This window comes from Lygodium microphyllum, chromosome 2, assembly GCF_053477565.2.
Source record: "Lygodium microphyllum isolate KBCC chromosome 2, Lygodium_microphyllum_v1.1.10, whole genome shotgun sequence".
Taxonomy (NCBI): Eukaryota; Viridiplantae; Streptophyta; class Polypodiopsida; order Schizaeales; family Lygodiaceae; genus Lygodium; species Lygodium microphyllum.
Window position 1 is genome coordinate 190,977,142 of NC_141136.1, and position 144,179 is coordinate 191,121,320.

Genomic DNA, 144,179 nt, shown 5'->3' on the forward strand with positions numbered 1-144,179 from the left:
GATGAGTCGTAGAGAGCAGATTAGGCTACATAGGATTACTCTCCATCTTGTACTATGTAAGGCCTTATGGCCTCTATCCTCCATATGTAATAGCAAAGTGTATATGATTCGGACTTCTATGTTGTAGCATGACTCTATATTTGCTTTGTCGTGGTAGCACTTCTCAATTTAAGTTCTGTTATTTTCTTTATCAATGTAGTGCACATTTGTGTTAATTAATGTCATGAAAGTACTTGTTTGCAAAGTCTTGTCATTATTTGGGATCGATTGTCTAACTTCTTTGACAGCAGGAATTGTCTCTTAGCCCTGTGTGGCTCTAACTGTGGCAGGGCTGCATCTACAGCTCTGCCGCAAAAAAAATTTATTCTCTGCAAACCATCGGTATCAGCATCGGAAAATAATTCTGCAATCGTCGATATTAGCGTCAGAAATTCCTCTGTAACCGTCGCTATTTTCATCGCTAATTTCTCGGTATTAGCGTCGCTAAATAGCGAGGCAAATAGCGACGGTTTTGTAGCTACGCTAATACCGACGACGGGGATATTTTTTATATATAAAGAAAACGTCATTATAAACGTCGTTATAGCATGTATATGTTGTAGTGCCTCACACTAGTAGGGACTCCTAGGACAATTGCCTAGAAAGCAAGAAAGACAGGGTTACAAGAACTACCCTCTATCATCACAAGTCTTTAATGCTTGACAATGTCCTAACAAGAGGTAGACGACTACTCAAATCTTCCCCGAATATACCTAACCAAACCCTAAGACTTCATGCCTTGATTGCCAGTCCCCACAAACGAAAAGAAAATAAGCCCCACATACACATATAACACTGTTAGCTTAAGGGGAAAACTTGGAAAGGCGATGATGCCTCCTGGAATATGTCCACAAGAAGCTCCTACACATAGCAAAGACTCCCTCCAAGCACTTCGCCCAACTTGTGTGATGCAATCACTAAAACAAAAACCCATTAAACGTACCTACAACAAATAGACGTATGGTCCTCTTGGCCTACAGAGATATATAACATTTCACAACTAATAGAACGACCCTCTTGGACTTATGAAATAAAACATTTTACTATCATTCAATACATCGTACTGCTGAAATAATCCCTTGGTCCTCACATTACTCAACTAAAGCACAAAACTAACCAAGGATAAGGCCTCTTAGGCACTAAACTAAATGCATCAAGTTATTAGCTAACCCCCCCGCATAAATAGCAAGGGGTGTGTGATGAATATGGTGATACACAATCCTATGCATCCATGATAGAGTAAGAAGGTGCTCACTTGCTACCTGACTCATAACCCAAACTAACCATCGGTGGCCAAAATATGACATGTCAGCAGTAAGAAGATCCTAAAGTAGCCCATGGCTAATATTAGAAGGTAATTGTAAGGAGTCCCCTGGACCAAAATTTAAAAAGACATATTCCACGAAAGCATAGTTAGCCAGGGAATCCGCAAAGCGATTCCATTGTCGAGGAGCTAACTGACAAGTCACCATCTCAAAGATATGCAACACATCCAAGGCTGCACGATGGTACATCCATCAGATAAAATTCCACACACTATAGGTCTCATTCAGCTCATTGATTACTAACTGCAAGTCACCTTTAACCAATAATTGGAGGATACCACTACATCGGGCTACATTCAACCCCATGATCAATGAAGGGGATGCAATGGCAGTGGAGAAGCAGAAGAGGAAGATGCGGGAAAGAAGAGCACACACAATGTAGGTGCTGTCATAATGGGCGGTCACAGTATACACCGATAGACCCATATGCCTTTTACCCCAACAACCTCCCACTAAAAGGCCAATGTGGCTAGGGAGTGAAAACAAAGAAAAAAAAAGAAGACAAGGTGAGGAATCATAACATCTCGCCAATGCCCAATCGGAAAGCGAGCTGTGCAAGAAGTGTTGGGAACCTCTGTAGAAGAAGAGCCAAGCATCCCCGAGTCCATGACATCCAGGAGATAAGCGATCCCATAGCTCCATACAAGGGAGCAATCCAAGAATGCTTCTCATGAAGCAAGCATAACTCATCAGTGCACGGCTATAAAGCATCAGAGTCACACATATCATCAGTGTGGCACATATAAGATAGCGGAGAGTAGTCAAACTCTCCAGAGTCAATCACTGAAAGAGGGCCAACATCTCGGACACTCGTTCAATGGGATCTCAAGACTACAGCCTCAGCGAAGCGGAAGACTGACATATCGCTGGCTGGGGGGGTTTGCTGTCTCACGTGTCACCAATGGGGCCCAAAGGGGGCACAAATGGGGGCCAAAGAAGGCCTACACCAAGCCTTGATAGGCTGGAAGCAAGATCTAGGTGAAGGAAGCTCCAAGAGGTGTGAGCTATGGTTGCCCACAACCTGTGAAAACCCTGTTGAGCTGAAAACAGAGTGAGAATGAAGATCTCATACCTCGTGTGGGAGGCCAGGATTAGCTCTTGAAGACCTGCTCTGATACCAGTTGAAGGGGATGCAATGGCAATGGAGAAGGAGAAGAGGAAGATGCGGGAGAGAAGAGCACACAGAATGTAGGTGCTGTCCAACTGAACTGACAGCCTTATTGCACTATCATATTATATATGAATAAAGAATGGGCAGTCACAGTATACATGGGTAGGCCCAGAGGCCTTTTACTCCAACAATCAAGGCCTTGTATTCTGTCATATTATTGGTAAGAGGGTCCTAAATAGACTCCCACCTTCATGAAAACCCTACGTCGGGGATCTTTAATGACCACACCAAGCCTTGCGTGTTTAGCAGGCCCTCTGGAAGCTCGGTCAAAATACAGAGTATAAACCTAAGCTTCATTGATAGGCCACAACATAATAATCATCTCACTTGTACATATGATAATCAAAATCAAGCCGAGAGAGATGATGTATAACAGACACAATCCCTCCTTCTTTACTGAATTCAATAGAAATGTTGGTCATAAGTTGTTGACAATGATGGTAGTAGACCTTAATTTCCCACGTAAAGGATCTATCTTGCCACTCAATAACTTGATACCCTTTGCTCCACCAGATTACTTGACCTTGGTGGTAACGTTGCTCAAGATATAGATGCTCCGAATAGGGAATGATGTGTCCCATCTAGCTGAATCCTGAAGGACCTGCATAGGCACCAAGCCCAATGTTATCCCTTACACATAGTAAGGCTTCAACTTATTAAAGTTAACTTTAGTCTTAAACTCTACCCCCTGCAAATTTGCTAGAAGGGTTGTCGAGCCATTCTTACCTAAACTTACAATCTTGTATGGTTCATCCCATTTGGGTTCTAATTTTCCTGGAAACAACTCCCGACGAGCATCATAATATAACACTAACTGACCTTTCGCAAATTTGTACTTCTTAGCCTGAAGATCATGAAGGGCTTTCATTCTCCTCTTTCCCACTTCTTGATGTAATAAATCCTGCAACCGAATCTCATCCAAATATGTCAGAGAAGTATACCATTCCTATAATGTTTCTTCCTCTCCCAACGAATGATTGAGGACAAAATGCACAGTGGGAAGCTCTATTTCTAATGGTAAAACACACTTTTTCCCATACACTAGCTTGAACGAGGTGTGGCTTGTGGCTCTCTTGAATATCATATTGCAAGCTCACACTGCCACATATAATTTCTTATCCTAGTCGCACTTGCTTTCTGATACTATCTTGGATAAGATTCCTACTAGTTGTTTATTTATACTCTCAACGTGACCATTCACTACGGGATAGTCTTGTTGTGCTTAATCTTTCAAACTTAAGTTAGGGCCATTATAACCTTGTTCAAGAAGTGTGTCCCTCAATTAGACACAATCTCCTTCGGTGGATCGAAATGGAAAACAATTTCCTCCATAATGAAACTGGCCGTCTCCTTAGCATTATCCTTCATCGTTGCTCAAGCTAATGTACCACTTTCGTGTAGTTGATGAAGGGTATATTGGTTCCACAAAATAAATACTCCATTTTTCAAAGGGTAACATAACCAAAATGGGATTTAGAGGTCACCTATGATTTTCTCTCACATCGTGTCTTTGACAAACATCACAACACTTAACATAACTAAAAGCATCTTGGAAAATCGACACCAATATCCAACACAAAGAGCTTTTTGGGCAGTAAGATGGTCGGCAAAATGTCCCCCACATGCTAAATCATGGCACTCCTCAAGAATAAATGGTACCTCATCGGGTACTACATAATGACGATAGATATCATCTACTCCTCTCCAATACAAGACACCCACTATAATAAAAAAGTGTAATGCTTGTTGCTTGATCTTTCTCTTTTTAGACTTTGATAAAGCAGCCCCAAATCCTCCTTTAGATAAATAATATGTTATAGTTACATTCCAGGAAGGGATGGAAGCTGTATCGATTTTAAATAGACCTTCAATATCACTTTCCTCAGTCAAAATTTCCTTTGGCTCCCCGAAATCCACAAGACATTCCTCAATACCCTGCAACTTTGGTGGCTTGCTCCTAATCTCATAATCAAACTCCTGCAAAGTGATTAACCACTTTGCTAAACGGTCATGTGACTGCAACTTGTTTAGCAACAATCTTAGTCCTTCCACCTTCATACTACCATCTCATAGAGAATATAATGCCTAAATTTCTTCGTTGCAAAGACCATTGCAAGGCACAATTTCTCCATGTACATATAATTAACTTTAGATATCCCCAATTTCCTACTAGCAAAGGCAATTAGATGATACCATTTCTTCTCCCAAATTTGAGCTACACCACACAGTTGGTACTATGTATTGTGGATGTGCTGAAAATATATAGAAAACTTCACCTCTTTTGGGTTCTTTTAGGATCGGCGCTTTCACTAATTGCTACTTCACATCCTCAAAGGATACTTGGCAAGCTTCATTTCACTCAAATAGACAGTTAAAAGATAGAAGATTCGTCAATGGCAATGCTCTTTCGGCCAGTGCATTGATAAATCTTCGATAATATCCCACTAATGATGACATAAAGTTGTGCACCTCTTTTGGAGTACACGGTAGGCTCAGAGACTATAACCTTTATCTTTTCAAGGTCTGTTCACAATATCAGCTCAACTAACCACATGGCCAAGTAACAACCCATAGGGTACTCTAAATACACACTTTCTAGGGTTAAGAGCAATGCAGAACTGCCTACAACGTTTAAAACATTTCCTTAGAATAATTAGTTGTTACTGCTCTCTTATGGTGGCTACCCTAAGATCATCAATAAAGACTTTTAACTCCTCTAGGGAGATGTCACCAAAGGTCTTATCAGTTGTTCGTTACTAATACCCACGCACATTACATAGACCAAAGGCCATCACATGATACACAAAGGTACCGAAGATAGTAATAAATATCATTTTCAATTTGTCTTCCTCTGCAAAAGCCATCTGGTTATATCTAGCAAAGCAATCCATAAACAAATAGACTTCCCTACCCGCTAACTGATCCAAAATCTAATCAATGAATGGCAATGGGTAGTAATCCTTAACCATCTGCTTATTAAGCTCTCTCAAATCTACGCAAAGCTGAATCTGAATGGTCTTCTTCTTCCTGATAACAACTGGTGAACATCATTCTGTGTGTTGAACCAAAAATATTAGGCTATCCTTTTGTAGCTTTGTCAATTCTTTGAATAGCCCATTGTCGTGCCACTATGCAGATACGGTGTGAAAAACTCTGAAATGCATCATCATTCGACTTTCTTATTGATCAAGAGAGTCAATGTGATCCGAGTCATTAATACTAGTGTGAGTGGCATGGATTATCTAAAAATCATAGATTTTGGATAATTTTAACATATTATTTATTGTAAAAAATATAAAAAATATAAAAAAGCTTCTAGATTAGGATGGCATGCAAAAAGCAAGTTACTTTTTCAGCTAGTTATGGGATTTTCATAAAAAAGACTGACAAAATCGTGCGCGTCGCGATCACTGTTGACAGGCTGAAAACTGCAATTTGAATTAGAAGAGGAAGAATCAGTGATCTGGGAGATCCATGAGTAGGTGCCCTACAATTTTACCTCCCTTTCAGAGCCAACGGAGCCATCAGATTTGGGTTTCGAGCAGCAAAGAAGGAGCTGTAATTTTGATGCACATTTTGTTCTACGAAGAAGCTCCAGAAGATCTAATGCCTGGAGATTGCTTTTGAGTAGTGCAAAAATTCCAGGTTCTTTTCATACATATTGATTCAGCTCATTGTACTTTGTTATTATTGTGTTTACCTCCTGTATATTCTTTATCTTCTCTTCCATCTCCTATCTCTACTTCCTTCTACCTCTGATCCCCGGTGGATTCGACCTTTCAACAAAAACCCCTTCGACATTGGTGAAGCCGACGTAAAAGGTCATCAGAAGAAGGAAAGACAAGATGGGAGAACCTTCAAACACAATCTCCAATGATGTTTTGCAACAGTTGGTGCAAAATATGAATATGCTTATGCAGGTACAACAACAACAACAGGTGATGCAAGCTTCTGCTCAAAGAAAAAGTGTTGTGATAAATGCTTTGCAAGCAGTTGAGCATGAGGTGAAGGTATTCAATAGCATGAATGTATCTGCATATGTACATACCTATCCTCAAAAGATGGAATTCTTTGGAGTGGCTCAAATCGCATGGAGCCGGTATTTTGTACATGTTATTGTACATGAACTGAAAGCACGGATACTGAATTATACATACATGATGTTGACTGGGTAGCCTTCAACAAGACACTAAGGGAAGAATTTTATATTGAAGATACCTGTTTGATTACGCACAAGACTTTTTAGGAGTGGGTTTTACAACCCAATAAGGGTCTTATGGCTACAGAATTGTTAAGAGAATTGATGAGAGAAAAGATGATGAAGAGTACTTAACTCAAGAAATTTAGATGCAATAAGAATTCTCAAGTAGACTTATGTTTCCTTTGAGGCACAAGTTGTCGAAAAGACTCATTAATCATAAGCTTGGACAAGAAAGTTTCACATATTTGATCAAGTTTGCAACATCAAGAATACCCTTCTTCTCTCACTTTGCTTTAGTAGCATCTCTTCCATGCAATATTACTACAAAGGAGCTTTGTACTTCTTAGTTGTGTCAACACAACAAAGTTCAAGATGCACCTAAAGTAGTAATGACCTCCATAAGGTGATTGAAGAGTCATATTCTTTATCGGTTGTTGAGGTAATAGCTTCTCAGACTTTAGTAGCAAAGCAAAGATAAAAAATTGTGACAAAGGAAATCCACTCTACATGTGTGTATGAAGAAAAGATGGTATAAGCTTTCAAAGATATTACTCTTGTTGCTCCTATTCACATCTTCTTGGAGGCAAGTATGCCACGGACATCCAAACAGCTACTTCCGGGCAAAAGGTTTAACATAGAAGCCATGATAAGGCATGTTAATGACAGAGAGAAATACAGAAGAAGAGCCGTTACATTATCTTCTTGGTAGTATGCTGGATTACTGATCAGCATTAGTTTTGGGAAGATAACGTTCTTCCATGGCATCAAATTCTTTTCTATAACACACTGAACTCAAGTCTGAAGACCATCCTCCAGAAGTGATATTGTTCATTGTGGGTCCACCTTTCTCATTTACTTGTAGTACCACTTGTGGCTGACATCCCTTCTATCTCAACTCTTCACAAAGTTCTCAAAAAGGTAGACTTCTTCATGATCTCATTCTTGCTATGGGACCCACCTTGCATCCTTTGTCTTCTTGTCCTTCTAGTTCTCCTCCTCAAGCATCATCATCACTTTCCACCTTGTCTTCTTCTTTGCTTCAGCCTTCCGGTCTTCATCACGTTCCTACCATCGTCACCTTTTGGTACATCTCCATCACCACCTTCTGGACTTTCTCTGTCGCAGCAACGTCGTCCTTCGTCGTCATAGCAACGTCTTGATCCTCTGTCGTCGTGTTCACCTGTCTGCCTTCGGCTTCGTCTTTAGAGCTCGACGTTCTTCCCCTTTGTCTCTCCTCCTGCTGCTTGATAGCCACCCCTTTTTAAACTCGATGGCTATGCTGGTATTGTCGACATCTCTTCCTGATTCGGACTACACGGCTCACAAAAGCTTGGTTATTCTCTCTCCAGAAAAGCTTGCAATTACATCAACCATGTGTCGGCTTGCTAGGATAAATAGATAGTGTCGGCTTGCTAGGATAAATTAGAGCCATGTGAACAAGATGTTTTTAAAATTGAGGGCCATGTCAGTTGACCTCTGTAGTTTGAGCAAAATGACGTTGATGCAAGACTAATCACTGCAAAATTTGGTTCTGTTGACCCAACAGCTCGAGCAACCGTACGTAGCAACATACCGCCCCCCATCATTGTATGGGCAACAATGCAATACTAGGGGCTCGGCTTTATAGTATCAACAGAATGGTACTACATGTACCTGTAAATCTTAATCAACTATGCATCGAGTGCCCCTGAAATTCATCCATTCAAGTACTTCGTGGTAGCCAAGGCCTTTTATACAAAATGCCAGAAACAAAGACGAAGTGAGAATCCACTTAGCTACACAGTTGCACCAGAAGAGTTGACAAGAACTTTGTTTGCTTATCCTCTGGCAAATCCTCCGTTCCAAGGAGTAAACCAATTGCCTCAAATGCATAACTTCCATCTTCAAAGCTTGTTTTTGTGAAGCCAGTCAAAATATATTGCAAGCTCTTTGAGCACCAAAGTTATTAGTCAATGTGTTCAGCCTCTCTAAAGCGTTGTTGCATGAGGAAAGTCCAAAACCAAGCTAGTCTTTTCCTTGGATCCTTGAGCCTTCAAAATGGTTACTTGTTTTTCCATGCAATGTGCCCTTTCAAGAATATGTTTTGAAAAAGAACTTTGTGCCCAATCACTCATGTAGTTTGCAAATCAATCGAGTGATGCTTACAAAAAATGATGAATGCATTGAAGAAATTGTGCCTAGCCTAACTAAAGGTGCTCGTGCATCATGCAAATGCAAACACAAAAGATACACACAATGGAAAATAAATTCCTAATGATGCTGACTAATGTGATCAATTTCTTGGCGAAAAACTCTGCCCTCAAATTTGCAGTGGTGGACGTGCAGTGTCACGACAACGCATTCCCATGTATCTCACTTGCATAAATGCATGCATCCATTGTAGATCTTTACATGATGAAATGTCTCCTTTATACGTACCCTACTAGGGTCCCTTCCCCACCCACCTATCCTATTTCACCCTGTTCCCAAGGCTTTTCCTTGCCCATTTGACCCTTTCCTTTCTTTTGCACCTCTTCCATGTGAATATTTCCTATGTTCACCGAAACTCACATTTAACCTTATCCTTTCCCTCTGACATTTTTTCTTTTTACATTCTATCATTCGGACGCATAGTTTGGCCATTATTAATTGTTGTGTGTTCACATATATTTTTGAATGTGATTTTTGTTATTTTTCCATGTGGATCTGCTTTATTCTCAATTCTGATCTAATTGGATAGCCTTCACCAGCTTGCCATATTGCACATTTTTTCTTTTTTCTCCATCTTGTTTCGAAAGATGGATTTGTACTATTAATTTTTGCATGAGTTTTCGTGATCATTTTTACAAATTTTCCTACATGAATGTGTCCTCTCATCACTAGAAGCGCTTTCTGATCTTATAGACCTATCAAATACTTTGCGGAGAGGATGTGTTCTTTGAGTATAGAGAGGCTCGGCTAGTGCTTAGAGCCAGCATCGGCCCCGTTTTATATTCCAACAGGTGGTGCATTTGCCGAGAGTTGCTAATAAGTGACAGTTTTCCAATCTTGATCAATAGGGACCAATTCATTAGTATATGCCAAAAATCTATGAGATAGACTCACAAGACCGTCAAGCTCAGCTTCAAAATGAAGAAAGAGCTGAACATGCTAGACAATAGGCTAAAATAAATAGAAGATATTCTCCACAAAGGAGTGGTCCAATATCCTTACAAGGGCGGGGTCTTAATAATCCTGGCTTGACGCATAGTCCATTAGGGGGAGGAAGCTCTAGTACTTCCCCCCTTCTAATTAGTCCATCCACTTCGAGTGGAGTGATAGTTCAAATGATTCAAATTCCTTTAGTGAATCTAGTTGTTACCATGGCAGTGCAACAACCCATTGCAATCCTAGCAGGGACGCCGGACTTGCCAGCCTTAGGGTTTCCTCTATCCATTTTTATTGGATTAGTAGATGAAGATGGGGAACTTCGTATCAATGAATTCTGAAAGTTAATGTTTAACTATCGAATTTAAGATGAGGGACACTTGATGTTGTTCTTCAGATGACTTTGAAAGGACGAGCTGCAGTGTGGTATCACAGTCTAGAGACTGAAACCATAACTACGATTGACTTATTCTTTGCGGCCTTTCAAAGAGAGTTTTCCCTTGAAAGGGAAGGTCAATATTGGCTACATGTCCTTAATGTTACATGTCAAGAACCTCACAAGAATGTCCGTGATGGGTATGCCAAGAAACTGAAGGAGGTATTCCGTAAGTTGCAAACCTATATTCCTATTCCAGCTTGCTGCTCAGTTGAAATATTTTTTGAATGGGCTAGACTTTAACATTCAAGTATAGTTGAGCAGTGTTGCTCTTATTGACGTTGATATGGCTTGCAGTTGAGTAGTGTCCCTTTGGGGGATATAAACACTGCCATTACACGAGCACAAGAAGTGGAATCCCGACTACAAGCAGCCTATGCCTCTCGAGGCAATCCGAATATGGGTCTAGCATTAGGAAATAATATGGGGACGGCCAATGGCAGTAGTAGCCCAGGGATAGCGATGGCTAATCCTAATGGGAGAGGGAACATGATGCAGAATGTGCCTTTATTACCAGCTCCCCCTAGCATGTCGATGCCTATGGGTAGTCAAATGGCTCCAAATGGTGGAGGCCAGGCAGTTAATCCTAATACCATGCCTGTGGTTCAACAACCAGTGCCTAATCAAATTGTTCGGCCGATGGAACGACAGGGTAATGATCAAGGCTACAAGTCAAGCGCTTCTAATGTTCTTGGCGAGGTTAAGGACATGATGAAGCATTATACCGACATGATTACGGAGCAGTATCGACAAATAGCCATTGATGTCAACTTTCTTAAAAAACAACAAAATTTGATAGGAAGTAGATACCCGGATGAGGGTGCACCTTCGAGGTTTAGCTGCAAATGGTGTGGTGGGCAACATTATCCACGAAATTGCCCAAATATCAAGTGCGACATCTGTGGAAAATCTGGCCATTTAGCAGCCACTTGCTAGAGTAAGATTAGTTCCCTCCAGTGAGGTAGTCGACAACTAGGGCATGTTAATCATCGTGCACAAGGAAATGATTCCCAGCGAGAAGACGGGCCTAAGCAAATACTCCAATGACCAAAGACTACAGTGAAGGAGCTGCCTAGTGGTAGTGGGGTTAGTTTGATTGAGGCTGTGCATGTTAATGACACTGAAACCTCTAATCTGCGAGTTGTCCTTACAAGAGGTCAAAAGGGTAGAGAGGCCGAGAAGGATAAGCCTGTCGACGGAAACCCTAAACAGGGCGACAAATGAATGCAAGTTCTGGATCCTGCCATAGAAGGGGGACCTCTGAAGCCCGTGGAGAGTAAAGCCAATGTTAAGAAGGATAAGGAACCACCAAGGAAGAAGGTGAAAGTTAAAAAAGAGGCAATAAAGCGGGTTCAACGACCTAAAGAGCGGATGGTTTGGCGTGAAAAGCGAACTCTGCCGAACTATTGTGAATTCGATTTGGCGAGCTCTCTTTGCGAAGTCAAGCCAGATGTGAACCTTTTACAGCTTATTAAGATTTTCCCAGGAGTACTCAAGGAATTTAGAAAGATCCTGCGTATCGGGTATATCGTAGAACCTTTGGGTATTACGCGAGTTGGTGATGACTGGTTCGAGCATGCTGAGAAGCATTGCCCAAGGGTTGCAGCCTATGTCGATGGGATATTAGTAGATTATGCCATTGTTGACACGGGATCATCTGTTAACATTATGAATTCTGAACTGATGGAAAGGTTGGGTCTTGCGATCCAGAAAGATACCTCCACAATTCTCAGAATGGTGGATGATAGTTTGAGACAGCCGGAAGGCTGCATTACTAAGGTTCATGTCACTATTGCAAATGTAGAATACCTATTGGACTTTAGGGTGATTCGTTTTGCAGGGCGTCCAAGTTACCAAGTATTACTTGGACGACCTTGGATCTTGCAAGCAGACTGCCAAGTGGATATACCTGCCGGTCGACTGATATTCGACAAAGGTGCTCAGCGCGTGGTGATTGATGCCTATCCTGAGTCCCCGCAAAGTGAGAGAGCCCCTCTATCTTCCACAGAATTGGAGACATTAGAAGATGTATCCGCCAGTGAGACATCATCGAGTGATGAGTCCAAAGAGGGATCCACCACAGAGGACATCTATCAGATCACTCTGAACGAGCTGATAGAGGCCCAAGATCGTATAAGAGATGCAGATGTTATCGAGCTAGACCTTGGTACGCCTGATGAGTCGCGACCAATCAAATTAGGTTCTATGCTCAGTTCAGCAGAAAGGGAGGACTATGTGTCCCTAATTCAAGAATTCCGCGATATCTTTGCCTAGAGTTATGATGAGCTGAGAGGCATTCCTCCTAGCCTGGCTGTTCATACTATTCCTGTCAAAGAGGGCAATCGTCCTGTGTGTCAAAAGGTAAGGCGTGTGCCTTTTGAACTGAGGGACGGGCTGTTTGAAGAGTTATAGAAGCTTCGAAAAGTTGGTGTAATCTTCCTTGTTCAACACACGAAATGGTGTTCGCCAATTGTGATCAGAAAGAAGAAAAATAATCAAATCCGATTATGTGTGGATTTTAGGGAGTTGAATAAGCAGACGGTTAAGGATTACTACCCGTTGCCATTCATTGACCAGATTTTGGATCAATTAGCGGGTAGGGAGATATATTCGTTTATGGATTGCTTTGCAGGATATAACCAGATGGCAATTGCAGAAGAGGACAAGTTGAAAACAACTTTTATTACTGTCTTTGGTACTTTTGCGTACCATGTGATGGCCTTTGGTTTATGCAATGTGCCTGGTTCGTGGCAACGAACAGCAGATAAGACATTTGGTGACATATCCCCCGAAGAGTTGAAGGTGTTTATTGATGACCTGGGGGCAGCCACTATGAGAGAAAGGCAGTTGATCATTTTAAGAAAATGCTTTGAGCGCTGCAGACAATTTTGTATCGCTCTAAACCCACGAAAGTGTGTTTTTGGTGTACCTTATGGACTATTGTTGGGCCATGTGGTCAGTTCGGTAGGAATCGCGACACGTCCCGAGAAGGTCAAAGTCAAAGTTGCCATGGGTCCACCACGTACTCCGAAAGAAGTTCATAGCTTTCTGTCTTCGGTTGGTTATTACCGTAGATTCATAAACGCCTTGGCAGAAAGAACGTTGTCGTTTACAAATCTATTGTCCTTTAGCTGTTTGTTTGAATGGAGCGACCCTTGTAAGGTAGCTTTCGAGGACGTGAAACAGGAGCTAGTAAAAGCTCCCGTTTTAAAAGCACCTAAAAGAGGTGAGGTATTCTATATATTTTCAGCAACCACCATGCATAGTATCAGCTGTTGTTTAGCCCAAATTTGGGAGGAAAAGTGGTATCATCCGATAGCCTTTGCTAGTCGAAAATTGGGCATTTCAGAGATCAATTATACCTACATGGAGAAGTTGTGTCTTGCGATGGTCTTTGGGACCAAGAAATTTAGGCGCTATATCCTCTATGAGAAAGTTGTGCCTTATACGAAGGCGGAGGGGCTTCGATTATTGATGAATAAGCTGCAGTTGCCTGATTGTCTAGCGAAGTGGTTAATCACTTTGCACGAGTTTGATTATGAAATCAGGAGTAAGCCACCAAGGTTGCAAGGCATCGTGGAATGTCTTGTGGACTTTGGGGAGCCGAAAGAATCTGTGGCTGAAGGTAGTGACATGGAGTTGTTATTTAAAATAGATACGGCGTCTATTCCCTCCTGGTATGATGCAATAACGCATTATTTATCGACAAGAGAGGCTAGATCTGAACTATCTAAAGCTGAAAGAAGAAAAATTAAGTAGCAGGCATTAAAGTTTGCTTTGATCGCAAGTACATTATATCGGCAAGGGGTTGATGACATCTATCGCCGATATGCGATGCCTGACGAGGTGCCATTCATTTTGGAAGAGTGCCATGATTCTGCTTGCGGAGGCCATTTTGCTGGATGGCTTACAGCACAAAAGGCTTTAAGAGTAGGTTACTGGTGGCCTGCCATCTTCCAGGATGCGTTCGCATATGTTAAGAGATGCGATATTTGTCAATGACATGATAGTTGAGAGAATAGGAAAAGACCACTGATCCCTATTATGGCAATACTTCCATTTGAGAAGTGGGGAATAGACTTTGTGGGTCCTATTACTCCGTTATCGACTGCGCAAAAGAGGTATATTATTGTAGCAACTGACTACTTCACAAAGTGGTCAGAAGCACGTGCAACAAGGAAAGATGATGCTAAAGAAACTGCTAGTTTCCTTTTAGAACAGATAATATGCCATTTTGGTCCACCGAAAGAATTAGTGTCGGACCGTGGAACCCATTTCCTAAACAAGGTTATCAAAAGCTTGACTGAGGATTGGCAAATCAAGCACAATAAAACGACTTCTTATAATCCGCAGGCAAATGGGCAGGTCGAAAGTACCAACAAACAGCTTGTGGGTATCCTATCGAAAGTCGTATCTGAAAAGAAACGCGACTGGGATAAGAAGCTATATGTGGCAGTATGGGCTTATAATACCACATTCAAGCGAGCCATTGGCCACACGACGTTCAAACTAGTTTATGGTGAGGAGTGCGTTTTACCCTTAGAAATTGAGTTACCGACCATTAGATTCGCAATAAACCATTCTTTCGGTAATGAGGACGCCCTATTAGAGTGATTTACGACTTTAGCACACCTAGATGAAATTAAGTTGCAAAGCCTATTACACCAAGAGGTGGCTAAACGTCGCATGAAACAGCTGCATGACCTAAAAGCGAAGAAGTATACCTTTAAGAAAGGACAATTGGTTTTGTATTATGATGTGCGTAGGGAGTTGTTTCCAGGGAAGCTGGAACCTAAATGGGACGGCCCCTACAAGATTGTCAGGTTAGGGAAGAATAGGTCTATGGCCCTATTAGCTGATCTATAGGGAGTAGAGTTTAAAAATAAGGTTAATCTTAATAAGATTAAAGCTTATTACTTCTAAGTATGCTAATACAAAGAAAATGCATTGCAGGTCCATGCTAGGAATGATCTGAGACCTGCGGAAAAGAGCTTAAAAGATGGTGGATAGGTCGGTTAATCCCTTATTTGGAGCACCCATATCTGCAGCAAAGATACCATCAGGGGAAACTCATCTGGTGGAGCAAAGGGTATAAAGTGATTGAGCAGGAAGATGGAACCTTTGTGTGGGAGATTAAAGTCTTCTGCCATCACTGCTTATGACTATTGACGAGTATCCCTGTTGAGTTCAATGAAGAAGGTGGGATGGAGTCGTCAGTTCATCCTCTCAACGTGCTAAACTTTGATTACCATAATTACGAATAGAGGAGTTCGCAATGGACGGCTGTGTAAACCCAGTATGGACATATACATTATACTTTAACAAAGCATCCAGGGGCCCTAATAGAAAAGGAAGTGTTGGAGTAGTAATCCGCAACCCCCGACGCAGAGTTGCGATGAAGTTAGCTGCTTATCTCGGGGTAGGATTCACTAACAACATGGCAGAGTATAAAGCCTTGATTATGGGACTGTATATTGCCAAACAAGGTGGTATTCGTCGGTTGTTAGTAAAAGGGGATTCCCAGTTGATCCTGAATCAGCTAGATGGGACATACACAGTGAGGAATCCCATTCTTTGTATGTATCATCGGACTGCTATGATCCTAGTTGAGGAGTTTGAGAGAGTGTCTTTTCAGCTGATTCCATGCTACTGGAATCAGTTTGCAGATTCATTGGCAAATCTTGCTTATGAGGAAGACCTCTTCTTTAATTGTGGTCCTAGTTTGGATATTGTGATCAATGATGAAACAGGACCCGGTCGCTTGTGGGGTATGTTATCAGAATATTCAATATATGGCAGACGATGGTTGATATGGGTGATGCAAAGAGTAGCCGAGACCAATTTACCGTTATTATCTGGGACCCATAGGTTGATTAGACAACATATTATGCGTACGCCTCTTGCTATCTATGCAGGAGGGATGGGTCATAACCTTATGCATTTAGTTTAGGGCTACGAGCCTGTTTTTCCTCCTTGAAAGGAGCTTATTATTATATATCTGGATTCTTCCAGGGAAGGATGTGTAGGTGCTATTCTATTTGATCTCGTTAGGCCAAGAGGGTCAGTGTTGCGAGGTTTTGAATGCTTTATTTCGTTAGGCCAAGAGGGCCGATTAAGTTTTGTAGTGAAGTACTTTATTTCATTAGGCCAGGAGGGCCAGTTGTCTGTCCTTTATGAGTATTGTGGTTTTCATGTTATATGTGTTTGTGTACTTGTTAACGGGGGTTTTTCGTTTCTTGTTGGGGACCGACGTCCAAGGCATGAAGTCTCAGGTTTAGGTTCAGTATGTCTGAGGGAGGTCTGAGTAGTCGTTGCCTCATGTAATAACATTGTCAAGCATTGAAAAACCTGTTTTAGACGGAAGTCCTAGTGACCCTGTTCTGCTAGCCTGCTAGGCAGCCGTTCTAGGAGTTCTTGTTAGTTGTGAGGCCGTTAGAGAAGCCTGCAGAAGAACAAGGATAATGATAAGAAAAAGGAAAAACCCTGAATACCCCAAAAGACAAAAATATATATATACAAAGGTGTGTAAAAAGGGGTTCTAACCCCTATCAAAGAAGAAGAAAGAAAGGAAAATTTATGAGCAGTTGATCATTGCCTAGCGAAGGCCTGGTAGGTTCCTGGGGACGAGTCAGACCCGAGGCCGATGCCTTGTCTTCCTAGGGGTGGCTTCTTGCTGAAAAAGAAGAAATTAAGGAAGGTTGGAGCGAAAATAAAAGTGAGCGTCAAAAAAGGATTAAATGTCGCCTTGCGAGGGCTTGGTAGGTCCTTGGGTACCGAGACAGGACCTGAGGCCGATGCCCTGTTCTCCTTGGGTCACTACTCTCAGCTCCCTCCTTTTTACATGCCCGAGTATGTCAATAACATAAAACCCTAACAGAAGAAATGTGTTACAAGAAAATACTTCTTGATCAGGCTATAGGAGTCCTCACCTAGTAGGAGCTCCTAGTCGTATTGTCCTTAGTTAGGAAGGTAGTTCAGACCACCACTTAGGGCAACCTCTTTGATAGTTCTTTTTAGTTTGGCCATGTTAGAGCAGTTGGTTAGTGATTAGCTTCGGACTTTTTATCAGATTATGCTAGGCCCACTCCTTGTGGATGTCATGCCTTGGTTCTGTCAGGGGGTAGGGAGAGCGTTGTGCTATGTTTAGTATGTATCTATTTTGTATCAGCTTGATGCTTCCTTTGGTTGTTTTGTGCACATCTATTGTGGGGTTCGACGGGCTGAGTCGCCCTATCCCGTGGTCGCCAATGAGAGCAGAATTTTGGTGCCGAGAAGTGCTTAAAAATAGCTAAAAATTATGAATATCAAGAGAAAAATATTCAACGTTGAAGGCGGCAGCTCGATCTAGGACGATTTTAAGCGCCAAAGTGCTTTAAAGGCACCCGAGCGACACTTGTTGATTTTTCATAATTTTTCAGACTGTCCTGCGGGTTGACAAGAGTTATCGGCCAATGCGGGATGCCGAGCCGGACGAGTAGGATTTTTCAGAGCTCAATTCGGAGTCCGGACAGGGAAATGGCCAAGAAACCGGTTAAGATTTGAAGAGGTGGACCAAACTTTGGCCAAATTGAGTGGTGACCTTTGGGGGCTCAAATTTTATACCACTTGACATTTTGAAGTTGAAAAAACGTGAGAAAACGTGGAGGAGGAGTGGAGGAAGATGGCGCCCGAAATTTGCGCTTCTTGGATGAGGAGGCATTATGCAGCCTACAAACAACCATGGCAATTGATCATGGGGCTTCAATCCCCCCTGGATGCTGACTCTATCGCCGTGCTTCGCTCCTCCAATGGCGGTCTCTATGAAGAATTCTGATTTCAATCTTTCTCTTTCCTCCCTCTCTCTCCCCTAAAGGCAGATTCATGTGGTGAAGAAGAAGAAGAAGAATGGATAACGGATGCTTGTCCAATGAAGACCGGATGGCTCCGTGGTTCAAGAGGAAGGAAGATTGCTGATTGTGGACTATCATGAGCTTTAATGGTGGCTGGAAATCAGTCCCGAGATATGGCAAATAAAAACCCGCAACCCGCAAAGAACGGTAATCTCATTTTTACAAAGGAATTTGATGTTTTATGCAATTTGCTTCATGAATATTTGTTTCCATGGGATGATTATGCATTATAATGTTGTTTGCAATGTTTTCCAACTGTTTGAAATCAGAAAATCAGAAAATCATAAGTGTTGTGATTGAAATTAATAGTGTAAAACCCATAAAACACGCGAAATATGGAAAAATTGGGTGTTTTTGAGATAAAAATGGAAAATATAATAAGACACACCAACTAAATTTGTGTTTTTGCTGCAAATGAACCTAAGGGCCACATCCCACAACTCATTTTGAATTTTCAGTCATTTAATATTGCAAAAAATACAAGAAAAATAGGGGAAATGGAGAAAAATAGGGAAAAAATGGATTTTGAGTGCCGAAAATTAAGGAAAAATAAGATTCATATTTGTGGATGTATGGGGGGTCTGAAGTATGAGGTTTAGCCTCAGTTGAGCCTTACCTTTATGTTTTAGTGAGTTTTTATTGCTTTTCATACAATAAAAATGTGGAAAATGAACCCTAAACCGATCAATAATGCACAACCTAAACGGGTGAGGGGGTAGAGTGTATAAAAGGTGTTTAAATGCTGAATGAAATGATGAAAATCTTGCTGGTTTTTATGCATACCATTTAGGTTGTGGTTGGTCGATAATTGAAAAATAAGGACCTAGTAGCACGAGGGTTTCTCGGTGCTAGGTTCATGCAACGCCGCATACGAGCAATAGTCAAAATCATTGAAAGAAATGTTTTCCACATGTGCACCAATGCTGATTTTTCTTTGTTTGAGCACGTGGGCATTCACAATTTGCATGAATCATAAAGAAATTTAAAAGGTATCAGACAATGCCTCCTGGATGCATTGCAATTGCTTTCTAGCGAAATATGACCAACGTTGAGTGAGTAAGGTTGTCCCAAGCAGTAGGCTAGGCATTGGGTCTAAGGGAAAGTAAAGTGAGGAAGCATGGTATATCTCCTGGAAATACGCGAATCATAAAAGAGAGAAGTTTGTGTTCGTATGTGCTGTATATATTTAGCGACGCATCGAGGGGCCAATCCCCTAGATATAGGAGAGTCGCAGTGAGGTAGCGGCAATCAGCGGTGGGAGGACCTCCTATGTTTGCTTCGTGCTATTTGGAAATGTGTTGGGACTCCCTCTGAGGAGTGTTAATTGGGTTAGAGTTGGACTACGAGACGTGATACAAATGCAAGATGTTTAGGAAGATGATGTATGTGTCATCCATGCTCCTGGCCGCGAGGCCGTGGGGTTGTTGAGCGCATGATAGAGGTCCAGCTAGTGCTATAGCCAGTGCCGGCCCGTTTTAGGTCCCATCAATATACTATAATTGGCGCTTGGCCTCAACATTAGATCCAAATAAAAACTTGAGCATCGTACATGATAAAATGGACCAGCAAAATATAGCTTTCCCTAGGTTAAGGCTTCAATCAAAAGAGATTGAAATATCTACTCAACTACCAGTTTCTTTAACAAGCATGATTACACGTGGACATGGAAAAGGTAGATATGGACATTTCTCACTCGATCTATGGTCTCATGATCCTAACTTCACAATTGCCTCATTGTCATTGTGCTTTAGGAACTTGGAGCAACTACATAGGCATGCAAATGGTGATCTACAAGTAGATGGAATTTTGAGATCAACCTCTGTGCTACTAAATGCCCTCAACTCAAATAAAACACTAGACCACCATCAAGGTGTTACACAAAATAAATCATGCATGGAAGATAATACACCACAGGATGGCCATCAACATTTCAAATGATTGTCAAAGAACTTACTACTTCAACTTGATAATTGTGGATCAGAAAAAAAAAATCGCTATCTCTTTGCATATATATCATTACTTGTTGCACGAGGTACGTTCAAGATGATCCAGCTTGGGTTTCTCATGGTGGGTCATAGCCATGAAGACATTGATGCAATGTTTAGAAAATTTTCAGAGAAGCTAAGGACGAGCATGACCTTCACTTTTCCTCATCTTATGCAACATTTTCAATCATGCTAGATGACAAGTCCTACACCTTTCTTAATGACACATGTGCCTCACTTTAAGAGATATATTGAGGGATACTTGTGTGATTCCAAAGATACACTTGTTGGTCACTCAAAACCTCTTCAATTTTGGTTTTATATGCAAGGAGATACACCTATTATGCAATACAAGATGCATCCAAAGTCCCCATACTGGTTATTACCAAGAGAATGTGGTATTGAATTATGAAAGAATGACCTTGTAGGAAAGCCTACTCTTCCAAAAGGTGTTCCAATGTTGCTGCCCATGTTTGAGTACATTAAGGATCATTAAGAAGTAGTAAATGGAGTTAAAGATTATTTGAAGTATTGGGAAAGATGATCAAATGTACAAGAACCTGAAGCAAAGTTTACAAAGTTTATAACACCAGTGATTGATTATTGGAAACATATGATCTACACTCTTGAAACTCCAAATGTTCAAGAAGATTTATTTTTCATAGATTTTTGGCCAAGAATACAAAGTGATGTAACCAATATAGATGTAGATAATGCACATGACTTTATTAGATTGGAAGAGTTGAATGATCACTATTGTGGTCCTTTGAGCAAATGAACCAAACATGCATTTGAACCAATGCTTGATGTTAAGAAAGATGACTTTGTGCTTATTAGACGTTCAGACCCAATATATCCAATATGGCTTGGTGTTGCACCAAGTGAGGTTGATACAAACAGAAATTCCAAAAACTTCAACAAGGTACATATACAATATTGGGCACTAGTTTGTAGTTGTCAAAATTCTATAGATGTAGAGGTGTATTTTTATTGTTGGGATAAATATTGGATGTGCAACAAAAAAGATCCTGAACAATGGGAAACAATAGATAGCATTGTCTTCTCTTCGATGAAGAAAGGTTCAAAATCTCCCAAAAATTGTAAAATTCCCCCAAAGGTTGTATTGAAGGCCAAAGAAAGTCTACAATAATCCATCAACTGAAGATTTTCCTTGAATATTTTTAAGGATATTAAAACTAAGATGTTTATTAACACCACCTTTTTGAGTTTTTTTCAATCACTTGGAAACAACCGTAAGCAGTAATATGTTCCATTGCACCAAGTTCCAAATTAATAAAATTCCCAAAATTCACGAAATCCATTTTGATTTGGTTTTTCCATATTGATGGGAAATTCCCAAAATCCCGAATATGGAGTTATAGGTAGTCTTTCAAGTTTTCTCCTCTTGGAGTACTTGTAGTAAGGTTTTGGAAAGCCTTTGTAATCACTGCATAGACTAATTGAGTTGATCCCGAGGGTCCTCTATTCAGATTCAGATTCAGAGCTCCTGTTGAGACTAGGGATTATTGGTTCCATCTAGTAGGGTTCCATTGTTGTTGAGTTTCCATTGGAAAAACTATTTGAGGCCACTATTGTTGTGGTTGAACCGTCATTTGAGGTATTGTTGTCTACGGCACCACTGTGGATTTGGTGCACTGTACTGCAGCAGTGTTTGCATTTGACGGTAGGGGTAGGGAACTATCCCTGGAATTGCATTTGGTAAGTATACCATTCCTGGCATGGGAGGAGGTAACACTCCTCTTTCTGAGGTCATCTATAGCCTTGCTTCAACTTCATCATACAATATTGCACCTTTCACTGTGACTTGCATGTTGACTAGTCTTCTTAATTCCACAAACTTACCAACTTTTGGTCATCGTAGGCCTCTAATAAAAACCCCCTTTGAATGCCTTTATCCAAGTGATAGTTGGTCCATCTCTTCGCTATGGATTCCATTCTAGATACATATGCTTCCACCCATTCACTAAAGGACCGACTTAAGTTCATGAGCTCCTCTCGCATCCGCTCTTCAAAACCCTCACACCTGAATTTAGTGAAGGAAGGACAACTTCAAGTTATCCCATGTGCCAAAAGCTCCTACTGCTTGTCTCTAATACCACTAAAGCACTACGCCTTTGAAAGTGTGGGCCGGGAATGTCTCCAACCAATGCTTGCAGGTTCTGGCATTGTTGGCTACACACACTACCATGAAGATCAAGGTCTTCATTGTACTTTCCCTTAAAGATGGGCAATGAGACTACATTTGCTAGCCTATCATACATATTTCTAGGGTGGATCTGACAAGGGGACCTTGAGTCTCCATGGGGACTTTTGTAAAGAGTGCCAATAGGATATCAAAGGCAGCTTCTACTCTGCTAGCAAATTCTCAACTTTGATTTTTGCCTTATCTCTTCTTACCTACCTCTAGACTCATTCTAGTGCTTGCCTCTTGATCGCGTCATTCATTAGGGTGCTAGCTCCACCCAATTTGTCTATACTCCACAGAACAGAATCATAAGGGCTTCAGTATTTAGAGGACCATCTTGCAACATTTCATCTACTTTCTTCTTTTCAACATCTCTGAATTAAACTTTCATTTCACTATAGAGGGAAAGATATTCAATTTTGAAGGTATCGAAACTCATTCTTCTAAGCATCCATGTGGTGCCATAATCATAGTAATGCCAACATCTGATGCTTTCAATGGTGTATGTTGGGAAGAAAACTGTTTACTAGCTTCTAGTGGGTTTCTAATTGAAAAATAGAAGGTTCTTAGGGTACCAAGCATCCCATGTATCTTGCTGTTGAGCATCCACAAACAAACTCCAACTCTTTTTCTTCTTGTTTTTGTGAACTTCAATTGACCATGACTCCTGAAGCTTCTTCACAATCTCCCATTTGATTATATCTCAAAAATTTTCAGTGAAAGCTAGGTCTCCCATGGATGGTCATTCTCTCTGTTTCTGCTCTTCATTTTGCTCCCAAACAATTTGCCACCAAGATGCATGTCTCGTTTGCTTCAGCAGGGAGAGAAAATTGTCCACCACATAGAGCTTGTATTATGATGGTAATATATTTCCGCCATTGCAGGATAAATTTCTTGTAAAAAGTGGCTTTGGAAATGAGAATTTTCAATTCTTTAGTGGTAGAAGGAACTTTACAAGTATCCATTGAGTTCTTCTCCACTCAAAAATGTCATTTTCTTCATTTTTAGCCCCTTTTCTGATGCCAGTTGTGATGGCAGTGTTCCCAGGCACTCTGCACCAAAAACATGGAGCCCTAGGAGACATAGTAAGAAAATGATAAATATACTACAAGAAAATATATCTTGTATCATCAACAAGCATGTTTTTCATATTTTATGTGACCACAACAAGGAAAGAACATCAATCTTCCCAAATCTTCATGTAGCATTATACAACAATTCTCCCACAGATTTATCACAATAAAACTTCAACACATTCTTCATATTATTTATCAAAAGAAACAAAAAAATAAAGAAATGCTCCACTTTGAATGGAGATCATCACATAGTATTCATATTCAATAGTTTCATAGTCTTGATTGTCTCCCTCACAATCTCTTACTCATAGATAGTGTAATATTTCCACTTAATAAAAGTTAGTTGGTTAGTTCGAAAGTTAGTTAGTCAATTAATAAGTTAGTAAGATTACTAACTAAAGACTAACTAAGGTAAAAACTGACTAGCATTAATAGCTAATAATTTTCATTCAATTAAAAATATATTTAAAAAAATTGAAGTCGTAAATCTGATATTTTTCTCAGATTGATAAGGACCATAGCCACCTTTCATGAAAAGTACAATGTGAACGAAACTTATGAGCCATATTAATCACTAGTATTCATGTGTATAGTTTGAATGGTCCAAAAATATTAGATTCTTGGGGGAAAATAAAACTATTATATTTTAGATATTATCCTAAAAAGATAGAACTAAAAGTAATTTAAAAGAAAAGACAAGTGATATTTTATTTAGTTTTGGATATTTTATAAAAAGAGAAATAAAGAAAAGTGACTGGAAAAATCGCGCGTGCTGCGATCGCAGTCTACAAGCAGTAGACAGCACTTCGAACAGAGAAAAGAAGAAGGAGTGAACTAAGAGCTTTCTAACCAAGTGTCTTTTGGAGCCAATGCAACCATCATATTTATTATCTAAGCATCAGATCAATGAGTCTTCTAAGAGCCCCTCCACTCTTGTTCTCAGACTTATCCCTTCCTCTCTAATTCATTATAAATATTAGGCATGGGGAGGCACAAGGGAGCATAAGGAGACCCCGAAAGGCTGCAAGAGAGAGGGAGAGAGAGAGTATGCCCCTCCAACAAATTGTGAGAGAGATCTTGAGAGAGAGAGAGAGAGAGAGAGAGAGAGAGAAGAGTTACCCCGAGAGGCTACACAATTTCCCTCTATCTTGATCCTCGATTTAACCGTCTTCTCTTATGCTCTCCCATCTCGAATCTATTCCACCTTCTTAATCTCTTGAGTCTACTTGCGGGACGATGGCCTCCAAGCGAAGAATGTTGTGTGCAGATGACAATCCTACAACCAGCAAAACAGAGCTTCGGGTGAATGCATCACTATCAATCCAATTGCGGTACCGATCGTAAGTAATGTATTTCCAAATTGATAGATGCTTGTTTTAATGCTCAAAAGAGATACATTAGGCTCCGTACCTTGTGGTGCTAGAATATGTCATTGAAAAGGATAAATCACATCTCAAATATTCAAAGATGAAGTTTGTGAAGTGCTTGTATCAAAGGGAGTTAAATTGCACCTAGTTGCTATGTGATGAATCCATGCAAAGCATAAGCAACATATGGGACACTAAAGTATTGAGAATCGATGAGCCTTTGGTTAATCTTTACCGAGGATAATATTGTTTAAAGTTTGCAAATGCATATACACGGTACATACATGGGAGAGATTATGTAAACTTTACATCGATGACATGCGACTCCTTGCCTTAGGAGAAAGGAAGATAAAGCCAAGGAAAAAATGTTGCAAAGTAGGAAAATGCTAAAAGATAATTGTCACTTAGAGAAGTGGCATAAATGCTCTTACTAGATTGATTAATTTGCATTGGAATGATAGGACTTACATCATGTATAGTATTGGAACCTTTAGCATATGCCTTAGGCTAAAGAAGGGAATATTAAGTAAATTCTACTCTTTGGCCCCAAGGGGGAGAGTGAATATGCGATGGAATTATTGTTGCGTCTATTATTGTATTGTTTGGAAAAAATACAATTAGTTTTGTTGGTTGATTGAACAACACCCTAAATGTTTTTCTTTCAATCAACAGATTGTTGCATTGTGATTTGGATAAATATTCCAAGGCTTGTGTTGATGGAAAATGTATGGCAGGGGTCTGTAATGACATGTTGCCATGGGAATAAAGGAATGTTTTTCCAGAATATGATATTAGGGCTGATTGCTTTGATTGTGCTTGAATTTTAATTGGATTAATTAAGGAATGATATTTTACATGCGTGGATCATCTCCAAGATCACATCGCGGATTATCCCGAGAGGGCACTGCTCGATTCACAGGCCGATGGTCGAGTGGTGAAAAGGCCAACCACGGAAATGGCATCTCACTCCTAGACTGCTTGTGGGTTAGGTGGAGCTCTGGACACCCCTTGCCTATCCAAAATGGAGTTGGAGATCCCCGTGAGCCAAACATCTAGGACGTTGGAAGATCCTATTCTAGAGAAAGGATGGAAATTTCGGTGCCATGAGATTTGGACCGCGTACTTTTGTTGGACAGAAGGGATACATAATTCTCCTGTATGGGCATGAGACAAAGATTAACTTAAAGATAAGTTAAGGAACTTGTTTGATAAAAGGACTGCTTGTTTTGTTTTTGTGTATGTGTTGTAAATTACCTGAATGAACTCTGTGCCCTAAAAGGCTTAATTAATGAAGCTGATTTTAAATGCCGCACATAAAGGTGGTAGGACCTAATTAGACAACTAAAGCTATCGAGGAAAATGCAGTGGGCGTTCTGTCCTAGGGAAGGGTGGTCCTGGTTAGCTGGGAACTTTTCTCAAAAGATGTAATAATGAAACTGTGAAGATCTAGAGTCAGTAGAGTTAGAATCCTGATTTATGTTGTTTTAGGGGAGCGGAATGGGACTATGCCTTATGGGCAGAGAGGTTGAGCTTCGCATCCCTCTTTTTTCCCATTCTCCACGAACCAAGCGCAGCATAAATCCGCTTCGACTCTGTTGTTCCTACCCAAAGTGGTTCATCTGGAGCTCGATGCTAGCTACTTCCTAGAGACTTGGCTGATAGGAAAGAAACCCTGACTTCAGGTCGATCCTAAGTGGGAACGGCTGGATACTTCCGCTTCGGGGCAAACTCAGGAAGACCTAGATATCAAACCCTGTGACATTCCTTGTGAGTGCTAGGTGGCGCTTTCTAGACTCCCCTCCCGATGGGCTTCTTAGACGTGTCCCACAAGTGGACAAGCGGACATGTTACAGTTGGTATCAGAGCGAAACTTCATGATGATACATGATTGATTAATGTTCGGTTCATAGACATATCCTAAACAGAAATAACCTGAGTGGTATGGCTTGATTGTCAGGCACCTTCTGCACCCACAAATGCTGACATCCAAGAGAAGAATTTTTTTCTCAAGCAAATTAAGGCACCTGAGTTTGATAGAGAAGGGTTAGACGTCACAGCAGGTAGAAGCAGAGATATGGATTGAGACGATGGATGACTATTTCTCTACTTCAGGAACCGCCTCCATGAATTAAGCAATGATTGGAAAACTGAAGTTAGTTGGCCAGGCTCGGTTATGGTGGCAGCAATGGTGCAAAGATCAGGGTATTTCTGAAGCCCTTGTTACATGGACTTAGTTTAAAGATGTTGTATGCGGACGATACCTTCCACCAACCTACCAGACCTTAAAGATGAATGAATTCTTCAAGCTCAAGCAGCTGGAATTAACCTTGGAAGCTTATTACTCAAAGTTTGTAATCCTACTAAAATATGCGCTACCTATGGATATTACACAGCAAGTATTCAAGTTTTGCCATGGCCTGAATACTCCTCTAAACCACTGTCTTGAAGCAATGCATCCAACGGACTTGCAAGATGCATTATTCCGAGCGAATCCAATCGTCGAAGAACTTAAATCGGGAAATTGTAGCAAAGATGACTATGGAGATTAGGATAAGAGATGCCATACGCGCAGAGAGATAGAATACATCCGTAGGAGATGTCCATACCGTCAATGCTTCCATTGTAATAAGTTAGGACACATCCAAGAAAACTGCCCTGATCTAAGTCCAGAAGACATTGACCCTCCAAGAAAACGAAGCTGCACATGTGCAATCTATGGATATATAGACGAATCAGATGAAGACGAAGATCTAGAGCCCACTAAACCTTATTAGGAGGACTAAAATTCCTAGAAGCTTAATCGACATGTAACACAATTGAGAATAAATCCTACTCTTGTACCTATGGCTAATTCAAATAATATGAGTGCACTACTTGAAACATTAAGAGTAGCGCAACCCACAGGTCATAAGCCCCATTAATGCTTGTCTTCCCTAGTTTCTCTCAAGATGAGGACATCTCGATTTCTCTAAGGGAGGGAGGATGTAATATTTCCATGCAATAAAAGTTAGTTGGCTAGTTCGAAAGTTAGTTAATCAATTAATAAGTTAGTAAGATTACTAATTAAAGACTAACTAAGGTAAAAAGTGACTAGCATTAATAGCTAATAATTGTTATTTAATTGAAAATATATTTAAAAAAATCAAGAGTCATAAATCTGACATTTTTCTCGGATTGATAAGGACCATAGCCACCCTTCACAAAAAGTACAATGTGAACGGGACTTATGAGCCATATTAATCACTAGTATTCATGTGTATAGTTTGAATGGTATAAAAATATTAGATTCTTGAGGGAAAATAAAACTATTATATTTTAGATATTATCCTAAAAAGATAGAACTAAAAGTCATTTAAAAGAAAAGACAAGTGATGTTTTATTTAGTTTTGGAGATTTTATAAAAAGAGAAATAAAGAAAAGTGACTAGAAAAATCGTGCGTGCTGCGATCGCAGTCTACAGGCAGTAGACAACACTTCGAACAGAGAAAAGAAGAAGGAGTGAACTAAGAGCTTTCTAAACAAGTGTCTTTTGGAGCCAATGCAACCATCATATTTATTATCTAAGCATCAGATCAATGAGTCTTCTAAGAGCCCCTCCACTCTTGTTCTCAGACTTATCCCTTCCTCTCTAATTCATTATAAATATGAGGCATGGGGAGGCACAAGGGAGCATAAGGAGACCCCGAAAGGCTGCAAGAGAGAGGGAGAGAGAAGTATGCCCCTCCAAAAAATTGTGAGAGAGATCGAGAGAGAGAGAGAGAGAGAGAGAGAGAGAGAGAGAAGAGTTACCCCGAGAGGCTGCACAATTTCCCTCTATCTTGATCCTCGATTTAATCGTCTTCTCTTACGATCTCCCATCTCGAATCTATTCCACCTTCTTAATCTCTTGAGTCTACTTTCGGGACGATGGCGTCCAAGCGAAGAATGTTGTATGCAGATGACAATCCTACAACCAGCAAAACAGAGCTTCGGGTGAATGCATCACTATCAATCCAATTGCGGTACCGGTCGTAAGTAATGTATTTCCAAATTGATAGATGCTTGTGTTAATGCTCAAAAGAGATACATTAGGCTCCGTACCTTGTGGTGCTAGAATAGGTCATTGAAAAGGATAAATCACATCTCAAATATTCAAAGATGAAGTTTGTGAAGTGCTTGTATCAAAGGGAGTTAAATTGCACCTAGTTGCTATGTGATGAATCCATGCAAAGCATAAGCAACATATGGGACACTAAAGTATTGAGCATCGATGAGCCTTTGGTTAATCTTTACCGAGGATAATATTGTTTAAAGTTTGCAAATGCATATACACGGTACATACATGGGAGAGATTATGTAAACTTTACATCGATGACATGCGACTCCTTGCCTTAGGAGAAAGGAAGATAAAGCCAGGAAAAAATGTTGCATAGTAGGAAAATGCTAAAAGATAATTGTCACTTAGAGAAGTGGCATAAATGCTCTTGCTAGATTGATTAATTTGCATTGGAATGATAGGACTTACGTCATGTATAGTATTGTAACCTTTAGCATATGCCTTAGGCTAAAGGAGGGAATATTAAGTAAATTCTACTCTTTGGCCCAAGGGGGAGAGTGAATATGCGATGGAATTATTGTCGCGTCTATTATTGTATTGTTTGGGAAAAACACAATTAGTTTTGTTCATTGATTGAACAACACCCTAAATGTTTTTCTTTCAATCGACGGATTGTTGCATTGTGATTTGGATAAATATTCCAAGGCTTGTGTTGATGGAAAATGCATGGCAGGGGTCTCTAATGACAAGTTGCCATGGGAATAGAGGAATGTTTTTCTAGAATATGATATTAGGGCTGATTGCTTTGATTGTGCTTGAATTTTAATTGGATTAATTAAGGAAGGATATTTTGCACGCGTGGATTATCTCCAAGATCACATCGCGGATTATCCCGAGAGGGCACTACTTGATTCACAGGCCGATGGTCGAGTGGTGAAAAGGCCAACCACGGAAATGGCATCTCACTCCTAGACTGCTTGTGGGTCAGGTGGAGCTTTGGACACCCCTTGCCCGTCCAGAATGGAGTTGGAGATCCCCGTGAGCCCAACGTCTAGGACGTTGGAAGATCCTATTCTAGATAAAGGATGGAAATTTCGGTGCCATGAGATTTGGACGAGGTACTTTTGTTGGACAGAAGGGATACATAATTCTCCTGTATGGGCATGAGACAAAGATTAACTTAAAGATAAGTTAAGGAACTTGTTTGATAAAAGTACTGCTTGTTTTGTTTTTGTGTATGTGTTGTAAATTACATGAATGAATTCTGTGTCCTAAAAGGCTTAAATAATGAAGCTAATTTTAAATGTCGCACATAAATGTGGTAGGACCTAATTACACAACTAAAGCTATCGAGAAAAGTGTGGTGGACATGACTTGGATCTGTCCTACGGAAGGGTGGTTTCGGTTAGCTGGGAACTTTTCTCAAAAGACGTAATAACGAAACTATGAAGACCTAGAGTCAATAGAGTTAGAATCCCGATTTATGTTGTTTTAGGGGAGCAGAATGGGACTATGCCTTATGGGCAAAGAGGTTGAGCTTTGCATCCCTCTTGTTTCCCGTTCTCCATGAACCAAATGCAGCATAGATCTGCTTTGACTCTGTTGTTCCTACGCAAAGTGGTTCATCTGGAGCTCGACACTAGCTACGTCCTAGAGACTTGGCTGATAGGAAAGAAACCCTGACTTCAGGTCGGTCCTAAGTGGGAACGGCCTGATACTTCTGCTTTTTGGGGCAGACTCAGAAGACCTAGATCGCAAACCCTGTGGCATTCCTTGCAAGTGCCAGGTGGCGCTTTCTAGACTCCCCTCCCGATGGGCTACTTAGACGTGTCCCACAAGTGGACAAGTGGACACATTATAGATAGTACATTGTTTTGCATAAATTTGGCTATCTTTCACTCTCTATCTCTCTCACACATGTTGTCTCTCAATGGTACATTGGAAATAATCAAGAAGAATCATACATAACCCCTCTTTGGTTGTGGAAACTCTTCCCAAGAGGTATGTCTACTATGAAAGGTCACCAGAACTAGTAAATGTCCTTTTACAGCTCAATAGTGTCATTGTCACTTAAGTCTTCACTTGAGTCTTTAGCAGCTACTTCTTCCACTTCTTTGAATTATTTTAAAATTGCATTCATCTCTTCCCAAGTTTAAAAATCTTTCCCAAGCTACACATTCATCCCACATAGCACTTAGAGAGGCATACAGAACATAAACAAAACAAAAACATAGGCCCTACAGACGGTCAATAGAGGGTCTACAATACTGTACAGAAAGTCATCAAAAAGCCTTTAGCTCAACTAAAATCATTCAAAACTATCAAGAATCATTAAATAAGCTTCCAAAAACTCTCAAAATTCATCAATAATCATTCCATCCTCTCATATAGAAAGAAAACAGAGCATAACAGAAGCTCAGTAGAAAACCAATCAGGCACTATCAAGACATCAAAGAACATATCATAACATCATAACTCCTCTAAAAACTATCATGAGCTTCTCAAACCCAATCAATATTATTGAAAATAATCATAAATACTTACAAATAAACTAATCAATATACAAAATCAATCAAAAATCAACCATTTAGTCCACAAAATAACAAAAATCAGCCAAAAATCAAGTCATTTCAACCCTCAACATATGCTCCTGTAGCAAAACAGTCCCTATGCCTCGGCCACTGGCATCACTTTGTATTGTTAACTCCTTTGAAAGATCGAGGCATACTAGAATAGGAGCAGAAGTAAGGAGTTCCTTTAACCAGTTGAAGCTACTATCTACAAGTGCATCCCAAAATAAAGTTTCCTTCAACCTGATAGTCAAAGGAGCTGCAATAGCTACATAATACTTAATGAATCAAAGATGAAATAAGGATAGAACAAACAACCCTCTAGGTGAAGTAGTGGTAGTAGGTGTTGGCCAATCTTTAACACGCTGCACCTTCTTGGGGTCAGTGTGGATCCCTTTTTCACTGACAATATGTCCTAGGTACTCCATCTTACTCTGCATGAAAGAGCATTTTTTCTCCTTACCAAAGAGTCTATGATGCCTCAATACATCAAAAACCTTCCTCATATGTGATAAATGGTACTAAAGAGTCTTTCTATAAATCAAAATGTCATCAAAGAATACCAAGATAAATTGGAAGAGGAAAGGCTGTGTAATATGAATAATCCCAAATGGCATCACTAGAAAATGGTATAGCCTTCGATCAGTCCTAAAGGCACTCTTGATTTCATCACCCTCTTGTATATTTATCTGATGATACCCTAACCTCAAATCAATATTTGTAAATAATCTAGCCCCCTCCTTGAGCTCATCAAGTAAATCATCAATTCCGGGTATTGGGTACCTATTTTTTAGGATGATCTTATTTAGATCCCTGTAGTCAATACACATCCTAAAAGATCCATCTTTATTATTCACTATAAAAAGACTGGAGATGCATAAGGTAAAGAACTAGGTTCAATGAGTCCCATTTCAAGAATATCCTTAATTTGCTTGGCTGCTTCTTTGTGCTCACACTTAGACAATCTATGGGGTGGCTTATTAGTTGGCTTTGAGTTGGGCTCCAAATCATTAGGGTGATCTATTGTTCTCTTAGGAGGTAATGAAGTAGGTATTTCAAACAAATCCTTGTACTCCTTAATAAGAGCTTTCAAAGCTAGATGATTTGTTGAATTCTTGGACTGATCTTCAACCTCTTTATTCAAGCGCAAAACAAAAATTTGTGAGTGCCTCTTGTACTCCTTGAGTTGTTGAGTAGTGATAAACTAAAAATTTGTTTTACTAGAGATTTCCTATAAATGGATGAGCTATCCATCAAAGATAAACTCCATATAGAACTATGAGAAATCCATAGTAATTTTGCCCAATGTCATGATGCCAAGAGGCATATTCTATGGTGGATTCCGTGATTTTTTATTCCACAGTGGATTTCGTGAGGTTTTGCGGTGGATTCCATAAAACTATATTTTATGGGGCTCATACACAAGGTGGATTCCTTGTGCAAGAAGTTGACAGGGATGCCTATCCTTTTCAGGTGTCATGTTAATTTAATGTGCACGTGGGTGATTCCGCAAAATACATATTTAAATTAATGGATGTTTATGAGTTTAGAGTGCACTCATATTAAATTAAGGTTAGGACAAAGTTCTAACCTATTTATTTATTTTCTAGCTGAAGATTGCTAGGTATTCACTTTTGTCGATTTAATTTTATTATTTTCTAACAATTGTAAATGCTTCAGTTGATGTGTAGAGCAGGTGGCGGTGGCGTTGGGAAGCACTGGGGCGATAGCGTTTATTCAAATTACCTAGAAGAAATTATCATTTTTTATGGGTATGCATCTTATCATTAAAGGCATGGCACTAATATTTATTTAGGCGTGCTTTTTTTTTGAAGTGCTTAATAAATATTTATTATTTTATATGCGCATGGATGCACAATTTAAATATTTCATCATGAGACATTGTATCTGGGCACAGCCCAACCTTTGGGCCGCCCAACCACTTTATTATTTATTTGGACAAAAGAAAACACAAAAGCTAAAGCATGCTTATTGTAAAATTGGGCTTTTTTAAAGCTTTGAGATAAATAAATTTATAAGTACATGCCTTGTGAAGCGCTCACACAAGGCATGGGGGGAGATTGTACCCAATTTGTCTCTTTTCTTCATGTTGTGCAAGTGTGTCTTCTTGCTTTTTTAGCTTTTTTAGCATCCGATTTACGCACTATTGGTATCAAAGCGAAGCTAAGATCAAGGGCTTCCAATCGCTTATGATCTCGTGTGAAGGCAAAGCTCCTAAAATGAACGAGCTCTACAGTTAATCTTGCAATGAACTGTCAATACCAGTGTGTTCCTGCCAGTGAAGAACCCCCTGCTGTGATATTGGATCGCGAAGGACCACTCTCTGGCAAAGGAGGACCACTCGGAAAGTCTCATCATCAAAACATTTTTATTATAGAGAAAGTGATTCATCATTAGTGCAAAGTTAAGCTTAATACTTCAGCTTTAAACTTTTCAATTTGGTAACTCGGCATGAACTGGTCGCCGCCAATTCTGTCTACAACGTGCCGCCATCCTGTGCTAGAAAAAAACGATTAAGTCAAGCTTTTAAATCTAAAGCTTAAAGGTGTAAAGCTAAAAGATTTAATCCTTAAATCTCTTGCATAGAGGAAGTTCACACTAAGCTCTTCTCCAAATCAATCCCGAATCGACTTTACAACTCCAGCAAGCCCTTGTTCATACCTGCACTCTAATAGAGCCAATTTCCAACAAACAAATTGCTATACGCAATCTACACAGATGAATTATTCATTGGAAGGATTTCATCAAATTTTTTACTCGTAAAAAGAAGAAAGATCGCAAAAAGCCATATTAAAAAAAGAAGCAAGCCTTGTAAACCCAACTTTTAGCTACACTCATCCTGCTAATAAGATTTCGAGTGTGTGAGGCTATTTGAGATTTTGCAGGATGTCCAATAAAAATATGGAAGATTTTATGGCCGAATGTGATTTACCAAAACCAACGGTGGAGCAAAAATTGAACCTAATTATGATGCAGCTTCAAAAGGAACGAAGAGCGTCAAACTTTGCAAGCTCAACTTGCTACTCTTCAATGATCTACTGTTGATCAAGATGGACCGCAACTCGAAGATGTTATACAACGTACGATCGATGCGTTACTCGAAGCACAATCTATCAGGAAAGAAGCCAAGATAAGTAAAAGAAATGTCAAATTCTATACTTTTAATGGGCTACATGACAAAAAGACTGTTCTCACTTTTATCAGTCAGTTTGATAATTATTTCCATGAAGAACAATATGCCAAAAAAGACAAACTCAAGTGTGTCACTAACCATTTAGTGGACAGAGCATCGTCATGGTGGACTGTTGTTCACAAAAGTATTGATTGTCCTACTACTTGGGAGGCTTTTCAAAAGAATTTTTTGCAAAATTTTCTTCCACCTCAATTCCACAAAAAACCAATCAAACAGTGGGATCTTCTACAACAAAGAGATTGTGAGTCTATTTCATACTATACTGAGTGTTTCTGGAATGCCTTATTGCAACTACGAACACTTGAAGATATACCTGAGATGATCCACAAGTGCAAGTGTATGTCTAGTTTTCTTGGTCACTTCTATGCAGAGGTGTGCATGTTCAAGCCAACGACTCTCGAGGATGGGATTTCTTTGGCCCACGATGCTGAAGACAAAATTTGAGGACAAGAGAAGCAACCACAACAATTTGCAACTAACAGTAACTTTGGTACAAAAGCAATTCAATTCTAACTTTTGAAGATTCAATCAAAATTGCTTTGTTCCATCTTCTTTTTGTAAAGCTTAGACATGACCCCATACTTTACCATCAAACACAAATCTAAATCCTAAGCCATCTTTCCAACCAAATCCCAACATACCTAAACTCTCGACCATTACCAATAATGTTTCCAAAGCCAAACCCATAGTCTCCTACAAATGCCATCAACCTAGACATCTAGCGGTGAATTGTCAATCCAAAAAGCCAGTTGTTCACATCAACTACTTGGGAGCAGTTGAAGATGAAGACCATGAAGAAATGCCAGATTTCATAGAAGACGATGACGATATCGGTACTACTTTAGATACTTTACCATGTATGCCAAATCCTCTTTCATTATTAACGATGAAATGTTTTGTGCATGGTAAAGAAAAGATTGTTTTGCATGATGATGGGAACACACATGATTTTATTTCTACAAAATTGATCAAAGAATTGAATCTACATACTATTGCAACTCATTATCACATCAAGGCTACATTCTTAGGTACTAGATACAATGGTACACAAGAAGTTTATGACTTAGAAATTAAAATTGGCTATTATATTGAGCGCAAAAATTTCTTGGTTGTGCCTTTGTAATCTAGTGATATTATTTTAGGAATGCCTTGGTGTCATAAATATAATCCCAATATAGATTATTCCATGCATTCAATGAAGATTCATTCTAATGGGAAACAAATCACATTACATGGTACGCACACTTTTGATAATTTTTCATTGCTTAGTCACACACAGGCTAAACGTGCATTAAGAAAAGGTAGCAAATCATACTTGGTATGGGTGAATGAAATTGAAGCTAAGGAAAATCAGATGCATTCTAGGCACGCACAATTTCTTTCACAATTTAAAGATTGTTTTGATGCTGACTTACCATCTAGCTTATCACCACCTACACGTCCTGAAGATCATAAAATAGACTTAATTCTTGGATCACAACCACCATGTAAAGCACCTTATAGACATAATGAAATTGAACAGAAAGAAATTCAAACCCAAGATGAAGAAACCCGAGGACTCATTAGGTCCAGTAGTTCTCCTTTTAGTGCACCTATCCTGTTAGTCAAGAATAAAAATAACACCTACAGGATGTGCATTGATTATTGTGCCCTAAAAAAATTTATTGTCAAGAATAGATATCCAATCCCTAGGGTAGATGACCTCATGCATAAATTACAAGGGGCCATAATATTTAGCAAGATAGATCTCAAATCTGGATATCATCAAGTACGACTAGATGCATCTGACATCTTCAAAACTACATTTAGAACTCAATTTGGTCATTATGAATTCCTTGTTATGCCTTTTCGTTTAACTAATGCACCAGCCACATTCAATCGTATGATGAATCACATATTTTTGAAGCATCAGCATTGTGTAATTGTTTTCTTTGATGACATATTGGTTTTTAGTAAGAATGAGAAGGAGCATTATGGACATTTATCTTTGGTTTTCAAATGGTTAAAAGAGAACCAATTATATGCTAATTGTAACGTGTCCACTAGAACCATTCAGGACACGTCTTAGCAGTCCATCGGAAAGGATGTCTAGAAAACTCCGCCCGGCACTCCCATGGAATGTTACGGGTTTTGCAATCTAGGTCTTCCCGAGTCTGCCACGTAGCGGAAGTATCCTGGCCGTTCCCACTTAGGATCGACCTGAATTTGGGTTTCCCTGTTTGGTCATTAGCTAGCAACAACTAGCGTCAGACCCGAGCAAACTACTTTACGCAGAAACGCCTGGTCTGAAGCGGATTCATGCTGCACTTGGTTCAAGGAGAATGGGAAACGAGAGGGATGCAAGGCTCGACCTCTCTGCCAAAAGGCATAGTCCCATTCCGTTCCCCTAAAACAGCGTGAATCGGGTAATCGGTAATTCCAAGTCATCGTTCTCATTACTTGTTTCGGTGATGTTGATCATCCTCTGTTCGTCGAAGACTTTGAGAAAAGTTCCCGGCTAACCGGGACCACCAATCCGTAGGACGGACCCATGGTCCATCCTCCGCACTTTCCTCGGTTTGTTTTAGTTATGTAATTACCTACCACATTGGTTTGACATATACAAACAGCTTCTTTGATTAACCCTGTTATGCACTGGTTCCTTCACGTAATCTTATCACAGGACATAAAGAAAACAATGTCAAACAACTCCTTTATTATCATTTTATCCTTTTATCTTTGAAATACAAGGAGTTCCCGCCCGTAGGCGTATTCATAATCCGCCGAAGGCTATCTAGTAATCCACCAGGGATCACTAATCCAAGCTTCCGCCCGTAGACTAGTATGCGGGCCTCGAGATCCAATCCCGAGTCACGTTAGCCTCTTGTGCAGGGCCCGGAAGGCGAGGGATTTACGGCCAGAGCCCCCTCTGGCACCCAAGCGTCCTCCTGCTCCAAGTAGAACTCAACGGAGAGACCTCTCACGGCGGGTTCGGTCCACGTTCCCAGCGCGGTTAACAACCCCCTTGGTTAGGGTCAGGCAGGCAGTCGGGGGTAACTGAAGCTGCCTCTCCCTTCAGGCACCAACCTGAAGCTTTAGATATATTTTCATCCTTTAGTTCATTGAGCAAACAATGCAAACAATCCTTTCTAAACTGTTACAAGCACAATCAATTTCAATGGTCATTTAGCTGGCGAACTGTTAAGGAGTGACTCCTTTTCTCCGAATGCAACCCGCATTCGCTCCGGAATCAATTGCAACTTGGCAAGATTCCTATCATTCTTGGGTTAGGGTCATACCCTACCAATACTTTAGGTTTTGTTGTGGTAGGTTCCAGCGACCATGTCGCTTTAGTTTATTGTCTGGTCATTTGCTTCAAGGCAAATACCTAACTTTCCTTTTCCTTGGCAATAATTCCCCAAGAAAAGTGAGTAACAGGATGATTACTCATCCTCTTGTAAGTTAAATTCTTTCAATAACTTGCCAACCTCATTTCGAGAGATGACAAAACTCTCTTGTGGACAAATCTCAAGTCTATACGATGTTGCAACCTTTTTGCACATGTGTTGCATCATTCCACGGGATCATTCCACCCATTGAATGGTGTCCTCCGGCCACGGAATTACCTCTAGCCGAGTAGCAGGGTTTAGGGTATCCTCCAACCCATTCCTAATTATGTTGTCCCATGGTCCTAGAAATCTGCAACTCTGTCGAAGTTTCATCATTAGAACGAATGATCCTTAGGATAAAACCTTAGATCATTTTATGCATGAACATCCAATTGGTTCGACATTTCGTGAACGTGTGTAAGATCTTTGGGTTTGCGGGTTTAGACTTGGCAACAAGTGTAAAACTAGGTCGAATTCTTATTGCACTTGGCACTTGGGATACCTATCATATCGACTGAGCCATGCCCATATGAATCCCTTGTGTTTTAGGTTACTTAGACAACCCAATATTCTTGTATTGCGACAAGGATGAACCTTTCCCAAAGGTAATAAACTAAATCTAAAGGAGAACAATAGATACAACTTCACCAATACGTGTAAACATGCGATTCACTGCTTCTACGCATCACATGGTTCACAATAACCCTATCTTTCCTTGGCAAGGTAAAAAAAATGCCTGATAATCTGAACACTAACTTTCCTAGGTCCTACTAGGACTTACATCAAATAATCATGCCACTTGCGAGTCCATAGAACATTTTCGTGCCCTTCTATTCCTTTTCGAATAACATCTTATGGGTGTTAACTTTTCCTCATGAATCATTACAAGGAAGATTTATCTAAAAATGGGACATGCCATTAATCTTTCCATGCCTAGTAAAAAGGTGTACCTCAATAATTTCAACCTTGTAATGAGGCAACAATTGTCCTAGGCTCGTCGCTTTTGAATATACAAAAAGGAAACTTGCTGATAAGGTCCTACAATTTCATAGACACCTTATGCTCTTTTCATTCATTCCTTTGAACGTACCAATGATCAATTTTCCAAATCTTAAGCTATTTCTAATAATGTTCAAATAGCCAATTCATTTTCCAACTGCATTTAACTTGACTAGTTGAATTCGAACATGCACGAGTGCTTCCTAATCCGTGAAGTTATCGTGAATAATTCAATACTTTTGTGTGGAATCCAAATAGATAAAAACCTGGACTTGTGGACTCCGTGAAATATCCACGTAAATACTAGGAGAAGATCCTTCCGCAGTCGCACCTTGTGATCTTTTTTTTTTGGGGCCATCGTAGGCGTGGTCTCGGCTTCTGGTTAGCTTTTGCGGCCTACGAATAGACTTGCCTTGGCATGCAACCTCCCGACCTTTGCCTTCTTCCCTTGTACGTAGGAGATCCCTTTACGGGATTTGGATAAATGGTGCTTGCAGAAGAGGGCTTTATGAGTTCTTTTGGCACGGAATTTATTCTCGGACGACTTGCGGCTTTAAAAATCTTTTTGCGAAAGCCTTTTCGATGGGTCTTGTGTGGGTCTTTACGGCTTCACCTTCCCCTCTTCAAAGTCCCGGGGAGGGGTATAAATGCCCTTTTGGGAAATGTGGTGGGAAGGGGGCTTAAGGAGGCCCCCCCCCTTAGAAGCTTCTAAGAAGCTTCTAAGAAGCTTCAGCTTCTTCAGGACCACGTGGGGGGGTCGTGAACAGCGTGGCGGTGGCTGAGATGGCCTGCGACAGGCGGACGGCCCGGCAGCGTGACTGGTGGACAGGGCGGACTGGGCGGCAGCTACGGCAGCTGGCGGCAGCACGGCGGCTCCTGCACGATGGCGGCGACTCCCATGGCGACCAGCACGGCCCTCCCTCTCCAGCACGGCCCTCTCTCTCTCCCTTAATTCCTCCTCCACAGCTCCTTTCTCTCTCTCTCTCCCTCCTTAGCACACCCCCTTGATGGGGGGTGTTTATATAGGCATGGGGGTGGGGAAGAGGGCCTCCACACACGTGGAGGACTCCCCTCATGCAGTCCCCACTTCACTCCTTCTTGGCCATCCCCCTCCCACTCCCTCTCCTCGAGCCATGCATCGGCTGGGGGAAGGGATAATAGTAAAAAAAATTTGCCTTGATTTATCCAAATTGCCCCTTCAAAAAGGGTGTTCCCTTGCGGCTTCTACGGTCTCCAATCTCGGCCTCGTATTTACAATGTGGCGGCCTCATTTTTGAGCATGCACTGCATGGATAATGCTACCAATAATACGATGTAGGGGATCACCTTGCACAGGATTTACACGGCGTGCGGAAAATCAATATTTACGGCACGCAGTGTGCAGAAATATTACATTCTCTCCCCCTTAGAAGAATCGAGATGTCCTCATCTCGAGATAAACTGGGGATATTTGAAGATTGAGAGAGCTTTGTTCCATCCAGGTAGCACCCTCCTTAGGATAAAACCTTAGATCATTTTATGCATGAACATCCAATTGGTTCGACATTTCGTGAACGTGTGTAAGATCTTTGGGTTTGCGGGTTTAGACTTGGCAACAAGTGTAAAACTAGGTCGAATTCTTATTGCACTTGGCACTTGGGATACCTATCATATCGACTGAGCCATGCCCATATGAATCCCTTGTGTTTTAGGTTACTTAGACAACCCAATATTCTTGTATTGCGACAAGGATGAACCTTTCCCAAAGGTAATAAACTAAATCTAAAGGAGAACAATAGATACAACTTCACCAATACGTGTAAACATGCGATTCACTGCTTCTACGCATCACATGGTTCACAATAACCCTATCTTTCCTTGGCAAGGTAAAAAAAATGCCTGATAATCTGAACACTAACTTTCCTAGGTCCTACTAGGACTTACATCAAATAATCATGCCACTTGCGAGTCCATAGAACATTTTCGTGCCCTTCTATTCCTTTTCGAATAACATCTTATGGGTGTTAACTTTTCCTCATGAATCATTACAAGGAAGATTTATCTAAAAATGGGACATGCCATTAATCTTTCCATGCCTAGTAAAAAGGTGTACCTCAATAATTTCAACCTTGTAATGAGGCAACAGTTGTCCTAGGCTCGTCGCTTTTGAATATACAAAAAGGAAACTTGCTGATAAGGTCCTACAATTTCATAGACACCTTATGCTCTTTTCATTCATTCCTTTGAACGTACCAATGATCAATTTTCCAAATCTTAAGCTATTTCTAATAATGTTCAAATAGCCAATTCATTTTCCAACTGCATTTAACTTGACTAGTTGAATTCGAACATGCACGAGTGCTTCCTAATCCATGAAGTTATCGTGAATAATTCAATACTTTTGTGTGGAATCCAAATAGATAAAAACCTGGACTTGTGGACTCCGTGAAATATCCACGTAAATACTAGGAGAAGATCCTTCCGCAGTCGAACCTTGTGATCTTTTTTTTTTGGGGCCATCGTAGGCGTGGTCTCGGCTTCTGGTTAGCTTTTGCGGCCTACGAATAGACTTGCCTTGGCATGCAACCTCCCGACCTTTGCCTTCTTCCCTTGTACGTAGGAGATCCCTTTACGGGATTTGGATAAATGGTGCTTGCGGAAGAGGGCTTTATGAGTTCTTTTGGCACGGAATTTATTCTCGGACGACTTGCGGCTTTAAAAATCTTTTTGCGAAAGCCTTTTCGATGGGTCTTGTGTGGGTCTTTACGGCTTCACCTTCCCCTCTTCAAAGTCCCGGGGAGGGGTATAAATGCCCTTTTGGGAAATGTGGTGGGAAGGGGGCTTAAGGAGGCCCCCCCCTTAGAAGCTTCTAAGAAGCTTCTAAGAAGCTTCAGCTTCTTCAAGACCACGTGGGGGGGTCGTGAACAGTGTGGCGGCGGCTGAGATGGCCTGCGACAGGCGGACGGCCCGGCAGCGTGACTGGTGGACAGGGCGGACTGGGCGGCAGCTACGGCAGCTGGCGGCAGCACGGCGGCTCCTGCACGATGGCGGCGACTCCCATGGCGACCAGCACGGCCCTCCCTCTCCAGCACGGCCCTCTCTCTCTCCCTTAATTCCTCCTCCACAGCTCCTTTCTCTCTCTCTCCCTCCTTAGCACACCCCCTTGATGGGGGGTGTTTATATAGGCATGGGGGTGGGGAAGAGGGCCTCCACACACGTGGAGGACTCCCCTCATGCAGTCCCCACTTCACTCCTTCTTGGCCATCCCCCTCCCACTCCCTCTCCTCCAGCCATGCATCGGCTGGGGGAAGGGATAATAGTAAAAAAAATTTGCCTTGATTTATCCAAATTGCCCCTTCAAAAAGGGTGTTCCCTTGCGGCTTCTACGGTCTCCAATCTCGGCCTCGTATTTACAATGTGGCGGCCTCATTTTTGAGCATGCACTGTATGGATAATGCTACCAATAATACGATGTAGGGGATCACCTTGCACAGGATTTACACGGCGTGCGGAAAATCAATATTTACGGCACGCAGTGTGAGGAAATATTACACTAATCTTAAAAAGAGTAAAATTTTTCAAACCAAAATTGAATACTTATGACATATTGTTTCTTTTAATGGTATTAAAGTTAATCCTAAAAAGATAGAAGCAATTTTGAATTGGCCGATCCCTAAAAATGTCCATGAATTACGTTCTTTCTTAGGTCTTGCTAATTTCTACATGAAATTTGTGAGAAATTTTTCATTGCTTACATTGCCTTTGATAAAATTGTTAAAGAAAGATATTGTATATCATTGGTTTGATAATCAGTAAAGGTCTTTTAATTTATTGAAACATCTTTTAACTCATACCCCTATTTTCCAATTACCTGACTTTAATAGACCATTCTTCCTAGTAGTCACTAATGCTATTGGATCTGGAATAGGAGCTATCCTTATGCAAGATTCACATCCCATAGCCTACTCTAGCTGCAAACTTATACCATCTGAACTCAAGTATTCTACCTATGATAAGGAATTGCTAGCTGTAGTACAAGCTTTACGTCAATAAAAACACTATCTAATGGGATCTGAATTCATGATAGAAACTAACCAACAAAGTATCAAACATCTCCTTAGTCAGCCACAAATCTATGGCCGTCATATTAAATGGGCTACTTTTATTCAAAATTTTCATCCACTTAACCAATATCAACCTAGAAAAGAGAATGTTGTTGCCAATGCCTTAAGTAGAAGACCAAGTATCCATAATATCTCCACTATATCTTTTGATTCCCTTATCCCTATAAAAGATACCTATGACCAAGACCCCAGTTTTCAAGTTGATTGGAATAAATTAGTTGCAAATAACTGGATTCAAACTAATTCATTATCTTATTCTGATGGATTTATCTTTTATGAGAAAAGATTGTGTGTAACTGTTCCATTTAGATCATTTGTGTTGCACGAAACTCATTGTCCTCCATATCAAGGCCATAGAGGTATTATTTCTACTTTGCGTACATTGATTGAATATTTTTACTAGCCACAAATGGAATTTGATGTTTCTAACTTTGTATCTGAGTGTTTAATTTGTCAAAGATTTAAGCGACACTATGGTAAGCAATATGGTTTATTAATGCCTTTACCAATTCTTGAAGGACCATGGGAACATATTTCAATGGATTTTATAACTGGTTTGTGCCTAACACCCAAGCTAATCATAATATGATTTGGACTATTGTAGATCAATTTAGCAAACAAGCATAGTTCCTTCCACTCAAGAAAACATTAATAGCATCTCAAGCTGTTGCACAATTGTTTTTTAAGACTGTTTTAACTAACCATGGTTTGCCAAAAGTTATTATTTCTAATCATGATTCCAGATTTTACAATAATTTTTGGACTACTTTGTTTGTTAATTTAGGTACAAAGATTGATTTCTCATCTGTATTTCATCCTGAAACAAATGGGCAAACAAAAGCTACTAACTGTACAATTTTAGATCTTTTGCGTGCATACACAATTTCAAAACCACAAACATGGAATACACACTTGCATTTACTTTAGTTTGCATACAATAATACACCACATATAGCTACATAGAAAGCATATTTTAAATCATTTATGGACATAGATTTCCTACACCCGTTGCATCATTTTCAAACAAAGTTAAAGCTGCTGATGATATTGCCAATATGCATGCTACTATTTTGCTGAAGTTAAAGACATGATTGCAAAAGCCCAACAATCATATACAAAAAACAAGCTAACAAGAAAAGAAAAGCTATGAGTTTTAAAGTTGATGATTATGTTTGGTTACGCATTGAAAAGAAAAAATTGCAAAGTGTTGAGAGACACCCTTTTGTTAAGTTAGCCCCTAGATTTTATGGACCTTTCAAGATCATTCACAAAATCAATGACAATGCATTTAAATTAGAACTACCCCAACACTAGAAAATGCACAATACTTTTCACATCAATTTGTTACGACCTTTTAGAGGCCAATTACATGTTCACCCTGTCTATGAAAACCCTCCTTTGTTAGAAGAATAAATTGAAATCCTTGCACCTGAAACTATTCTAGGCATTGACTTTCTGACAACTGGAATTGGCCGTAGATACTCTAGATATTTGGTTAAGTTTCAAAATCATCATGTTGAAGAGGCCTAATGGATGCATGCCCATGACCTAAGTGCTTACCCCTCACTGCTCACTCCACATTGAGCTAATAGCAATTGCGGTCAATTGCTATCCCACCCTGGGGGTATGATGCCAGGAGGCGTATTCCATAGTGGATTCCGTGAGACCACAGTGGATTCCGTGAGTTTTTATTCCATGGTGGATTCTGTGAGGTTTTGCGTTGGATCCTGTAAAAATATATTTGCCGGGGCTCATACACAAGGTGGATTCCTAATGCGAGAAGTTGATGAGGACGCCTATCCTTTTTCGGTGTCATGTTAATTTAATGTGCACAAGGGTAATTCCATGGCGGGTGATTCTACAAAATACATATTTAAATTAATGGACGTTTAGAGTGCACTCCTATTATATTAAGGTTAGGACATAGTTCCAACCTATTTATTTATTTTGTAACTGATGATTGCTGGGTATTCACTTTTTTCAATGTAATTTTATTATTTTTTAACAATTGTGAATGCTTTAGTTTATGTGTAGAGCAAGCGGAGGTGGCATTGGGAAGCACTAGGACAATAGCATGTATTGAAATTATCTAGAAGAAATTATCATTTTTGATGGGTGCGTGTCTTATCATTAAAGGTGTGGCGGTAATATTTATTTAGGCGTCCTTATTTATTGAAGCACTTGACAAATATTTATTATTTTATATACACATGGGCGAACTGTTTAAATATTTCATTATGGGACATTGTATTTGGGCACAGCTCGACTTTTGGGCCTCCCAACTGCTTTATTCTTTATTTGGACAAAAGCTAAAGCATGCTTATTGTAAAATTGGGCTATTTTTTAGCTTTGAGAATAAATGTATAAATACATACCTTGTGAAGCGCTCACACAAGGCATGGGGGGAGATTGTACCCAATTTGTCTCTTTTCTTCATGTCGTGCAAGTCTATCTTCTTGCTTTTTGAGCTTAAGTAGAGTTCTTTTATTCTTGGGGACCTTCCAACGCCCTCTACATACACATCTAGTATCCGATTTGCGCACCATGTCACCAATCAATCACACCTGAGTACAACATCTATAGGTCCTATTTCCAAAGTTATCAGGTTTATTTTCGCTTCATAATTTTCAGCCAGCTGTAAAGAAATCTATGGGCATATTTGGGTGATGATTTCTTCTTTATCATTGGCTATTTGAACTCTCATGGACTACTATAAATCAATGGTGGGAAGACAATTCAATTTATCCAAAATAGACTTATTCACAAAACTGTGTGCACTGCCATTATCTGTCAAGATAAACACATCATTCCCCATGAATATTACCCTTCATATGAAGTGTTTTAGTACTCTTAGAACTTCTCTAAGCATCCATGGAAATGGAAAATTTAGTGGAATCAAAGTGACTCATCATGAGCTCCTCTTAGATCAAAAGGAACAATACCACCCAGACCAAAAGGAAAAGTGTCGGCAGGATCATAAAAGTGTTCTTGCCCAACTTCCTACTCAACATCCTCATTTTCAGCGGTAGTTACAAATGCATTGACCTCATTAGTGTCATCCTCTGAATCTTCAAAGACTAATAAATTATGAACCTTGGCTTTTTCAAATTTGTATACACACTTTATTGCATGATCAACTATATACTTTTCTCCACATTTGAAGCATGAGCCTTTTTCTTTCCTTTCTTTATAAAGGTCCATAGGAATAAACTTTGGATTTGCATTGGCTAAAGTAGGTCTAAACTTGTTGTCCCCTTGTTTAAGATCTAGTCTTGGACTGTTTGCTCTATCTTGAAATTTCTTTGAGGTCTTGAAGCATTAGACAAAAGATAACTTGGTACTCTTAAGGTCCCACTTGGTGCATGATTGTTGCCATAAACATTGCCAACCTATCCCTGTTTTGAAATAGTCACTGGCTATCCATAAATAGGATGAAATGAAGACTTCCTTCTATACTTTCTTCTATAATGTTCTGCAAGCTCAATAGCTTTGAAAAGATTGATAGGGCTTGGCACCATAATGTCAACCGATAAAGAAGGTTCTAAACCATACATACTTGTGGAGTTTAGCTTCATCACTAAAGCTCTCTACATACATGGTAAGGTTGAGGAATTGGTTTGTATAATCCTGTACACTTAGGCCTCTTTGCTCTAATCCATATGATCTCCATGCCAATTTCTCTTTTTCAAGAGGAGAGACAAAGACTTCAGTCATAAGGTTCTTGAATACACCCCAATTCTCTACAAGTGTGTTCTCTTTCTTAATGTATCTCTACCAAGTATGCATAAATTCTTCCAAATGTAAAGATGCAAAATGAATCTTCATATCATTAGTTCTAGCGAGTATATCAAAATAGGATTCTATTTTTGAAATCCATTTCTCTAGATCAGATGGTGAATATGACCGCCCATTATATTTTTCCAAAATGGTCTTATCCTTCAACTCCCTTTCATGAAAGGGTTGTTGTCCCAAAATAGACTGCTCATGATTAGTAGGAACCCAACCTCTAAAATAAGATGGTACTCTTCTAATAGGTGACCGATAACTACTGTAAAACCTTCCCGATAGTAGAGGACCTCTAGGAGGTTGGGAATTCAGCCCATAAGCTTGGGAATTAGCACCATTAAACCTATCCAAAAAGTCATCATGCTTTTGTAAAGTCTCACCTACTTCATATTGACTATTGGGAATGCCCCTTCATCCAATGATAGCATGACCTTCACCATTTTTATTAGGTGGCTAAAGTGGGACTGAATATTCACTATTTGAATAAGCTTTCTTATTAGCTTCTTTAGTTCCTCATTTACATTTGCATCCATTGGGAGATTCGAGTTATTATTTAAGCATTGGATTCTACTAATTTGTCAATTGAAACATTTATTTGGGTAGTGGAATCCACCAATTTCTCAATGGAAGTCTTAATTTGATTCATAGATAATACCATCTATTTCACTCTAGATAATAGCTCCATATGCCTTTGAACATGCCCACTTTCATGTTTACACATGAAATTATTATGTGCACTATTTTCTCCTTGCATTTAATGCTCTTCAAGGCTCTCTTGAGGTGTATTTTCCAACATAGGATCCCTAATTTTCTTAGCATGCTCATCCTAGGCCTTACTCTTTTCTTTATGACCTGTAATAGTAGTGCAGTCCTACAATACCCCTTGTGATAAAAAAATTAGATATAACTTAAACTAAGAAAATCAATTTCCAAAACTTTTTTATTCAAATCAAAGCCAACAATTCTCTCTTCAAAGTGAGCTGTAGCATTTCATAATAGATTTAGAACAAAAAAATTTGCAAGTGAGCTATAGCATTTCATAATAGATTTAGAACAAAAAAAAATTCAATTCAATCTCTAAGACTAAACTTTCTAGGTCTGCACCCTGTTTCAACCTGTAAGTACCATGTTTCCACCTATAAGAGCATAATGTTAGTGCTGCCTAGTGACTACCAAACCCTATAGGAAGCTCGATATGACTTGTGGATAACTTGTAGGACCTACACCTATACTTGAATGATGAAGGTGGTCCTTGTAATAACCTGTATATATCGTGTAGTGTTCTGTAAAACCCCTATTTCACCTTATTTTGATCTTCAAGGTACTTGAGTCTTTGAAAGTACTTCAATATTCAATTATTCACTTGTTGTACTCGTGTGAGGGATAAAAGGGTAGGATAGGCTCCCTACACAGGTTCCAAATCATCAGAAGGTGGGACAAGTTTCCCCTAGGTTGGTTTGTTGCACCTCTTCAGGATCTTTTATTGTGGGGTAAGGTCACCTCTATATTGTCCCACTATCTCCCCTGTCATTGGCCTTTTTCCAAAGTGGGAATATCAACATTGTAGTGGCATACTACTCTAATCAATCAATATGATATGCATTACTGAAATTTTCATTCAGCTCTTTACATGAAATGCAAGAGAATTTAAATTGGGCAACATGAATGGGAAGAGGGTCTTACCATATAGTGGCTCACTACTAACTTGCCCTTTTACAATGGATTATGATATATTTTTTCCATGAATGAACAATTATCAACAAATAAATGGATTAGAGTAATAAATCTTATCAATCAATTGGGCTTTAATCAATTGGATTGAATGCAATGTTGAAACTTCAGTCAAGAGTTACTAATTCACTAACTAAATCTAATATGAATCAAGTAAAAAATTCATTCCATGAGTGTACTGATTCAAGCAATGATAGGCTAGAATTTGATGGAAATTTTACAATTCTTTAATCTCTCAATCAATTGGATGAAGTTTAGCAATTGGAAGAATGAGAGAGATTAAGAATTGAAGAGGAATACATTTTGTTTGTTTGATAAAGGCTTGAGTGATCTCCAAATGCTTGATGGAGCCTCTAGTTTCCCAATGTTGCTGAAGTAATCTTCAATCCTTGTGCACTTAATGCTTAGAAGCAATCCTAAAGCTTCAGAAGCTTGAGATTGAAGCATTAAACCTGTTTCCCCTAAATTTTGACTCCATAGAAGCTCTTGAATTTCAAACCTTGACCATTCTAGCTTCATTCATAGAATTTCTTCACGAATATTTACTATAATAAGTCCCAAGACTAGAATGATAAAGAATGTTCAAGAAATTGATGAGAAGTTGAAGCTTGAGCTGAAGCTTTCATGGTTGTCCATGGCTAGGGTTTCTTAGAAATGGGAGAAGAAGAGAATGCCAACTTTACCAACAATTTGTTGAAGCTTTTACATGCTAAAGACCAAAAATCAAGCCCCAAGCTGAGTGGTGACCAACAATAGGAGAGATAAGCCGTAGATCAACTTGAAAATCATGCAGCAATTTTCAAGGTTATTTACTGCAAACCACAATCTAGCTCTTGTGCAATGTGGCACTCCTCCTATTGAGAATGAAGAGTGGAAGAAGATTGAAGCATGAAATGGTTGGAAAACTTTATATATTGAGAGGTAGAATGAGAGCTTGACTAAAAACTCCATGGAACTGCATGAAATCTCCAAGAAAGGGAAAAGAGAACTCTCTCTTTCAAAAGTAACCATAGTTTGTTTCCCTTCCAAGTCCAGTTAACTTCTATTTTACCATATTATCTTCAAAATTGCATGAAATTTTGATGACAACCTGTTTTTTTGTCCTTCCACCACCATGTCTATCTCAAAGATCTTCGAATTTAGTCTTCTTCTAACTATAGGTGTCTTGCAAGCCACTGCTAGTCACTATCCATGTCTTGTACCTATAGTACTTGTTTGAAATTGGTTTTTATGATGAAAATTTGGATTGAATATGAAGAAAAAGAGGAGAAAAATGGATCAAAATACCAATGCTCTGATACCATTCACCAATGAGAGGACTAGAGAGAGAAAAAGAGAGAGAAGAATGTAGAAGAGAGAGAAGATGAGGTGCAAAAGAGAGAGAAAGAGAGTGACAAGGAGAGAGAAATACTAGAAAATGAGAGATAAAGACAGAAAGAGAAGAGAAGTCATAGAAGCTATGAGCAATGTGATGAGGAAAGAGACAGTAATGTATTAATGTTTCAAAAAGATGTGAAATATTACATGTCTCTCCCTTTTATACCTATGTCAGTATGACATGGTAATATTATTATTTCTATACTAAACATCTCTTCTTCCCAACTGCTTATAAGAAAATCAATTATATTGCAGAGATGGTTGGTGCATTGATTAGAAAGAAACTTGCCTCATTAATATTGGGCTAAAAGATTTGACAATGCTATATACATTATAAACATGATATCCATTGGTATTGTACATGGTATGATATCCAAAGATAAGTTTACACGTAGAAAGTCAAATCTATCCCATCTGAAAGTATTTGGATGTATTGCTCACATGTGCATATTCTTGATGAGTTGTGTCGTAAATTGAATCCCAAAGCAGAAAAATCTATATTTGTGGGATATTCTCTTGAATAGAAGGGATAGAGATGATATAACCATGTTACACATGAGCTAACAGTTAGCATGGATGTTGTTTTTTATCAAATGCATAGTTGGTACAATAACGTTACTCCACCAAGTACATCATAAATCTCAAGAAAGGGTAAAGAGAAAGTTGGGGACTCACCTATTATGACAAATGTATCATCAAGTTTCTCTTATGTTGATATTGATTCAGATGGCTTTGAGCAGAGCTTAAATGAGGACTTTGAGATTCCACCTATTAAAACACCTAATGTGCAGAAGACACAAGAGGATGCTAAGTCACCTCTTTGTGATCCAAGTCCACACAAGTCAAGTAGAGTAAGAAAGCCAATATAGTGATTGACATATGATAGTGATGTAGCTCATCACTATGCATACATGGTTAAGGTTGTGCAAGATATGAAATCCACTTGTTTTGAGGATGTAGTGGATAATGAGCATTGGGATCATGAGATTGGATATAAATACACGGCATTATGACAATAAGCAATCTAGGGAAAGAGACAAGAGTGCAAGAACTCTTCAAGAGTGAAGTAGACTCTTCTCTCTATGGGGACCTATGTCTAGTCTATACCAAGCTATGCTAAGAGCTTGCCATAGAGCAGTAGGATCAATCATATTTGCATCCGCTTACTGTCAAAAATTCTGACTGTTCACTTATGTTGGTATCTTATTATATGTTTTTTAGCTTATGTTATCATGATTCACTTTCATCGTCATTTTGTGGCTATGCACATCATTTAAGATGATCCTGAGAGTAGAATGAGTTGAGGGTACATAGATGAGGAGCTACATGAGATCTATATGTGTATGTCTCCAGATCACATAGCATGCTTGAGGGAAATGGTAGACCAAGAGTTGTCTCAGGGATCGTGGTCTAGGCATTCTATGTGCTTTTCCTCAGCACACTCTCATGCATTGGTCTCTAGTATGCAGAGGTGTTGCTCTAGGTTGGTTATAGAGAGAGACTCAAGGACACCTCGCTTAACTAGGAGAGGTGGTGGTTGTGGTGAATATCATTGGGAGATGCATACTTTCGCTCCTCCTCATTCTAGGGGTGGTTCTAGGGGATGTTGAGGAAATATGGATATTCTAAACCCATGGCCAATTTTGTTACTCATCGTTTTTGTTTTAGTTCTAGAGAGGGTGGCTTAGGTGCATGCCTATATGGAGACAATGATGCATTGTTTCCATCCTATCAAAGAGTGAAAAATTATCATCTCCAAGATTTGCTACACCTATAGGCACATCCACTACCCTAACTCCAAGTTTTTCTCAATCATCTCTAGATGGCACTCTTATGGGTGCTACTCTAAGAGGTACCACCCCTGTAGTTACACCAAACATACAAGGGTCTCTTGGTTATATGAAAAATGATGAGAGTCGCGATCTTGGAGATTGAGAGATATATCTTAATCAGCATCTTAGGCTCCAAGATTTGAGGAAGGTCTAGAAGATCCTAGTTTCTCCTATTATTGATGGTGCACTAGACGAAGTGCTCTCCAGTGGATTTATTGGCTTAGGTGTTCCTTCCATTGTATGCCAAAAAACTCTTCTTATTGATTGCAATATATGCATTACTTGGGATGGACTCACACCTCTCTGTAGATATTTTTCATTCATATTTAATATTATTGAAATTTATTTCAATGAGAGTTTGATTGCAAAGCATGATTGAAATATACTTTTCTCACTATTAACTCAAAGTCCAAGATTACTTGATCAATTATTTCCAACTAGAACTCACTGAACTCTCACACATGATCTATAGAGACAAGCAATGTTTTTGTCGAATTACAAGCTTGCAGTGAATGCAAGGATATGGGACAGGCAATGGCCAATGCATTACCACCTTTGGATGCTAAGTCATTTGTTCCATTGAGAGAGGAGGCATCCATACTATTATATGATGGATATTGGGTATCTTGCTTGAAAATACTCTTTGCTCTCCTAAGTATATAGGAAAAGTATAGATGGAGTGATGTAAGTGTGACCAAGTTGTTCACTTTTACTCTTTTTTTTTTACTACATAAATAAGAAAGGTTTTTTATTTCTTCAAGGTCACATATTTCCATCTAAAACACGATTAATGAGTCTCATGATTCACGAGTATTGCAGAAGCTATACATGGATTATAACAACATTCATGCATGTGTCCATGACTGTATGCTATTTTGAGGAAATACAAGTCCATGAAACCATGTCTAAAGTGCGGTGCTAACATGTATCGACAAGACTTGCAGGGACAAAATGTCCTCAGAAGGGTCTTAAACACTTTTTGATCATACCACATATTGTCACATGTTTTGCATATCATGCATGGCCTTAGGAGCTGGCAAGATTAACAATGTGGCATGTGCAAAAATAGGTCCATAGATAGAATCTAGTGAATAATGTAGACTTGTGGACATGGGTCACATTGACTCCACCTTTCCAAGATTTGCATGAGAGGCAATGAATATTTGGATCAATCTTACTATGGATGACATGAATACATTGGAACTCCCCCTGACTTTTTATTGTGTGTGGCCAATAGTCCTTGTTAACTACAATATCCCTCCATAGCTTTCTACAAAGAAAGGACATCTTATCCTTAGCTTTCCTATATTCAAGCACTATAAAATCAAGAATATGGATGTCCATTTGCCCCTTAGTTGACAACATTAAGATGTTGTAGGAGAAGGGAATTACTATGGAAGACACGAGCAAGCATATTGGGAGATGGTCTGTTAATATATGAGCCATTATTATCTAGACCATATATGACTTTCCAGATTTTGAGGAGTGTTGAGGCAAATAAGCTTTCATTCCCATTACTTGTATCTAACATCACATGTTTATGTTTGTGTTGACTAGATATATATATTATGGTAGGCCTCCTCACCTCAGGCTATCATGCATGTCCATTGTGTGGGACTCCCGAAGGTTGTATCAAAGATGAAGAAGATGCTTTAACATGGGAATGCCACATTCTTGTTGGAGGACCATGATTTGAGAGAAGATTTACTTGGATGATCCCTTGCATGAAGCAATATCAAAAGTTGGTATGAGTGGAAAATGGTCCATGAGGAGTCGCTTCCAACTCGAATGTGATAGTTCTTAGTTTTCTATGAGTTGCTGACCCATTTATAGAACAACCATTGGTTGGATCCCATGTATATTTTCAAGAATATTGGCAACTTGTTTTGGGACCATATCATGAGAAAGAGAGACACTCTCGGGGCACTAATAGACTTGAAGGAGATAAATAAGATGGAGACATATTGGCCACAAAGGAGCTTCGATATTCATATGCATCTATCTTGTGCTCCTTAGGTTGTATCCACTAAAGAGTTGTGTATGGTTAAGCAAATTCTCAAGTCTATCCAAACATCAATGTATATAATGCATTCTTTCATGTGTGCATTTTTTAAAGATGACTAACTAACATGGATAAAATCCCATGATTGGAAAGCACAAGATATGCCACGCCTTGATAGTACTTGACTTGAGTAGTATTTTCTTTTTACTAATGCATTAAATTTATGGCACTTCATATACTACCAATCGTGATCATGGGTTATCTCACTCCAAAGATACGTTCATCAATTTATAAGTTGTCAAAATTAGTAGAGTGGATCTTGTAGAAGGAGATAAGGATATTCGCAAGGAGTAGTGGAGATATTCTCTCTCTTTGAGAAGTACTTATCCACAAGTATGTTTAGGATATAAACTCCCCTCCTAGTACATCTTATGGATGAAGTGGAGATTGCAAGACCGGTTCATGATGGATAATTCTTCTTAGAGAGCCTCATGAAAACCCTGGAAGGCTTTGTGTGACAATTGTCTAGTCTAGAGGGAAACATGGTTGAGGCCTAACTAGCGTTGGAGGCATGGAGCTAAATTCTAGAGCCAAATTTAAAAGCACACCAATGGCCTGAGAATCATAAAAGTGGCGGTTTTGGTGGAAAATATGTCGATCATCACAAATTGAGGAGCTAGATTTTTTCTAAGTGTATTTTGATGCCAAAAATCCAACGCAAGTGTCTGCTTGTCGATTGGAATCCGTTCGAACCCCCATTTAATGGCTGCAAGGTTGGGCATTATAAAGCAACTACTTGATCCAAAAAGCTGGAAAGCAAATGGCAAAGGCTAAGGTAATAGTTTTCGATGCTAGGAATCCACCTAGTCGGATTGTGAATCTGAGGTCATTTGCCCTTCCATTTGGCTTGAAACCACTTATGGGAGAGTGTGAATGCAAGAACATGAATAGGTTATTTTAAATTTAAAGTGTTAACGATGTTTAGAAGAGGCAAGAACTTAAAAAAACATGTCATACGGAGGGATGGGGCTCTTTTTTTTTGCACCCCATTTTATAATCCATTTTTAGAGAATTGCAACTAGTGGAATCATGCTTCCTCCTTTTGGGGCTAAGGTGCTACAATTATTTGCTTTGCATCACTCCAAACAACAGGAGAATTGAGGTATTCTACGAAAAGTTCAAATTTCAATATTTCTCTCTCCTCTTTCTCTCTCGCCATAATTGTTGTTCGTATGGGCTGAGTGGATGAGGGGGAATGGGTATTGGCTCCTAAATGAGATACGAGGAATGGAATAAAAAAGTACAAAGGTGAGCATCAATGGCTATATGATGGGATCAATGACTCCATTTTTCAAAATACAATGTGCCACATGTGCTCAAGTGCTGATTTATTGCATATTATGGCATATCTCTCATGTCTATCATGGAATATGATTTAAAATGCTTGAGTTATATTTGAGGATGCCTCAAAACATAAAAAATTTAGTTACTTTCAATCATTTTTATGAAAAATATCAAAATCACAAAACTCAAGATGTAGGATTTAATACAAAAATGGGATTTTTTAAAGATTTTAAGGGTTCAATGTTGTTCACATGGAATAACGATTGATATGTTGATGGAACACAATCCACACTAGTCACATAAATCAGAAAATTAAGAAAAATTAGTAATTTATGTTCAAATAAATGAAAAAATAATTAAAAATAGTCTTTTTGAAGTGATTAAATAGAAAAAATTTAGTTTTAATACACAGAAGATTATCAAAAATTAAGAAAGTGTATATGGATGTATAATCAAGATAGGGCATGAGAATTTTCCTAAGACTATCTCCATTTATGTGTGAAAAGTGTATATTTATTACTTATTTATTTTTAAAAATAATGACTAAATCCTTTTACACTTATGCACGGAAGCAAAACCTAAACAATAGGAAAGAAGCGCTGAAAAGAGATAATATATGAATGAGTGCTGATTTCATTGCATATTATGGTATAAAGGCTTTGATTTATTTGAGTGTGAAGAGGAATAGCAGCAGGGGTTAGCCCAATACTATCCCTTTGTAGTAACGCAACATAATGTTAGAGAAATGAAATCATGAAAATGTAATTTTTGCATGACACATGGATAATTTATAGTTAAAATTGTTTGAACATAATGATTCATACACATTGCATTTACATTTGAGCATGGTATCAAAAGAGAAATTCTTGGATGTATAACACTTGTATGCCCACTTGTGACCTACGCTAAGTGTGTGAGGTTTCTTTGTTGTTCTTTGGAAAACATTATGTGAGGTTGAAATATTCCTCGATCATTGTATGTATCATGAGAGGATCTTATCATGTTTTTTTTAATGTTTACTTGGGAAAGTTACAATATGTATATCCTCTACATCATATGCATTGAAGGCCTATTTATAAATATCCTTATCTGTGAATTTTCAAATGAATAAAACATAATCCTTTTCTATTCAATCTGTAAATAAATCATTTATATTACACCCTTATATATGTAAAAAATATATTAAAATTATATTTAAAAATACCTTATTTTGAACCCACGTGATGCACACATATATTCATGAGTTACTTACCCGAGAATGTTTAAGATGTCACATCCTTGGCCCAAGAATAAATGGTACCTCATCAGGTACTACACATCAGTGGATAAATCTCATCCACACATTTTTGATACAAGACGCCTGCTATAATTGAAAAGCGTAGTGCCTTCTGTTGCTTAATTTTTCTCTTTTTAGACTTTGATAGAGTATCCCCAGCCTCTCTTGTAGATTAATAATGTGTTATAGCTACATACCAAGAAGGGATCAATTTTAAATAAACCTTCGATGTCACTTCCTTTAGCTTAGAATTCCCTTTGGCTCCCCGAAATTCACAAGACATTCCACAATACCCTAATAGATTTGGTGGCTTACTCATAATCTCATAATTGAACTATTGTAAAGTGATTAACCACTTTGCTAAATAGTCATAGCAACAACTTGCTCATCAACTGTCTAAGTCCCTCCGCCTTCGTAAAAAATACCACCTTCTCATAGAGAATATAGTGCCTAAATTTCTTTGTCACGAAAACCATTCCAAGGCACAATTTCTCCATATAAGTATAATTAATTTCAGATTTTTCTAATTTATGACTAGCAAAGAAAATTGGGTGATATCATTTCCCTTCCCAAATTTGGGCTAAATAGTAGCTAATACTATGCATTGTTGTTGCTAAAAATATATAGAAGACCTCACTTCTTTTGGGTGTTTTTAGGATTAGCGCTAACAAGTTCATCAATGGCAATGTTCTTTCTACCAATGCATTGATAAATCTCCACTAATATCCCACTAATGAGACAATCATATTTGGAGTCTCTTTAGGGATTCTTCTAGGCCACATTGTCTCTATACAAGAAGGGATAGCAATAAACCTTGCCAAGATTGAGAAGATTGCAACTCTAACAGTACCAACCAACCTCAAACAGTTGAGGGGATTTCTTGGCCATGTGGGCTATTATAGGCCATTCATCTCACATTTTGCAACAAAGGCAGTCCCCCTTGCATAAGCTCCTAAGGAAAGATGCAAATTAGTTTATATGGACTATTGATTGTGACGAGGCCTTCAATGATTTGAAGTAGTGTCTATTTGAAGGACCCATCCTACAACCTCCTGATTGGATGAAGGAATTTCATGTGCACACGGGTGCATCTATCAAAGGATTAGGTGCAATCTTGATTGTGACGAAGCCTTCAATACTCTGGAGTAGTGTCTATTTGAAGAACCCATCCTACAACCTCCCGATTGGATGAAGGAATTTCATGTGCACATGGGTGCATCTATCAAAAGGATTAGGTGCAGTCTTATGTCAAAAAATCTCCTTGAAGAGCTAGATTAGCCCATCTACTATGCAAGACATAAGGTCACCGATTGAGAAAAGGACTATATAGTGACAGAGTTAGAATGCCTAGCCATGGTATTTGCCTTGGAAAAATTTTGACACTGCCTGCTATCGATGAACTTGAAGTTTTATGTGGACCATGAGCTTGGGTAATTCACTATATATACCCTCTATTGCACGTGCATTCAAGGCCTATTTATAAATATCCTTATCTGTGAATTTTTCCTTAATAAAACATAAACCTTTTTTATTCAATATGTAAGTAACCCTTTATATGGGATCCTTTTGTAAGTAAAAAATGTGTAAAAATAGTATTTTAAAAATCCATTACGTTGAACCCACGTGATACACACATATATTTATGACTCGTCTCCTTGGAACCATGAGAGACTATCCTTCTTGATGAATAAGGTAGATGTGAAAGGACGAATGATGAGATGGCTTCTTCTATTCTAGGATTTTGACTTTGAGGTAATTACCAAGCTTGGTCACTCTCATGTTTTGGCTGATCATCTATTATGAATCCCTTGGACTAAAGAAAAGAAGCAAGATAATCTGGACCTTCTTAATGCTTCCTTATTTCTGATTGAAACAGTAACCCCATGGTATGCAAACACATTGCCAATCTCTTGGCCACACAATAGTATCCCCTCTAGTATCTCTAGCAAAGAGAAGAAGCTTTTGTTGGAATCAGTCCCCCTATACTCTACTAGGCGGCCCTTTGTACAAGAGAGGCAAAGATGAAGTGCTGTAGATATGTGTTTTGAGAGGTGAGATCTAGATTGTGTTGAAAGATTGCCATGATGAGCCCTTTGGTAGACATTTTGTGGAAAAGAGATAGCAAAAAAAGCTCTACTTGCAGGATATTGGTGGCCTACACTGCATAAAGATGCCTATGATTACTACAAACGTTATGATGTTTGTCAATGCCTACCAAGTCCAACACTATGCCACTACAGCCCATCCTTCCCCTAAAGATGTTTGAGAAGTAGGGTATTGATTTTGTGGGCCCAATCAATCCGCCAACTGGAAGGAAGAAGAACTAGTTCATCTTGGTTGTACAGACTATGTGACAAAGTCCTGTGAAGCTAGAGCTCTCAAATCAGATCACGGTAACAGCATGGCCTATTTCTATATGAGAATATCATCACTTGCTTTGGCAGTCCACTACAAGATATAGGTCTTATATCGACGTTTAAAGCGACGAAAATGCAAACAACAAAATTTTCCCCCGTCGTCGCAAAAAGCGTCGTTATTGGCGACGCCATAGAACAATCAGTATTGGGGTCACTATTAGCGTCGTTATGCGCGTTGCAAAGCGTCGGTATTAGCGTCGCTAAAATGCGCCTTTAGCGATGGTATTAGCGTCGCTAAAATGCGTCTTTAGCGATGCTAATACCGACACTTATAGCGACGGTTTGCGACACGCATAACGACGCTAATAGCGATGCGAGTAGTAAAATTTGCGACGCTAATAGCAACGGTAACAAGGAAAAAAAAAATTTATGGCAGGGCAACAAGCTGCCCTGCCACATATAGCACTGTGTGCTTTATGAGAGCCATACAAAATAGTTTCTGCACTACTGTGTACAATGCGCTTGCAAACAAAAGTCCTGTGGCTGCCACTCCCAAGATGATGGACCACTCCGACCTCGAGTCGTGCCCTCGCCACCTCGCACTGTTGACTTCAACGTCCTGGAGAATCTGTAGCCTCCTCCCTCAGTCGGCACCACTCGTCTGCATCTAACCACTCGGGCTTTGCAACCCCACTCTTGATTGCTTTGCGTGCGTCGAATCGTCTAGGTGACATGTATGCACGCATGCAATCCATCATCCAACCCGTAAAGAATCTATCTACTGCGGCCACCTGAAACTCCTCGTGCAAGGATGCTACTATGTAGCCCTTCCTTCCCTCCGGTATATTCTTCCAATGATCCAAGATGTTGTGCCGAAAAACTTATTGGCACAACTCTCTCATGCGAGCCTTCACCCTCCTCCACTCATCATTCATGATGATGGCTCCTGACCTACTATCTGCTAGATATCCAAAACCCCTAGGAGTCTGCCTAAGATAGGTCCTCTCCCATCTGTGTCCACGCTCCTAGGCATATCTAGGAGACCCCTTTGCATCCGGTGTACCGACGGGGGTAATCTCTCTCAAAGTGGCACGTGCCACCTAACAGCTGCGCAAAAGCCGGAGTAACTGGAGTAGACATTTCCACAGGTGTGACAAATCCTAGAGGTGACGTAGCTCCAGCTGAACGACGAGACAGAAACACCGCGTTCGTGTCTCCACAGCATCCACCTGAGCCACGAGAGCGAGGAGTCGCACCTGTATCCCGTGTTAGACTGCGGGCTCACTGCCTCTGTATCTCTGTAGCATCCCCCTAATCCTGATGCACTCCCTCCCTCTGGCCCAAGTCATGAGCGTCGAGATCGTCTGCTCGAAGCCGAAGCATCCGATCGTGCTGAAGCAGATCTAGCAGAGCGCCCTGGCGAAGACCGAGACAGCTCCTAGTCTGTCATCTCGCTGAATTTGGTGATCTGGTCTGGAGACATGCGTGCGAAGATATCCTGTAACTCCTCATCACTCATCCCTCGACTCATCCTGAAAATGTCACCTACACAAACAAAAAATGATGTTAGAATAATTAATTTAAATCATACAAAGCACAGTAATATAAATCATTTTAAAAAAATCTCACTTAAAATGCATATCTTATGTATCCTTATAAGCGATTGGTCAACGAATTGAGTAAGTGGATACTCCAAGTATGAAGTATCCTATGGTCCCATGTTAATCTCCTGACACAACTCCGCATACACTGGAAGGTCGATAGACATGTCACCACAAAAGAATGAGTCTGCCTCATTCTCAAAGATTTATTGGACTCCTGTATTTCCATCATTGTTAGCCGATGTTGGCTCCAAGCTTTCGACGGCCTCCACCCCTTGCAATATCGACCCCTCTATTTGCATATTATCTTCATCTATGCTCGAAACATCGCTTTGATCATATACTCTCGCACTTCGAGGAGTTGAAGGTATAACATACCACCATCGAGGTTATCGGGGGTTTGGATAGAAGATTACCTGTTCACAAACACATACAAGAGAGTTCAAACCATTGTGACATAAACCATGTCGTAATACAATTAGCAAGAAAATGAGTCCATGCACCTGTTCATAATGGGCCGGCAACACAAAGATGTCACTCAAATCTGTCCATTTTTTTTGGAATCTATTTCGAGAAATCCAGATGGACCTCGTCCAACTGTTGCTCCAACTCCTTCAAGTACCACTTTGAACCACTGCACATCGAACAATATCATGGAGAAGCTACGGTAATCCACCGTAACAATACTTTGCAAGTTTCCAAAATACTCCATCTCATCCACAACCGTGCTCGTCACCGGCTCTCTTGCTCGAACCTTGCCATGACACCACAGTCCATTGTGGAGCGCATTTTGTCAATACTCTCCACGCGAAAATGCCGTCCGTGCGACCACGCTGCACTATATATTTTGTACTGTACATTGAAACACTCAAATTAGATGTCTTATATAAAATTTAGATATGACAGATTCTAAACCCCTCATCACCTTTGGACTACATCCCCTCGAGAATTCCCACTCCTCCATTGAGACCTCTGTCCCTTTGTGAGATGCTGCGGTCAAGGCTCCATGCAACCATCGCGTTGACATAAACTGCGGCATCTTCTCCATGCCTTCGGGATATCGAATCGGTCGATGACGTGTACTATGTCGGAATTCAGCTCACGCTTCCTCTCGATCTTGCCTAGCGATCTGGTACTTGGCGAGCCACGTCTCCATAGAGGCATGGTGCAACATACAAAAGCGATTCAACTTCTCTTCCATTGAGGCATCCATTCTTTTTTCTACCCCATTTCCAACCACCACATCTCCAGTCAGTCTATCATCGTCCTTCAGTGACCATAGCATTTCATTGTCTGGTTCCACCGTTGGTAGCCATTGTGAAATATGCATTAGCGCCTCAGACACCAACCAACCTTCAGCCATGCTACCTTCTGGCCGAGCTCGTTGTCGCACAAAGCCGTTCAGGGTTTTCATGAAGTGCTCGAAGAAGAACATCCATCGCGTATGGATAGGTCCAGCAATCTCCACTTCATCCACAAGATGCATAAGAAGGTGGACCTGTATCGTGAGCATGCTGGTGGGCAAGTATTTCTCAAAGAGACAGACCGTCTCCATTGCTCCCCGCCTCGCGGATTCAATAGAGGACGTCTTAATCTCCTTCTGTGAGATCCATCGCACCAAAGTCGACAACTTGTAAATGGCCCCGCGTATTTCTGGAGTAAGACATCCTGCGATCGCGATCGGTAGTACAAACTGCCACAAATGAGAAAGCATTATGAATAATGGCTACATTCCAAATAGCAAAATGCCCACGCTAATTACAATCCATTCGTAGTACAAACCTGACATATCTTATGCTAGTCATGGGATTTTAGCCCTGATAATTGGTCGTCTTTAGAAAATGCGGACCTAAGAGAACGCATCATACCCGTCGGAGTGCGGATAGACTTGATTACTTGCTTCACAATGCACTCCTCTTTAGTGGACAAAACCCAAGGAGCGCAAGGAAGCTGCACGCGACCATTAGCACTCGACTGCGGCCAAAGTGCCTCCATCTTACCTACCTCCTTCAAATCCATTCGTGCCCCTATAGTGTCTCTTTCCTGTGATATGGTCCCATAACAAGCTACCCACATTCTTGAAAATATGCATGGGATCTAACAAATGGTTGACCTGTAAGTGGGTCCAATATGGCAACTCATAGAAAACTGAGAACCGCCGCATTCCATTTGGATGTGATTCCGCATGGACCATTTTCAGCTTGTACCAGCTTGCGGCGTTCATACGTGTTGGAGGTCATCCAAGGAAACCTTCCCTGAGTTCATGATCCTCTAGCAAGAAAGTAGCGTGTCCTTGATATACCATCTTCTTCATGGTTTGTGACCTTCGGGAGTCTAACTGTGGTCCGTACAATGGACATGCATGATAACTTGAGGTAACCAGACCTGTTCCAACACCATGACCTAGTGAATACTTGATTGAATGAGATAAAATATAGATATTACCAGCGAGAATGGAGGCCTACTCACCTGAGCACTCTCCCAATCCCAGAAATTCATGCATCGTCCACATGAGAATGGCTCGAATATTGGCTGACCGCCGACCATCGCGCCTACTCATATCTTACACAGTGACCCCCTCCTCCCACAAAATCTTAAGCTCATCGACTAATGGACGAAGATACACGTCCATATTTTTTACTTTGTAGCGGCCTGGGACAAGCAAGCTAAGGATGAGATGTCCTTTCTTCGTAGAAAGCCACGGAGGGATTTTGTAGTTGACAAGGACTATAGGCTACACACTGTAAGAAGTTGAGCACCGAATGGGTTCACGCCATCCATTGCGAGACCGAGCCGAAGATTCCTTGGCTCTCGGGCAAAGCTTGGGAAGGTAAGAGTCAATGTGGCTCCATGCACGCAAATCCGCTGATATTCGTTGAACTCCATCCGTGGACCTATTCTGTGCATGCCACATTGTCAAGCTTGCCATGTCGGACGTACGAAACATGTGGTTTATGCGGGGGATGAGCGGAAAGTGTCTCAGAACTTTTTGAGGGATGGTTTGCCCTTGCAAGTCCTGTCGATACCTGTGAGCACCACACTTTGGACATGTCTCCATAGTCTCGTATTCTCCTCGAAACACACAGGAATCGTTGATACATGCATGGATGTTATTATAGTCCATGCCAAGCTTCTGTAAAACATGTCGTGCATCATCATGAGACTCAGGCATGGTATTTGCAGGTGGTAATATATGATATTTCAATAACCTGAAAAAAATCATAAAACACCTTGAAAAAGCACAAATGTTTGTAATAATAGTGCCGAAAAAAAATTCAATGAAGCGTATGTACTGTTGAGATATCGAGCTCCACTCGTGATATGCCAGGGTGACCGTTGTGCATTTATATCACCGACTTGTTAGCTGTAGATGCGGTTGGTACACCGCCCATGAATAATAGCTACATGACAGCTATCCTTATCTACTCTAGTTCATGGCTCAGTTAGTATGCCACCTTAGTTAAGTTTGGTTTGAGACCCATATATAGGGTTCTTCTATTTCTTTGTACGAGAGTTCTTTTGGCTTACACAACTAAGAAGAGGAAAACTGTTTTCAGCCTCCATCTTTGTGTGTATTCCCCCATTGTGCAAGCAAGAAAGCTACAAGTGAGACTCCTTCCTTCTCTCCCACAATCTTGACATGGTATCAGAGCCTTGTTCGTGGTAAGCAGCTCAAGAAAGCAAACCAAGTTTGCGGTGTTCTGGTAAGAGGACCAGTGTTGCTTTCATTTTTCTATTTTGGGAGCAAGTCTTTGCAGGTAGCATATCCGGAAAGTGCAAGAGTGTATTGTCTCAGATTGAGACGCCCTTCGCAGTGTATGCTCTGTTTTTTTGATTTGAGGCCATTTCGGGGCCTGTTTTGGAGGCCGAAGTTTTCTGCACGCACTCAGGGAAAGGCCCATTTTTATGCTGTGCGACCACTGTTCTACCGATCGGTGAAAAGTTACTGTAGAAATTGCATCGTATGCCTGTGCACAGAGACATTGGGAGTTACAAAATCATCCTTGTTGCCTGTTGATGAAAATCGTCACTAGGAAGTGACTGTGTGGTCAAATTCCACTTTTGCAGATTTACCCTTGTGAGGCTGAAGCTGTGTTCTTTGCAGTGACAGAATTTTTTCCAGTGTTCTGTAATGGCATCTGATTCTCTTTCACAGATTGTCACTGAAAAGCTTGACAAGAACAACTTCCAAGCATGAAAGTTTAGAATGACGAATTTCCTTATGGGAAAAGGATATTGGGAGTTCGTTGCAGGAAATGAAGAAGAACCAGTTCTTCCTGATGTTCCCAATCAACAGCAAATGCAGGCATTTAAAGCATGGCATGAGAGAGCCAGGAAAGTTATGTACTGGCTGTCTATCAGCATTTCAGACTCTATGATTATGCATATTCAAGATGCAAGTACGCCAAAGGAGGCATGGGATACTTTATAAAAAATGTATAGCACAAATACGCAAGCCAGGAAAATGCAACTCAAGCAAGAGTTGCACAATGTGCAAAGAGAAAATATGAGCATCAATGACTACCACATGAAGGTGAAGAAGATTGCAGATGCACTTGCTTCCATTGGGTCACCAGTGGAAGATGATGATTTAGTTTCTGTGACCTTGAATGGTCTAGGAAAGGATTATGCACAGTTTCGAACATCCATTTCCGTCCGTGAAAGATTTCCTAATTTTGAGGAGTTGATTGCTCTTCTAATTTCTGAGGAGCAGAGAAATGGTGGTGCATCTTCTTCAGGAGGAACTTCAAAAGAAACTGTCTTCTACTCAAATGCTGGAAGAGGTAGAGGCAGAGGTAGAGGAGGCCGATCTAGAGGCCGTGGTAGAAATCAGAATATGCAGCAAACTCAAGAAAACCAGTCCTATGGAAGAGGATGTGGTAACTCTAGAGGCAGGGGGAGCCAAAGAGGTTGTGGTGGATGGCAAAGAGGCCAAAATGCAAACAGTAATGTTGAATGCTACTACTGTGGTAAAATGGGTCATATGGCTAAAGACTGCTATAAAAAGCAGAATGACATCATGAATGGAAAATTGCAACAAGGGATTGATATTAACTTCAAATTACCGTTTTATGAAAATCCACAATCGCCTGATCAATGATCTCAGATTGAAACTCACCAAATCGTTGTACGTGTTCTATAGACAATTGGCGTTTTCTTCTAATTGCCAACTTGCATTGAGAGCAAGGACATGGGACACGCTGATTAAGATACGCCTCGTGATCTTGAACAACAGGACCTTCTTCATTTTCCATCTTGTCTACGTTACAACAAACAATTTAATGACTTGTAATACAATTTGGGAAAACCCTTCACTCATTGTTTATTGGAGGTCACTTATGCTTCTCGAGATGTCTATTTGATGTGAGATCACTTGGGATGCTATGTCAATGTCTTGGCATGCTATTAGACTAATTTGAGCACTCATTTACTCAATTTTATAGAGTTTTTCACTTCTATAATAAGTAGGGTTGGATGTTATTTTGTCAGAGAAACTTCATTCTTATTGTTTGTTGATGCTTATTGATTACTTTGCATGTTACACTAATGTCTATGGTTGATGCCATATACTTGGCCATGCTTCTAGAATACACTTGGATTGAGATTGAAGCTTAGTCTCATTGAGTTTGAGTGTCACTTCTCACATCAAGCATTAATTTAAGACACTTCATGCCTCTTATCATTGGATGATACATGAGCCATTTTTTAGATATATTATAGTGAGACAATAGGACTAATTGTGACATGTACATGCTCTCTTGATACTCATTGGATGCAGTACCCCTATCGTAGGATGGTTTGATGTTTTGTCTTGGATCTAGTACTTATATCTGTAATAGTGTTGTCAGTGGTATTTATATGCTTCTAGGTTATGTATGGAGCCTTAGTGCCCTCTCTCATTTCCTTTTCTCTCTCCTCTCTCTCATTTTTCTCTCTCCTCTCCCTCTCTCATTTCGTTTTCTCTCTTCCTCTCCCTCTCTCATTTCATTTTCTTCCTTAAATGTTTTATTTGAAAAACATCTCCTCTCTTCCTGCTAGCTTTCACTCAAGAGGTCCTTTCATTTAAATGCTCCTAACACTCTCCAATGAGTTACATTTAGATGAGTTACATTGTGAGTTCAATTTGAATGCATTTAGATGAGTTACATTGTGAGTTGCATTTAGATGTCATAAGCAAAAAAAATTCACTAATTTCTTTCCTAATACAATTGATAAACATTAGACATAACTAATCCTCCATAGCAATCATTAGACATAACAATAGACATAACTATTTTCTTTCCTAATGCAATTGATAAACGTTGGACATAACTAATCCTCCATAGCAATCATCAATCAATACAATTTGAATCTCTACTACAAATGATTAGAGAGTTTTTTTATAAAAAAATGAGTTTTTGATTTCTATCTACTCTAATATACTCAACCAATCAAATCATCATCTCAAATCAATTCAGCCTCACAATCCAAGCATGGCTCCCTCAATTGGTTACGCCACTCCATTTTGCAATCCATCCATTCCTTAAGTACTCCAACAAAAGAGAGGAAGCATAGAAAAGAAAGAGGGATATCCCAGCCTCATCTCAACTCCACCTCTCACCCTCCAAATTGTAGAAGAAGAAGGGGAAGAAGAGAAGAATGCAAGATAGGAGAGAAGCTTCACTCTTCTAGTTCCTCACTTAATTTCTCTCTCACTCTCCCTCACCCTCACCATCACCCTCACCCTCACCCTCGCCGTCAATGTGAAGCATAAGAAGATAGGATACAAGGAGAGAGAAGAGAGCTCTCAAGTTTTCACACACAAGAATGATCTATACATGCATCCTATGTTAATTTGAACACTTCAAAAAAGTAAATAGAGAGTTTTGCCCACAACCTCTTCCATTTTCTCCCTCTCCCTCCCTCTCCCTCTCCCTCCCTCCCCCTCCCTCTCCCTCTCCCTCTCTTTCTCTCTCATTTTTATCTCCTTCTCACAATATATCCTAACACTCTCCAAAAGCAAAAGGGAGAGGGAGAGAGAGAATGCACTCTCCCTCCCTCTCCCTCTCCCTCTCCCTCTCTTTCTCTTTCTCTCCCTCTCTCATTTCCTCCCCCTCCCTCTCCCTATCTTTCTCTTTCACTTTCTCTTTCTCTCCCTCTCTCTTTCTCTTTCTCTCCCTCCCTCTCCCTCTCCCTCTCTTTCTCTCTCATTTCCTCTCCTAAACAAGCAAAAGAGAAAGTGATTTAAACCCTAAACAAGCAAAAGAAGGAGAGAATAGACTCACCGATGAGATATGGTGACTGTGGGGCAGCTCCTCTTTGATTTTCTCAAATCACAAAGAACAGCGGGATGATTGTCAAAGGACACGAACAACAAAAGCGTTGACTTAGAGTTATGTCTTAACCCAATTTATGCTGTTTTAGGGGAACGGAATGGGACTATGCCTTATGGCAGAGAGGTTGAGCTTTGCATCCCTCTCATTTCCCATTCTCCTTGAACCAAGTGCAGCGTGAATCCATTTCAGACCTGGCGTTTCTGCGTAAAGTAGTTAGCTTGGGTCCGACGCTAGTTTGCTGTTAGGAAATGTCCAATCAGAAAAACCCTAATCCAGGTCGATCCTAAGTGAGATTGGCCGGGATACTTTCGCCACGTGGCAGACGTGGAAAACCCTAGATCGCGAATCCCGTAACATTCCGTGAGAGTACCGGGCGGAACTTTCTAGACATCCTTTCCGATGGACTGCTAAGACATATGCTGGATGATACTAGTGGACACGTTACAGTTGGTATCAGAGCCGACCAACAACGGAATTGTTTTTATGAAATCTCAATGAAATGAAGTAAAGCAATTGTTGCTGTCCAAACATTTCCTTACCTTCAATGCTTTCTTCCAGAATTACGAAGCGTGGAACAAGTTCTTGGTATTTCGAGTCATTTTAATGACTGCAATGCATTCTCTGCTTTATAGACAAAGAATTGGGATGATGAACATCCTGGGGCAGATCTATAATCTATCGCATTTGTACATGGAACGAAGATGGACGGGTGCTTCAGGAATCTACTATATAGCCGCCCACCGGTTTGCTTATCTACAGACCAACCTAAAAAGGATCAAGTGGTTGGAAGACCTGAAAGTCGTGAAGCTGTTCGTTTTTGTGGAAGCTCACGTAAATTCGACTTTACATATTCGAGGTACGAGGGTTGAGATGAACTCATATGTATATAAGGAAGTAACCTGTGTAATCCCCACCGACAGGATTAAAGTGTTGGGCCGCCATGAAAAGTATGGATTCCAATGGAAAGGATATCCTGAACTTCCAATGACTTACCGATTCCTGAAGATCCATGACCCGAAACCATACTACTATACAGTTCCTGTAGATAAATGTAATACAACGTTGTTTTCCCCAAACTAAATGTAACAGTTGGCTTATCTTCGCAAGAAATGTTGTATTCCGAAGGGGCTATGCCCATATAAATACAAATAAAGACTTCCTTTTACCAATGTCTGGTTGTGCATAAGTGTTGATAAAAAGTTAAGTAGCTACATTGTTTACGAGATAGTTGAATTAAAGATGTAATATAAATCAATAACATTATCGTATAATAACGTTAAGAAACCTTTATCCAGGCATAACCCCAGGTACAGGTTCCTAATTCGCCTCTTACATTAAGTACTGCTGTAATCCAGGAGAAGAAGTTCCTTCTCAAGCAGATTAAGCCACTCGAGTTTGACGGGAGAGGCAGATTCGTCCAAGTTGATGCTGAAATTTGGATTGAGTCCATGGAGGACTACTTCGAATTAGCCGGTACTGCACCCGCCAATCAGGCTATGCTCACCAAGTTAAAGCTCACCGGCGAAGCCAGACTTTGGTGGAAGCAATGGTGCAGGGATCAAGGAATCGCAGAGGGATCCGTTACCTGGGAGAAGCTGAAGAAAGCGGTGCAGGGAAGATAATTGCCACCTGCATATCGGACACAGAAAATCAATGAGTTCTACGAACTAAAACAGCTAGGACTCACTCTTGACGCATACTACTCTAAATTCATCTCACTTTTAAAATATGCACCACAGATGGACATGGCACAACAAGTGTCCAAATTTTGTGCAGGTTTAAATCCACCAGTAAATACCCATCTCGAATCTATGCGTCCATCAGATCTTCAGGATGCACTCATTTGAGCGACGCCTATAATTCAGGAGGTGCAAGCTAGACCAAGGGGTAACAAAACTTAGTCTTATGATGACCCGAATAGAGGAGCATTCAGACCTCAAATGAAGAGAGCTCAAGGTCATAATCAGGGACAAAGAAAGAAAGCAAGGACGAAGAACGTCAACAACTTTGTTCCTACTCAAAGTAATGGTCGAAACCTCCATTGTTTCCACTGCAACGAACCCAGTCACTTCAAGAGGCAATGTCCCAAGCTTGGTGGAGGACATCGCCAAGCGCCTTTCCAAGGAACAGGCCATGGTCAAGGAGCCGCTACCCGAGGAAGAGGAAGAACCGCCTGCATTGCCAACAGGCAAATGTGCGAAGAAGGAGAAGATGAAGATCCGACCATAGAAGCAGAATTCGAAAGAGCGACAGTCCATGCCGCTTTACACAAGAAAGGGCCAAATCGCCAGTTCTCAGTGATTTAGACACCGTCGGACTATCAAGGTAAAAGTTTCAAGACCTTGATTGATTGTGGTAGTACACATTCCTTTATCTCACCAGCATGTGCAAAAAGATTAGGAATAGCCACAGTAGAAGCACCTACCCTGCTTGTGGAATTGGCAAATGGTCGTGAGGTTACTTATACCAGGCAAACTGCTAAGGTGGAATTCTTTTTGGGAGGAAAGAAGACTTCGGTCAAATTCAGAGTCATGAATTTAGGTATCCATGAGTGTCTACTCGGAATGGATTGGCTTAAGCCTAACGACGCCCACATTCACTGTGGAAAGGGTCAAGTTTCCTTTCGAAACTCTGAAAGGGAATTAGTCACAACTCAAGGTGAGGCAGGAGTGCCAAGAATCCAATTGGCCAAAGTATCTTGGATCATAAAAGGATTCAGAAAAGGATTACCTGTTTACTTGATCAAACTCAGCAAATTAGATCAAAAGCAAGAGGCTCATGAAGGACCTTCTTGGCTAAAGGAATACACAGACATATTCCCTGAAGAGTTGACTGAACTTCCGCCTCAAAGAGAAGTGGATCATGAGATTAGGTTAGTACCTGGAGTTGCGCCAATTGCAAAGAGACCTTATAGAATGTCCATACCAGAAGCAATTGAGCTGAAGGAACAACTCAAGCAACTACTAGATCAGGGCTACATCCGGCCTAGCAATTCACCGTGGGGAGCTCCAGTACTATTCTAGAAAAAGAAGGATGGGACACTTCGGCTATGTATTGATTATCGAGGATTGAATCAATCAACGGTCAAGAACAAGTATCCTATTCCTAGAATAGATGAGCTTCTTGATCATCTTCAGGGTGCAAAGATCTTCTCCAAGATTGATCTCAGGTCAGGTTACTATCAGATAAGGATCAAGGAAGAAGATATCCCAAAGACGGCCTTCAATACAAGATATGGGCACTTTGAGTTCCTAGTTATGTCATTCGGGCTTACGAATGCACCTGCCACCTTCAATAGGTTAATGCAGGACATCTTTAGGCCATATCTTGATGATTTTGTGCTTGTCTTCTTCGATAACACTTTAGTCTATTCTAAACAGGAAGACGATCATGAACCTCAACTCCAGATTTTCCTTGAGACAATGAGGTCGCATAAGCTGTATGTTAAAATAAAGAAGTGTGCATTCTTCAAGCGTCAGATTGAATATCTGGGATTCATAGTATCAGCAGAAGGAATCTCAGTGGACCCAGCCAAGGTCAGAGATGTGCTTGAGTGGCCAATACCAGCATGCGTCAAAGAGATACGTAGCTTTCTTGGATTGACAGGATGGTATAGGGTCTTCATAAAAAACTATGCTTTGATTGCAGCACCTCTGACGGATTTACTGAAGAAGCAAACTTCCATTGCATGGTCAACTCCCGAACAAAATAGCTTCGACAGATTGAAGCAAAGTTTGGTATCAGCACCTATTCTAAAACTTCTAGACCTCAATAAAGAGTTCGAGGTAGTAACTGATGCTAGCATTCTTGCCTTGGGGTGTGTACTTGTGCAAGAAGGTCATCCAGTAGCATACTCTTCAAGGAAATTGAAGAGTCGTGAAAAGAATTATGCTACGCATGATGTGGAATTACTAGCTGTCATCCATGCTCTAAAGCTTTGGAGACACTACCTGTTGGGTAACAAGTTTACTCTAATAACTGACCATAAGAGTCTCAAATGGATCTTTACCTAGAACGAGCTCAACATGAGGCAACGTCGGTGGATTGAAGTATTGGAGGAATATGACTTTGAAATCAAGTACCAACCAGGGAAAGAGAATGTAGTTGCCGATGCTCTTAGTGAAAAGGCATTCCTAAATTCCCTAATCTTGCAAAATCCATCAACAGCTTGATCTCTAGCTACAAAAGTATCTATGCCAAACAACCCTATACTTGAGTTAGCTAGAGAGGAAGCATGCCATGATTTGGCCTACCAAACAATGCTAAAGGAGATCTCTACAAGGAGCAGAACTAAATGTTGCAGGCTAAGTAGCAAGAATTTTCCATTAATAGTGGACTTGTCTACTACAGAACAAGGCTATGTATACCAGCAAGCAAGTCACTTAAGCAGAAGATATTGTGGGAAGCTCATGATTCTCCTTTCGCAGGACATCCTGGCTATGCTAAGACTCTTAATGCAGTTAGGAAAAGCTACCATTGGGAGAGGCTCAAAGGTGATGTTCTCAAATATGTCACTGAGTGTTTGTCTTGCCAACGTATCAAAGCCGAACATGTCATGATGCCAGGGAAACTGCAACCCCTTGACATCCCCCAAATGAAATGGGAATTCATCAGTATGGATTTTATTGTAGGCCTACCCCAAGTCCAGGGAGGATGCAACTCCATCATGGTTGTGGTTGACATGCTTACTAAGTTTGCACACCTTATTCCAGTAAATACAAACTATAAAGCCTCAGACATTGCAAGATTGTTTATCAAGGAGATATTCAAGCTACATGGTTTACCCAGAAGAATCATTAGTGACCGTGATTCTCTCTTCACATCACACTTCTGGAGAGCTATCTTTGAAGCTATTGGGACTCAACTCTATTTTAGCACCGCCTACCATCCCCAAACGGATGGCCAAACAGAGCGAGTAAATCAAGCCATCGAGGATATGCTTAGGGCATACTGCTGTCGAGAGCTAAAGAGGTGGATTCAATACTTGCCTTTGGTTGAATTTGCATACAATGCTTCTTACCAGCAAAGCATTCAGATGACCCCTTTCCAAGCATTGTATGGTCATGACTGTCGAAGTCTCCTAAACTTTTTTAATCCAACCTTAAGGGTTGAAGCTTCAAGACAGATGCTGGAAGAGATGGATGACCAAATAAAGTCAATAAGATAAGACATACAAGTGGCCAAGGATAGACAGAAGGCGTACGCGGATTTGAAGCGTCAAGAAAGGGTCTTCAAAGAAGGAGACATGGTCTTCATTCGTGTACACCCTAAAAAGAGTTCTCTATCCTTCGGAGATTGCAAGAAGCTAAGTCCAAGGTATTGTGGGCCATATAAAATCCTCAAAAGCCTAGGACCTAATGCTTATAAATTGCAACTTCCTGAGAACCTAAAGGTTCATAATGTATTCCATATCAACCTATTGAAGAAATATGTACCTAATCCTAACCATGTACTTGACGATCAACAAATTGTAATGCCTAGTCAAGGCGTCCTTGAACTAAGGCCTAACAGGATCTTAGATGTTAGGGAGAGACAATTAAGATCCAGAACCTTGAGAGAATGCCTCGTCCAGTGGAAAGACTATCTCGAAGAGGATGCCACTTGGATAGATGAAGGCACACTCAACCATCAATATCCCCAGTTTATCTCGAGATGAGGACATCTCGATTCCTCTAAGGGGGAGAGAATGTAATATATCAAATAAAATAAAAGCAAAATCTTTTTCCCCCTCCTTCTCCCCTAGCTGACGTCGCGCTGGAGGGGAAGGAGGACACGAAATGCAGCACGCTGGCGCCCATGTAGGTGCTGGGGCCATGCGTGCTACCGTGTAAGAGAGGGAGGATCCCCCTCCCTCCCCTATTTAAGAGAGGGGTTGCTGCCTCCATGAGGGGTGGGAAGGACGACGCTGCCCAGACTTGCCGTACGAGGAGCTGAAGTGAGAAGGAAGAGACGGACGAGGAGGAATTTCGCTGAGAGCGCTGCCGCCTACAACCATCGACCCCGGTTTGCAGCGCTGCCTGCCGTTGCCAACACGGCGTTGAAACACCCCCCTACCACGTGGAAGCATAGAAGCTTCTTAAAAGAAGCTTCTTGAGGGGCTAATTAAGCCCCCTTTCACCCCCCCTCATGTCCCCTTTTATTCCCTCCTCCCCCAGGTTTTTAAGACCCTTAAGCCCCATTTATTTTCACCCCCGTGTTCACACACCCTCCCCCCCCCCCCGGTTTTCTCTTCTTAAGGGCCTTTCTACCCCTTGTGTTGCCCTTCATCTTTCCCCCCTTTCACCCTTTCCCCCTTTCACCCTTTCACCCCCCAGTTTTTTTTAAATCCTCCTAAGCCCCTTTCACCCCCGTGTCCACACACCCCCCCGTGTCCTAAAATCCCTCCAAGACCCCCCTTCCTATACCTTTCACTCCCGTGTCCAGAGATCTCCCAAGGCCCTTCTTATGCCTTTAGAACCACACACACACCCCCGTGTATAAACCCCTATACGGCCTTTTCCTTGGGCTTTGTAAGCCTTTCCCTCCCAAAAGAACTAAGACCCTAAAAGTCTTATTACCCCCTCCTCGTGGTTAAGACCCTTAACTGTTCCTTGCCTTTCCAAAATACCCTTGGGACTTGGTTTTTCCCCTACTCGAAAAAGAGAAGAAGAGTATTGACGTGCAAGGGAGCGACGCTAGAATTCCGAAAAAGAGTGTAAAGCTACTTCCACATTCGAAGGACTACAATTGCAATGGCTCCTAAGAAAGTCCAAGGAGTAGCTGTGGGAGGGTCATCTCCCAGTATCCATGTGGATATCTCACCCCAAACCCAGGTTTTTTCCTTCTTAATTTTATATCGGTTTTAATTCAATCGTGCAAGATGAATTTTTAGGGATAATATATATTTTGTCCTAGTTATTCACGAAGAAGGAATTTAGTTTAATGGAACATGCAAAATATATAAAGTATAAACATAGTTTTTTTTTCAAACAGCATTATGCATTGAAACGAATTATGAGCAAGATTATTTACCCACTAAAGTAGTATACTTCGGTTAAGCCTACAAGGTATAAAACTGTATCTTGCACTATTAACCCCTATTCTTTTTACAACGAATCATCATGGAAAGTGCGAATCATGAAAGGATTCTTACGATGCTTAAACTCTAGGAAGTTATCATTGCTAACTACATAACTTAGCAAGGTAAAGATTGTTTATTTGGCATGAGTTTTTTTCGCAAGGAAAAAGGAAGATTAATTGAATTTACCTAACCTCAAATTGATAAAGTTTAGGATTGAAAAATCAATTGACACATAGATAACAAATCATGCAGAGGTGATCTCGATATTACCTTCTAAAGTTAACCAAATTAATATAGACTTAGAAATACCTATGCTGTGAAATATTCATTGGGAATGAATTAAAATCCAAGAAACTTTTATACCTTAAATACTTGCCCACATTCCCTGAGTGTAGAGTCAGTAAATGCTAAACATAAAAGAAACTAGGGTTTGTCCCTGAGTTTCTTAAAGGAAAATAATAAAGATAGGAAACCCTAGGTAACAACATCAGCTTAAAGAAACTGAAACGACTTGTTTCGTAACTCCATTATCGCATAGTACGATATAGGACTTGCGTAGCAAAAACGAAGTCATATAGTCTTGTGATTGAATCATAAGAAGAAAGGCTAAATTCTCGCAACAAGGATGGCGGATCCTTACGCAAGTTATCTTGCAAGAGGATGTATACCTTGATATCCTTCTGAGTAAGGAAGGTTAAAAACCAGAAACTGAAGTATCCGATGAATTGTAGGGTTTGACCAAGTTGGGTTAACAGGGTACGCCCTAACCCAAAAATATAAGGGATCTTGCCAAATTGCAAGACACCCCGGATCGAGTACTGGATGCATTCGAAAGGAATGATTCCTTCCTTAGTAGTTTGCCAACAACAAAAATCGATCAATGGAAATGCTTATGCTTGCTAGAGATTTTAGAGCACTGTTTGACTTGTTTGACCAATAAATTACAAAATAAATAAGCACCTATACTTCAGGTTGAAGGCCTGAATGTGAGAGGCAGCTTCAGTTACCCCCGACTGCCTGCCTAACCCTAACCAAGGTGGTTGTTGACCGCGCCGGGAACGTGGACCGAACCCGCCGCGAGAGGTCTCTCCGTTGAGCACTACTTGGAGCAGGAGGACGCTTGGGTGCCAGGGGGGCTCTAGCCGTAAATCCCTCGCCTTCCGGGTCCTGCACAAGAGGCTAACGTGACTCGGGATTGGATCTCAAGGCCCGCATACTAGTCTACAGGCGGAAACTTGGAATAGTAATTCCTGTGGATTGTTGGATAGCCTTCGGGCGGATTGTGGACAAGCCTACGGGCAGAACTCCTTGTATTTCAAAGATAAATATGATGATATGTTAATAAAGAACTTGTTTGATATTGTTTTTTCTATGTCACGTGATAAGATTACGTGAAGGAACTAGTGCTTAATGGATTAATTAAAGAAGCTGGTTGTTACACGTCCAACTAATGTGTTAGATAATTACATAACTAAAACAAACCGAGGAAAGTGCGGAGGATGGGCCATGGGTCCGTCCTATGGTTGGGTGGTCCCGATTGGCCGGGAACTTTTCTCAAATCACAAAGATAAGCGGGATGATCGTCAAAGGACACGAACAACAAAAGCGTTGACTTAGAGTTATGTCTTAACCCGATTTACGTTGTTTTAGGGGATCGGAATGGGACTATGCCTTATGGCAGAGAGGTTGAGCTTTGCATCCCTCTTGTTTCCCATTCTCCTTGAACCAAGTGCAGCGTGAATCCGCTTCGGACTTGGCATTTCTGCGTAAAGTAGTTCGCTTGGGTTCGATGCTAGTTTGCTGTTAGGAAATGACCAATCAAGAAAACCCTAATCCAGGTCGATCCTAAGTGGGAACGGCCGGGATACTTCCGCTACGTGGCAGACGCGGAAAACCCTAGATCGCAAATCCCGTAACATTCCGTGGGAGTGCTAGGCGGAACTTTCTAGACATCCTTTCCGATGGACTGCTAAGACGTGTCCTGGATGATACTAGTGGACATGTTACAATAAGCACGTTAAAATAAATATTGATGCCATGCTTAAAATGCACGCCCATCAAAATTGATAATTTATTCTAAATAACTTGAATACACGCTATCGCGCAGTGCTTCCCAACACCATTGCTGCTTGCTCCACACATCAACTGAAGTATTCACAATTGTTAGAAAAATAATAGAATTAAACTGACAAAAGTGAATACCTAGCAGTCTTCAACTACAAAATAAATAAATTGGTTAGAACTCAGTCCTAAACTTAATTTATTACGAGTGCGCACTCTAAACTCATAAACGTCCATTAATTTAAATATGTATTTTGCAGATGCACCCACTTGCACATCAAATTAACAAGATGCCCGAAAAGGATGGCATCCCCATCGACTTTTCACACAAGAAATCCACCTTGTGTATGAGTCCCATCAATAAATATAATTTTACAAAATACACCGCAAAACCTCACGGATTCCATCGTGGAATATGCTTGTTGGCATCATACCCCTGGGGTGGGATAGCAATTGTCCTCAATTGCTATTAGCTCAATGTGGAGCCAACAGTGAGGGGTAAGCACTTAGATCGTGAGCGTGCATCCATTGGGCCTCTTCAACAAGATGATTTTTAAACCTAACCAAATATCTAGAATATCTACGGCCAGTTCTAGTGGTCATAAAGTCAATATCTAGTATAGTTTTAGGTTCAAGGATTTCAATTTCTTCTTCTAACAAAGGAGGGTTTTCATAGAGAGGGTGTATAGGTAATTGGCCTCTAAAAGGTCGTAAGAAACTGATATGAAAAGTATTGTGGATTTTTCAATGTTGGGGTAATTCTAGTTTAAATGCATTGTCATTGATTTTTTGAATGATCTTGAAAGGTCCATAAAATCTAGGAGCTAACTTTACAATAGGGTGTTTGTCAACACTTTGCAATCTTCTCTTTTCAATGCATAACCAAACATAATCATCAACTTTGAAACTCATAGCTTTTCTTTTCTTATTAGCTTGTTTTATATATGATTGCTGGGCTTTCGCAATCATATCTTTAACTTCATCGAAAATAGTAGCATGCATGTGGGTAATATCATTGGTAGCTTTAACTTTATACGACAATGATGTGAAAGGTGTAAACAATCTATCTTCATAAATGAGTTCAAAAAAGTGCTTTGTAAGTGTTTGTATGGGGTTGTGTAATTTTGTATACATATAAAAGATCTAAGATAGTAGTAATGGTTGCTTCTGTTAGCCTATTGGTTTCATGGTTAAATCAAGCAAACAAAGTAGTAAAAAACTATTATAAAATTGAGAATCACAAGAAGAAATAATAACTTTTGGCAAACTATGATTAGTGAAAATGGTTGTTTCAAAAATAATTGTGCAACAGTCAATTTTTTCTTACATGGCAAAATTAATATGCTTGCTGGTTAAACCTGTCAACTATAGTTCAAATCATACCATGGTTAGTTTGAGTGGTCAGGTAATCTATTAAAAATATGTTTCTATGTATGATCAGAAATGGATAAAGGCATTAACAAATCATATTGTTTTACCAAGGTGTCGCTTAAGTCTATAAACTTTATGACGTGGATATACTGCATGACAATGAATTTTGTGCAACATCAATGATGTAAAGGAAATAATGTCATACAATCTTTTCTCTTAAAATAGGAAGCCATCAGTACAAGACAATAAATCAATCAGAATCCAAGTATTAGTAACTAATATAGTCTAATCAAGTTGAAAACTAAGGTCAATGTCAAATTAATCTAATTAATGTACCTTGAGATTAAACTAATGGTAATTTATGAGGGTATTTTCAATATATTTAACTATTAACTATGGTGCTAAAATAGAACTAATTAAATGTCAAGAATAATAGGACTTTAAGATAAGTATATAAATCTAGTATTTTATTTAAAGATTTAACAAAAGTTAGTTAAACAATTATAGTTTCAAATAGATTCTAAAATAATATTAGTGCTTAATAACAGGTAGGCAATAATGTATCAACTATATATATATATATATATATATATATATATCCGGTGTGTGTATCTACATGCAAATTTATCATTAATAAATCATAGGAAAAATAATTAGTATGGTATTTTATTAAGAAACCGCGTTTGCTTATATATACACATATATATATTTATATTAGAATAAATTATCTTAGATAATATTTCATGTGATCTATTAACTAAGAATTTATTCTAACTAATGTTAGGTACTAATGAATAGATAAATTAAATAAAATTGGAAAGCAAAACCTAGAATTTTGATTGAAGGTCTATTGCTCGTCCTCTACCCACATATAAATAGATAATTAAAGAGATTTGCTTCGAGAATAACTTTGATGAGCTTGCGATATGTTTTCCGCCTTCATCACGTACTTTCTTTTCTCGGTTCCGTCAATTGGATCGGTCTTCTTACAAGTGTAAAAGTGATATTCGTTGGACTACGCGTGACAACCCTCTTGTAGAAACAAGTTCAGCAGCAATTCGAGTGTGAACAGAGATTAAGAAGGTCTTCAAAACTAGTTTGAGATTGCATATAGTTTGAACGGCCTTGCAAGTAAGTTAAGATTTAGGTGACTTAGCTTGTTTAGCTTAAGTAATTTAAGCTTTTAAAAAGCTTATCTCAACGAATCTGATTGAATTGTATCGGAGTATGTCTGATGCCAGGAGGCATATTTCACGGTGGATTCCGTGCCAAGGTGGATTCCGTGAGGTTTTACGGTGGATTCCGTAAACTTTGATGACCGGGGCTCATACACAAAGTGGATTCTTTCTGCGAGAAGTTGATGGGGACGCCTGTCCTTTTCGGGCGTTTCATTAATTTAGTGTGTACATGGGTGATTCCATAGCGGGTGATTCCGCAAAATGCATATTAAATTAATAAACGTTTATGAGTTTAGAGTGCGCACTCGTAATAAATTAAGGTTAGGATTTATTTCTAACCAGTTGATTTATTTATGTAGCTGAAGACTGCTAGGTATTCACTTTTGTCGGTTTAATTGTATTATTTTACTAACGATTGTGAATGCTTCAGTTGATGTGTAGAGATAGCAGCAGTGGCGGAGGAAAGCATTGGAGGATAGCGAGTATTCGATTTATGGATTATATTTTGATAGGCGCCACGCCTATATTTTGACATGCCTATTTATTGAGGCATTGATTATTTATTATTATTTTGTATGCGCATGGGCGCACGATTATGTTATTTCTATTTGGACATTGTATTGGGCGTGCCAGATTCTTTGGGCACCGTCCATTAGCTTTATTCCTAATTTTGTGTAAAAGTAAACTCAAAAGCTAAAAGCTTGCTATTTTGTAATTTGGGCTATTATTTGAGCATGAAGATGAAATATACATAAAATACATGCTTTGTGGAGCGCTCACACAAGGCATGGGGGGAGATTGCACCCAATTGGTCTCTTGCTCTTGTCGTTCATGCTTTTTACCTTGTAACTTGTGCAAAAAGTAGAGTTCATTGTTCTTAGGGACCTTCCGACATTCACTACACGAGCATACAGCGTCCGATCTGTGCACCAGTGGTATCAGAGCGGAGCTGAGATCAAGAGCTTCCAATCGCTACCCATCTCGTGTGAAGGTGGAGCTCCTGGAGCGATCGGGCTCTATGGTCAATTTCATCGCGAACCGTCGATACAGGCAGACTTCTGGCAATCAAGAACCCCTGTTTCTGTCATTGGATCACGAAGGACCGGGCTACAGAGGCGGAGGACCACTCCTACATCTCCTTCATCAAGTCGTGGATAAACAGAGATAAGCTCCATATTCCCAAAAGCTAAAAAGCTTAAACCTTCAAAGTTTTAAAGCTTTAGTTAATTGAACTTAAGCTTCAAGGAAAAAATCAAATCGTGATGAAGGACGGCGGGCTGAACTGAGGGCCGAAAATTGCGCCGAGTACATCCTCTTGTCCTCAAAAATCGACGTCTACTCAGAAGCATTAAGCTTCTTACTTCCATAAGTCCTCTAAGGCTAATCAATCTTGCAAGTTACAGTTAACTCCAGGTCACACCCAAACAGTCAAGTTCAGCAAGTATCTTCAAGTCAAATTCTGCAAGTCAGATAAATCGACTAAGTTCTGCAATCTGTAACTCTGCAAGTTACATAAGTCTGCAACTCTGTAAGTCAGACAAGTCAACTGGAGTCAGAACTGACTTGTGCTCAAAACTCCTAGAAGGGCTGTTCCTGCGCAAAAACTCCGAACTGCAAAGTTGTTCATTGGAAGGTACTCTACCCATACGCAAGTTTGCTGAAGCATTTTCAGCATACGAAGAAGGATAAACCGCAGATTTTCCGAAGATTGACAAAGCTATACCCAAAAATACATAAGCCTTGTATTCCCGAACTTGAGCTACGCTCATCCCGCTAACTTGATTTTGAGTGAGAAAGGTCTCTTGAGTTTTGCAGGATGACGGAACCACATTGTAATATCTCCGCGTACTGCCTACCGTAAATATTAACTTCCCGCTCTCATCGTAAACTCGTGCAAAGATTATCACCAGTGCCAGCAGCCATACGCAGGAAATGGAGACACTCCACCTTGCGAAAATAGGGTCGGGGATTCAAACCGGCATAGCCGCGGGAAAACTCCCTCTTGGGAGGAGGATAAGGGGATAAAGGTGGATTTAGTGCAAATTTTTTTATTCTCCCCAGCCGATGTGTGGCTGGGGGAAAGGGATGGGCTAGGGGAGCATGAGGACGTGGGGGAGAGGCCATGCATAGGGACACGTGGGGAGAACCCTCTCTCCCCCTTGGACTATAAGAACCCCCTCTTGGGGGGGGGGAAGAGGAGAAAAAACAGACGGCCGTGGACAGGGGACATGGCGGCAGAAGGCTGCTGAGGAGGGTGTGCCGGACGTGCTGAGGAGGGTGTGCCGGACGTGAAGGAGGGCGACGTGCCATGTAAGGGGAGGCTGCGACAGGCTGCCGTGATGGGGGGATGGTCGCCAGGCTGCCGTGAGGGGAGGGCGACCGTGATGGGGGGCTCGTGAAGGAGAGGCCGCAAAAGGGCCGTGAGGAGGCTGCCGTGGAGGGTCGTGAGGGCCGCCCCTGACCTGCCACCAGCGCCACGTCAGCCGCCCGCCTGACTGCCCAGTCCGCCGCCGCCTGGAATTCGACTCCCCCCCCTGACGTCCACGTGCTGAGAGAAGCTTCTTAGAAGCTTCTCTAGGAAGCTTCTAAGGGGGCTTCTTAAGCCCCCTTTTCCACGAGATCCCACTAGTCCATCCATACCCCCCCGGGCTTTGAAGAGAAGGAGGTGACGAACCTTCTCACCGATTTTCCACGAGCCTTCTAGGCTCAGATCTTGTAGAGAAGAAGAGGGGTCCTCAACACCTTTCCACAATATCATTAACCCTCGGGATTTTGGAAGAGTAAAAGAGGAAGACTATAAAGGTCCTTCCCCACCAATCCCCCCAAGGCCGGTCCTTGGATTTTTGGAAGAAGAAGAAGAACTCTAAAGGCCCATTCTTGCAAGGCCCATTCGCAAGAGCCCTTTTTCCGCGGACATCATCGTAAGGCCCACACAATCCTTCCTAAAACCGGACTTTCAAGGTGGATTAAAGCTCTCAAATCTCCATTGTCAAGGGAATCTCATAAGAACCCTAAGGCCTTCCCAAGGAAAATCCCGCAAGACGGAACGTCGGTCAAGAAAGCCATATATCAAAGAGAATTGCGCATACAAGGGAGACGGGCCAAGGTCATAAGATTGCAAGCTAAGGCAAAAAGTTGAAATCCACAAAGGCTAACTGGAGATCGAATTCGCGATGGCCTCTAGAAAGATCACAAGGTGCGATGCGGAAGGTTCACCCCGAGCATACGTGGACATTTCCCGGAGTCCACAAGTCCAGGTTTTATCTATTTGGATTCCACACAGAAGCATTGAATTAATCATGATAACTTCATGGATTAGGTGGCACTCATGCATGTCAAATACAACTAGTCAAGTTAAATGCAATTGGAAAATGAATTGGCTATTTGAACAGTTATTAGAAATAGCCTAAGATATGAAAAATTGATCATTGGTACGTTCAAAGGAATGGGTGAAAAGAGCATAAGGGGTCTATGCATTTGTAGGACCTTATCAGCAAGTTCCTTTTTGTGTATTCAAAAGTGACGGGCCTAGGACAACTATTGCCTCATTTCAAGGTTGAAATTATTGAGGTACACCCTTCTTACTAGGCATGGAAAGATTAATGGCATGTCACCTTTTTAGATAAATCCTCCCTGTAATGATTCATGAGGGAAAGTTAACACCCATAAGACGTTATTCGAAAAGGAATAGAAGGCACGAAATTGATCTATGGACTTGCAAGAGGCATGATTACTTGAGGTAAGTCCTAGTAGGACCTAGGAAAGTTAGTGTCCGGATTATCAGGCATTTTTGCTTTGCCAAGGAAGGATAGGGTTATTGTGAACCATGTGATGCGTAGAAGCAATGAATCACATGTTTACACGTATTGGAGTAGTTGTAACTATTGACCTAGTTTATTACCTTTGGGAAAGGTTCATCCTTGTCGCAAGACAAGTATATTGTGTTGTCTAAATCACCTAGACCACAGGGAATTCATTTGGGCATGGTTCAGTCGATATGTTAGGTAGCCCAAGTGCTAACTAGGGTTTTGTGCGTAAGAATTCGACCTAGCTTTACACTTGTTGCCAAGTCAAAACCCGCAAACCCCAAAGATCCTACACACGTTCACAAAATGTCGAAGCAATTGGATGTTCATGTATGAAATGATCTAAGGTTTTATCCTAAGGATCATGATGAAACTCCAACGGAGTTGCATATTTCTAGAACCATGGGTCAACCTAATTAGGAATGTTTTGGAGGATACCCTAAAACCCTGTTACTCGGCTGGGGTAAATTCCGTGAACGGAAAACACTAAGCAAGGGAATGATCCCGTGGAATTAGATGCAATACATGTGCAAAAAGCTGCAACATTGTATAGACTTGAGATTTGTCCACAAGAGAGTTTGTCATCTCTCGAAATGAGGTTGGCAAGTTAATTTACAAGAGGATGAGTAATCATCCTGTTACTCACTTTTCTTGGGGAATAATTGCCAAGGAAAAAGAAAGTTAGGTATTTGCGAATGACCCGACAATAATCTAAAGCGACATGGTCGCTGGATCCTGCCACAACAGAACCTTAAGCATTGGTAGGGTATGACCCTAACCCAAGAATGATAGGAATCTTGCCAAGTTGCAATTGATTCCGGATCGAATGCGGGTTGCATTCGGAGGAAAGGAGTCACTCCTTAACAGTTTGCCAGCTAAACGACCATTGAAATTGATTGTGTTTGTAACAGTTTAGAAAGGACTGTTTGCATTGTTTGCTCAATGAACTAAAGGATGAAAATATATCTAAAGCTTCAGGTTGGTGCCTGAAGGGAGAGGCAGCTTCAGTTACCCCCGACTGCCTGCCTGACCCTAACCAAGGGGGTTGTGAACCGCGCCGGGAACGTGGACCGAACCTGCCGTGAGAGGTCTCTCCGTTGAGTTCTGCTTGGAGCAGGAGGACGCTTGGGTGCCAGGGCGGGCTCTGGCTGTAAATCCCTCGCCTTCCGGGTCCTGCACAAGAGACTAATGTGACTCGGGATTGGATCTCGAGGCCCGCATACTAGTCTACGGGCGGAAACTTGGATTGGAAATCCCTGGTGGATTCCTGGATAGCCTTCGGGCGGATTATGAATACGCCTACGGGCGGGAACTCCTTGTATTTCAAAGATAAAAGGATATAATGATAATAAAGGAGTTGTTTGACATTGTTTTCTTTATGTCCTGTGATAAGATTACGTGAAGGAACCAGTGCATAACAGGGTTAATCAAAGAAGCTGTTTGTATATGTCAAACTAATGTGGTAGGTAATTACATAACTAAAACAAACCGAGGAAAGTGCGGAGGATGGACCATGGGTCCGTCCTATGGACGGGTGGTCCCGGTTAGCCGGGAACTTTTCTCAAAGTCTTCGACGAACAGAAGGATGATCAACATCACCGAAACGAATAACGAGGACAATGACCTAGACTTACATCCTACCCGATTTACGCTGTTTTAGGGGAACGGAATGGGACTATGCCTTATGGCAGAGAGGTCGAGCCTTGCATCCCTCTCGTTTCCCATTCTCCTTGAACCAAGTGCAGCGCGAATCCGCTTCGGTCCAGGCGCTTCTGCGTAAAGTAGTTCGCTCGGGTCCGACGCTAGTTGTTGCTAGCTGATGACCAAACAGGGAAACCCAAATTCAGGTCGATCCTAAGTGGGAACGGCCAGGATACTTCCGCTACGTGGCAGACTCGGAAAGACCTAGATTGCAAAACCCGTAACATTCCATGGGAGTGCCGGGTGGAGTTTTCTAGACATCCTTTCCGATGGACTGCTAAGACGTGTCCTGGATGGTTCTAGTGGACACGTTACACACATATGGATGATCTTATGGCTGAAGGCGACCTACCTGAGCCTACGATGGAGCAAAAGCTGGACTTAATCATGATGCAATTGGAAGAAGAACGAAGGGCTAGGCAAGCATTGCAAGTTCAACTGGCAAATTTACAAAGAGCGTCTACCGACAAAGAAGAACCTTAAGCTAAAGATCTTATTCGACGTACCATCGACGCAACTCTCGAAGCTCAAACCATCCTCATGGAATCAAAGATAAGTAAAAGAAGTTTCAAATTCCGTACTTTCAATGGCATACGAGAAGGAAAAACTGTTCTAGCATTCATTAGTCAGTTTGATGACTATTTCCATGAGGAAACCTATGCAGAAAAAGATAAAATCAAGTGTGTCACTAATCATTTAGTAGACAGAGCATCTCTTTGGTGGACTGTAGTACGCAAGAGCATAGATTGTCCTACTACTTGGGAAGATTTCAAGAAGAAGTTCATGCAGAATTTCCTTCCACCACAATTTCATGAGAAAGCTATTAAGCAATGGGACCTTCTTCAGCAACGGGATCGTGAGCCTATTCCTCAGTATACAGAGCATTTTCGGAATGCATTACTCCAGCTACGCATGCTTGAAGACGTACCTGAAGCGACACACAAGCGTAAGTATATGTCTGGACTCCTTGGGCATTACTATGTTGAAGTTAACATGTTCAAGCCTGCTACTCTTGAAGACGCCATTTCACTAGCTCACGACACTGAAGATAAGCTATGAGGTAGAGACAGACGTCCACAGCAATTCCAAGCCAATGGTAATTATGGATCTAAGCAATTCAATTTCAATTTTAGAAGATTTAATCCAGGTTGTTTCTCTTCATCATCTTTTCGTAAAAATTGGGCAAAACCACTTGCTTTACCATCCAATGTCAATCAAAATTCCAAGCCTATTCCACAGCCAAACCCTAATGTCCCTAGACTTCCCGCCATTGCAAACAACGTAACCAAAGCCAAGCCAATAGTATGCTATAAATGCCACCAGCCTGGACATCTAGCAGCAAATTGTCATTCAAAGAAGCCACCTGCCCATATCAACTACCTTGGAGCAATGGACGAAGACGAACATGAAGATATGCCTCATTTCACAGAACATGAGGATGACACTACTACACCTTCGAATACTTTACCAGGTATGCCTACTCCGCATTCTTTATTGACTATGAAATGTTTGGTGCATGGAAAGGAAAATATTATTTTGCATGATGACATTAGCACTCATGATTTTATTTTAGCAAAATTAGTAAAGGAATTGAAGTTACAGACTGTACCTACGCATTACCGCATCAAAGCTGCATTCTTAGGCACTAGGTATAATGGTACACAGGAAGTGCATGATTTAGAGATTCAAATTGGTCAATACACAGAAAGAAGAAATTTCCTAGTTGTTCCATTACAGTCGAGTGACATTATTTTAGGAAATGCCTTGGCGTCATCAGCATAACCCAAATATAGATTATTCCACACACTCAATGAATATTAATTTTCAAGGAAAATCTATTACATTATATGGTATGCATGCATCTAATGTTTTTCCACTGCTTTCGCATACTCAAGCTAAACGTGCATTACGCAAGAGTAGTAAATCTTATCTCATTTGGGTGAATGAATTGCAAGTAAAAGAAAGTCATATGCACCCTAGGCATAAAGAATTTCTTGCACATTTTAAGGACTGTTTTGTAGAAGACCTACCACCTGGTTTACCTTCTTCACGTCCAGAAGACCATAAGATAGATTTGATCCCTGGCACACAACCACCTTGCAAAGCCCCATATATGCATAACCAGATAGAGAAAAAGGAAATCTAGAGTCAAGTTGAGGAATTACTAAATAGAGGATTGATTCGACCTAGCAGTTCTCCATTCAGTGCACCTGTTCTGTTAGTCAAGAAAAAAGAATAATACCTATCATATGTGCATTGACTATCGAGCTTTAAATAAGATCACTATAAAGAATAGGTATCCCATTCCTAGAGTTGATGACCTTATGGACAAACTGCAAGGATCTGCTATATTTAGCAAAATAGACCTCAAGTCTGGTTATCATCAGGTGAGACTAGATACGTCAGACATATTCAAGACTGCATTTAGGACACAGTTTGGTCATTACGAATTTTTAGTGATGCCATTTGGATTGACTAATGCACCTACTACGTTTAGTAGAATGATGAATCGTATATTTCTGAAATATCAGTGTTGTGTAATTGTCTTCTTTGATGATATTTTGGTGTTTAGTCAAAATGAGAAAGAACATTATGAGCATTTGTCATTGGGTTTTCAGTTATTGAAAGAAAATCAACTGTATGCAAATCCTGAAAAGAGTGAATTCTTTAAAACAGAAATTGAGTATTTAGGTCATATTGTATCATCTGATGGAATTAAAGTTGATCCTAAGAAAATCGATGCAATATTGAATTGGCCTGTACCTAAAAACGTGCATGAGTTACGCTCATTCCTTGGTCTTGCTAGTTTCTATAGGAAGTTTGTACATAATTTTTCATTACTTGCATTACCATTAACCAAACTTCTGAAGAAAGCAATTGTCTATCATTGGTCCGAAAATCAACAAAAATCCTTTGACTTATTAAAACATGCATTAACCCATGCCCCTGTCCTACAATTGCCTGATTTTAATAGACCATTCTTTCTAGTAGTGACCGATGCTAGTGGATCAGGAATAGGAGCTGTACTTATGCAAGACAATCATCCTATAGCCTATTCTAGTTGTAAGCTGAAACCTTCTGAACTGAAATATTCCACATATGACAAAGAACTATTAGCAATTGTACAAGCATTAAGACAGTGGAAACACTACTTAATGGGTTCAAAATTTATGATTAAGACCGATCAGCAAAGTATTAGACACTTAGCCAACCCCAAATCTCTGATCGTCATATCAAATGGGCCTCCTTTATTCAAAGTTTTCATCCTATCATTCAATACCAACCAGGAAAAGAAAATGTAGTGGCTGATGCATTAAGTAGAAGACCTGCTATTCATAATATTTCTGTTATATCTTTTGATTCTTTGATTGCTATGAAAGATACTTATCATCAGGATATTACTTTTCATGCTGTTTGTAATAAATTAGTTCAAAATAATTTGATTCCTATTGATTCATGGTCATATAATGAAGGATTTATGTTTTATGAAAAGAGATTGTGTGTTACAATTCCATTCCGATCTTTTGTTTTGAATGAAATTCATTGTCCCCCATATCAAGGTCATAGAGGTATTAAATCTACCTTACGTACATTAACTGAAGATTTTTATTGGCCGCATATGGATGCTGATGTATCTAACTTTGTTTCTAAATGTTTGATTTGTCAAAGAGTTAAGAGACATCATGGTAAACAGTATGGATTACTTATGCCTTTGTCTATTCCATCTAAACCTTGGGAACAAATTTCTATGGATTTCATTACTGGCTTACCTAATACTAAATCTAACCATGATATGATTTGGACAGTTGTCGATAGATTTAGTAAACAAGCATATTTCATTCCATGTAAGAAAACTTTAACAGCATCACAAGTAGCACAGTTGTTTTTGAAAACTGTTTTTACTAACCATGGATTGCCAAAAGTTATTATTTCAGATCGTGATTCTAGATTTTGTAACAACTTTTGGATTACTCTGTTTGCTAACCTAGGCACAAAGATTGATTTCTCATCTGCATTTCATCCAGAAACTAATGGACAAACAGAAGTGACTAACAACACAATTCTAGATCTTTTACATGCATATTCTATCTCTAAACCTCAGACATGGGACACGCATTTGCATTTATTACAGTTTGCATATAACAATACACCACACACATCTACAAAGAAAGCACCGTTTGAAGTCATTTATGGATATAGATTATCTACACCTATTGCATCTTTGTCCAATAGAATTCAGAGTGCTGATGATATTGCTAGTATGCATAACACTATTTTTGATGAGGTTAAAGATATGATTGCCAAAGCCCAGCAATCATATACCAAACAAGCCAACAAGAAAAGACAAGCAATGAATTTCAAAGTTGATGACTATGTTTGGTTGAGAATAGAAAAACGTAGACTACAAAGTGTAGATAGACATCCAGTTGTCAAATTAGCCCCTAGATTCTATGGACCATTTAGGATCATTCATAAAATTAATGACAATGCATTCAAGTTAGAATTACCACTTCATTGGAAAATTCACAACACATTTCACATTAGTTTATTGAGACCATTTAGAGGCCAATTACCTATACACCCTGTTAATGAAAACCCACCTTTATTAGAGGAAGAGACTGAAATACTTGAACCCGAAGCTATCATAGACACTGACTTTATGACCACTAGAACTGGCCGAAGATATTCTAGATATCTAGTTAAATTTAAGAACCATCCTGTAGAGAAAGCACAATGGATGCACGCTAGAGACTTAAATGCTTTCCCCACTCTGTTAGCTCCACATTGAGCTAATAGCAATTGAGGTCAATTGCTATCCCACCCCGGGGGTATGATGCCAGGAGGCATATTTCACGGTGGATTCCGTGCCACAGTGGATTCCGTGCCACAGTGGATTCCGTGCCACGGTGGATTCCGTGAGGTTTTACGGTGGATTCCGTAAACTTTGATGACCGGGGCTCATACACAAAGTGGATTCTTTGTGCGAGAAGTTGATGGGGACGCCTGTCCTTTTCGGGCGTTTCATTAATTTAGTGTGTACATGGGTGATTCCATAGCGGGTGATTCCGCAAAATGCATATTAAATTAATAAACGTTTATGAGTTTAGAGTGCGCACTCGTAATAAATTAAGGTTAGGATTTATTTCTAACCAGTTGATTTATTTATGTAGCTGAAGACTGCTAGGTATTCACTTTTGTCGGTTTAATTGTATTATTTTACTAACGATTGTGAATGCTTCAGTTGATGTGTAGAGATAGCAGCAGTGGCGGAGGAAAGCATTGGAGGATAGCGAGTATTCGATTTATGGATTATATTTTGGTAGGCGCCACGCCTATATTTTGTCATGCCTATTTATTGAGGCATTGATTATTTATTATTATTTTGTATGCGCATGGGCGCACGGTTATGTTATTTCTATTTGGACATTGTATTGGGCGTGCCAGATTCTTTGGGCACCGTCCATCAGCTTTATTCCTATTTTTGTGTAAAAGCAAACTCAAAAGCTAAAAGCTTGCTATTTTGTAATTTGGGCTATTATTTGAGCATGAAGATGAAATATACATAAAATACATGCTTTGTGGAGCGCTCACACAAGGCATGGGGGGAGATTGTACCCAATTGGTCTCTTGCTCTTGTCGTTCATGCTTTTTACCTTGTAACTTGTGCAAAAAGTAGAGTTCATTGTTCTTGGGGACCTTCCGGCATTCACTACGCGAGTATACAGCATCCGATATGCGCACCATGTCTGTCAGATCGCCCTCATTTTCAAAACCACACTTGGAATTGCTACAAAGTAACCGAGTCTATCATTGAAGATGCCGCCATTTTCAAACAAATACTCTAGTCCCCGAAAACCAAAGTGGATAGAGTTTTTTTTTTTTAAGCAAGTCTAGAAGAAAATGCTTATCTCTTGCTTTATTACTTAACGACTTCATAAGGGAGTGTGTCTGCCGGTCCTCCGTCTTCTCAAAGTGGTCATTCACGGTCTAAGAGTGCAGCAGGGGGTTCTTCACCACTAGGAACGCTCTGGTATTGATGGATTGTCGCGAGACTGACTGTAGAGCTCGATCGTTCCAAGAGCTTTGCCTTCACGTGAGATGTAAGGCAATGGGAAGCTCAAGATCTCAGCCTCGCTTTGATACCACTAGTGCACAGATAAGATGATGTATGCGTACGTAGCGAGCGCCAGAAGGTCCCCAAGAACAAAAGAACTCTACTTTTGCACAAAAAACAAGAGAGAAGACTTGCACGATATGAAGCAAAAAGACTAATTAAGTACAATCTCCCCCCATGTCTTGTGTAAGCGCTCCACAAAGCATGTATTTAACATATTATTCATCTCCAAGCTCAAAAATAGCCAAAATTTACAATTAGCACGCTTTACCTTTTTGTGTTTACTTTTGTCCAAATAAAGAATGAAGTGGTTGGGTGTCCAAAGAGTCGGGTTGTGCCCAAATACAATGTCCAATAACAAATATTTAAATCATGCGTCCATGCGCATACAAAATAATAAATATATGTCAAGAACTTTAATAAATAAGCGCGTCAAAATAAATATTGGTGCCATGCCTAAAATGCGTGCCCATAAAAATTGATAATTTCTTTTAAATAACTTGAATACACGCTATCGCCCAGTGCTTCCCAACGCCACCGCTGCCTACTCTACACATCAACTGAAGCATTCACAATTGTTAGAAAAATAATAAAATTAAACTGACAAAAGTGAATACCTAGCAGTCTTGAGCTACAAATAAATAAATTGGTTATAACTCTTAATTTATTACGAGTGCGCACTCTAAACTCATAAACGTCCATTAATTTAAATATGTATTTTGTGGAATCACCCGCTATGGAATCACCCACTTGCACATCAAATTAACGAGATGCCCGAAAAGGACAAGCGTCCCCATCGACTGTTCGCACAAGGAATCCACCTTGTATATGAGCCACGTCAATAAATATAATTTTACGGAATCCACCGCAAAATCTCACGGAATCTAGCGTGGAATATGCCTCCTGGCATCAGCTTTAGTTTTCTAATTAGGTCCTACCGCATTTATACACGACATTTAAAATGAGCTTCATAAATTAAGCCTTTTAGGGAATACTATTCGTTCGCGTAATTTACAGCACAGATACGAAAACAAAACAAGCAGTCCTTTTGACAAACAAGTTCCTTAACTTATCTTCAAGTTAATCTTTGTCTCCTGCCCATACAAGATAATTATGTATCCCTTCTATCCAACAGAAGTACCTGGTCCAAATCACATGGCACAAAAATTTCCATCCTTTTTCTAGAGTAGGATCTTCAAACGTCCTAGACATTGGGCTCACGATAGTCTACAACTTCGTTTCAGACTCGGCAAGGGGTGTCCAGAGCTCCACTAATACCAAGCGACCTAGGAGTGAGACACACTTTCCGTGGTTGGCCTTTTCACCACTTGACCTTCGGGCTTGTGAATCGAGCAGTGCCCTCTCAGGGTAATCTGTGGTACGATCTTGGAGATGATCCACCCGTGCAAAATATCCTTCCTTAATTAATCCAATTGAGAATCAAGCATAATCAAGGAAATTAGCCCTAATATCATCTTCTAGGAAAACATTTCTTTATTCCCATGGCAACTTGTCATTACAGACCCCTGCCATGCATTTTCCATCAACACAAGCCTTGGAATATTTATCCAAATCACAAAGCAACAATCAATTGATTGAAAGAAAAACATTTAGGGTGTTGTTCAATCAACCAACAAAATTAATTGTATTTTTCTCAAACAATACAAGAATAGATGCAATAATAATTCCATCACATATTTTCTCTCCCCCTTGGGATCAAAGATTGATTCTATACAAAATTTACTTAATACTTGTATGCACAATTCCTAGTGTTATTATTTTTATGATTATGCTATTCATAACCCCTGACTGATTGCTCTATCAAGGAATAAACCATATGCAACTAAGTGCAAATTAACTTCCCTTGATACATGCACTTTGCAAACTCCATCTTTCAAATATGTGACAAGAGGCCTATCCCTTCCATGACCTATTCTCGTCCATCATAGTATGGAGCCTAATGTATCTCATGCAAGAATCAAAACAAACATCTATCAATTTGGAAATACCTTACTTACGACCGGTACCACAATTGGATTGACAATTATGCCTTCACCCAAAGCTTCGTTGCTGGTTGTAGGACTGTCATTCGCACACGACATTCTTCGCTTGGAGGCCATCGTCTGCAAGTAGACAAGAGAGATTAAGAAGACAAAATAGATTCTTGATGGGAGAGCATAAGGGAAGTTGGCCAAGTCAAAGATTGAGATACAGGGAATCGAGCTAACTCTCTCCCTTTTAGCCTCTTGGGGTAATCTCTCTCTCTCTCTCTCTCTCTCTCTCTCTCTCTCTCTCTCTCTCTCTCTCTCTCTCAAGCTCTCTCTCAAGATCTCTTGGAGGGGTATCCTTCTCTCTAAATCTCTCTCGCAGCCTCTTGAGGTCTTCTTATGCTCCCTTATGCCTCCCCATGCCTCATATTTATAATGAATTGGAGAGAAGGGGATGAGGCTGAGAAGAAGAGTACTTGGATGAGGGACTCTTGGAAAACTCAGTGATCTGATGCTCAAATCATAAATCTGATGGTTGCATTAGCTCGAAAAGGGGGGTGAAACCCCAAGACACTTTTTTAGAAAGCTTTCAGATCACTCATTCTTTCTCTCCTTGTTCAAAGTGTTGTCTACTTTCAATGGACTGCAATCGCGGCATGCGCGATTTTGCCAATCACTTTTCTTTATTTTTTTCTTTTTATAAAATCTTCAAAACTAACCAAAACATCACTTGTCTTTTCTTTTAAACAACATATAGTTCTATCTTTTTAGGATAATATCTAAAATATACTAGTTTTTTTTCCCAAAAATCTAATATTTTTGGACCATCCATACTATACATATTAATACTAGTGATTAATATGGCTCATAAGACTCGTTCACATTGTAACTTTCCTAAAGGATGGCTACAATCCTTGTTAATCGGAGGAAAATATCGACTTTATGACTCTTGATTTTTTTATTAAAATATTTTTAATTAAATAAAAATTATTAGCTATTAGTGTTAGTTAGTTTTTACCTTAGTTAGTCTTTAGTTAGTAATCTTACTAACTTATTAAATGACTAACTAACTTTCAAACTAACCAACTAACTTTTATTATGTGGAAATATTACAAAGGCACTACAAGTTATGACACTATAGATGGCTTGCTCCACTAAGCCTTTTCTTTGCCTCTTGAGAAAATTCAAGTGTGAATGCTACTAGACAAGGAGAGAAATGAGCTACAAGAAAAAAGTAGGAGATGTATCTTCTTAGGATATAGCAACGAGAAAAAGAGCTAGAAGCTATATGATCAAGAGGCAAAGAATGTATTAGAATGTCATTATGCGGTGTTTAGGAGAATCCACATGCAGTGGAGGAGGGGACAATCACTTTCATTCTATCATCAAACAAAGAAATAATTCTTTATGAACTAGTACGAAGAGGTGCCCTTTCTCTCAAGGAGGACAAAGAATTCCTTTTGAGTGAAAAGGATGATAGTCACCACCTACTTTTCACTACATTGAAAAAATCCATTGCCATGTTTAATGAAAGTACTTTCTAATCACAACAATACTAGGCTAGAGGGCATTGAGCAGAGTGCTAATCTGCCAAGTTAGTCACATATAGAATGGAAGAGTAGCAAATTGCATCCTATTACATATTCAATATGGCATTAATGGTTGAGATTGTGGACAAGTCCTAAGAACCCACAAGCATGGAGGAGAAATTGATCAATTCTACTTGGAAAGTTGCTCTGCCAGCTAAGTACAATAGCATCATGAAGAATAACACTTGGAAGCTTGTGGATAAACACCTCAGAATTTAGGTTCCTTAATTATCACTTCTTCCAAAAGTTAATATTTAGTTACTAGATTCATGACGATGAATATCGTATGATGTTCCTTTAATATGATTTTGAAAGGAATAGTTATGGTGTGGTATCATGGCTTGAAAGTCGAAACTATAACTATGATAGATCTATTTTATACAACCTTGTGAATAGACTTTGGCCCTGAGAGAGGTGGTCAATATTGGTTGGTGTTTTGAATGTGACACGTCAAGAGCCTCATGAGAATGCTCAAGTTGATGCCAAGAAACTGAAGGAGGTATTTTGCAAATTGCAAGCCTCTATTCCCATTCCACTTGGTATCTAACTACATTAATATTTTCTACATGGATTGGATTTCAATATCCAAGTGCAATTGAATAGTGATCCTCTTGCTAATATACATACAACCATTACATAAGTGGAGGAGATAGAGTCATAATTACAAGAAGTCTATGTATCTAGGACAAATCTCTATTCAAGTCTAAGTTCTAACAATAATTTGGCATTACCTATAGCTAGTGGAAGTCACCTATAAAAAACCTTAATGCAAGAGGAGGTGTTAAACAAAATGTCAAGGTGCAATAAGTTCACCTATAACAAACCTTAATGCAAGAGAAGGTGTTACACAAAATATCAAGGTGTAATAAGTTCACCTATAACAAACCTTAATGCAAGAGGAGGTGTTACACAAAATGTACTTATGTTGCGAGCTCCTCCTAATGCTGCTCTACTAATGGCTAGCAAAATGGGTCCATTGAATAATGGAAGTCAAATGATGAATCCCAATGTAATACCAATTAATCAGCCACCAATACCCAATTAGGTGGTTAAGCCATTGGGATGCCAAGCACATAATTACAATAATGATTCTAGTCTATCAAATGTTATTAGGGAAGTCAAGCATATGATAAAGCATTATTTGACATGATAACTGAATAATATAGACAAATAGCCGTAGACCTAAACTTCTTGAAAAATCAGAAAAATTTAATAGGAAGTCAATGCCTTGAAGAGGGTGGTCAATCAAGATTCAATTATAAGTGGTGTGGTGGTCATCACCTATGGAATTGCTCTTTTATGAAGTGTGATATATATGGGAAGTCAGCACATATGACTAATACATATCGGCGTAGAGTAAGTTCACTCTACCGAGGTAGTCAATAACCCAAGCCAATGAATCATCCTTCAAATGATGCAAATCCACTATAAGGGAATGGGCAAACAGCGACAACCATTTGCGACAAAAAATAGAGCCGTTGCTATTAGCATCACTAAATTGATATTGCAACACAAATAGCATCACAAATAGCGATGCCATTCTAAGAAAAAAAATCCCTCAAAACCTGAGCGCAACATTTTTCCACAAAAAGTTTGAAGAGAGAACGAAAGAGAGAGCAAGAGAGATCGTGGCTTTGGGAGGGAGAGGTAGAGGGAGAGAGAGAAGGAGAGCTTCTCGCCGCTGCTGCCACCACCGCCGTATGTGAAGAAGAGGAAGAAGTGCACGAGGGAGAAAGAAGGGACCTCGCAAAGAGGAAATGAAGAATCCATCCTCGAGCCTTTATAGTAGGTACATTGCCTCTTCTTACTTTGTTCTTATGTTTTCTTCTTTTCTTTTGTTTGTTTTTCTTAAGGATGAGATATATTGAGAGAGAAAGAGAGGAAAGGAGAGGGGGAGAAGAAGGAAGGAAAAGGAAGAGAGAATGAGAGAGCAAGATAAAAGATGAAATATAACAAATAAAGAGAAGGAGAGTGAGAGAGAGAGAGAGAGAGAGAGAGAGAGGGAGGGAGAGAGGAGAGTGAGTGAGAGAAACAACGAGGGGATGGAGACACTACAAGATATAGGCCTTATACCGACGTTTAAAGCGACGAAAATACAAACAACAAAATTTTCCCCCATCGTCACAAAAAGCATCGTTATTAACGACACCATAGAATTGGTGCCGCTATTAGCGTCACTATTGGCGTCGCTATCAGCGTCGTATTTGCGACGCTGATAGCGATGCCAATAGCGACACTAATAACGACGGTTTGCGATGCGCATAGTGACGCCAATAGCAACGCGAGCAGTAAAATTTGCGAAGCTAATAGCGATGGTAACAAGGATAAATTTTTTTTTGTGGTATAGCACTATGTGCTTTATGAGAGCTATACAAAATAGTTTCTACACTACTGTGTACAAAGTGCTTGCAAAACAAAGAATATATATACTGAAATCATAAAACTGATACATGAAATAAATACATGATCGCATAAAAAGTGATTGGTACAGTCATGACAGGATATCACTAATACATAGTACATGTCTACATAGATCAAGCGACTCAAAAATAAAGGTGTGTGAGCTCCAGGGATCCAAGGGCGAGCTACGCATCCTCGTTCCCCGAAAGCTCATCCCACCGCAAAGAAGCATCAAACGGACTCTGCAGAAAAAGAAAAAACACATCAATCCACCATACAATAATGCATTCAAATATCTCATGGTAACTACGAATAAGAAAGATGAGTGACTTACAGGGCCACCGCGTCTATACAATCGGTTGATCAATGCATTGAGACCGTGCCTCTCTGCATATCAAGTCTCAAGGCCGGTCGGATCACGATTTGTAATGGATTGTTGCAAAGAAAACAAAATGCTAACTGTTAGAAACATGATTGTCAGTACAAAGAATATTTCAAAAAAATAAACAAGCAAAACAAAAGAAAAACTTACAAAGTCCTCCAAATATATCCTGTGGCCGCCACTCCCAAGATGATGGACCACTCCAGCCTCGAGTCGTGCCCTCGCCGCCTCGCGTTGCTGACTTCAACGTCCTGGAGAATCTATAGTCTCCTCCCTCAGTCGGTGCAGTCGTCTGCATCTAACCACTCAGGATTTTTAGCCCCACTCTTGATTGCCTTGCGTGTTGCATGCATCAGATCGTCTATGTGACATGTATGCACGCATGCAATCCATCATCTAGCCCGTAGAGAAACTATCTACTGCGGCTGGCACCGGAAACTCCTCGTACAAGGATGCTACTATGTAGTCCTTGCTCCCCTCCGGTATGTTCTTCCAATGATCCAAGAGGTTGTGCCGAAAAACTTGTTGGCACAACTCTCTCATGCGAGCCATCACCCTCCTCCCCTCATCATTCATGATAATGGCTCCTGACCTACTATCGACTAGATATTTATAACACCTAGGAGTCTGCCTAAGATGGGTCCTCTCCCATCTGCGTTCACGCTCCTGGGCATATCCAGGAGACCCCTCTGCATCCGATGTACGACGGGGGTAATCTCTCTAGGAGTGGCACCCAAAGGGGTGCCACCTGCTACGGCTGCGCAAAAGCCGAAGTAACTGGAGTAGATGTTCCCACATGTGTGACAAATCCTGGAGGTGACGCAGCTCCAACTGAACGACGAAACGGAGATACCACATCCGTGTCTCCACAGCAGCATCCCCCTGATCCCGATGCACTCCCTCCCTCTGGCCCAAGTCGTGAGCGTCGAGATCGTCTGCTCGAAGCCGAAGCATCCGATCGCGCTGAAGCAGATCTAGTAAAGCGCCCTGACAAAGAACGAGACAGCTCCTGGTCTATCATCTCTCTGAATCTGGCGAGTTGGTCTGGAGACATGTGTGCGAAGATGTTCTGTAACTCCTCATCGCTCCTCCCTCGACTCATCCTGAAAATGTCACCTGCATAGACAAAAAATGATGTTAGAATAATCAACTTAAATCATACAAAGCACAGTAATATAAATCATTTTAAAAAAATCTCACTTAAAATGCATATCTTATGTACCTTTATAAGATATTGGTCAACAAATTGAGTAAGTGGATGCTCCAAGTATGAAGTATCCTATGGTCCCATGTTAATCTCCTGACACAACTCCGCATACACTGGAAGGTCGGTAGACATATCACCACAAAAGAATAAGTCCGCCTCGTTCTCAAAAAATTCTTGGACTCCTATATTTCCATCATTGTTGGCCAATGCTGGCTCTAAGCTTTCGATGGCCTCCACCCCTTGCAATATCGACCCCTCTATTTGCATATTATCTTCATCTATGCTCAGAACATCGCTTTGATCATATACTCTCGCACTTCGGGGAGTTGAAGGTATAACATACCACCATCTAGGTTGTCGGGGGTTTGGATAGAAGATTACCTGTTCATAAACACGTACAAGAGAGTTCAAACCATTGTGACATAAACCATGTTGTAATACAATTAGCAAGCAAATGACTCCATGCACCTGTTCACAATGGGCCAGCAACACAAAGGTGTCGTGGAAATCCGTCCATTTTTTTTCAGAATCTATTTCGAGAAATCCAGATGGACCTCCTCGAACTGTTGCTCCAGCTCCTCCAAGTACCACTTTGAACCACTGCACATCGAATAGTATCATGGAGAAGCTACAGTAATCCACCGTAATAATACTTTGCAAGTTCCCAAAATACTCCATCTCATCCACAACCGTGTTTGGATCCGTTGCTCATCGCCGACTCTCTTGCTCGAACCTTGCCATGACACCACAGTCCATTATGGAGCGCATTTTGTCAATACGCTCCATGCGAAAATGTCGTTCGCGCGACCACGCTGCACTATATATTTTGTACTGTACATTGAAACACTCAAATTAGATGTCGCATATAAAATTTAGATACGACAGATTCTAAACCCCTTATTACCTTTGGACTACATCCCCTCGAGAATTCCCACTCCTCCATTGAGACCTCTGTCCCTTCGCGAGATGCTGCGGTCAAGGCTCTATGCATCGCATTGACATAAACCGCGTCATCTCCTCCATGCCTTCGGGATATCGAATCGGTCGATGACATGTACCACGTCGGAATTGAGCTCGCGCTTCCTCTCGATCTTGCCTTGCAATCTGGTACTTCGCGAGCCACGTCTCCATGGAGGCATGGTGCAACATACAAAAGTGATTCACCTTCTCTTCCATTGAGGCATCCATTCTTTTTTCTACCCCATTTCCAACCACCACATCTTCAATCAATCTATCATCGTCCTTCAGCGACCATAGCATTTCATTGTCTGGTTCCACCGCCGTTGGTAGCCATTGTGAAATATGCACTAGTGCCTCAGACACCAACCAACCTTCGGCCATGCTACCTTCTAGTCGAGCTCCTTGTTGCACAAAGCCTTTCAGGGTTTTCATGAAGCGCTCCAGGAAGAACATCCATCGCGTATGGATAGGTCCAACAATCTCCACGTCGTCCACAAGATGCACAAGAAGGTGGATTTGTATCCTGAGCATGCTAGTGGGCAGGTATTTCTCAAAGAGACAAACCGTCTCCACTGCTCCCCGCCTCGCGGATTCAATAGAGGACGTCTTAATCTCTTTCTGTGAGATCCATTGCACCAAAGTTGACAACTTGTAAATGGCCCCGCGAATTTCTGGAGTAAGGCATCCTGCAATCGCGATCGGTAGTACAAACTGCCACAAATGAGAAAGCATTATGAATAATGGCCACATTCCAAATAGCAAAATGCCCACGCTAATTACAATCCATTCATAGTACAAACCTGACATATCTTATGCCAATCATGGGATTTTAGCCCCGATAATTGGTCATCTTTAGAAAATGTGGACCTGAGAGAATGCATCATACCCGTTGGAGTGCGGATACACTTGATTACTTACTTCACAATGCGCTCTTCTTTAGTGGACAAAACCCAAGGAGCACGAGGAAGCTGCACGCGACCATCAGCACCACTCGACTACAGCCAAAGTGCCTCCATCTTACCTACCTCCTTCAAATCCATTCGTACCCCTATAGTGTCTCTCTTTCCTATGATGTGGTCCCATATCAAGCTACCCACATTCCTTAAAATATACATGGGATCCAACAAGTGGTTGACCTGTAAGTGGGTCCAATATGGCAACTCGTAGAAAACTGAGAACTGCCGCATTCCATTTGGTTGTGATTACGCGTGGACCATTTTCAACTCATACCAGCTTGCGGCGTTCATACGTGTTGGAGGTCGTCTAAGGAAACCTTCCTTAAGTTCATGATCCTCCGGCAAGAAAGCAAGGTGTTCTTGATATATCATCTTCTTCATGGTTCGTGACCTTTGGGAGTCTAACTGTGGCCCGCACAATGGACATGCATGATAACCTGAGGTAACCAGACCTGTTCCAACACCACGACCTAGTGAATACTTGATTGAATGAGATAAAATATAGATATTACTAGCGAGAATGGAGGCCTGCTCGCCTGAGCACTCTCCCAATCCCGAAAAGTCATCCATCGTCCACATGAGAATGGATGGAATATTGGCTGACCAACCATCGCGCCTGCTCATATATTGCACAGTGACCCCCTCCTCCCACAAAATCTTAAGCTCATCGACTAATGGACGAAGATACACGTCTATATTATTTACTTTGTAGCGGCCTGGGACGAGCAAGCTAAGGATGAGATGTCCTTTCTTCGTAGAAAGCCATGGAGGGATGTTGTAGTTGACAAGGACTATAGGCCACATACTGTAAGAAGTTGAGCGCAGACCGAATGGGTTCACACCATCCATTGTGAGACCAAGCTGAAGATTCCTTGGCTCTCGCCCAAAGCCTAGGAAGGTAGAGTCAATGTGGCTCCATGCGCGTGAATCCGCTGATATTCGTTGAACTCCATCTGTGGACCTATTCTACGCATGCCACGTTGTCAAGCTCGCCATGCCAGACGTAGGAAACATGTGGTTTATACGGGGGATGAGCAGAAAGTGTCTGAGAACTTTTTGAGGGATGGTTTGCCCTTGCAAGTCCTGTCGATACCTGTGAGCATCACACTTTGGACATGTCTGCATAGTCTCGTATTCTCCTTGAAACAGTACGCAATCGTTGATACATGCATGGATGTTATTGTAGTCCATGCCAAGCTTCCGTAAAACATGTCATGCATCATCACGAGACTCAGGCATGGTATTTGTAGGTGGTAATATATGATATTTCAATAACCTGAAAAAAAATCATAAAACACCTTGAAAAAGCACAAATGTTTGTAATAATAGTGTAAAAAAAAATCAATGAATCCTATGTACAAGGTACCTGAACAACTTGGTCACACTCGTATCGCTCCACCCTTATTTTGCTTTCACACTTAAGAGTGCAAGCAGTATCTTCAACCGAGATACTCGGCACCCATCATATAATGCTATGGATGCTTTCTCTCTAAGCGGATCAGAAGTCTTGACATCCATGGGAATCAATGCATCGATCATTGCCTCCATCTCAGGCTCCAAGATTGTAGGTAGGTCTGGAAGGTTGTCTGTCTCCTCTGGCATTGACGGTATAGATTGGCCTTGCAAGTGGTGGATTGGCTCCTGCACTCTATCCATTGCACACCCACGAACTCTTCTAATTGGCCGCAAAGGGTGCACTCCCCCTTGGGACAAGACATCACCTCCCTGGATAGAAAATTTGCCAGCAAGACCCAATCTTATTGTATATGGTATTCAATTAGCTTGCGAGTACAATGCATGATTGATATTAACTTCAAATTACCATTTGCTAAAAATCCGCAATCTCCTAATCAATGATCTCAAATTGAAACTCGCTAAATCATCGTACGTGTTCTATAGACAATCGGTGTTTTCTTCTAATTGCCAACTTGCATTGAGAGTAAGGACATGTGACACGCTGATTAAGATATGCCTCGCAATCTTGAAAAACAGGACCTTCTTCGTTTTTCATCTTGTCTATGTTACAACAAACAATTTAATGACTTGTAATACAATTTGGGAAAACGAGGCTCAAATGGATAGCTTTATGGAGATGTATGTCAAGTTGCAAGTTGACCATAAGCTCTTGCTTGAGAGGTTTTAGCCTCTATAAGAAGTTGAGAAGAAAATTTTGAAAAACATTGAGGTTGATATTGATGCATCCATGGTATTGAAATCTAAACTTCAAGATATAAGAAATGCTTTACTGATTGATGTAAAAAATGCATGGGACATAGTAGTTGAGAGATTTATTGATGTTATATCTTGGCCATATACCATGCTCAAGGATTTGTTTTTCCCGGTAGATAATTATTCATTATTGTAGAAAAAAAAGGCATTGGTTCATAAGGTTCATGAGTTAAAGACTAAATGTTTGGACTTGACTAAAAGATTGGATAATGCCTTAGATGCTAAAAGGAAAAGTGATGAATATGTTACTTCATCATTGCAACAAAAAGATTGGTGACAAGGATGCTATGATTAATGAAGTTCTTCACGAGGTGAATATAGAGTTGAAGGGGATGGAATACGATTCTTCTTTGGGATTTAGTGATGATTAGTCAATTATTGAGGTGTCTTCTTGTATGGCCATTATACCTTATATACCTAGCTACGGTCTCTAGGTTATGTACTTTGAGTATCTTAGAGGGGCTCTACTAGGATTACTTATACAACTGTACTAGAGGGCTTTGAGTATAAGTAATCCTAGTCAACAAAATTTATGAGTATCATTGAGGATCTCTTAGTCTAATAATAAATCAATCTCAACAAAAAGCATCTTAGTAATGTGGTTTTTTTGTCCTAGGTCCATGTATAAAAATTAATGCCATCTATGAAATTTATCAACTTTTATTGTAATGATTGGAAGACATCAATGCAACAATGTAATACAAGGTTACCATGTCAAAGACAATATCAAATAGTAAAAATGTTTGTGCTTGTGTGGGGGTGTGTGTGTGTGTACCATAGTTTTAAAATTTGTTCCAATCAATTATACTCATAGTCATAACCTTTGAAGAAAATATCCTATGCTCAATTTAAGGGATTCTTCTTCTATGGCAATACTTTTGGGTTCATTTTGATGAAGTACCATAATGACCATTAGCTAGGGGATCATTTTCTTTTAGTCCTTCCGTTGACTAGTTGGCATGATTACTAATTTGTTATGCCTATAAAGTTAATACAAAAACAAGGAATTATGCATATCGTAATTAGATCCCCTACTTGGACATTATGAAGGATATGACCAATTTTAAGCCATCTTAAAGAGTCACCAAAGTACGTGGCCCATGGTAAAGCACATTGCATACCATTATTGATAAGTCTATTATCGTGCATCTTAAATCTCATAGTTAGACTTTATAAAGTGTACTATGACCAATTTTTAGCCCTCTTAAGGAGTCGATGTAATGGTACCCATAAAAAAAGCAAAGTGCATACCATTACCATAATCATGGATATGTTATCGTTCCAATATACACACACACATGTGGACTACATCTTGATAGACAAAAGCTATCCATTTGAGTAGACATACATCTCCATAAAGCTATCCATTTGAGTATACATCTCTTTCTCTTTCTCTCCCTCTCTCATTTCCTCCCCCTCTCTCTCCCTCTCCCTCTCTTTCTCTCTTCTTTCCTCTCCCTCTCACAATATATCCTAACACTCTCCAAAAGCAAAAGGGAGAGGGAGAGAGAGAATGCACTCTCCCTCCCTCTCCCTCTCCCTCTCCCTCTCTTTCTCTTTCTCTCCCTCGTTCATTTCCTCCCCCTCCCTCTCCCTCTCCCTCTCTTTCTCTTTCTCTTTCTCTTTCTCTTTCTCTTTCTCTCCCTCTCTCTCTCTCTTTCTCTCCCTCCCTCTCCCTCTCCCTCTCTTTCTCTCTCATTTCCTCTCCCTCTCACAATATATCCTAACACTCTCCAAAAGCAAAAGAGAGAGGGAGAGAGAGAATGCACTCTCCCTCCCTCTCCCTCTCCCTCTCCCTCTCTTTCTCTTTCTCTTTCTCTTTCTCTTTCTCTTTCTCTCCCTCTCTCTCTCTCTTTCTCTCCCTCCCTCTCCCTCTTCCTCTCCCTCTCTTTCTCTTTCTCTTTCTCTTTCTCTTTCTCTTTCTCTCCCTCCCTCTCCCTCTCCCTCTCTTTCTCTCTCATTTCCTCTCCTAAACAAGCAAAAGAGAAAGTGATTTAAATCTTAAACAAGAAAAAGAAGGAGAGAGGGAGACTCACTGATGAGATATGGCAACTGTGGGCGGCTCCTCTTCGCGATGAAGGCTCCTCCTCTCCTTCGTGAACAATGGCGGCGGTGGCGGCGGGCGGCAAGTCTTCTTCCTCTCCTTCTCTCACGAGAGTCGCTCTCTCTCTTGCTCTTGCTCTCAAAACACAAAACGCAAAAATGTGAAATAAAGCCGCGCTCGGTTTTGGCCTGTTTTTTTTTTCCTGTGGAGCGTCGCTATTTGCGTCGCTAAATAGCAACACAAATAGCGACACCAATAGCGATGCCGCTACCCACGTCGCTACCCGCCGTCGCTATAAGCTTAAATCCTTGTAGTGAGAGAAACAAAGAGAGAGGAAACAAAGAAAGAGAAAGGGAGAAAGAAAGGAAGGGGGGAGAGAAAAAGAAATGGAGAGTGAAGGGAGAGGTGGATAAAAGGGTGAAGTAAAGAGAGGAAGGAGAGTGAAAAAAAAAAGAGAGAGCTAGAGGGGTTAAGGGAAGAAAAATGGAAAAAAAACATGGAGAAAAAGAGAGAGAAAGAAAATAACAAATAGAGAGCGAGACAAAGAGAGAGAAAAATGGAAACAGTGAGAGAATTAGAGAAAACAGAATGATCGAAAAATAAAGGTAGAGGAGGAGAGAGAGCCTTTCAATGTGTTGTTTTATGAGTTTTTTATTTTCTATCTTTGATTTTGATTTTAATGAGATGCATCGACGAGTGTGACCGGAGAGGAAACAAGAGAAAGATATAGAGAAAAGAAGGGAGGGAAAGGAAAAGAGAGAAGAAGTGAGAGTGGGGAGGGAAGATGGAGGAGAGAGAAACATTTATAGAAAGAGAGGGGGAGAAAGAAACAAAGAAGGATGAAGGGAGGCAAATAAAAAAATAAAAAGAGAAAGATAATGTGAAAGGTGGGAAGATAAATAAATAGGGAGGAAGGGAGGTAAATAAAAAAAGGGAACACAGAGAGAGAGAGAGAGAGAGAGTGGGACGGGGAGAGAAATAAAAAGGGGTATAGATAAAGATAGAGGGATATGGAGAGAAAAGGAACAGATAAAGCAATATGGAGGGAGGCAAACAAATAAAGGGAAAGGGAGAGAAAGAGGAGTAGATATTAAAATCAAGGAAGATCATAAATGAGGGAAACAATAACCTATTGTTTGTCATAACATATACCAAATGGAAAATTATGATGGTCGTGATATCCAAGATCGCAAGGCGTATCTTAATTAGTGTGTCCCATGTCTTTTATCTCAATGTGAACCAGATGAAAGTGTTGCTTGTCTATAGAACACATGTGTGATGCTTTGGCGAGTTCCCATCAAATATCATTGATCAGGAAATCTCAGGCTTTGAGCGAATTGTAAGAAAAGTGTGTATCCATCATGCCTTACATTTGCAAACTAATTGAATATCATATACAAAAATATTAGACATGCTCGTAAAATTTATACATAGAGATGACACCTCATCCCAAGGAGAAATGCATCTATTGCAGCCAATTAGAAGAGTTTGTGGGTGTGCGATGGATGGAGTGCTTGAGCCAATCCACAAGTTAGAAGGCATGACTCAGCCTACACCCTCGATACCAGAGGAGACATTTCTGAGTATTACAAATATACATCCAATCATTCAAAGCTAATTATATATGCTACAATGAATGATCAATCTCATCTTCAATGAGATTGACCCTTGCTAGACTATCTGCCTCTAGGTCTATGTTACCAATAGGCAATGAAACAAATAAGTCTATCCCACTGTTAGATATATTGCTATGCTCAATTTCTTCATCATCATCTGCAACCATATTGTTATCCTCTTCACTGCTTCCTAGAACATCCTCGCGGGGATCATCTTGCACTGCATCATGTATATCATCAATCATGGCATCATCATGTACATCATCATTGATTGTATCATCATTGATTGTTGGATTGTCATCAACTATCTCTATGTTGGTAGCATTGTTATATATTGGTTTTGAATGATTAGATGTGGGGATGACGTGCCACCATCGGTTATTATTTACCATTGGGTGATACACAAACTGCATTTAAAAAATAAAATGTAAGCAACTTAGATATATATTGTATTTTGAGAATGTATCAAGAAGTAATATATATATAAATAAATAGCTTCTAATATACCTACTCACACTGTTGAGGTAGTACAAATGTGTCATTCTTGCCTTGGTGAAATTTCGTAGAGTCAATCACTACAAAACCACTTGGATGACGTCTAATTGTGCAATGCTCACCCGTTGTTACTACTTTAAACCACTTCACATCTAGTATATATATAAAAAATCGCCTAAAGTCAAGCTTCAAAATATCTTGGATCAAGCCACAATAACCTTCCATATGGTGCCATTGGTATCCTCGAAGTTTGCAAGGATACCACAATCCTAGGTATTTCTCTTATCATCTATACGTTGAGTTCGAAAATGTTAGCCTTCGCACAAAATAGCATTGAGCAATGTGCACTAATAGTACATTGTTGAGATCGTATTAATGATTTAGTTAAAGATTGTCAAGATTGTGGGAGAGAAGGAAGGAGTCTCGCTTGAAGCTTTCTTGCTTGCACAATGGGGGAAGACACACAAGGGTGGAGGCTGAAAACAGTTTTCCTCTTCTTAGTTGTGTAAGCCAAAAGAACTCTCATACAAAGAAATAGAAGAACCCTATATATGGGTCTCAAACCAAACTCAACTAACTAAGGTGGCATACTAACTGAGCCACGAACTAGAGTAGATAAGGATAGCTATCATGTAGCTATTATTCATGGGCGGTGTACCAACCGCGTCTACAACTGACAAGTCGGTGACATAAATACACAATGGTCACCCTGGCGTATCACGAGTGGAGCTCGATATGTCAACACTCCCCCTCGAGCTCAATCCCAATTCCTGCACACCAAGCAGGTCTCTGAACTTGCGCAGCTTCTCTGCGCCCAATGCCTTCGTGAATATGTCAGCTACCTGATCCTCTGTGCTGACATAAACTAGATCAATAAGACCTAGTAAAACCCTCTCTCGCACATAGTGATAATGCACCTCAATGTGCTTTGTTCTAGCATGATAGACTGGGTTATTTGCCAAGTGTATACTACTCATGTTGTCACAATAAATGACAACTGGCCCATCTGTAGACTGATGTATATCATAAAGTAGCTTATGCAACCAAGCTACCTCAGATGCAGCCATTGCTGCACCCCTGTACTCAGCCTCTGTGCTCGACAAGGCAACTGTAGGCTGTTTCTTGCTGCTCCAAGTGACTGCAGCACTCCCAAAAGAGAACACATATCCACTGGTAGATCCTCTATCAGAAATACTACCAGCCCAATCAGCATCAGTGTATCCATGCAACTGTATCTGAACCCCAGTCTCATAAAATAGTCCATACTGCAATGTGGACTTCACATACCTGAGTATGCATCTAGCCGCATCCAAATGTGGTTTCCTTGGAGCCTGCATAAACTGACTTACCAATCCAACAGCATAGCTCAAATCTGGCCTGGTAATAGTCATATAAATCAAGCTTCCTACTATGCGTCTGTACATAGTAGGGTCTTCCAGAAGCTCACCTGCATCTGCGCTCAGCTTCACATTCTGCTCCAAGGGAACTGAAATAGGCTTACAGCCTGTCATCCCATATTTGGATAGCATGTCCAATCCATACTTCCTCTGCAAGAGCTGTATCCCACTTGGTGATCTAATCACCTCAATGCCCAAGAAATAACGCAGCTCTCCCAAATCCTTCATCTCAAACTTCTGCTTCAATAGCATTTTCACATGAAGGATATCTTCATCACTGTCACCTGTCATAATCAAATCATCAACATAAATGACAAGTAGCATAATACCTTTCTCTATTTTTCTCACATAAAGTGAGAAATCTGCCTTGGAAATCTGAAAGCCAATAGTGACAAGATACTGTCCTATCTTGTCAGACCATGCTCTAGGTGCTTGCTTCAAGCCATACAAGGCTTTCTTCAACCTGCAAACAAACTCAGGATGAACATCATACACATAACCTGGTGGCTGCTCCATATAGACCTCTTCTTGTAAATCACCATGCAAGAAGGCATTCTTTACATCCATCTGATGTAAAGACCATCCCTTTGACGCAGCCATAGCAATGACTGCTCTTACGGTTGCCATCCTTGCAACCGGACTGAATGTTTCTTCATAGTCAATGCCATATGTTTGTGCATACCCCTTGACTACTAATCTTGCCTTGTATCTGTTCACAGAACCATCAGCATTGTGCTTCACCTTATAAACCCACTTACAGCCAATTGCATTCTTACCTTTAGGCAAAGGTACCAATTCCCATGTAGCATTTGCTTCCAAGGCATCCATTTCTTCATCCATGGCTTTCTCCCATTTTTCTTTTCCCATGGCTTGCTCAAAAGAAGTGGGTTCTGGTTCACAGCCTATCCACAGGATACCTAGCTCTCGTAGACCTGCGCAAAGTAGGTTCACTCCCAGGTGCTCTCAAAACATCCCTGGTTTTCCTTACTCCAGGTGTAACAATAGAAGGAATGCCCAACTCATCATCAATGCTCTGTTCTGAGCCACTGGATTCACCATCCACATAAGAGTGACCTGCATTCACATCAAACATGGGCTGATCAACCTTCTCTTTTCCTTTTCGTGATACCTGCATACCACTATCTGCATTACTTTGAGAAGATTCTCCTGATCTCAATCTGCCTGTCCATGGCGAAGAATGTGAACCACTGCTAGAGGACGCTCCAGGTCCACTAATATTTTGTGACTGCTGCTGTGAATTCTGTGCAGCATTACCATTTTGTGCATCTACATCATCAATCACATTTACTGGTTTATACCAGCTACTCATCTCATCAAAAATAACATCTCTGCTCATTGTAAACTTACGAGTAGAAGGGTTATAGCATCTATACCCTTTTTGCTGCAGAGAGTAACCAATAAAGATGCACTTCTCAGCTTTTGGATCCAACTTGGATCTCAACTCATCTGGCACATGTACATAGGCAATGCAACCAAAAATTTTCAAATGAGAAATATCTGGTTTCCTACCAGTATACCTCTCCTCTGGAGTCATTCCATGTATTGCTGCAGTGGGAGTCATGTTCATTATGTAGACTGCTGTAGCAACTGCTTCAGCCCAATAAAAATCTGGCAGGTCTTTTTCATTGAGCATGGCACGAGATACCTCTCCAATATGCCTGTTTTTCCTTTCTGCAATTCCATTTTGTTGTGGGGTATAACTGCATGAATATTGCTGCTTTATGCCATGCTCCTGCAAGAACTTTGCAAACTCATTTGAGAGGTACTCTCCCCCTCCATCTGACCTCAGGCATTTTATTTGCAGACCTGTTTCTTTTTCAGCCATAGCTTTAAGGGTTTTGAAATGCCCAAAAACTTCACTTTTCTTTTTCATAAAATACACCCAAACTTTTCTGCTATAGTCATCAATAAAAGTGACAAAATAATGACAGCCTCCAAGAGATGCAGCTTTAGTAGTCCACACATCAGAGTGGATTAATTCCAATGGCTTCTCACTCTCTTGAACATGTCTAGGAAATGGTTTCCTTGCCTGTTTTCCAAACTGACAGGCTTCACATACCTTATGCATTTCTGCAACCTTGAATTTTGGCAATCCTGCAACAATATTTTGGGCCTGCATTGATTTAAGTCGCTGTACATTAACATGACCAATGCGTTTATGCCAGATATCAATATCTGCAACTACACCGGTCCCATGTGCAAACATTGCTGCACTCAATTCAGACATGTCTGCATCCAACGTAAACATTCTGCCCTTCTTCTTTCCTTTTGCTATCAAGCGACCTTTATTTTTCATATCCTCAACAAAGCATCCATGAGGATTAAATCTGACCTGCAAGCCCTGCTCAACCATTTGACCAACAGAAACCAGATTCTTGGTGATATTCGGGACATGAAATACATCGGACATGTATTTCTTTTTCCCATCCTGCATAGACAAGGGAATTTTTCCAATCTGCACAATAGGATGTGCAGTATCATCACCAGCCTCCACAAATCCTGGTTTTTCCATTTTCCTTGCATCCTCCATCCATTCTGCATGACCTGTCATGTGGTTTGATGCACCTGAGTCAACATACCATACATCATTGCTTTCTTCTGCACTTGTCACAGAATTGTTCATGTGCTGCACCATGAACAAATGCTCATTTCTGTCATCACCCTGTCTACTAGAAGATGCATAATTTCCTTGTTGCAGTTTTCCATTCATGATGTCATTCTGCTTTTTATAGCAGTCTTTAGCCATATGACCCATTTTACCACAGTAGTAGCATTCAACATTACTGTTTGCATTTTGACCTCTTTGCCATCCACCACGACCTCTTTGGCTCCCCCTGCCTCTAGAGTTACCACGTCCTCCTCCATAGGACTGGTTTTCTTGAGTTTGCTGCATATTCTGATTTCTACCACGGCCTCCAAATCGGCCTCCTCTAACTCTGCCTCTACCTCTTCCAGCATTTGAGTAGAAGACAGCTTCCTTTGAAGTTCCTCCTGAAGAAGATGCACCACCATTTCTCTGCTCCTCAGAAATTAGAAGAGCAATCAACTCCTCAAAATCAGGAAATCTTTCACGGACAGAAATGGATGTTCGAAACTGTGCATAATCCTTTCCTAGACCATTCAAGGTCACGGAAACTAAATCATCATCTTCCACTGGCGACCCAATGGAAGCAAGTGCATCTGCAATCTTCTTCACCTTCATGTGGTAGTCATTGATGCTCATATTTTCTCTTTGCACATTATGCAACTCTTGCTTGAGCTGCATTTTCCTGGCTTGCGTATTTGTGCTATACATTTTTGACAAAGTATCCCATGCCTCCTTTGGCGTACTTGCATCCTAAATATGCACAATCATAGAGTCTGAAATACTGATAGACAGCCAGTACATAACTTTCCTGGCTCTCTCATGCCATGCTTTGAATGCCTGCATCTGCTGTTGATTGGGAACATCAGGAAGAACTGGTTTTTCTTCATTTCCTGCAACAAACTCCCAATATCCTTTTCCCATAAGGAAATTCGTCATTCTAAACTTCCATGCTTGGAAGTTGTTCTTGTCAAGCTTTTCAGTGACAATCTGTGAGAGAGAATCAGACGCCATTACAGAATACTGCAAAAAGTTCTGTCACTGCAAAGAACACAGTTTCAGCCTCACAAGGGCAAATCTGCAAAACTGGCGAAAGTGGTATTTGACCACACAGTCACTTCCTAGTGACGATTTTGCATAAACAGGAACCAAGGATGATTCTGTAACTCCCAATGTCTCTGCACATAAGCATACGATGCAATTTCTATAGTAACTTTTCACCGACCTGTAGACAGCATAAAACTGGGCTTTTTCCTGAGTGCGTGCAGAAAACTTCCGCCTCCAAAACAGGCCCCGAAATGGCCTCAAATCAAAAAAACAAGGTCGCCAAGGGCTAAAGCCCAGTCCCGCAACATATACTGCCCTCTTGCTTCACCGCGAAGGGCGTCTCAACCTGAGACAATGCACTCCTGCACTTTCCGGCTGTGCTACCTACAGAGATCTGCTCCCAAAACAGAAAATGAAAGCAACACTGCTCCTCTTACCAGAACACCGCAAGCTTGGCTTGCTTTCTTGAGCTCCTTACCACGAACAAGGCTCTAATACCATGTCAAGATTGTGGGAGAGAAGGAAGGAGTCTCGCTTGAAGCTTTCTTGCTTGCACAATGGGGGAAGACACACAAGGGTGGAGGCTGAAAACAGTTTTCCTCTTCTTAGTTGTGTAAGCCAAAAGAACTCTCATACAAAGAAATAGAAGAACCCTATATATGGGTCTCAAACCAAACTCAACTAACTAAGGTGTCATACTAACTGAGCCACGAACTAGAGTAGATAAGGATAGCTATCATGTAGCTATTATTCATGGGCGGTGTACCAACCGCGTCTACAACTGACAAGTCGGTGACATAAATACACAACGGTCACCCTGGCGTATCACGAGTGGAGCTCGATATGTCAACAAAGATGAAACATGTGAAATTATTATATCATATATAACTAAAGATAATTTAATTATAAGTATGTCTCACCTTTGATAAGCAACCTCATGCATATTCCCACTCCTCTTTCGATATATCCATCGCCTCCTCTTTTTCCATCTTCTCCATTTCTTCATGTAGCCAATCTATATCAATGTGATGTGGAAGTGCACTTAAATGTTCTAGATATGGGACATTACATCCATATCTAGTACGAAATGCTTGCCTTTTGCTTACTCTTCTTGCCCTTGATTCTTTATATAGTGTCACCCATTTGCTCATTACTTCGCTGTTAAGCACACAAAATACATTTAACTTACAAAGTTCCTCTTTTATTAGCACTTTTCTCCTTTCTTTTCCTCGAGATATTATAGAGGTCACCCTCAAATCTTCATCATCTTTCCATAGTCATGGTAAAGAGGGGTCCACTTTAGTAAGATATTCAGATATTTGTAGAAGGGATGATTTCACTAACCAACCCTCAGCCATGCTTCCCTCGAGCCGTGCATTTTGCCTTACAAAATCTTTTAGGGTTTTCATAAAACGCTCTAGAAAAAACATGCACCTTGCATGAACTACCCCACAAATTGCGATCTCATCAATCAGATGTACGAGTAAGTGTACTTGAATAGTCAAAATGGAGCGAGGAAAAGTTTCCTCCACCAAATAAACCACCTCAATGGACAATACTCGAGCCTCTTGCAATGTATTTGGATCGATTTCCTTCAAACTCACAAATCTACCAACATGCAATTGAGAACAATGATTAGTTTCGTCCATAAATTCAAGCGGGTTTACTATGTGATGTATGTAATATGTAAACTAAAAAAAAGGTATAAAGTATACATACCTCGCGAGCTCACCCATCTTGTAAATGATATCATGCACATATTTCGAAACACAATGGGATATGCTAGTAGGAAGGATGAACTGTATGTAAATATTCATACATTGTTAATTCGTCTACATAGTTACTCCACTAATTAATATATTTATAGTTATGAAAATCCTTACCTGAATCATATTGTGCCAATCGTGAGACTTTAAAGCGGATAGTTGCTCCACAACTATTTTCTTTTTCTTTATGAAGGCTCCCTTGAGGCATCTCATATATCCTTTGGGAGTTCGAAAGCTACATATCTACTGCTTCACCATCTTTTCTTTGGTCTTCGACAACATCCAAGGTGCATGCGGTAACTCGATCTTTCCTTTGGGTCCGATGCATGGCCAAGCTCGTCTCATATGTCCAATGCTGCGTAGATCCTCCCTTACAGTGACAGAATCACGAGCCCCGATTAAGTGATCCCATAATGTAGAGGCAACATTCTTGAATATATGCATGGGATCCAACAAGTGATTGATCTTGAGTTCAATCCAATATGGGAGACGAAAAAATATAGAGAATCTAAGGCACAAACAATATATTATTTCTTTTTCTCATAATGGAGTGTACTTTAAAGACAAACAAAAGAAGTAAACTAGTTATCGACTTATGCTGAGTGGAGGATGATTATTGGCATGTGTCCAAGTGTCCTTCCAATATTGAATGGTCAGAGATTGTGGAGTTCTTCCATTAGTAGGGGGTGCATATCTAGGGTGGTCAATAGGAAGAAAACGATGATGATTGTCATAGATAGCCTTCTTCAAGCATGTCGGTCTAGCAGAAACCAGACAGGGACCGCAAATGGGACATGCGTGATATCCTGATGTAGTTAAACCTGTAAAAACAAGTGGGTTAATGATGATATATATTTGATTAAGGGTAAGGATGAATAAAATGGAGTATGCAACTGTCAAGATTGTGGGAGAGAAGGAAGGAGTCTCACTTGTAGCTTTCTTGCTTGCACAATGGAGGAAGACACACAAGGGTGGAGGCTGAAAACAGTTTTTCCTCTTCTTAGTTGTGTAAGCCAAAAGAACTCAAGTACAAAGAAATAGAAGAACCCTAGATATGGGTCTCAAACCAAACTCAACTAACTAAGGTGGCATACTAACTGAGCCACGAACTAGAGTAGATAAGGATAGCTATCATGTAGCTATTATTCAAGGGCGGTGTACCAACCGCATCTGCAACTGACGAGTCGGTGACATAAATACACAACGGTCACCCTGGCGTATCACGAGTGGAGCTCGATATCTCAACACTCCCCCTCGAGCTCAATCCCAATTCCTGCACACCAAGCAGGTCTCTGAACTTGCGCAGCTTCTCTGCGCCCAATGCCTTCGTGAATATGTCAGCTACCTGATCCTCTGTGCTGACATAAACTAGATCAATAAGACCTAGTAAAACCCTCTCTCGCACATAGTGATAATGCACCTCAATGTGCTTTGTTCTAGCATGATAGACTGGGTTATTTGCCAAGTGTATACTACTCATGTTGTCACAATAAATGACAACTGGCCCATCTGTAGACTGATGCATATCATAAAGTAGCTTATGCAACCAAGCTACCTCACATGCAGCCATTGCTGCACCCCTGTACTCAGCCTCTGTGCTCGACAAGGCAACTGTAGGCTGTTTCTTGCTGCTCCAAGTGACTGCAGCACTCCCAAAAGAGAACACATATCCACTGGTAGAACGTCTATCAGAAATGCTACCAGCCCAATCAGCATCAGTGTATCCATGCAACTGTATCTGAACCCCAGTCTCATAAAATAGTCCATACTGCAATGTGGACTTCACATACCTGAGTATGCGTCTAGCCGCATCCAAATGCGGTTTCCTTGGAGCCTGCATAAACTGACTTACCAATCCAACAGCATAGCTCAAATCTGGCCTGGTAATAGTCATATAAATCAAGCTTCCTACTATGCGTCTGTACATAGTAGGGTCTTCCAGAAGCTCACCTGCATCTGCGCTCAGCTTCACATTCTGCTCCAAAGGAACTGAAATAGGCTTACAGCCTGTCATCCCATATTTGGACAGCATGTCCAATCCATACTGCCTCTGCAAGAGCTGTATCCCACTTGGTGATCTAATCACCTCAATGCCCAAGAAATAACGCAGCTCTCCCAAATCCTTCATCTCAAACTTCTGCTTCAATAGCATTTTCACATGAAGGATATCTTCATCACTATCACCTGTCATAATCAAATCATCAACATAAATGACAAGTAGCATAATACCTTTCTCTGTTTTTCTCACATAAAGTGAGAAATCTGCCTTGGAAATCTGAAAGCCAATAGTGACAAGATACTGTCCTATCTTGTCAGACCATGCTCTAGGTGCTTGCTTCAAGCCATACAAAGCTTTCTTCAACCTGCAAACAAACTCAGGATGAACAGCATGCACATAACCTGGTGGCTGCTCCATATATACCTCTTCTTGCAAATCACCATGCAAGAAGGCATTCTTTACATCCATCTGATGTAAAGACCATCCCTTTGATGCAGCCATAGCAATGACTGCTCTTACGGTTGCCATCCTTGCAACCGGACTGAATGTTTCTTCATAGTCAATGCCATATGTTTGTGCATACCCCTTGACTACTAATCTTGCCTTGTATCTGTTCACAGAACCATCTGCATTGTGCTTCACCTTATAAACCCACTTACAGCCAATTGCATTCTTACCTTTAGGCAAAGGTACCAATTCCCATGTAGCATTTGCTTCCAAGGCATCCATTTCTTCATCCATGGCTTTCTCCCATTTTTCTTTTCCCATGGCTTGCTCAAAAGAAGTGGGCTCTGGTTCCTGTATCACTTTGACCATATATGCATAGTGAATGGCTGTAAATCCATCATATTTCAGCCTATCCACAGGATACCTAACTCTGGTAGACCTGCGCAAAGTGGGTTCACTCCCAGGTGCTCTCAAAACATCCCTGGTCTTCCTTACTCCAGGTGTAACAATAGAAGGAATACCCAACTCATCATCAATGCTCTGTTCTGAGCCACTGGATTCACCATCCACATAAGAGTGACCTGCATTCACATCAAACATGGGCTGATCAACCTTCTCTTTTCCTTTTCGTGATACCTGCATACCACTATCTGCATTACTTTGAGAAGATTCTCCTGATCTCAATCTGCTTGTCCATGGCGAAGAGTGTGAACCACTACTAGAGGACGCTCCAGGTCCACTAATATTTTGTGACTGCTGCTGTGAATTTTGTGCAGCATTACCATTTTGTGCATCTACATCATCAATCACATTTACTGGTTTATACCAGCTACTCATCTCATCAAAAACAACATCTCTGCTCACTGTAAACTTACGAGTAGAAGGGTTATAGCATCTATACCCTTTTTGCTGCAGAGAGTAACCAATAAAGATGCACTTCTCAGCTTTTGGATCCAACTTGGATCTCAACTCATCTGGCACATGTACATAGGCAATGCAACCAAAAATTTTCAAATGAGAAATATCTGGTTTCCTACCAGTATACCTCTCCTCTGGAGTCATTCCATGTATTGCTGCAGTGGGAGTCCTGTTCATTATGTAGACTGCTGTAGCAACTGCTTCAGCCCAATAAAAATCTGGCAGGTCTTTTTCATTGAGCATGGCACGAGACACCTCTCCAATATGTCTGTTTTTTCTTTCTGCAATTCCATTTTGCTGTGGGGTATGACTGCATGAATATTGCTGCTTTATGCCATGCTCCTGCAGGAACCTTGCAAACTCATTTGAGAGGTACTCTCCCCCTCCATCTGACCTTAGGCATTTTACTTGCAGACCTGTTTCTTTTTCAACCATAGCTTTAAGAGTTTTGAAATGCCCAAAAACTTCACTTTTCTTTTTCATAAAATACACCCAAACTTTTCTGCTATAGTCATCAATAAAACTGACAAAATAATGACAGCCTCCAAGAGATGCAGCTTTAGTAGTCCACACATCAGAGTGGATTAATTCCAATGGCTTCTTACTCTCTTGAACATGTCTAGGAAATGGTTTCCTTGCCTGTTTTCCAAACTGACAGGCTTCACATACCTTATGCATTTCTGCAACCTTGAATTTAGGCAATCCTGCAACAATATTTTGGGCCTGCATTGATTTAAGTCGCTGTACATTAACATGACCAATGCGTTTATGCCAGATATCAATATCTGCAACTACACCGGTCCCATGTGCAAACATTGCTGCACTCAATTCAGACGTGTCTGCATCCAACGTAAACATTCTGCCCTTCTTCTTTCCTTTTGCTATCAAGCGACCTTTATTTTTCATATCCTCAACAAAGCATCCATGAGGATTAAATCTGACCTGCAAGCCCTGTTCAACCATTTGACCAACAGAAACCAGATTCTTGGTGATATTGGGGACATGAAATACATCGGACAGGTATTTCTTTTTCCCATCCTGCATAGACAAAGGAATTTTTCCAATCTGCACAATCGGATGTGCAGTATCATCACCAGTCTCCACAAATCCTGGTTTTTCCATTTTCCTTGCATCCTCCATCCATTCTGCATGACCTGTCATGTGGTTTGATGCACCTGAGTCAACATACCATACATCATTGCTTTCTTCTGCACTTGTCACAGAGTTGTTCATGTGCTGCACCATGAACAAATGCTCATTTCTGTCATCACCCTGTCTGCTAGAAGATGCATAATTCCCTTGTTGCAGTTTTCCATTCATAATGTCATTCTGCTTTTTATAGCAGTCTTTAGCCATATGACCCATTTTACCACAATAGTAGCATTCAACATTACTGTTTGCATTTTGACCTCTTTGCCATCCACCACGACCTCTTTGGCTCCCCCTGCCTCTAGAGTTACCACGTCCTCCTCCATAGGACTGGTTTTCTTGAGTTTGCTGCATATTCTGATTTCTACCACGGCCTCCAAATCGGCCTCCTCTACCTCTGCCTCTACCTCTTCCAGCATTTGAGTAGAAGACAGCTTCTTTTGAAGTTCCTCCTGAAGAAGATGCACCACCATTTCTCTGCTCCTCAGAAATTAGAAGAGCAATCAACTCCTCAAAATCAGGAAATCTTTCACGGACGGAAATGGATGTCCGAAACTGTGCATAATCCTTTCCTAGACCATTCAAGGTCACAGAAACTAAATCATCATCTTCCACTGGTGACCCAATGGAAGCAAGTGCATCTGCAATCTTCTTCACCTTCATATGGTAGTCGTTGATGCTCATATTTTCTCTTTGCACATTGTGCAACTCTTGCTTGAGCTGCATTTTCCTGGCTTGCGTATTTGTGCTATACATCTTTGATAGAGTATCCCATGCCTCCTTTGGCGTACTTGCATCCTGAATATGCACAATCATAGAGTCTGAAATGCTGATAGACAGCCAGTACATAACTTTCCTGGCTCTCTCATGCCATGCTTTGAATGCCTGCATTTGCTGTTGATTGGGAACATCAGGAAGAACTGGTTCTTCTTCATTTCCTGCAACAAATTCCCAATATCCTTTTCCCATAAGGAAATTCGTCATTCTAAACTTCCATGCTTGGAAGTTGTTCTTGTCAAGCTTTTCAGTGACAATCTGTGAGAGAGAATCAGATGCCATTACAGAATACTGCAAAAAATTCTGTCACTGCAAAAAACACAGCTTCACCCTCACAAGGGCAAATCTGCAAAACTGGCGAAAGTGGTATTTGACCACACAGTCACTTCCTAGTGATGATTTTGCTTCAACAGGCAACAGGGATGATTCTGTATCTCCCAATGTCTCTGCACACAAGCATACGATGCAATTTCTACAGTAACTTTTCACCGACCTGTAGAACAGTGGCTGCACAGCATAAAACTGGGCCTTTTTCTGAGTGCATGCAGAAAACTTCCGCCTCCAAAACAGGCCCCGAAATGGCCTCAAATCAAAAATACTGCCCTCTTGCTTCAACGCGAAGGGCGTCTCAACCTGAGACAATGCACTCCTGCAATTTCCGGCTGTGCTACCTGCACAGATCTGCTCCCAAAACAGAAAATGAAAGCAACACTGCTCCTCTTACCAGAACACCGCGAGCTTGGCTTGCTTTCTTGAGCTCCTTACCACGAACAAGGCTCTGATACCATGTCAAGATTGTGGGAGAGAAGGAAGGAGTCTCACTTGTAGCTTTCTTGCTTGCACAATGGAGGAAGACACACAAGGGTGGAGGCTGAAAACAGTTTTTCCTCTTCTTAGTTGTGTAAGCCAAAAGAACTCAAGTACAAAGAAATAGAAGAACCCTAGATATGGGTCTCAAACCAAACTCAACTAACTAAGGTGGCATACTAACTGAGCCACGAACTAGAGTAGATAAGGATAGCTATCATGTAGCTATTATTCAAGGGCGGTGTACCAACCGCATCTGCAACTGACGAGTCGGTGACATAAATACACAACGGTCACCCTGGCGTATCACGAGTGGAGCTCGATATCTCAACAGCAACTACCTGAACACTCTCCATAGCTTGGAAAGTCATGTATGGTCCACAACAACATGCCCTTTAAAGTGAAATCTCTAGAGGACAATGATACACTCACATCTTGCACCTCAATACCTCTCCATAGCATTTCTAGCTCCTCGATCAAAGGCTCTAAGTAAACGTCCATATTTTTTTGTGTTTTCCAGGAATCAAAAGGGACAACATTGCATGTCCTTCTTTTATTGCCATGGACAGAGGGATATTATAGTTTACCAATACTAGTGACCATACACTATACGAGTGCTTTTAATGCCAAATGGATTTATTCCATCTAATCCTAGACCAAATCTCAAATTTCTAGGCTCTTCTTTGAAAGTAGGCCACAAATTATCTACGTGTTGCCAAGAAGGTGTGTTTGAAGGAATTCTCCACTTTCCATCACTTGAATGGTGACTAGCATGCCATGACATGAGTCTCGCAATAGATTCACACTTAAACATAAGTTGAATAAGTTGAATAATAGGAAAATGTTGCAAAACCTTACGAGGCACATCCATTGATTTCATCTCCTAGTTGTATCTTGGTTCACCACAAATAGGGCACTATCATGCAGATGCATGATCCCCACGAAACAAGATGCAATCATTGACACATGCATGGATTTTAACGTAATCGAGACCTCCAAGAGATGTCAAGAAACGCCTTGCTTGCTCCCTTCTAGTTGGTAATTTATTTCCATTTGGAAGCATTTGTGACAATAACCTACATATATTGTGCAAACAGAGTTAACAAATCGCAAATATTGTCTAGAACACAATATTAGTGAGTTTGGGAATCTCCAAATTCCCATTTTTTGAATACCAAAAAGGTGGCACCCAGATAACATACCCATAAGTTTCTCAAAACCATATGATGTGACCTATCATTGGAAAGCACTTGAAAAATGGAATCTATTGAGCTATAGAGCGCTCGATTTGGAGTTATAGTGTTCAAGTTATGACAAATCCAAAGATTTGACCACGTGTCCCAAACTTATGGGAAATTTTCTATATTCCCCAATATGGTGTTCTAGAAGCATTTATGAATTATTATCAAATGATACATACTTCAATAATGCATTCAAGCTAGCATTACTCCATCTATAAATGGTTTGTAAGTTTAGTATCTCGAGAGATGCACGTAGAACGGAGTAGGTGCAACCTTTTTACAATGGAATTTTGGACGATATGTGTAGTGGGTCATTTGTCTCTCTAGTGGTGCCCTCCCCCCGAACCTCATGGGAAAATAAATCATGCACCATGTTGTCCAAAATCTCTTCCTCCAAAACTTGATGGGGCATTTGAAGAGGGCTGCTATCGTGGTCATTATTCTCTACTCTTCTTGAGGACTCTGCCTCCTTGCATCGACACTTCGCAGCCTCTCGACGCCCTGGAGGGACCATTTGAGGATGTGGTACCATATCCTACCCAATAAAAAAAGGAGGTTTTGTTTAATGGTGAAGACGCAACATAGACCAATAATATTTGTGCAAATAAAGCAATAAAAATTACTGGGTCTTTTTCTTGGTCCCACTCTCCGTACATGCTGAGGTGTGACATTGTGATTCGACGTACTTGAAAAGAACATCCTCGACAACGATCACACATACATTTGATTTTCGGTCATAGCCAAGTGTCTTGATTGTGAAGACGCAATGTCTCATCCTCACTGGAGGATGTACTGTTTGTTGACTCAGCATGTCCCATACTAGTAGAAGATGATGACATAATTACACCTAAATCATAAGGACATATATGATTTCATTTGGTATGTATGTCGTATTCCCTAAATGCATTGATACTTACAACATGGAGGCAAGCATTTTGATATTGAAAGACTAGGAAAGTCATGTTGATCCAAAAACAACCAAAAGCTAGCATCTAATCAGTTTAATTGTAACTACGCGTCTATCAGCGCATGTAATATGTCTTATCTGCGCATATACATGCGCTTATAGACGCGCCATGTAAATATTAAAAAAATTAAAAAAAGTTGTGGCTTTCTTTTTAAACCAATGCTTTCCTGTGTTTTTTGCACGTTTTCTGCAATTCGAGCTCGACATCACTAATCATGTCTATCTATCACTTCATGAAGACAATGACGGAAGGAAATAGGAGTAAAAAGAGGACAGGAGGAAGAAGAGCCAAAGAGTAAAGGACAAGAGAAAAACAACAAGGAAGAGAAGAAGATTCAAGAAACTTATCAAGGGAAGGGAGAAGGAGGACAAGGAGCTTGCAACCTAGCCGCCACCCATCGGAACAAGCAAAGAAGGTGAGTTCTTCTTCTCTCTCTCAATCTTGTTTGCTATCTCTATCTGTTTGTCTCTCTCTCTCTCTTTCTCTCTCTCTCTCTCTCTCTCTCTCTCTCTCTCTCTCTCTCTCTCTTTACATGATATAGACTGTCATCTATGGAGGTTTTTTTGCGCGTTTTTTATAATAGTTTGCAAAATATAGTCCGACTGTGCGCATCTGTCAGCGCGTCTAGATGACAGTGTAGACACATGTATAGATGCACGAATAGATGCGCTGACAGACGCAGGTATAGACGCAGATATAGATGGAGCATGTAATATTTTTTATCTGCACAGGATAGTAATGGATTTTTGCTTGTATAGATGTGGAATCCTAGATCTTCCAGCACTGATCCTGAGTTGGAACGCATGAACAACACCTTAACAGAGTTTTCTAGAGGTGTTAGTAGCTTTTTTAGAGGTTTTCTGAACAAGGAGCAATTTATGGGGGAGATGACCAATTATCTTGGTCGCCCTCCCACTGCAGAGGAGGTTTTCAGTGTCCCACTACAGAGGAGGTTTTCAGTGTCATGTTTGGGATACCTATCACATCTTTGCCTAGCACTACTGCACAAACACCAAACCTTGGCACACCAAACCTTGGTACACCTCTACTAACAGGTACTCCACGTACAATGTATACACACAGATCAGCTAATGCACAGGGATTAGTTGAAGTACATGGATCAGCCAAAGCACGTGCATCTATAGAAGCACGTGCATCAAGTGAGGTAGAGGGTAGTGCCCGTGGAGGGAGGAGGGAGAGTCGTGCAGGAAGACGATGAGATCGAGGGCTTTGTGGGGACTGCCTAGGAGGTGGCTCTCGATCACCCTCACCGGGAAATGAGAGAGGTGAGCCTCCACAAATGTACTACTTTGTCACTGATGTTTGTGGGGATTGCCTAGGAGGTGGCTCTCGATCAAGCTATGATAGATATCACCAATCAGAATGGAAGCCTATTTACGTGAGCACTTCTCGAATCCCAAAAATTCATGCATGGTCCACATGATAATGACTCGTATATTGGTGGATTGTCGGTCATCCCCCTTGCTCATATCTTCCATGACGACCCCCTCCTCCCACAAAATCTTAAGCTCATCGATAGACATCCATATTCTTGACTTTGTAGTGGCCATGAATGAGCAAGATAAGGATCAGGTGTCCTTTCTTTATAGAAAGCCATGGCAAGATGTTGTAGTTAATAAGGACTACATGCCACACATCATAAGAATTTGAGTGAAGAAAAAATGGGTTCATGCCATCCATAGCAAGACAGAGCCGAAGATTCCTTAGCTCTTTCAAAGCCTAGAAATGTAGAGTCAATGTGGCTCCATGTGCATGAATGCGTTGATATTCATTGGACTCCATCTATGGATCTATTTTGTGCATGCCACGTTGTCAAGCTCGGCATGCCCGATGTATGAAACATATGACGTATACAGGGGATAAGTGGAATGTGTCTAAAATCTTTTTGAGGGATGGTTTGCCCTTGCAAGTCCGGTCTCGATGCGTGTGAGAACCACACTTTGGACATGTCTACATAGTCCCATACTCTCCTCGAAACAACACGCAATCGTTGACACATGCATGGATGTTGTGGTAGTCTATGCCAAGCTTTTGTAAAACATGTTGTGCGTCATCACGAGACTCAAGCATGGTATTTTCAAGTGGTAATCTATGATATTTTAGCAACTTGAAAAGAAATCCTAAAGCATCTTGAAAAAGCACAATTATTTTTTATAATGGTGTAAAAAAAAAATCAATGAAGTGTACACAGAATGTACTTGAACAACTCGATCACACTCCCATCACTTCACCTGTATTTTGCTTTCACACTTAGGAGTACAAGTATCGTCTTTAGGCAAGATACTTGACACCCATCATATACTGGTATGCATGCTTCTTATCTAAGTAGATCAAATGCCTCGGCATCCATGGGCATCAATGCATTGATCATTGGCTCCATCTCAAGCTCCAAGATTAGAGGAAGGTTTGAAAGGATACCTATCTCCTTTGGTATTGATGGTATAGACTAAGTCGTGTCGTCCAAGTGGTGGATTGGCTCAGGCACTTCATCCATCACACGTCCACAAACTCTTCTAATTGGCTGCAATAGGTACATTCCTCCTTAGGATGAGACGTTACCTCCATGTATAAACTTTACGACCACGTCTAATGTTTTTGTATATGATATTTAATTAGTTTGGGAATGTAAGGCATGATTAATACACACTTTTCTTATCGTTCGCTCAAAGTCTAAAATCACCTGATCAATGATCTCTAATTGGAACTCGCCAAAGTGTCATACGCGTTCTATAGACAATCAACACTTTTTTCTAATTGCCAGCTTACATTGAGAGCGAGGACACAGGGGACATACTGATTAAGATACATCACATGATCTTGAACATCACGACCATCATCATTTTCCATTTAGTTTGTGTTACGACAAAAACTGGTTTTTTTTCACATTCTTTTTTTCAGAAAAAATTTGTTTAAGAAGGGAATTCTTCTCTTGTAACTCAATAGAATTAACGTCAATTGAAACATCTTGGTTTACAACACATAACGAACTAGTTTAATATACATTATAAAGATTCCATATAAACCTTCTTACATTTTAACATAAATTTTTAGGAGCTATTGAGCTTAGCTTACACAAGTAGAAGGCAAAGAGTCATCTTTTATTTAAGTTTTTCCAATAGCTAAGAGACATTACATCATGATAAGAATCCTATCATAAAGATTAACCCATGGAAATTAGATACATTAATAGTATGGTTAACCATAGATTCCTTCAAAATAAACATTAAACAACTTTTAGATTTTCCATCCACTGTATCTACTTAGGGCCAGTTCTAATATAGGGAAGATGATCGGCATTGATAAAGCAATACATACCATTCCATTTCCAACACCTTTCATAATGTAGAAGGATCATAAAGTCAATCTAAGGTGTGCACAAATTAATCCCTTTTCATCCAAATTCTAGAGAGTGCATGGCCTTGCAAATCTAGCGACTATAGTCATATCTAGGTGCATATCTATATTTGTAACATGTCTATCCACCGAATCCTAATGGCACAACTTTATCAAGAGGCAATCAATGTAACTTCCACTCAAAACTCCCCTTGTAATAATCAAACTGCATTACCTCAAACTACTTAAGTCTACCTCGTAGGAAAAGTTCCACCTCAACCCCACAAGGATCAATGTAAAGCAAGCCCGAATCATGACAGTAGTTACCTACCATGGTTATCTAACATTAGCTTAAGATAACTATTTTGCTATCACCTCTCAAACTTAAGTGGAACATTGCATTGGTTTAAAGAGAGTGATAAATGAGGGGGAGTAATATGCATCAACCACTTTATTAATAAGGCATAGTCTTAAATCAAGGCCCCTAAAATAACATTGATTTGGATCTAGGATGACACACTAGGATAGTTGACATTTGATCATTCCTAACTTGACCTAATCTAGCATTTCAGATTTTTAATGGAATTCTCTTGGCTAACCAAGACCACTTTGCTATATAAAAAATCCATGGGAAATTTAAATACCCCCTTCCCTCGAAGAGTAGCTTTAGTTTTCTAACTAACCTAACATAATTTATCCCCCTCTCTCTGCACTCTTCATTTCATGTTCTCTCCCCCTTCTCTTTCTTTCACTATCTCTCTCTTTCTTTGTTGCCCCTCTCTTTGTTTCTCTCCACCCCCTCGTGTTTTCTCACTCATTCTCCTCTCTTCCTCCATTTCTCTCTCTTGTTCTCTCTCTCATTCTCAAGAAAAACAAACAAAAGAAAAGAATAAAGAACAAGAACAAAACAAGAGGAGGCAATGTACTCACAGCAAAGGCCCGAGGATGGATTCTTCGTCTCCTCTTGGCGACGGCCCCTCTTCTTCCTTCATACACTTCCTTCTCTTCTTCGTGATCGGTGGCAATGGTGGTGAGAAGATCTCCCTCTCCCTCCCAAAGCCATGATATCTTTTGCTCTTTCTCAAACTGTTTGTGGCAAAATGCCGCACTTGTGTTTCACCTACTTTTTTTTTTCTCAGAGTATCATGACTATTTGTGATGCAAATAGCGATGCTGCTAATTTGCGTCGAAAATGCCCATCACTATACCCCTATTTCCTTGTAGTAAAATTCTTATCACACTTGCTAGATCAAACTCAGAGAAGTTTGCAAAATCTTTTTTCTTATCACACCATCCTCTCTTTTGGCTTTCCAATAGCCTTAGCAACCTCCTTTGCTTATGACTTGTGCCCCGCTCTTACTCTGGTTAGTCTATCATCGTCCTTCAAACCATAGTATATTGTTGTTTGAATCCATCGTTGATAGCCACTGTGAAATATGCAATAACACCTTTGACACCATCCACAACCTTCAGCCATGCTACCTTTTGGCTGAGCTCATTGTCTCACAAAGCCTTTCAGGGTTTTCATGAAGTGCTCAAAGAAGAATATCCATTGCATATGGAAGGTTCCCGCAATCTCCACTTCATCTACAAGATGCACTAGGAGGTGAGTTTGTATCGTGAGCATGTTGATGGGCTGATACTTCTCAAAGAGACTCCACTGCTTACGATGGAAAGTGCAATAGGAGGTGAGTTTATGCACTAGGAGGTGAGTTTGTCTTGCAATGAATCATCATGGAAAGTGCAAATCATGAAATGACTCTTACGATGCATAAACTCTATGAAGTTATCATTGTTAACTGCATAAATTAGCAAGAAAAAGGTTGCTTATTTAGCATGAATTTTGTTCGCAAAGAAAAGGGAAGATTAGTTGAAATTAACCTAACCTATGCCTTTACCTCAAATCGATAAGTTAGGATTACGCATAGACAACGAATCATGTGGAAGTAATCTCGAAATTATCTTCTAGAGTTAACCAAATTGATATAAACTTAAAAATACCTATGCTGTGAAATACCTGTTGGGAATGAGTTGAATTCCAAGAAATGCCTATACCTTAAATACCTGCCCACATTCCCTGAATGTAGGGTCAGTAAATCGTCATCGTAAAAGAAACTAGGGTTTGTCCCTGAGATTCTTACCAAAATGAAGCTAGGAAATCCTAGGTCTAACGACGTCAGCTTAAAGAACCTGAAACGGATTGTTTCATGACTCCATTATCGCATAGTACGATGTGGCACTTGCGCAGCAAGTACGGAGTCATATGGTCTTGTGATTGAATCACAAGAAGAAAGGCCCAATTCTCGCAACGAGGATGGCGGATCCTTACGCAAATTATCTTGCAAGAGGATGTATACTTTGATATCCTTCTTGAGTAAGGAAGATTAATTGGAGATTAAAGACCAGAAACTAAAGTACCCAATGAACTTTAAGGTTTGACCAAGTTGGGTTATTAGGGTATGCCCTAACCCAGGATATAGGGGACCTTGCCAAGTTACAAGTCATCCTAGATCGAGTGCTGGATGCATTCGAAAGGAAGGATTCATTCCTTAGCAGTTTGCCAACAAAAACGATCAATGGAAATGTTTGTGCTTGCTACAGATTTTAGAGCACTGTTTGGCTTTGTTTGACCAATGAATTAAAAGATAAATGAATATCTATACTTCAGGTTGAAGGCCTGAAGGGGGAGTCAGCTTCAGTTACCCCCGACTGCATGCCTTACCCTAACCAAGAGGGTTGTTGACCGCGCTGCGAACATGGACAAAACCCGCCGCGAGAGGTCTCTCCGTTGAGCTCTTCTTGGAGCAAGAGAACGCTTGGGTACCAGGGGGGTCTGGCTATAAATCCCTCGCCTTTCGGGTCTTGCACAAGAGGCTAAGGTGACTCGGGATTGTATCTCGAGGCTCGCATACTAGTCTACGGGCGAAAACTTGGAATAGTGATCCCTGTGGATTGCTGGATAGCCTTCGGGCGGATTGTGGAAAAGCCTACGGGCTGGACTTTTTGTATTTTCAAAGATAAATATGATAATCTGTTAATAAGGAACTTGTCTTATATTGTTTTTCTATGTCAAGTGATAAGATTACGTGAAGGAACGAGTGCCTAACGGGTTAATTAAAGAAGCTGGTTGTTACATGTCCAACTAATGTGTTAGGTAATTAAATAACTAAAACAACCCAAGGAAAGTGCGGAGGATGGGCCATAGGTCCATCCTACCGATGGGTGGTCCCGGTTGGCCGGGAACTTTTCTCAAATCACGATGAACAATAGGAAGATCGTCAAAGAACACGAACAACTAAAGCGTTGACCTAGAGTTAAGAGTGAACCCGATCTACGCTATTTTAGGGGAAGGGAATGGGACTATGCCTTATGGCAGAGAGGTTGAGCTTTGCATCCCTCTCGTTTCCCATTCTCCTTGAACCAAGTGCAGCGTGAATCCGCTTCGGACTTGGTGTTTCTGCGTAAAGCAGTTCACTTGGGTCCGACGCTAGTTGCTGTTAGGAAATGACCAATCGGGAAAACCCTAATTCGGGTCGATCCTAAGTGGGAATAGCTGGAATACTTCCGCTAGGTGGCAGAAACAGAAAGCCCTAGATCGCTAACCCCGTAACATTCCATGGGAGTGCGGGGCAAAGCTTTCTAGACATCCTTTCTGATGGGCTGCTAAGACGTGTCTTGAAAATACAAGTGGACACGTTACAATTGGTATGAGAGCAGACCAACAACGGAATTTTTTTAATGAAATCTTAATAAGATGAAGTAAAGCAAATGTTGCTGTCCAAACATTTCCTTATCTTCAATGCTGTCTTGCAAAATTATGAAGTGTGGAACAAGTTCTTGGTATTTCGAGTCATGTTTATGACTGCAATGCATTCTCTGCATTATAGACAAAGGGTTGGGATGATGAACATCCTGGAGCAGATCTATAATCCATCACCTTTGTACATGGAACGAAGATGGACGGGTGCTTCAGGAATCTACTATATAGCCGCCCACCAATTTTCTTACCTACAAACCAACTTAAAGAGGATCAAGTGGTTGGAAGACCTGAAAGTTGTGAAGCTATTCATTTTTGTGGAAGCTCACGTAAACTCAACTTTACATATTCGAGGTCGAAGGGTTGAGATGAACTCATATGTATATGAGGAATTAACCCGTGTAATCCCCGCCGACAGGATTAAAGTGTTGGGCCGCCATGAGAAGTATGGATTCCAACGGAAAGGATATCCTGAACTTCCAATGACTTACCAATTCCTGAAGATCCATGATCCGAAACCTTACTATTATACAGTTCCTATAGATAAATGTAATACAATGTTGTTCTCCCCAAACTAAATGTAACAGTTGGCTTATCATTGCAAGAAATGTAGTATTCGAAAGGGCTATGGCCATATAAATACAAATAAAGAATTCTTTTTATCAATGTCTAATTGTGCATAAGAGTTGATAAAAATTTAAGTAGCTGCATTGTTTACGTGATAGCTGAATTAAAGATGTAATATAAATCAATGACGATTATCGTATAATAATGTTAAGAAAACATTTATTCAGGCACAACCCCAGGTACAGGTTCCTAATTTGCCTCCTACATTAAGTACTGCTGTGATCTAGGAGAAGAAGTTCCTTCTCAAGCAGATTAAGCCACCCGAGTTTGATGGGAGAGGCAGATTCGTCCAAGCTAATGCTGAAATTTGGATTGAATCCATGGAGGATTACTTCGAAGTAGCCAGTACTGCACCTGTCAATTAGGCTATGCTTGCCAAGCTAAAGCTCACCGGTGAAGCCAAGCTTTGGTGGAAGCAATGGTGCAGGGATCAAGGGATCATAGAGGGATCCGTTACCTAGGAGAAGCTGAAGAAAGCTGTGCAAGGAAGATATTTACCACCTTCCTATCGCACGCAGAAAATGGATGAGTTCTACGAGCTAAAATACCTAGGGCTCACGCTTGATGCATACTAATCTAAATTTGTCTCACTTCTTAAGTATCCACCGCAGATGGACATGACAAAGTAGGTGTCTAAATTTTGTGCGGGATTAAATCCACCAATCAATACCCGTCTCGAATCTATGCATCCATCAGATCTTCAGGACGCACTCATTTGAGCGGTGCCTATAATTTAGGAGGTGCAAGCTAGACCAAGGGGTAACAAAACTTGGTCTTATAATGACCCAAACAGAGGAGCATTTAGACCTCAAATGAAGAGAGTTCAAGGTCATAATCAGAGACAAAGAAAGAAAGCAAGGACGAATAACGTCAACAACTTTGTTCCTACTCAAAGTAATGGCTGAAACATCCTCCGTTGTTTCCACTGCAACGAACTTGGTCACTTCAAGAGGAAATGTCCCAAGCTTGGTGGAGGACATCGCCAAGTGCCTTTCCAAGGAACAGGCCGTGGTCAAGGAGCCGCTACCCGAGGAAGAGGAAGAACTGCCTGCATTGGCAATAGGCAAATGTGAGAAGAAGAAGAAGAGGAAGATCCGACCATGGAAGCAGAATTCGAAAGGGTGACAATCCATGCCGCTTTACACAAGAAAGGGCCGAATCACCAGTTCTCGGTGATTCAGACATCGTCGGACTATCAAGGTAAAAGTTTCAAGACCTTGATTGATTGTGGCAGTACACATTCCTTTATCTCACCAGCATGTGCAAAAAGATTAGGAATAGCCATAGGAGAAGCACCTACCCTGCTTGTGGAATTGGCAAATGGTCGTGAGGTTACTTGTACCAGGAAAACTGCTAAGGTGGAATTGTTTCTGGGAGGAAAGAAGACTTCGGTCAAATTCAGAGTCATGAATTTAGGTATCCATGAGTGTCTACTCGGAATGGATTGGCTTAAGCCTAACAATGCCCACATTCATTGTGGAAAGGGTCAAGTTTCGTTTCGAAACTCTAAAAGGGAATTAGTCACAACTCAAGGTGAGGCTGGAGTGCCAAGAATCTAATTGGCCAAAGTACCTCGAATCATAAAAGGAGTCAGAAAAGGATTACCTGTTTACTTGATCAAACTCAACAAGTTAGATCAAAAGCAAGAGTCTAATGAAGGACCTTCTTGGCTAAAGGAATATGGGGATGTATTCCCTGAAGAGTTGACTGAACTCCCGCCTCAAAGAGAAGTGGATCATGAGATTAAGTTAGTATGAGGAGCTGCACCAATTGCAAAGAGACCTTATAGAATGTCCATACCAGAAGCAATTAAGCTGAAGGAACAACTCAAGCAACTACTAGATCAGGGCTACATCCGGCCAAGCAATTCACTGTGGGGAGCTCCAGTACTATTCTAGAAAAAGAAAGATGGGACACTTCGACTATGTATTGATTACCGAGGGTTGAATCAATCAACAGACAAGAACAAGTACCCTATTCCTAGAATAGATGAGATCCTTGATCGTCTTCAGGATGCAAAGATCTTCTCCAAGATTGATCTCAGGTCACGTTACTATCAGATAAGGATCAAGGAAGAAGATATCCTAAAGATGGCCTTCAATACAAGATATGGGCACTTTTTTTTCTCAATTTCCAATGTATAGCTTAATTATATACACCCTAAGACACTCAAATTGTCAAGAAAAAGAAGGGTCTTTTGAGTGACACTAAGGATGTATAGTTTTAAGGTTTTACATAACTCAAACTATAAAATAAGTTATATGGCTCAAGTTTTGACTCAGATAAAATTTTATATGTAAAATATTAGAATTTAAATCGTAGCTTTGGATGACTTAAAAAGATGCACCTCCTACACAAAATTCTCACCAAATAGGGGTGGGGTATTTTTAGCTTTTAGTAGTAATCACCCTCTTAACTTCGGATTGCCCTTGAGACAATGAGGTCACATAATCTGTATGCTAAAATGAAGAAGTGTGCATTCTTCAAGCGTTAGATTGAATATCTGGGATTCATAGTATCAGCAGAAGGAATCTCAGTGGACCCAACCAAGGTCAGAGATGTGCTTGAGTGGCCAATACCAACATCCGTCAAAGAGATATGTAGCTTTCTTGGATTGAAAGAATGGTATAGGGTCTTCATAAAAAACTATGCTTTAATTGTAGCACCTCTGACCGACTTACTAAAGAAGCAAACTTCCATTGCATGGTCAACTCTCGAACAAAATAGCTTCGACAGATTGAAGCAAAGCTTGGTATCAGCACCTATTTTAAAACTTCTAGACCACAATAAGGAGTTCGAGGTAGTAACTGATGCTAGCATTCTTGCCTTGGGGTGTGTATTTATGCAGAAAGGTCATCCACTAGCATACTCTTCAAGGAAATTGAAGAGTCATGAAAAGAATTATGCTACGCATGATCTAGAATTGCTAGTTGTCATCCATGCTCTAAAGCTTTGGAGACACTACCTGTTGGGTAATAAGTTTACTCTAGTAACTTACCATAAGAGTCTCAAATGGATCTTTACCCAGAAGGAGCTCAACATGAGGCAACCTCGGTGGATTGAAGTGTTGGAGGAGTATGACTTTGAAATCAAGTACGGACCAGGAAAAGAGAATGTAGTTGTCGATACACTCAGTCGTAAGGCATTCCTTAATTCTCTAATCCTATAGAATCCATCAACAGCTAGATCTCTAGCTACAAAAGTATCTATGCCAAACAACCCTATACTTGAGTTAGCTAGAGAGGAAGCATGCCACGATCCGGCCTACCAAACAATGCTAAGGGAAATCTCTATCAAGGATCAGAATCAAAAGCTGCATGCTAAGTATCATGAATTTTCTATCAATAATAGACTTGTCTACTATAGAACAAGGCTGTGTATACCAGCAAGCCAGTCACTTAAGCAGAAGATATTGTGGGAAGCTCATGATTCCCCTTTTGCAGGACATCCTGGCTATGTTAAGACTCTTAATGCAGTTAGGAAGAGCTACCATTGGGAGAGGCTCAAAGGTGACGTTCTCAAATATGTCACCGAGTGTTTATCTTGCCAACGTATCAAAGTCGAACATGTCATGATGCCAGAGAAACTGCAACCACTTGACATTCCCCAAATGAAATGGGAATTCATTAGTATGGATTTTGTCGTAGGCCTACCCCAAGTTCAGGGAGGATACAACTCCATCTTGGTTGTGGTTGACATGCTTACTAAGGTTGCACACCTTATTCCAGTAAAGACAAACTATAAAGCCTCAGACATTGCAAGATTGTTTATCAAGGAAATATTCAAGCTACATGGTTTACCCAGAAGAATCATTAGTGATCGTGATTCTCTCTTCACGTCACACTTCTAGAGAGCTATCTTTGATGCTATTGGGACTCAACTCTGTTTTAGCACCGCCTACCATCCCCAAACGAATGGCCAAACAGAGTGAGTAAATCATGTCATCGAGGATATGCTTAGGGCATATTGCTGTCGAGAACCAAAGAGGTGGATTCAATACTTGCCTTTGGTTGAATTCGCCTACAATGCTTCTTACCAACAAAGCATTCAGATGGCCCCTTTCCAAGCATTGTATGGTCATGACTACAGAAGTCCCCTAAACTTTTTAGATCCAACCTTAAGGGTTGAAGCTTCAAGGCAGATGTTGGAAGAGATGGATTACCAAATAAAGTCAATAAGACAGAACATCCAAGCGGCCAAGGATAGACAGAAGGCATACGCGAATTTGAAGCATCAAGAAAGAGTCTTCGAAGAAGGAGACATGGTCTTTATTTGCGTACGCCCTAAAAAGAGTTCCCTATCCTTAGGAGATTGCAAGAAGCTAAGTCCAAGGTATTGTGGGCCGTACAAGATCCTCAAATGCCTAGGACCTAATGCTTATAAATTGCAACTTCCTGAGAACCTAAAGGTTCACAATGTATTCCATATCAGCCTATTGAAGATATATGTACCTAATCCTAACCATGTACTCGATGACCAACAAGTTGTAATGCCTAGTCAAGGAGTCCTTGAACTAAGGCTTAATATGATCTTAGATGTTAGGGAGAGACAATAAAAATCTAGAACCCTGAGAGAATGCCCCGTCCAGTGGAAAGATTATCCCGAAGAGGATGCCACTTGGATAGATGAAGGCATACTCAACCATCAATATCCCCAGTTTATCTCGAGATGAGGACATCTCGATTCCTCTAAGGGGGAGAGAATGTAATATATTAAATATTGAGAATTCATGGGAAATTTTTTTATTCTTTCTCCCATCGGCAACGGACGAGCTAGAAGGGGAGAAGGGAATAGAAGAGCCAGCAAGCTCCTCGCTGGAGCTTGCTCGGCCTCACAGCCATGCCGCCTGACACGTTAGGAGAGGGAGGATCCCCCTCCCTCCCCTATTTAACAGAGGGGCTGCTGCCTTGGGGCAGCAGGAAGAAAGGAGGCCATGGGGTTGCTGAAAGGAGAGCCGCCATTCTGAACGTGAAGGGGCCAAAAGGGGAGGACTGAGTGTTGCGCTTACCCGATCGCCGCTTCCTCACCGTACTGGACGAGGGCTGAGCTGCCATAAAACCTACAGGAAGTGCCTTTTCCCTTTCCCTTCCCGCCACCTTTAAACCCCTTAAGCCCCCTTTCACCCCCCTTCTTGTGCCTCACCAAATTCTCCCTACTTCCCCACCCTCGTGTTTTAAAGGATCATAAGCCCCTTTTTCCCCTATAAAGAGTGGGCTTAAAGGTCCTATTATTACACCCCCCCTGCTTTTTAAAAGTCACTTAGCCCCCTTTTCTTAAGCCCTTTTTCGTATTTTATAAATCCTCAACCACACCCCCCCGTGTATTAACCCTTAGACCCCTATCCCTTGGCTTTGGAACCACCCCTCTTCCCTCCGTCCTTCCCTAGCCCCTCCCCTTGTGGCGTATTGAAACCCCCTTTCCTCCAAGTCTGACCTAAGGGTCCTTCGACCTTACTTATAACCTTTACGGTTACTATATCCCATTAGAGTTCTCTCCTGCACCTTGTGTTTTTTCCATCCCTTTTCGCTCCTCATTTGAGCGAGTCATTAAAAGACCATTAAGCCTTCCCCATGGCTTCAATGGGTCTTAGTTGTAGAAGACTCTGAAACATCCTTTCAAATTTCCCCGACTTCCAAGGAGGGAGCCTTCCAAAAACTACTATCGACGGGCGCTGTAAGGGAGTCACAGTGGAATTCCTAGGAGGAGTTGTAAAGCTGCTTCCACGTCCGAAAAACTACAATTGCGATGCCTCCTAAGAAAGTCCAAGGCGCAGCCGCGAGAGAGTCATCTCCCGGTATCCATGTGGATATCTCACCCCAAACCTAGGTTTTCCTTCTTAATTTTTATTCTATATCGTTGTAATTTAATCATGCAAGGTTAATTGTTAGAAATACGATATATTTTGTCCTAGTTGTTCACAACGAAGGAACTTAGTCATTAATACATTTAATGGAACATGCAAAATAAATAAAGCATAAACGTATTTCTAGCAAATAGCTTTATGCATTGAAATGAATTATGAGCTAGATTATTACCCATTAAAATAGTATACTTCGGTTAAGCCTAAAGGTATAAAACTGCATCTCGCACTATTAAACCCCATTCTTTTTGCAATGAATCATCATGGAAAGTGCAAATCATGAAATGACTCTTACAATGCATAAACTCTATGAAATTATCGTTGTTAACATCATAAATTAGCAAGAAAAAGGTTGCTTATTTAGCATGAATTTTGTTTGCAAAGAAAAGGGAAGATTAGTTGAAATTAACCTAACCTATGCCTGACCTCAAATCGATAAGTTAGGGTTACGCATAGACAACGAATCATGTGGAAGTAATCTCGAAATTATCTTCTAGAGTTAACCAAATTGATATAAACTTAAAAATACCTATGCTGTGAAATACCCGTTGGGAATGAGTTAAATTCTAAGAAACGCCTATACCTTAAATACTTGCCCACATTGAGAGTGGAATTTTGGTGCTGATAAGTGCTTAAAAATAGCTAAAAATTATGAATATCAAGGGAAAAATACTCAACATCGAAGGCGGCGGCTCAATCTAGGACGATTTTAAGCGCCAAAGTGCTTTAAAGGCGCCCGAGCGGCACTTGTTGATTTTTCATAATTTTTCAGACAGTCATGCGGATTGATACGAGTTACTGGCCAATGCGGGATGCCGAGTCGGACGCCCAGGATTTTTCAGAGCTCAATTCCAAGTCCGGACGGGAAAATGGCCAAGAATTGGTCAAGATTTGAAGAGGTGGACATGAGTTGGGCCAAGTGGTAAGTGACCCTTGGGGTCTTGGAAGCATTTTATGCCAAACAAAATCGTGGCATGAAAGATGAGTGAAAAAATGTGGAGAAAACGTGGAGGAAGATGACGCCCGAAAAATGCGCCATGAATGGATGAGAGGCATCATGGCTGTTGCAAACAACCCCCCCAATTGATCATGGGGCTTGAATCCCCTCTGTCTGTGGACTCTATCGCCGTGCTTCGCTCCTCCAATGGCAGTCTCTATGAAGAATTCTGATTTCAGTCTTTCTCTCTCCTCCCTCTCTCTCCCCTAAAGGCAGATTCATGTGGTGAAGAGGAAGAAGAAGAATGGATGATGGATGCTTGCCCAATGAAGACCGGATTGCTCCATAGTGCAAGAAGATTGAAGATTGCTGAATGTGGACTGTCATGAGCAGTAATTGTAGCTGGAAATCAGTCCCGAGATATGGCAAATAAAAACCCGCAACCCGCAAAAGAACGGTAATCTCATTTTTATAAAGGAAAATGGTGTTTTTATGCAATTTGCTTGATGCATTCTTGTTCCCATGAGATGATAATGCATTATAATGTTGTCTTCAATGTCTTTCAACTGTTTATGCTCAGAAAATCAGAAAATCATAAGTGTTGTGGATGAAATTAGGAGTGAAAAACCCGTAAATATGCAAAATATGGAAAAATTGGGTGTTTTTGAGATATCAATGGAAAATATCATAAGACACACCAATTAAACTTATCTTTTTGCTGCAAATGAACCTAAGGGCCACAGCCCATAACCCATTTTGAATTTTCAGTCATTAAATATTGGAAAAATACAAGGAAAATAGAGAAAATAAGAAAAAAAAAGGAAAAAAATGGATTTTGAGTGCCGAAAATTAAGAAAAAATAAGATTCATGTTTGTGGATGTATGGGGGGTCTGAAGTATGAGGTTTAGCCTCAGTTCAGCCCTACCTCTATGTTCTAGTGAGTTTTTATGGCTTTTATGCAATGAAAATGTGGAAAATGAACCCTAAACCTATGCAATATGCACAACCTAAATGGGTGAGGGGGTTGGAGTGTATGAAAAGTGTGTAAATGTTGAATGAAATGATAAAAAGTTTGCTGGTTTTTTTTCATGTATACCATATAGATCGGACGATAATTAAGATTAAGAACCTAGTAGCACGAGGGTTTCTCGGTGCTACGTTCATGCAACGCCGCATACAAGTGATAGAGAAATCCATTGAAAGAAATGTTTTCCACATGTGCACCAATGCCAATTTTATTAATTGTTTGAGCACGTGGACATTCACAATTTGCATGAAGCATGAAAGTTAAAAAGTATCAGAAAATACCTCTTGGATGCATAGCAATTGCTTTTTAGAGGAATATGACCGACGTTGAGTGAGTAAGGTTGTCCAAGCTGTAGGCTAGGCATTGGGTCTAAGGGAAAGAAAGTGAGGAAGCATGGTATATCTCTTGGAAATACGCGAATCATAAAAGAAAGAAGTTTGTGTTCGTATGTTATATATGTTTAGTGACGCATTGAGGGGCCAATCTCCAAGGTGTAGGAGAGTCGCAGTGAGGTGGCGGCAATTCAGCTGTTGGAGGACCTCCTACATTTGTGCTTCGTGCTATTTGGCAATGTGTTGGGACTCCCTCTGAGGAGTGTTAATTGTGTTAGAGTTGGACTACAAGACGTGACACAAACGCAAGATGTTTAGGAAGATGATGTATGTGTCATCCACGCTCCTGGCCGTGAGACCGTGGGGTTGTTGAGCGCATGATAGAGGTCCGGCTAGTGCATGAGCCAATGCCGGCCCGTTTTAGGTCCTATCAGTGGTGCGTCTGCCGGGAGCCGCTTAGAAGTGGCGGTCCTCGAATCCTGGTTGTCCAGGGACCAATTAGCAGTTTATGCCAAAGGATACTAAGATTGATCCGTTATTTATCGATAAGCATCGTCTAGCAGAAATCCAAAAGCAAGAGAGAGACGAAAGAGCTAGGCGATGTGCTGAAATTTTTAGGAGATATTCCCCTAAACGTAGCGGTGCTGAACCCTTACGAGGGAGTGGATCTAGTGGTCTTGGTGCCACAAGCAGTAAGTTAGGAGAAGGGGGAAGCTCTAGTGCTCCCCTTTCTTCCATAAGCCAGTCTACATCAAGTGCGGGAGGTGTAACCCCACCGTCCCCTATTCCTAGTGCAAATCCAATCCTCGTCATGGCGCAGCCTATTGCAATTCCTGCAGGAACGACGGATTTTCCGGCTCTAGGTTACCCGCTACCCATTTTTAATGGGCTAGTTGAGGAAGATGTGGAACTCCACATCAGGGAGTTTCAAAAGCTGATGTTTAACTATCGCATCCAAGAAGAAGGACATTTAATGATGTTCTTCAATATGACTCTCAAAGGAAGAGCTGCCATATGGTATCATGGTTTAGAAGCTGGAACCATGTTGAATATTGATGCATTTTATGGAGCTTTTCGAAGGGAGTTTTCCCCTGAAAGGGGTGGGCAATATTGGTTGCGTGTACTCAACGTAACCCGCCAAGAACCACACGAGGATATTCGTGCTTATGCAAAGAAAATAAAAGAGGTTTTCTGTAAGTTGGACATCTCTATTCCTGTCCCTGCAGCTGCCCAATTGCAATATTTCCTACATGGTTTGGACTTTAACATCCAATTGTAGTTGAGTAGTGTCCCTTTGGGGGATATAGATACTGCCATTACAAGAGCATAATAAGTGGAATCCCGACTACAAGCAGCCTATGCTTCTCGAGGCAATTCGAATATGGGTCTAGCATTAGGAAACAATATGGCGACGACCAATGGCAGTGGTAGCCAAGGGATAGCGATGGCTAATCCTAGTGGGAGAGGGAACATGATGCAGAATGTGCCTTTATTACCAGCTCCCCCTAGCATGTCGATGCCTACGAGCAGTCAAATGGCTCCAAATGGTGGAGGCCAAGCAGTTAATTCTAATACCATGCCTGTGGTTCAACAACCAGTTCCTAATCGAATTGTTAGGCCGATGGAACGACAGGGTAATGATCAAGGCTACGAGTTTCCAATGTTCTTGGCGAGGTCAAGGACATGATGAAGCATTATACCGACATGATTACGGAGCAGTATCGACAAATAGCCGTTGATGTCAACTTTCTTAAAAAATAACAAAATTTGATAGAAAGTAGATACCCAGATGAGGGTGCACCTTCGAGGTTTAGTTGCAAATGGTGTGGTGGGCAATACTATCCAAGAAATTGCCCAAATGTTAAGTGCGACATCTGTGAAAAATCTGGCCATTTAGCAGCTACTTGCTGGAGTAAGATCAGTTCCCTCTAGCGAGGTAGTCGACAACTAGGGCCTGTTAATCATCGTGTGCAAGGAAATGATTCCCAGCGAGAAGACGGGCCTAAACAAATACTCCAACGACCAAAGACTACAGTGGAGGAGCTACCTAGTGGTAATGGGGTTAGTTTGATTGAGGTTGTACACGTTAATGACGCTAAAACCTCTAATCTGCGAGCTGTCCTTACAAGAGGTCAAAAGGATAGAGAGGCCGACAAGGATAAGCCTGTCGACGGAAACCCTAAACAAGGCGACAAAGGAACACAAGTTTTGGATCCTGCAATGGAAGGGGGACCTTTGAAGCCCGTGGAGAGTAAAGCCGATAAGGAACCACCAAAGAAGAAGGTGAAAGTTAAAAAAGAGGCAATAAAGCCAGTTTAGCGACCTAAAGAGCGGATGGTTTGGCGTGAAAAGCGAACTCTATCGAACTATCATGAATTCAATTTGGCGAGCTCTCTTTGCGAAGTCAAGCCAGATGTGAATCTTTTACAGCTTATTAAGCTTTTCCCAGGAGTACGCAAGGAATTTAGAAAGATCCTGCATACCGGGTATATCGTAGAACCTTTGGGTATTGCGCGAGTTGGTGATGACTGGTTCAAGCATACTGAGAAGCATTGCCCAAGGGTTGCAGCCTATGTCGATGGGATATTAGTAGATTATGCCATTGTCGGCACGGGATCATCTGTTAACATTATGAGTTCTGAACTGATGGAAAGGTTGGGTCTTGCGATCTAGAAAGATACCTCCACAATTCTCAGAATGGCAGATGATAGTTTGAGGCAGCCGGAAGGCTGCATTACTAAGGTCCATGTCACTGTTGCAAATGTAGAATGCCTGTTAGACTTTAGGGTAATTCGTTTTGCAGGGCGTCCAAGTTACCAAGTATTACTTGGACGACCTTGGATCTTGCAAGCGGACTGCCAAGTGGATATACCCGCCGGTCGGCTGATATTCGATAGAGGTGCTCAGCGCGTGGTGATTGATGCCTGTCCTGAGTCCCCGCGCAGAGTGAGAGAGCTCCTATATCTTCTACAGAATTGGAGACATTAGAAGATTTATCTGCCAGTGAGACATCATCGAGTGATGAGTCCAAAGAGGGATCCACCACGAAAGATATCTATCAGATCACTTTGAACGAGCAGATAGAGGCCTAAGATCGTATCAGAGATGCAGATGTTATCGAGCTAGACCTTGGCACGCCAAACGATTCGCGGCCAATTAAATTTGGTTCTATGCTCACCTCAGCAGAAAGGGAGGAATATGTGTCCTTGATTCAAGCACTCCAATTTCTTACTATTTGTGTTAATCATTCTAGAAATCGGGATACACTTCGAGAGTCTTCTTTGGCTCCAAATGCAAGGGAATTCAAAGACCTGGATTTTCATTAAGCACTGCTGTAATGCGGGGCTGTAGTAGTGTTGTTCATAGGATGTACTCGCCCCTTGATGGAATGAAGCATGTGTTTACTATTGGCTATTCTCAATTTACAACAAATAGTTCATGTTGGTTTAAGCATATGGAAGCTATGTGCAAGGTTGAACGCATATATATGAAACGAGCTACTAAGGAATTAAGAGCATTGGGATTGTTAGCTAAAAATGAAGGCATTTCAGGCATCTTTTATGGACTGAATATTAATGACACTATGGCTGAAATTTTAGCAACTATACATACAGAAAATGAGACTAAAAATAGAGTGTTGTTAGTATGTTCTTTGGATATGTATGATGTTATAGCATTGTTTGCTCAGCAGGAAGGATTACAATGGGATGAAGCACTTGTGGAGACAAAGTATAAGATAATTGACAAAAAGGTGAAACCAATTGCTTTGCTACTTCCACCAGAGAGTGAGGGTGTGTATGAAAAAGTGTCAAGGCAACCAAGCTTAGGAGATCCTAAATAAATAGGTCATCAGTTTACATTTGAAACATTACATGAATTGAAAGTTAGTGCATAAGGGTTTTTTTTCTTTTGCTGAGAGACTGTTTTATGTAGATGTTGGCTCATGGAAAGGCATTTGCATTTTAGCCAAGTGAAATAGGTTGTGTGGATCTAAATGTTGTCTCTCCTATGGTCATATTTACTGTGCCACATGTACCATGGAACTTGAGGCATATTCCAGTGCCTAAAGCTTACTTGCCAAAGTTGATGGATTTGCTAAATGAAAAGATTCGCATGAAGCATGAAGATCTTGGAGCCTTCTTCAGCCCCGTACTCAAATCCTTGGTTTACTATGCCAAAAAAGAATGGGGCTTTGAGATTTATTCAAGATATGCAACCGGTCAATAAAGTGACCATAAGAAATGTGGGTGCAGGTCCTGTGGTTGATGAATTTGTAGAGGCTTTTGTAGGCAGAACGATCTATTCTTTGGGTGATCTTTACTTGGGGTATAATCAGTTTTAGCTTGCAATTGAAAGCAAGGATATCACAACCACGAAGACTCCCTTGGGGTTAGTACAAATGTTTACTCTCCCATAGGGTGCAACAAACTCAGTGGCACACATGACAAATGCTATGAATAGGGTACTCAAGGATTTTATACCACAATTGAAAATGCCCTTCTTGGATGATGTTCCAATCAAAGGGTGTGCAGTGGATGAAAAGAATGAAGAGATGGATGCTCATGGATGCAGATAATTTTTTGCAGACCATATTGTGGATTGTGAGAGGATTTTGGATTTTGACACATCTAGAAGAGGTGCATTTAACTCTTTCTTCTGGACAAAATTCTGTCTTTGGATTTGAAGAGGTTTTGATTGTTGGGCATATGTGTGGGCCCTATGGACGAAGACCATCACCAACAAAAATAGATGGGATTGATAGAATGCAAGATGTATGCACGAATGTATCAGAGGTACGTAGATTCTTGGGAGCATGTGTGTTCTATTTGATATGGATTCCTCACTTTCCACATGTAGCCGATGCTCTACATCAACTTCTGAGGAAAGGTTAGAGATTTCATTGGGAAAGGAAGCATCGAAAAGCAATGAAGAAATTGAAGCAACTCTTAAAATCTGCTCCTACATTGAGAAAGGCTAACTATTCACATGGAAAGCCTATCATTATCATTGTGGATATGAGCCCAATCAGGATTGGATGGGAAATTGGGCTAGATGATGAGGAAGGGCAAAGATATGCAATACATTTTGGTACTAAAGTACTGATTGAACGACAAAGAAGGTATCCACATGTTAAAAGAGAATTATGGGGAATTGTGACAGCCCTTAAATGTGATAATGAGTATTTTATGGGTGCTCATGTAGTCATTGGGGCTGATTGTTTGCCAGTATTGGGTATGATTACTAGTTGTGCTACCCCAGACATTGCTATGTTCCGGGGGATTGCATACATCAAATCTTTGAACCCTGAATTTTAGCATATTGTAGGAAGAGATAACCCAGTGGCAGACATGTTATCTTGAGCACGCTATGAGAATGAAGATGGGATGATGGATGAGGAGGAAGAAGATGACTTTCTTGCAACTAAAAATGATGTTGCAAGAGTGAACTTAGCAATGCAAGGTGTTGCTGTAGCATTAACAAAATCTTGGACAACAAAGAGAAGACGCTTTAGATGTTTTGCATCTTGTGTAGAAGTGTTTCTAGAAGATAAATATGCAGGAGAGTGGCTGAGAATTGGTCAATATCACTGTACATTAACAAAGAGAGATGAATGGTCAGATGAGGAGTTTACAAAGATTAAGAGGAAACCCTATGGGTTTTTTCTTAAAATATGGATACTAATGGAAACATGCTAAAAAGAAACAGGGTATGCCATTGCGAGTTTTGGGTAACAGAGCTTCACAAATAAATGTTATGCAAGAATTTCATGAAAGCTTATGGACTGGTCAGAGAGGTGTTTTGGGATACTTTTACAAAGATCAAAGAAAGATATTGGTGGTAGGGTATGTATAAGGATGTTGCTCACTTTGTGGAAACATGCACGACATGTCAAATGTATCTATCTATAAGACATCAGGATGTATTGCAGCCCACATATCCATTGTCTCTTCATTTTAAGTGGGTGGTGGATTTGGTCACAATGCCTACAGGTCTTTGGAAAATGAGGTATCTTGTGCTTATCTGTGAAGACTTGACTAATCAAGTGGAAGGGAGAGCTTTACGTACTAAGACAACAAATGCTGTGTGTACTTTTCTCTTAGAAGAGATCTTTTGTTGATATGGATGTGTGGGAAAAATTACTGCGGATAGGGGTGAGCTGGATGTAGATGAAGCTCACGATTTCTTTGCATGGTTGGGGATAAAGCTTGCTTTAACTTCAACCTATAACCCTGAAGAAAATAGAAAAATTAAAAGAGGTCATCCACCTATTG